Source organism: Mytilus galloprovincialis, chromosome 9 (assembly GCF_965363235.1).
Source record: "Mytilus galloprovincialis chromosome 9, xbMytGall1.hap1.1, whole genome shotgun sequence".
Lineage (NCBI taxonomy): Eukaryota > Metazoa > Mollusca > Bivalvia > Mytilida > Mytilidae > Mytilus > Mytilus galloprovincialis.
In genome coordinates this window covers 35,444,895-35,589,073 of record NC_134846.1, presented here as the reverse complement: position 1 = coordinate 35,589,073, position 144,179 = coordinate 35,444,895, and the positions used below count along the sequence as shown (strand labels likewise).

Genomic DNA, 144,179 nt, shown 5'->3' with positions numbered 1-144,179 from the left:
AGAGGTAGAATTCAAAACCTTGAATATGAAAGCCTCGAAATCCATGATACTTTTTCTGTGCGGTAGTTATATCTACAAAATCCAAACATGTACACGACATATAATACATTTATATTCATACATGTATATTTATATATTGGGAATTTATTTTTGTTTCCAAACAGAATTATAAGGTTATGTATACGTGCCTCCGTTCACTGCACAATTGTAAATTGTCTTACTAAAGACCAGCAAAAATAAATGGCACAAGTTCACGTAGTCATAAAAAAAAGTCGTATAATTTACGTTATCGAACAAAAAATCAGAAATACGGAATATTATATGTGAATGGTTAGGAAATCCGTTTCCCCTACATGTTTTAAAAGTCAAAGAAAAATGTTTTCCCTGATACGAACGTTTTAAGAACCAGCTTTGTGTAACCTATGGACAAATTCGACTGGATATAAGGAAGTTAATTTGTTTACTCTGATTTGAAATTATCTTTTAGAACTTCTTTTAGTAATTGAGAACCTATGTTGTTTATGGGTAATAGGTGAAATATTGCATGATCCCTCAAAATGACAGCAAGCGCAGTTTTCCGGACGATTTTCATTTGTACACTGCTAAAAACTGTCAGGTCCTGGCCATGGTTTATTTTGGAGAATTTTTTTTTACTGATTTTTACTAAAAAACATAATATTCTCTGTGTGTGCTATTGCAAGAAATAGTTTTGCTCGTTATTTTGTCATATTAAAAAAAAATCTCAACAAAGTTTTCCCGTTTAAACTGTACTAGAAAAAAGTTTGGCATGTGAAACGGACGAAGACATATTCTAACAGAAGTACAAATACCAGTCCTCCCTTTTGTGTATACATATGAGAAAACGTTTCAAAGTTATTGATTGAATTCAAATCCATCACACATACGGTACACATTGTAGTCCGAAAAAATAAAGGACTTCATTCCTATCAAACACCTTTTTAATTGTTTACCAGTATACAGTGGAGATCACTTCTAACCTCTCATTAGAACTGTCAGAATATTCTGTCATAGAACTGTTCTAACCTGTCCTAGAACAGTTCTAGCTAGAACAGTTCTACCCTAGAACTGTTCTAGGTAGAACTGTCAGGATCAGTTCTAGGTAGAACTGACTAAATGAGTTCTAGGTAGAACTGTCAGGATCAGTTCTAGGGTAGAACTGTCTAAAACTGTTCTAGGTAGAACTGACCAAATCAGTTCTAACCGTAGAACTGTCAACAGAACTGACTAAATCAGCCAGGACTGTAGAACAGTTCTAAATGACGTCACTGCAGAAAGGGCAATTTAGAATTTAGAAGAAAAATCAGTTCCAATTACTTTACTATATATAATAGCAGATGTTTCTATATTTTTTACTGATCAAAAGTTACATGTACAAATATCGAAGTGGATAGGAGGTTATCCAACTCATCGGAGAAATATTTTTATGAGATTGCAAATGAAACATCATTGTTTACGTTTCTTCGTTCCCCGTTTTTCACAGTCTCTTCGTAAATATAACTCTGCATTTAATTCAAGTAAATTTGATCTTAATTTACCTTGTTTGCCTTGGATTTACATTCATGATTTGAGATTCTGTTTTGACAAATGTTCAAACGAAAATTGTACAGTGGATGCATTATGGGATATCATAGTAATGAACACAGTGTTGTTAAACGCAAGAAAACTATGTACATTTGCACTGAGGTCTCAGATTTGCATTATCTCGTTGCTAAACTTATCGATATAACGATAATGAATAATATCTGGGAGTCTGGAACGTCAGAAAAATATACTCGATCTGAACATGAATGAAATATTTGCCACTGGACGTAAGGCTACAAAAAAAAACCAATCATTGTCCTTCTTCAAATTATATTAACAGTATAGTCAGTCTACCTTTCCAAGAAGAGAACTTCTCATACATGTACTTTTCATTTTAAAATAAAGTATATGAATCAGTGATGTGAGTGTTGGATGATGCCGTTAAATAGTTTTGTTAAAAAAAAACAATCATGAACTACTGACTTAAAAAGTCACTTGTTGTGACGGTTTATTATTTAATAATTTAAGTTTGGATGTAACGGATCTTCTGTCGTTATTGTGTTATCAGCGCCCATAGACATAAGTTAGTCATGTGACCGTAATGTCATCAACGTTTTTTCATGGTTTGGCAAGGTTTAAAATGGAATTTAGAATTAAATTATAAGAAATGACTTATCATTTTTTTCTGTCTATTCGAAATAACATAAAAAATGTGGTGCACACTATTAAAAAATCCGCTTCGCGTATTTTTACATTAAAAAAAGCAAAATGATCAGTTTTGGCTGATGCAGTCATATATGGTCAGATTTGGTTGATGCTGTCAAATATGGTCAGTTTTGATTGATGCAGACACATATTTTTGTTACATGAGTCAGTCTAAGGTATGAAAACTACTGATGTTTGTTCAATTTCTATTATTTCAGTTATTTATATATACTACAGTAAAAAAAATATATAACTGAAGTACTGTGCAACTATATAGACTCACATAAAAAAAAGCAAATATGGTCAGTTTTGGTTGATGAGGTCAAAAGATTTTATTATACAACTCAGTCTGAAGTATGAAAACTACTGATATTTGTTTACGATTCAATACTTTGAAAAAAAAGAGGATATACTGGCACTATAAATTCATGCGAACAAAATTTTGAGGTCATTGTTTTCCAATGTTGCTGTAACTTGTATATTACAGTCCATCTTGACCTAAAATTATAACTGAATTACTGTACATGTACAGCTATATAGATTTGCAGAAAGAAAGAGCAAATAAGGTCAGTTTAGATTGATGCGGTCAAAAGATTTTATTATACGACTCAGTCTGAAGTATGAAAACTACTGATATTTGTTTACGATTCAATACTTTGCATAAAAAGAGGACATGCTGGCACTATAAATTCATGCGAACAAAATTTTTAGTTCATTGTTTTCCAATATTGCTGTAACTTGTATATTACAGTCCCTCTTGACCTAAAATTATAACTGAATTGCTGTACAGCTATATAGATTTGCAGAAAGAAAGAGCAAATATGGTCAGTTAAGATTGATGCGGTCAACAGATTTTATTACACGACTCAGTCTGAAGTATGAAAACTATTGATATTTGTTTACGATTCAATACTTTGAATAAAAAGAGGATATGCTGGCACTATAAATTCATGCGAACAAAATTTTGAGGTCATTGTTTTCCAATATTTCTATAACTTGTATATATTACAGTCCCTCTTGACCTAGGCCTAAAATTATAACTGAATTACTGTACAGCACCCTTTTTATGGACGATCAATGCATTTGAATGAGGACAATAAATTTTAGTTGGACCCCCCCCCCCTTTTTTTTAAACTGCTGGATCCGTCCCTGGTGGTTTGGGCCGGAATAACGTATTACATTAAGGTCAGATAATTTTGTTATGTAAAACGAGTCATCCTGACTCCCCGAATGACAAATGTAAAATAAATGAAATAATAATGCCCCCCCCTCCCCCCTCCTCCAATATTAACGGCTTAATTTATGTTCAAAAAATGAAAGAAAAACAAATAATTTATGTAACACATCAACAAAAGAAAATCACGGAATAACAGGCTCCTGACTTGGAACAGTCACATACATGCAGAATATGGCGGGGTTAAAACCGGCAAAATAGCAAAACTCTTTATAATATTAATCGCTATTTTGCCAAGACATTTATATTTAGACAAAGAGTTCTTAAATTTAAACCAAATCAATTCTAGCCGTAGAATTTATAAATCAATTTTAGCTGTAGGATTTATAAATCAATTCTAGCCGTAGAATTTATAAATCAATTCTAGCCGTAGAATTTATAAATCAATTCTGGCCGTAGAATTTGTAATCAATTCTAACCGCAGAACTGTTCTAGAAGTAGAACTGTCTAAAACTGTTCTAGGGTAGAACTGTCAGGATCAGTTCTAGGTAGAACTGTCCAAATCAGTTCTAGGTAGAACTGACCAAATCAGTTCTAGCTAGAACAGTTCTAACCTAGAACTGACTAAAAGGTGTCAGGCTGACAGTTCTACGTACTGTCCTAGAACAGTTCTCCTGACAGATTCTGACAGATTTTAATAATGAGAGGTTAGAAGTGATCTCCACTGTATTTCTTTTAGTTTTGGGTAAAATTGTAAAGGAAATAATACTATCAAGACGTCCTTCCATAAATCTTTTTTTTTCTGTTCTGACTTTGAAGAAATGACTACTTTTAGCCCAATCGAAATGGTGCATGGACATATTTTGTTTCATATTATTAGAATTATTTTCAATATTATCGGTATTAAACTTGATTATCGACACATGAAAGTTTGTCAGCATTGTCAATCTTTTTAACGTTAAAGTACCAATAGTTCGGTCACTACTCAAGTAAGTTTGTCGATAACGTAGCTAATTTTGACGGTAAAGAAACATCAATTCGATCACTTCTCTGTTACGGGCTGTATCAGTTCACTGTTGCATATATATTGAAATAGGTAAAACATGTGGAAAAAATTATTGTTGAAAGTGAAAGTAGTGAATTGACCAAAATAAAAGTAGGGTAGAAATTAACCTTGGTCATTTACTCAAGATTCAAATCCTTCCATAGGCATGTAAATAGGGTTTTCAGTAGAAAAAAAATACTGATGGATTGTCCAGAAGCATATTTTATTAGAATAATAATTGTTTATAAGCAGTTACATTTATTTCATGTTCGAAGTGGTGCAAATTTTTTAACTAGTAATTTAATTTGATTTTTACCAAAACATGTAAAGGTGAAGACTAATTGTAGTCTGAGGCCAGAACCGCAAAAATAATGGAATTTAACAGAAAGGAAACGAATAACAGACTTTGGAAAAAAGTGATAAAGCTTATGATACCTATTCTGAAATTCTCCAGACATAAAATCTTAAAAAAAAAATACATCCTACAACATTTTACATACTTTTTACCAAGCTCTTAATGTCCGCGATTTTGAGGGTGTGTTCTAGTAAACAATAAAAAGAAAACATTATGTTTACAGGCACATACATATTTGGCTAGTTATGTATGTTAGTGAGTGATTCCTTTGATTGTGGAATTGATGTCCCGTATATGAACATATTTTTTTGTAATCAGGGGCGCATTTCTTTTACGTGAATCCTAAACATGTTTCTGCATCATTTTTATGTTTCACCGTTTCATTTAAGTGAAACAGAAACATGTTACTGAAATATGCGAAACATAAGTCATCAATGTTTCAAGACCGAAACATGAACGATGAAAGATGATATAGAATACTACGGTCTTTCATGTTTTTTTACATTAACTTTTTAACTGATGCTACACCCACATCATGTAACACTGGCAAGCACAAGATCGAAACCAAATATGCAGTGGTTAATCATGCATGCCTGAGAATCATGCTGAAGTTGTAAGCTCTGGTGGGAAGAGAAAGAACATGGTTGTAACAAAAATCTAAAACTGAAGAAAGGGTGATGACCACAATGACTAAACTAAGTAAAGAACGAATGAAACATTAAAGAAATGCACAATGAAAAAATGGCAGCCACACATCATTTCATTGATTTTTTTGTAAAGTTTATGAATCAAAAGAAGATATTTATGATATCTTATAAACTACATGTGATATCTTATATAATTTATAAGATATCTTATATAATATATAATATATACGATATCTCATATAATATATAAGATCTTATATAAGATATCTCATATAATATAAAAAAAATATCTTATAAAAATGAAATTATATAAGATATTTTTTATATCAAAGGAGTTATCTTATATATTATATAATATATCCTATACATTATACATGTATGAGATATCTTTAAATTCGAATAAATAGTAAAACAGCTTTCCATAATATACCCTTTCGTTATCTTACTTTTACTCTTAAACTAGTAGTCTAAAAGAAATTCAACGAAAGAATTTGTATTACACAAAGGCCGTTGTGTACTATATTGTATATTTTCGAGTTGTTGTCCTATTTATTTTTTTTATGTTCTGATCACTGTTAGAAGTCATTAACAAAAATCAAAGTATAACGACATCTAATGGGCTGGCCAAATAATGGCGTGTAACCGTCTGGGACAATTGCTAGAGATAATGCAATAAGATAAATAAATATCTTAGAACAAAAAAGTCTTCTTACTTTGATTGTCTTCTTAGTCTAACAGTGATAGGACCAGACAATAAAAAGGGGGGTTACACACCATTATTCCGACAGCTCATTATTCCGACAGCCCATTATTCCGACAGCCAATTTGTCCGACAGCCCATAAGTCCGACAACCCAATAATCCGAAAACCCATTAGTCCGACACTTATTAACAAGGTATCAGGTAATATATATTATATATGTCTGTCTGCAGAGGCGGATCAAAAGGGGGTCCGGGGTTGGAACCGAACTTTTTTAAACGATCAATCAATGCATTCGCATCACGTTTTACATGGAATTATTTATACAGCTTCCCATCAAACTATTTTCAACAATTCGGTGGGGTCATGATTTGCTTTATAAAACGCAGAATACATTCTGTATATTGGATATAGCGCCAATATGCCCAAATTAGACCCGCCTCTTAAGGGATAATGTGGGCGAATATGCGACTCATTAAGAACAACCTTTGACTTTTTTAAAATAATCTTAAATTTGCTTAAAAGATGGACACACTTATCGCGACCTTATGATGGATTCTACTGGGCCCGTATTGTGATGCATTCACTTTTCCTTTTTTACAAGATAATGTTAAGAACTACTATATTGGTATCTGTTTTCAAGGTTCGCATGTTGAAATTCTCCTTCAGCATATTAACTTGCTTTTTAAAGAAATGTTCGCCAGTTTATTCCGAAATTTAAAAATATATATTATACAGAAGTGTTTGCCTCAACAAGTTTTTGGACTTAACCAATGAATGATAGACAAGCGTTAGTCTATGTTAAAGAAAATCATTTGACAAAGAAATACGCAGGACAAGAAATACGGTGCCTTAGAAACATGATTTTTATTAGCTGGTATTGGTTTTGAACTAGCTTTCAGTAACTGTGAGTACCCTCAGATCTGTACTTTGAGTTTTATTGTTGTGAGGGATGTATGAATACCCTGCCACGACCATACCGTATTTGTGTAAGATGTTTTTTTTCTGATTTATGATGAGTTAGGCCAATTTGAACTGATTTTTATAGTTTGTTATTTGTACTGTTACACCACTGGCCCAGGTTAAGAGCGCCTTCAGACATGTTTAACTCCGCATCATTCTTTGTGTGCCTGTCCCATGTCAGCCCTGTATTGATTGTGGTTTTTTGTTGTCGGTCATATTTGTTATTCGTAAATAGTTTTGTGATATTTGATCCCGCCCAATCTGCATAATAAAAGTGGCATTATTTTCTTTATTTTAAAATAAGCTCTCAATTTTTTCCGTATTTCGTATTTCATATGTCCGAAAAAGCACATTCATGAAATTCCACGGTTGGTGTGATTGAAGTTTTTTTTCGGATCACCTAATTCGTCCTATTTGTCGTCTTTTATTTTGGGTCCTGTGTTTGTTTGTGCCTCGTGATTTTCATAATTTTCCCTGACGAAGCGTTATGTCCAATTCTGGTATATTTAAAACAACCTTCAACTTTTTAACATATACCTGAAATTTGCTTAAAAGTGAGACAAACTTAACGCATATATGCAGCTGATAGTAAAAATCTCACTCCCTTAATAAGAAAAGGGAGAATCGAAAATCTACTCAAACGACGGTAAATCAAGACATTAAAAACCAAACCGTGGAAAGCAATGAATGACAATGGACACACAAACGCTGAAAATGGGGACCAGGATAAGGACTGGGAGGCAAATATCCAGCTTGAGAAGAATTAATTATGTTCGTCGGGAAAATATTTTTGTTTATTCCTGCAATCTTCAGCATATAAAGACAAACTGCAGATCCACAAAATACATATATATGTGGATTTTCTCTGGTTGTAACCGATGCCCAGCAACATTATTGAATGGTAACACTTACGATTAAGCTATGCAATTTTCTGCTCTCGTGGTGCTTTGATTTTATGTATATTAAGTCTATGTGGTGCCTCCAACGATCCTATGCATCATGGAAAAGTTAGCCAGATTAAAAACAACTGCGTACAAGTTAGAGATTATCGTTTGGTAAAGTTGGCCACTAAATAAACTTGCACATATTATAGGATTATGGACAATAGATGAACATAATATCTCTAATTACTTTGTCTGTAATACCACAAATTGATTCTTGATAACCTTAGTACCATATAGGTTATTAGTATTTTTTACTCTAGAGAAAACGTTTGGCATACCAGCCCTGCATGTTAATGAGTGTAGCCATCCATGTAGCAAAATATAGGTTCAAAAGTTCCTCTTAGTTTGGTGAGTCTAAAATACTGGCAAAACTCAGTGAAAGTGCAATTTGGAACAAACAATTCAACATACCCAAAACACCTATTTGCATTTTCTCAGCTGTACATTGACAGTGACAATACATATTGTGCAGTAAGAAATGGTTTTGTGCTAAAAGTTTCATGAATCAAATCGTAGAGCATGGATGTTGCGGCTCTAGAAAGGAATGAGCGGCTACAACAACTACTATATTATCGTTGACGGCAGTTTGTTTTATAGAGACAGAAAACAGAAAGAAGCAACATGTTTTAGGAAACAGAAACACATTTTGGTTTTCTAAAAACATACTGTTTTTATATTACATTAAATCATGATTCTGATTTCGAAACATTATACTGAATCATGTTACAGATTTAAGTTAAAGAAATGCACCCCAGTTGGTATTGGCTCAATTTATTCAGACAAACATAACTAATATAAATACAGAGTTCTTGTCTAAGAATATCGACAGATACGATAATGAAATCGTGTCCAAAGCAACGTTTCCTCAACTTGTGAATAACAATGTTGTCGTAGTCTTAAATCAAGATTTTTTGTATCAATTTGATAAATAGAAAAGAACAAATGCCTTGAATGCAGTTAAAACATAAACAATATTTACATAAACATTTAAGAAATATATAACCGGTTTAGTTTAGTCATACGAGAATATGATTCCTTTATATAATGTATTAATGAATAGTACAAATAACGCAAGATTACCTGATTGCACTGAGGTAGACGAAAACAGTTTTCTATTTTCCACTTGACATTTATGCTTCAATTTCTTCCGCCATTTATTATTTCAAATCTATCGAAATTTCCATTTTTAAAATTGTAAAATAAACTTCATTATATATCTGAAAGGAATAACATATGATACAATCATGGGTAGACTTATTCATAAAATATGGGATTGATGTTTACGATTAGAGACATATTTTCTTGTTTCTTGAAGTTTATTATGCATAGGCATTTTAAAATACTATAATATAAATATTAGGAAAAAATAACTAGCATTTATCTAAGAACAAAAACAAGTGTCGCAAATATGCATTATTTTCTTTCTTCAAATGCAAAAATATATCGCCCTATAAAAAAAAAGAAAAATTTGTTCGACTGAAAAGTCAACAATAAAGGCTGATATTTTTCGCAATCATTTTTTTTGCGACGTTACTTTAAAAACCTTAGGCCAAATTTATATTGTTACTTAAATCAAACTTCAGAGTCTTATATAATTTGAAGGACAAACGGGACGGGAATTGATCAGACGAACACAAGAACATTTATACCGCTTCTAAGAACTTTAAAAGTTTGAATCGCAATGCATCAACATTAAGAAAAAAAACCATTGTACACAAACACAATATTAAATTAAAACAGATTTCAACCTATCCTGTCTCCCTTCACTGCCCGTCCGCTCATATTCATTTTTTCTGAGCGTAACAAACAGCAAACTGAAATTTGTGGGGCAGGGGTTGTAGAAAAACACATGCTTATCTTTATCAACTGAAAATTTACAAATAAAAGTCAGAATTTAATCGTGCAAGTAAACAAGCGCCAATTTTTGGGCAGATATTCTTCGTTGTGATTGTTCCATCTGCTTCAAACTAAATACGTACAATTGATAAGCGGTTAGTTTGTTGTTAAAAATAACAGGACAATAACCTTTTCAACAAAGCGAAGATAATCATTATTTCAATAACATAATTTGTTAAAACTTTCGATGACATTATAGTTTCAAATTGTGCAATATTAGATACCGACTACATTAGCTTAAATAAAGTAATCAGCATCTTAATTCTAAGCAATCTAAATGATACGGAGGGTCTCAATCGTTTAAATGAAAAACATTTGAAAATACCGTATTTTGGGAAAATTAATTAAAGACAAGTATTCAACAAACCACTTAAACCGAAAGCATATTGATTAGAATTGAAATACAATTAAGATGGTATTATAGAAAGTAGATAATATGAAAAACAGCTTAAGAATTATTGAAGTAACTTCAATATGTAACTGTACGTGAAGCAGTAGAGAGTCGAGAAATAATATTTATATTTAGTCTCAACCTAAGCGCAACAACCTTAAATCTACACATTTGCGTTTGCACATTTTTGTTCTTCCCTCAGCAGGATCAACACCGCTGATTTTATAACATCATGGCAGCACCGTCTGCAGTGTGTCCAGCACCCTCAACCAAATGTGTTATAAGATATTTATTATTATATTGTAGCTTTAACTAGGGTTTTAACACAGTGCATGATGAAAGATGAGAAGTATATAGTGTACCTTGTGATCAACTGGTCTTTGACGTCAATGAAGATAATTCCACATACGATGCCGTCAAATAAAATTTTAATGTAAGCATATAAATAAAGGCAACAGTAGTATACCGCTGTTTAAAGTTTCATAAATCGATAGAGAAAAAACAAATCCGGGTTACAAACTAAAACTGAGGGAAACGTATCCAATATAAGAGAACTACGACACAACAGAGACACAACACCGACATGTAACACACACAGAAACGAACTATAATGTAACAATGGCCATTTTCCTGACTTGGTTCAGGGCATTTTATGAAAAAATGGTGGGTTGAATCTGGTTTTGTGCTCCCGCTATATTGCCAGTGTTAATTATAACATTAAAATGACAACATTACACCACATGATTACAATAAATAAACAGATAAATGGGAGAAAAATATAGGACAGAGAAACAAACGAATAATACCCATCAAAAGATTACAGCCTGAGGTTAAAACATATTTTTATAAGCCAGACGCGCGACGTACCGTCCACACAAAACTATGCTCCGATGTAAAAAGTTTGGAAGCCATAACAACTATAAAGTTGAAGATCGCCGAGGACCAACAAATCCAAAAAAATGTGAGGCTAGGGTTATCCGCCTGGGACAAAAACATCATTATTCATGTTATTATCAAGAATAATACATAGTTTTGAAAAACAGTAAATTTTATAAAATGGCTATATAATAGATATACATGATTAAACTGAAGTGGTGACGAGCTATAGAATAAAAACGAATACATTACATTGACTGTCCCTTTGGTATCTTTCGTCCCTTTTTTACAAAATCACAGCCCTGATAACCATTGTTAATGCAACGCCTAAAGTGACGTCACATATAAATTTCTAAAACGTGTTCCAAAAATTAAGAAAGAATTTGGATGAAATTCAAGATTAGATTTGTATGACTTATCTAACTTATAGCAATAACAGTGAAAATTATAATATTAATTATTATTCCATATTGGTATTATTTTAGTAGGTTTCTCTATATGAATTGGATTTTGAATAAAAAAGCATATTCACCTGAGAAAAAGTTATTCACCGCGCTAAACGTCACGCGCTTTTACATGCAACGTTATGGTAAAATGTTTCATGTAAAAAAAAAAAATTGGTATATGTTTGTCATTAGATACATTTTCTTCTCTCGGACTATGGAATAAAACAATTACTGTCTTTTGTTTCGGTAAATATGGGTTTTATTGACTTTTGAAAAACTGATATTCACTTCGGCCGTCGTATTGTAGTAGTAATTAGATAATTAATTGTATTATCTAGCTTTGTGGGTGTTTCTTCTGATCAAACTGCAAACCAAATATATCGTGTAAATTTCGTTTAAATATTATATCCGTTTAAATATGTTATAACTTTATGATAACAAACGTTCTCCCTCGGAAAACATACATAGTTTACATAGTTTCTATAATCGTCAGTCTAGTTTCACATTCATGGAACTATCATGTCTCCTAAGCAGTATTGTTCTGCCTACAGTGTGACATTATAGTTCACAAAATCGGTCTTATTTTAATCCGCTGTGATCTTGTACGACTTAAAACAACTGGGGACCAGTTAATTGATTTATACTTAGGAGAAATAACTTATTAGGATACATTTTATTTCATGAATTCAATTTTAAAGCATTTTCGTTCTACTGTTTTTTATCATATTGTTGTGGAAAGTTACAGAAAACCAATATAAACTTAAAACCAATTCTTCAGAGAACAATTGAAGGTCTTTCCACCTCGATAGTAAGAATGAAATTTAAAAAACGATGTTAGAAAATGTCACTCCCGTGTTTTAATTTGGTTCTTCAAATTGATATAAAAAAATAAGATTAATAGGTATATGCAGAAGACTTAATTATTTTATCATGAACAGAAAATAATTTTTAGCAAAGGTCAAAATCTAGAACGTCAAATTGAACTTTGAACTTGACCTCAATTTCAAGGTCATAGGTCAGTGATCTCAAATCAAAAGACCCAAGGTCAATCATTTGTATGGTTGTGGAGAAATACTGATTTCAAATACATAAGGGGAGAAAACTCCTATAAGGGTTAACCAAAACACTTCGACTAAAATAGGTTGAAGTTGCGCCTTTTTGTAAACAGTAATTTGGCAAACAAATCATATCATTAACTGTAACAGTTTCTTTTGAATAACGATAACAAGCAAAATTCTAAATTTATAACATGACCTTGACCTTCGACCTTGATCTCAATTTCAAGGTCATAAGTCAGTGAACTCAAATAAAAAAAACCCAGGTTAATCATTTGTATGGTTATGGAGAAATGCTGATTTAAAATACATAAGGGGAGAAAACTCCTATAAGGGTTAACCAAAACACTTTGACTGAAAAAGGTTGAAGTTGCGCCTTATTGTAAACAGTTATTTGGCAAACACATCATATCATTTACTGTCACAGTTTCTGTGGCATAACGATAATAAGCAAAATTCAAAATTTTGAACTTGACCTTGACCTCAATTGCCTTCAAATGGACCAAGGATTTCATATCAAAAAACTGTAGGCCTCTACGACTTATAACGTATGAATTTATCCAACAAATCGCCTATCTTAAATTTTCAAAGGGAAATAACTTCCATAAGACGTCTTCCGATAACTCAAGTCAAAATAAACCAAATCATTCTCAAGAGTAGACGAACAATTTGGTGAAAACAGTTCGCTTAAATCTTTTACGGTTTTAGAGATATAGCGATAACAAGAAAAAAGGGATAACTCCTATAAGAATAAGTGTTCGGTCACACAGGATGAGTTTTGAAACCCCCATTACTGTACAACATCATTGGCCAAAAAATCTATTCGATATGTTGTAAGACAAAAAAGCATCTCAGACGGCAGAAGGAAAAAAAAGAAAAAAAAGAAATAATCAGAAGAAAAACCAAAGGTCTTTCCACGAAAAATGTCAAGAACTTATAATCAGAAGAAAAACCAAAGGTCTTTCGACGAAAAGTGGAAAGACCTAATAAAAAGGCATTCGTCTGAGTATTTGTTTAAAGCATGAAAACGTTAGCGACTGTTTTTTTTTTATAAAGTTTCTTATTCCATAAATGTGTGAGTCATTTGAAGAAAATTTTATCTTTATATATAGATATATAAGATAAAGTAATTCGTTTTGGTCTTAGACTGTTGAGAATGTCTTTTTCAAAATGAAATTTATATTTAAGGTCAAACTATAACGAACATTTACGTATAAACAACATCTAGTTGTCTACCAAAACCACTAGTTGTCTACCAAAACCAAAGATGGATTTAAAATGGGAGATTTTGTGGTTTAATGACAAGTTTAAGAACGTTTTGTTGCCAATTATATTTGCCTTTTACACAAATGTTCGCATATTGTGATAAATTCAATCAGTAATATTTCAGAGAAAAAAAGATAAATGCGTTATGTTTTTACGATCTTCAGTTTCAGTCAGAGTAGTATTCAAAATTTTACTAATATTTGAAACAATGACAATTTGGGGTTCTTTGACCTAAAATACCTTACTGTATATCAGCAATCCAAAACTTAAAAACTTAGTTTTTCTTTGAAGATATTAACTTTGACAAATACAGGTAGCAAGCAGATTTACCAGGATGTCGGTCAATAGTTATCAAAGGTACCAGGATTATAATTTAATACGCCAGACACGCGTATTGTCTACATAAGACTCATCAGTGACACTTAGATCAAACGTTATAAAGCCAAACAAGTACAAAGTTAAAAAGCATTAAGGACCCAAAATTCCCAAAAGTTGTGTCAAATACAGCTAAGGTAATTTATTCCTGGCATACGAAAACACAAAACTTGAATTTTCTGGCCATACTCCTATGATTAATTAAACAACTTATTCGTAATGCACATTGAATAGTGTATATTCCGGTAGGATTTTTGTTAAAATCAATTTAATATGAAAATAACAATTTTTACAATATGATAATAAGAAATATCAATTGGGAAGTTTGCCTCTTAGACGGATATGACAAATATATATTGAAGGACAATTATGATAACTTAATTTGGGTGCAACTTCTTTATGTTGACAAAAGTTATTATCGTTGTATCAACGATAACAGTTTAGTTCTTAATTGTCTTATAGTTCATATAAAGAGTATGAGTTTGTTAAAATGAAAACTTCAACTCTTCAGTTGATGAAAAAATTATTATAAAAGATTGATATGTCTAAAACATGGTTCATTACTGTTTTTTTTTTTACATTTTGCTGTTTTTAAAATCATAGTAATTGAGGTTAAATAATGGTTTTACGGAAAAATTAAGCATGATTCAAATTAAAACTTTAACATTTTTCTAAAATTCCATAAAATCAAAATCCGTATTTCGATGTCAGGGCTTATCTACATTACAGAGGCATTTATCAGAAAATCAATACAAAATTAAAAAGTCAATTGTTCATGAACAATTGAATGGTCTTTCCTTTTTTCTTTTATTAATTGCCTTCTTAGTTAAAAAATATATGGTTTCTAAGGACTTTTATGTTCATAAGTGGTTGCTTAGGGCAAAAATCATTCCTAAGGATAAATATATTAAAATAAATTATTAAAAATGTCAAATGTACTTTTCATTGTATTTAAAGCTAAAAAAATAAGTGATTGGTAAGGACTTGTATGTCGTTGCTAGGGACAAAAATGTCATTTCCAGTAATAATTTATATTTATTTATATTATTCATAGCCTTCTAAGTTCAAAAATATATAGTTGCTATGGTGTTTTATGTCGTTGCTAGGGACTTGACCTCTGACCTTGACCTAACTTTGTAGATCTTATTATGCTGATCATTTTTGCAGTTCAAAGTTTCTTTCTATCTCTAACTACTTTTGAGTTATAAGCAAACAATCATCATTTCGGACCCCAAAAACAGTTTTGGTGCCCTAGTTCCATAACAGTTGGTCCAATGATTTTCAACCCACAAAACAAATGTAGATCTCGACAAGACACATATTTTCTTCGTTACATTTTATCAGCCATCTTTTACGGTTATTTAGTAAATCCGATAACAAGCTAAGGTCAAAATCTAGGTCATGACCTTGACCTTTGACCTTAGGTCAATTTTCATGTTCATGTAAATTGATGATCATTGGTGATGATCCTAGTCGGCTACAACTTACAGTTTTTGAGTTTTAGTGGCCAACCGACATTTGTTAATTTTCAAAGGGGCATAACCCTACCAATGAGTCGTTGAATCTTTTCAATTCAAATGTAAAGAAGCACCAGGGTCTGTTCCTGAACAAATTCCACCCTTTGTTTTTTTTCTACCTATTATGGTTATGGAGTTAGAATGATAACAAGTTTTTCGGTGTTAGGGGAGATAACCCCTATAAAGGAAATATTACGGGGTCGTGCCCTCACCACAAGATAGCTTTTGGTCAACCGATACTAGATACCTAATATCATTTCAACATGTCGCGTCATTTTTTTGGGAAATTTCGTTAAAGTTTGGCGGAAAGAATAATAATAATAATAATAATTAAACTGTCAATTGTTCTTGAACAATTGAGAGGTCTTTCCTTTTTTAATGTAAAATACATGTTCCAAGAGACGTAGAATGTATTGAAAAGGTCAAGGTCAACCTTAAAAAGCTCGAAAACACTAAAAATCCTTTAAATAAGGTTAAAAACACTAAATTCGCTATCTGGGACATGACCTTGACCTTTGACCTTTTGACCTTTGTCAAGGTCATTGGTCCCCAATGCCATTACTGAAGACCCCAAGGGTCTAGGACCTTTGGTTATATAGTAAAAGCTGATTTTGTCTTTTCAAAAACCTAAAACAGGGGTTATGCCCCTTATAGAAAGGTCAAATCTCTTTGGTCAAAATGTAACAAAGTTGCGCCATAATGACCCAAACATTTTCCACCATTTAAAACTTCTGTAAGTATAATGGTTTCTGAGATTATCCCATAACAAGGTGTTAGGTCAAAGGTCAAGGTCAACATACAAATTTGACCTTGAGGTATTTTTTAAAGATACATGAAATGATGATGATTGGTGAAGATCCTATGTGTCTACGACTTACGGTTTCTGAGTTTTGGTGGCCAACCGACACCGGTTAATTTTGATAGGGGCATAACCCTACCAATGAGTCATTGAATCTTTTCGATCCAAATGTAACGAAGAACCGGGGTCTGGTCCTGAACAAATTTCACCCTTTGTTTTTTTTCTACCTATTACGGTTACGGTGTTGGAACGATAACAAGGTTTTGGGGTTTCGGAGGGATTACTCCGAACCGACAAAATATTTCGACTCACAGGGTGAGTTCCGGATAGGTATTCATGACACCGATACAAAGTGTGAACATGAAAGCGACACGTCTTACGGTTACGGAGGCTAACTTCGTCAAAGTTTGGCGGAACAAAAAGAATAATAATTAAAAACCAATTGTTCAGAGAACAATTGAAGGTCTTTCCATCAAAACAATGTATTTTGATATGAAAAGTTGTGAAACTAAGTTTAAAATGTCATTTCAATCGTCAAATGATAGCTTCTAGTAAGCTGATTCCAAAAATATATTGTTTCCATACATTTTTTTTAAATAAGGGAGATAATTTGTTACTTCCGGTTTGAAAAATGTTACTTCCGATTATATTTGAATATTTACTTGACACTGATTCCAAAAATATCTGGTTCTATATACTTTTATATTAATAAAGTACAAAAAATAGCTACTTCCGGTTTACAAAAAGTCACTTCCGGTTGTTTTTTTCAAGGTTAAATGGTTTGATACCTTTTTCTAAAAGTTGTATATCTTTATCATGTATACATATAGAATAAAAGCAAAGGTCAAAATCTAGAACGTCAAATTAAGCTATGACCTTGAGATCAATTTCAAGGTCATAAACCAAGGACCTCAAATCAAAAGACCATAGGCCTTAATTATATTTAGTTAATGAGTTATATCACCAAACGCGTATTTTTAAATACAAGAGGGGAGAAAACTCCCTTTTACATTCAACGTACGCTTGCAATCAAAATTTACATCTTACGACATGTCGCAACTAACAATTTAGTAAAAATAATTTGTTGATATCTTATACAGTCTTTGGATATAAGTGAAAATAAGCCAAATTCAAATATTAGAATATGACCTTGACCTTTGACCTTGACCTAATTTTCATTTTTTGGGACCAAGGACCTCAAATCAAAAGAACCTAGGTCTCTATCACTTATTTTTTATAAGATAGAAATTCATATCACTTATATCAGATGCATAAGGGGAAATAACTCTCATATGGAGCGGTCATATTGCTTCGGTCAAAATAGGACAAATCATGCGAAGGATATAACGAGCAATTTTGTAAAATAAATTTGTCATAATCTTTAACGGTTGCGAAGGAGATGCGATAACAAGGAAAACAGTGTTTGGGGAGATAACTCCTACAAAGAAAAGTATTCGTTTACGCAGGGTAAATTTCAAAAGCGCATAAACTGTTCGATATCATATACAAAATATCTAAGCGACATATTGCGAAACAAATGTTTATCGCAAGAACAAAATTAGGCGGAAGAAAAAAAAAAAAATAATCAGAAGAAAAACAATAGATCTTTCCACAGAAAAGTGGAAAGACCTAATAATAATCAGAAGAAATACAGTAAGGTCTTTCCCTTTAGTAAAAGGAAAGACCTTAATAATCAGAAGAAATACAGTAAGGTTTTTCCTTATAGAAAAAGGAAAGACCTTAATAAACATAAAGTCTCATTAAGGTTATCTTATAATATATACAATTGTCTACTTTAACAAAGGCTAAGTATCATAATATCATGATAGGTGCCGACGTTTACTCTTATTGTCAGACAGTGTAATGGAGATTTGTGGTGGAGTTAAAACCTTTACAAGTAAAAATGCAATTTTCATTTCTCGTGAGAATAGTCTGTTAACAGTTATTCCCGTTAAATAGAGAACTGTCGTAGATTATACTTAATGACTGAGCGACAATGTGAGACGCGTTGGAGGAAAATATATAATCGGGATACGTTTTAAATGTATATTCAAGGTAGTCATTATTTACTTTCATCTTTATGATAATTCTTGTATCATGTATATGCAATACCGATATGGTGTTATCCCCTTGATAGTTGTTCTGAAGCTACATCTATTTCACTGGCGTCCCTATGGTCAAGTTCAGTCCTAAACGCCATCGATGGAATGCTCTAAAGCTGCAATTAGCTTACTGATGTCTCTGTTATCAAATACGCAGACTTACGAAACCGATGGACAGAGTCAGAGCTGCAATAAGGTCACTGATGTTAGATCAAAATATAAAAAAAACACTAAATGGAATGTGTTATAGATATTTCAATGCCAGGGAGATAATCCTAGTACAAATTTTTTTTTTTTATATCGACGTTAAAACCGCATAGTTGGGCACCAACCTGAGCAAATGTGATACGATTCAAACGAAAAAACGATCGTTCTAATTCGTGCTTAAAATGACGTTAACACAATTATGACAACAAACAAACGACAAAGCATCTGCTTAAACAAATATCATGTACTCTTGTTATTCCAGGTATTTCAACCTGACGCATGTGCTTTAATGTAGATGAAAGGGGTTTTAGTTTCCAGATAGCCTAAACAGATCCTGTACATGCATCTTGTTTCATGTATTTTCAAATTTGAAGTCACTTGGAATTTAAACATCGTACCATGCACATAGCAGTAAACTAACAACTTTAAAAATGTGTCTTTCAAACTATTATAAACAAAATAACTTGAGTGAATTTCCCCAAATTTCATACGCCATCCTGCTGGTTTTGCATTGTATGCAATTGTTTGGTAAAATAACGTTACGAGTAAAAATGAATTTTGGATTTAAAAATATAAATATTTACACAGTATAATTCTTTAATAATGAATGTCTAATGTTTGTCTTTAAAAATTTATATCCAGCAGTAACAAAATGAATCATTTTGCTTTACAGTTTCTAAATTATGTGTAAGTCAATTTATTTATCTTAAAAGTGGCATACATATTCATTGAAAAAGAGGCACTTAAATTGGCCAATGTAACAATATGATAAAGACGTTTTAAAATCAGGAACATATTATTCAATTTTATAACGAAGCATATATAAATAACTGAACTTTGAAATAAAAAGAACAACTCTTTGGAAATTTTCAATAAATTTCGTGCTTTTGATGGCATTTTCATTTCTGCTAACAAACCGTTTTCAACTCTCTTTACCATACTTCCATACAAGTTTACCAAACATAAGCCATTTTTTTTTTATTAAATCAAATTGATTGCAAAAGTTTTGACTGCATTTCACGAAAAGCCGTTTGCTCTGTTTAAAATAAGACAAACATGCTATAGTTTTTCAAGATTTTGATTTGTATGTGCACACATTTTGAATGTTTAATCACTATTGAAGGTGGCGTTTACTCATTCTCATCATTTGGTCGTTGGAAGATAAATGTTTCGTTGTCATTCATACCATATTCCCTTATTTTTATACTAACAGTACGAGCTTGACCGTAACTATTGCTTTTCAGATCAATTTGTTTTCTTGTACTTATCTTCTGATCATATTAAACACCAACACCACATCAAATTGAACATATTTTATCGGAAAGAGGTTAATTCTAAATCCGATTACTTCCCTTTCAACGAATAAAAAGTGTTTTAATAACATCTCCCAATCAATGAAATACTGATAAAACACAAGCTCTGAAATATTGTTTTAACAGGGGATATAAACTTATGTATTCATGCATGAAATGTTAAACGATGATTTCTTTACTATCTCATTATAAGAATAGTTAGTCAAGACCAAATCAAGCATATACAACATAAAGGTCATTTACTGGAAAGACATTTACTATGAATTTTAATGCAAAAGATTTAGCATCGAACTACTTTCAAAAGTACATGCCATACTATTTACCAACAAATTTAATACCTATTAATCGAGAAATCGTGTTATTGACAAAGTGATTTGTTTTTCAGCTGTATGGTAGAACAATTGAGACACAAACCTAGTAAGACTGTCTGCTTTATTCTATTGGGGTTCAAAAAGTGTTTAAATTTGTAGCAAAAGAAAGTTGTGAACGCTAGTTTGAATCTCCACTTAAAGGGATTCCAACGATACTAAAGAGACATTCAAATTCATTACTCGAAATTTATCTGACAAAGGCATGGCTAAAGAAGAAAAAAGACGTACTGACACTAACAACAGTATACATAAGGATCAACCATATGGTTTGACAAACTTTGATCATTTTGATACATTGTAGCACCTCACGTGGTATTACTTGATAGACTTGTGTTCACCATATGTACTGTACATGTTACTGTGATGAGTTCTCAGTAGTAGTAACCAGGTTTCCCTAGCTAGCTATTAAACAGATTTAATCTACCATTTTCTACATAAGAAAATGCCTGTATCAAATGAGGGAGTTGTCTATTCGTTTGATGTGTTTGGGCTTTAGATATTGCCATTTGAATAGGGACTCTCCGTTTTGAATTTTCCTCGGAGTTTAATATTTTTGTTAATTTACTTTTTGATAACGTAGATGATGTAAGCAAGTTGTTGCTACAACTGGTATTTCCCTTTTGTTTTGTTTGTTTGTTTTTGAGTTTGCATGTACGTTATAGGCGTCTCAGAGGAGGCTGGAATTGAGTCACAAATGTCCTCTTCAAAATGATTTATTTATAACAACCGGAATATTGCTTAGATTTACAAATTTGATTCAGAAAAAAACATCTTGATAAATTCCGTTTGGTTTCCTTGTCTATTTTTTTCACTTTTAAAAAAGTTCATATAAAATAATGGTGAGTTAATATCATTTCAATAAATATTTCTAATATGCAAGAAAAATAAAAATAATTTCAACACGTTTTACAATTATGCATTATGGAAGAATTATACCTCTTTACTAATATCAAAAACGTATGAAATGTGTTGTACAATTTTATACATAGTGTACAATTTTGTCTTCCACCTACATGTAGTAGATTTACTCCAGTTGAGTTACTGTACAAAAAATTAGAAGTACGATCACATGTCCTTTTATACATATCAAACATCTGTGTAAACACTAATTCTATTTTATTTTATACTTTGATTGAAACTTATTTTCATTGTCCAGCTCAAAAATTGGTTACAATGTGTTTGAATTAGTTTTATAAACTGGTCTTGTTATACCCTCACGAATTAACGTCTTGACCATGAATTTTGTGTACTAAGCTAAAAATAGAGTCGGTAAAAATTCAAGTTCATGGAAACCTGTTGTTCTCGATAAACTAATTAAACCAGATTTTAGAGATTTTAGAACTGCAGTGATGATATCTCTGTTCAATTACAGCTTGGTCTTGTCCTTGTTATTGTTAATTGATTGTGTGGGTTCTCCTAACAAATGGTATTAGCGTCTACAACTCTCAGTTATAATACAGAATTATCCTTTCATTCAAATACATATCGGTTGAATGTTATAAATCGTGACATTCTTATGCAACTTTTTAACCTTAATTTGAAAATGTTCTTTTGGCATAGAAATTACAACACATGTAATATGCACTTTTAAAAATTCATTTATGCTGAATTGATGTAACTTGGTGACAAGCTGTCACAGGCAATCTGAAAATTGTTTACGTTTATTCTCTAATCATATTATTAGTTTGCCAATTATTTGAAGTTTTGAAAGAAAGTTGTAGTTGATCTTCTTAAAGGCAAATTGTTTATGCGGTGCCTCACTTAACCTTTATAGTCAGTCAACTCTTATTACTTTTTTGTAATTTATCATACATGTTTATCGATCACACATATCTTAAGCTTTTTTTTCAACTGTATTATTTTAATGGTCGAATCTTGCTGATTTGTTTTTTTAAGCAACATTTTTTCAGTTCATGTAGTTTTTTTTAAGGGAAAAATAACAAAAATGGGCAATAATCGGTTACAACTTTTTACAACCAATTGCAAGCGTTTTTGAGGTGACTATTTTATCCGGAAAACGGTATAAAGCAAACATATTTGAGACGCCATTTCGATTCAGATCAATTATTTTCTTTATTAAGCTTACATTTCTATATAATAACATGACTAATTACGTATCCGTATCGAAACAAAAAAGATATAAGCGAAGTACATTTTTAACATGTCATAACATCGGAGTAGGTGTGTTAGAATATCAAGAGAAAACTTTTCATTAATTATTTTATTCATTAAAATATACATAAAAAGTCGGGCACACCATTCTTCAACACCCTTTTGAAATTTGACGGAAAGTCTTTGACTACATACTTTAAATGTGGTTCTTAGAATATCTACGAAATTGACTGTCCCTTTGATATATTTTACCCCTCCTTTATTAGTATTCAACATCTGCAATTGTGTAGTCTACCCTTCCACAAAGTAATTTGAAAGATTTGTTTAATGTTGTTTGTACTTTCGTAAGTCCCCCTGATAACCAATAAAACAATAGTTTCAAGTTGACAAAAAGGATAAAAGTACATACAATGATGCTTTATAGCTGGTAAAAACATTTGTCTTTTTAAAATAAAACTGTAATGCAAGAATCGTAATTATGCTATGTGGATCAATTTATCGGATATCAAAAGATTACATGTAATTGACTGCGCACCATCCCTACAATGGCGTTCATTTTCACGGTTGAAAAAATGAGTCGGCGTAACGTGTATATACTTTTAACGAAGTAGAATCCTCACTGCTCTGGTTCAGCCTGTTTCGTTGTAAATTTCTGCTATGTTAAACAGTCCTCTACCTTTCCATAACAAAGAGCCAATGAAGGTCAGTTATTTTCAGCTTCCAAACAGAGACAAAGACCAGTTGACAATATATTTAATTCAATATTTACTAATCGTAGTTTCACTCAATAGCATTAACACAGAAAAGACATCACTGCTATATAAATGAATCACTTACAGTTGTTTACTAACATCTATGTATCAAGTCTTTTGAATGTCTCTTTTTTGTTTGGTTTAATCAATTAAAAGCAAAGAGATATATTCAGTTAACAATTTGCCTCAAGATAAAATGAAACTTTAGCATGTCCTTAAAGAACCACTGGATAAGCATAACAATGGTATTTTGTAATGGCACGTGTTTTGAATAAGGGATTTTTCACCAAACGTAAAAATACATGAAGAACGTAGAAAGTGAATTATTGAGAACTCACCTTTAACATAGTTTCTTTGTGTTGGTTGTTATATTTTCAACTGGGAGTATGCCCAACAGCTGTTTTCATAAATAAACACAACAACTATTTTCAAACTGACTTTAATCAAAATCTGCTTGTCATTGATGAATATTTCTTATATGAATCTTTTAAGTAATATGCAATGTCAAGGTTTTGATCAAACCCTAGGGTAAGTCACAACTCAAAACATAAATAAAATACTGTTATATTTTTCCACAGATAATTCGAAGTAGTGTCGTTCTTCTTTAGAGTTAAGAATATGTGCTTATGTGAGCAACAAGTCACATAAAAGGCAATACTTTTGCCTTACCAAACCCGCTTTAATTTCGAATTCTCACTGGTGGTAAAAAAATCTGAACTTTGATTCCCGGTTTACTCATTTTTTGTATATTAACACTCTCTCTAATTGTATTAAACATGTACTACCACCAGACCTTTTCAACAACTCTCAGCACCGACTGATGACACCTACAGTCTACAGGTAAAATGGAGGGGTCGTCTCAAAGACAAAAACGTCTGATTATCATTACGATAAATTCGGTTTGGCGGTTTTATATAGCTACAGAAGATATAAAACATATAAAAAGTAAATAAAAATATTTCTCTATCATACAATATTCTTATTACATGTATTTACACGACATTTCACGTTGAATTGATTAAAAAATTACTACAATCTCTTCAACTTTATGATATGTCGCCTGTCAATAAGATGATAAGAATAAATGTGAATCTGTAAAAGTGTTTCTGAAAATTTCTGAGAATTTCTGAAACATTATTACTGGACTGTCTGTCCGTCTGTTATCACACTTGTAAACACGGTCGAGACTTTTTTAAAGGATGTACAGATTCAATATTGGGAGGGGTAAAAACATTGATTTTACAGGTCGAAGGAAAGAAGCAAGATACCTTGTTAAAGTTTGCGTATTTCCTTCTTGAATAAGAGGAGATGTTTCAACATTTAAGCAGTACATACCTGTGTATGGAATTTATAATTCAACATACTAGTTACTACAGAGCTTTGTCATTGTAAATTCTTTTTGGATAGTGCTCAGCAGGGGTTGGGAGTTCAGTGACTTATTTAATTGCCCGTATAACAGACGTTGCCCTTTTTATCGTAGAGCCATTCCCCTGTTCTCGAAAATGACCTCTGAGTTTCTTGCAAGAAGCGGGGATTGCTTAGCAATAGAGTTTAATGGGGTCCGTGTTGTTCCGCTGTTTCTTTTTTCCTTGACAAATCTTTGCCGGTTTTATAATCTATTAATTTTATGTTTTCTTTTGATCAAGGTTTACTTAATCTTGTTGGACATAACAATTCAATAAAATGCATGCTTACATAGACACCATTTATGTAAGCAAGATTGATTTTTTTCTTTGTACATTTTACACATTTTAGGTCTTCGAGACTATTTGAATATTGAGGGTATACTTGTGTTACGGATTTCTAAAAATAAAACAAGTTAATGCAATATAAAAAGAAGATGTGGTTTGATTGCCAATGAGACAACTATCCACAAAAGACCAAAATGACACAGACATTAACAACTATAGGTCACCGTAGGCCTTCAACAATGAGCAAAGCTTTATTAAAAACTAATGATCAAATATGTGTTAAGGTTGAAAAAGGTTGTCAATTTAATAAAAGGAATCAGTAGATGTGGCAGGATTGTCGACTGTCTAAAATACAAATTTAAATTAGAAACCTAATAGACACATGCAAGTGAACGACATTTCAGTCACATGCAGATGATTAGCGAATATCTCATTTGTTAATTAAGGTCTTTCCTTTTTCTATAAGGAAAGACCTTACTGTATTTCTTCTGATTATTAGGTCTTTCAACCTTTTCGGTTGAAAGACCTATTGGTTTTGTTCTGATTATTATTAGGTCTTTCCACTTTTCCGTGGAAAGACCTATTGGTTTTCTTCTTCTGATTATTAGGTCTTTCCACTTTTCCGTGGAAAGACCTATTGGTTTTCTTCTGATTATTAGGTCTTTCCACTTTTCCGTGGAAAGACCTATTGGTTTTCTTCTGATTATTATTTTTTTTTCTTCCGCCAACTTTTTGTTCATTCGCTGTTTTTTTTGTTTCGCAAGATGTCGCTTAGACATATGGTATATGATATCGAACAGTTATTACGCTTTTGTAACTGACACCGCGTAACCAAAATCTTTTCAGTGTAAGAGTTATCTCCCCGAACACTGTTTTTCTTGTTATCGTTTAATATTCGCAACCGTATAAGAAACCGACAAATTTATTTTATCAAATTGCTCGTTATATCCTCAGGATGATTTGATATAATTTGACCGAAGCTATCCGGAGACGCCATATGAGAGTTATTTCCCCTTTTATATTTGATATAAGTGATATGCATTTTTAACTGGAAAACCATAAGTGTTAGAAGCCTAGGGTCTTTTGATTTGAGGTCCTTGGTCCAAAAAAATGAAAATGAGGTCAAGGTCAAAGGTCAAGATCATGATTAAATTTTTGATTTTGGCTTGTTATCTCTTTTTTTCAGAAATCTTATAAGATATCGACAAAATATTTTCACATAATTGTAAGTCCCGACATGTAGTTACACATGAATTTTACTCGAAAGGGTACGTAAACATTTGCTGCGAGTTTTCCCCCTTTTATATCTAATATCAGTCATATGGTAATATAACTCATTAACAATATAAAGTAAAGACCTAGAGTCTTTTGATTTGAGGTCCTTGGTTCATGACCTTGAAATTGAGCTCAAGGTCATATGTTAATTTAACGTTCTAGATTTTGACCTTTGCTTTTACCTCATATGTATTCATGTTAAAGCTATTAGACTTTTTGCATTATGTTGCAAGCAGTATGACGTTGAAAAAGCTAACCGGAAGTGACCTTTTGTAAACCGGAAGTAGCTAATTTTTGTAATAAATTATTGTAAAAGTATGTAAAACCATATATTTTTGGAATCAGCGTCAAGTAAACTATAAGACAGTACCGGAAGAAACATATTTTGAACCGGAAGTAAAAAAATATCTCCCTTATTTATATCTTATTGTATAGAAACCTTATATTTTTGGAATCAGCGTACAATAAGTTGTCATTTGACGCTGAAATTGACATTTAAAACCAAATTTTAATATTTTCATATAAAAAAAATCATTACTGGTGGAAAAACCATCAATGGTTCTCTGAACAATTGGTTTTTAATTATTATTTTTTTTCTTCCGCCAACTTTTTTTCCTTCACAGTTTTTTTGTTTCGCAAGATGTCGCTTAGACATATGGTACATGATATCGAACAGTTATTACGCTTTTGTAACTGACACCGCGTAACCAAAATCTTTTTAATGTAAGAGTTATCTCCCCGAACACTGTTTTTCTTGTGATCGCTTAATATTCGCAACCGTATAAGAAACCGACAAATTTATTTTACCAAATTGCTCTATATATCCTCAGGATGATTTGATTTATTTTGACTGAAGCTATCCGCAGACTCCATATGATAGTTATTTCCCCTTTTATATTTGATATAAGTGATATGCATTTTTAACTGGAAAACCATAAGTGTTAGAGGCCTAGGGTCTTTTGTTTTGAGGTCCTTGGTCCAAAAAAAAAATGAAAATGAGGTCAAGGTCAAAGGTCAAGGTCATGATTAAAATTTTGATTTTGGCTTGTGATCTCTTATTTTCAGAAATCATATAAGATATTGACAAAATATTTTCATAAAATTGTTAGTTACGACATGTAGTAACACATAAATTTTAGTCGAAAGGGTACGTAGACATTTGACGCGAGTTTTTCCCCCCCTTTTTTTTATCTAATATCATACGTATGGTAATATAACTCATGGACAATATAAAGTAGAGGACTAGAGTCTTTTGATTTGAGGTCCTTGGTTTATGACCTTGAAATTGAGCTCAAGGTCATATGCTAATTAAACGTTCTAGATTTTGACCTTTGCTTTTACCTCATATGTACATGTTCCAGACCATATGAGTATTTGGACCGTACGCGTACGGTCCGGACCGTATACGTATACTCGTACGGTCCGACCATACGCGTACGGTCGGACCGTATGAGTATACGCGTACGGTCCAGTACGAGCTGACCATACATGTTATTTGATCATATGGGTTAAATTGAAACAAGCATTTATCACAACCTTTATTTTTAGTTTTACAAATTGTTATTGATAATTTATTACAATGATAGATAGAATGAACAAACGAACATTTGAAATTAAGTATTTGTTTAATTTTATATCTGAACCCTATTTTGGTACTCTCGCCCAAGGGGACACAAGTCAAGTAACGTAATATTTTTTACATTTTCATGTATGCAGTTCATGCATGTTCCTAGAGACTAACAGGTTTAATTAGCGTGAATTTAAAAAGAAGTTAATATATAAAGTTTTTGTTTCAATTACAATTGAGCTTTTTTATATTAATTTAATAGTTAAGTTATGTTGATCTGCTATATGCATTTGTAACTAATAAACTTGACCAACTTTTTAATATTAGTCAGACCGTACGCGTACGGTCCGACCGTATGAGTATTTTGAAAAAGTACGCATACGGTCCAGACCGTACGCGTACGGTCCAAATACTCATACGGTCTGGAACATACACATGATAAAGCCATGGGACTGTTTGCATTAAGTTGTAAGCAATAAGACCTTAAAAAACACAACCGGAAGTGACCTTTTGTAAACCGGAAGTAGCTATTTTTTGCACTAAATCAATGTAAAAGTATATATTTTTGGAATCAGTGTCCAGTAAACGTTCAAACAATACTGGAAGTAAACTTTTTAAACCGGAAGTAAAAGATTATCTCCCTTTTTTTTTTTTTTTTTTATAGAAACCATATATTTTTGGAATAAGCGTTCAATAAGCTGTCATTTGACGCTAAAATTGACATTTAAAACCAAATTTTAATATTTTCATATAAAAAAAAGGTCTTAACTGGTGGAAAGACCATCAATGGTTCTCTGAACGATTGGTTTTTAATTAGGTCTTTCCACTTTTCCGTGGAAAGACCTATTGGTTTTCCTCTGATTATTATTATTATTTTTTTTCTTCCGCCAACTTTTTGTTCCTCCGCAATTTTTTTGTTTCGCAAGATGTCGCTTAGACATATGGTATATGATATCGAACAGTTATTACGCTTTTGTAACTGACACCGTGTAACCAAAATCTTTCCCATATAAGAGTTATCTCCCCGAACACTGTTTTTCTTGTTATCGCGTAATCTTCACAACCGTATAAGAAACCGACAAATTTATTTTTGCAAATTGCTCATTACATCTTCAGGATGTGCTGTTTTATTTTGACCGAAGCCGTATAGAGATTCCATATGAGAGTTATTTCCCCTTTTGTATTTGAAATTTTGAAATGTATTTTAAACTGGAAAACCATAAGTGATAGAGACCTAGGCTATTTTGATTTGAGATCCTTGGTCCAAAAAAATGAAAATGAGGTCAAGGTCAAAGGTCAAGGTCAAATTCTAAATTTTGATTTTGGCTTATTTTTACTTATTTTCATTAACCTTATAAGATATCGACAAATTATTTTTACTAAATTGTTAGTTGCGACATGTCGTAACTTATAAATTTTGATTGCAAGGGTCCGTAGACAATAAATGGGAGTTTTCGCCCCTCTTATATTTAGAATTATGCGTAAAGTGATATAACTCATGAACCATACATAATACAGACCAAGGGTCTTTTGATTTGGGATCCTTGGTTTATGACCTTGAAATTGAGGTCAAGGTCATAGGTCAAGGTCATATTCTAAATTTTGATTTTGGCTTATTTTCACTCATTTTCATTAACCTTATCAGATATCGACAAATTATTTTTACTAAATTGTTAGTTGCGACATGTCATAACATAATAATTTTGGTTGAAAGGGTGCGTAGATAATAAATGGGAGTTTTAGCCCCTACCACATCTAAAATTATGCGTAAAGTGATATTACTTATTAACCATACATATTAGAGACCTAGGGTCTTTTGATTTGAGATCCTCAATTTGTGACCTTGAAATTGAGGTCAAGGTCATAGGTAAATTTGGAGTTTTAGATTATGACCTTTGGTTAAAATTCATATCTATACATCATAAAGCCATAGGAACTGACATTTTAGACTGATTTTTAATATTTTAATATCAAAATAGATATTTACTGGTGGAAAGACCTTCAATTGTTCTCTGAACAATTGGTTTTTAATTATTATTATTTTTTTTCTTCCGCCAACTTTTTGTTCCTCCGCAATTTTTTTGTTTCGCAAGATGTCGCTTAGACATATGGTATATGATATCGAACAGTTATTACGCTTTTGTAACTGACACCGTGTAACCAAAATCTTTCCCATATAAGAGTTATCTCCCCGAACACTGTTTTTCTTGTTATCGCGTAATCTTCACAACCGTATAAGAAACCGACAAATTTATTTTTGCAAATTGCTCATTACATCTTCAGGATGTGCTGTTTCATTTTGACCGAAGCCGTATAGAGATTCCATATGAGAGTTATTTCCCCTTTTGTATTTGAAATTTTGAAATGTATTTTAAACTGGAAAACCATAAGTGATAGAGACCTAGGGTCGTTTGATTTGAGATCCTTGGCCCAAAAAAATGAAAATTAGGTCAAGGTCAAAGGTCAAGGTCATATTCCAAATTTTGATTTTGGCTTATTTTCACTCATTTTCATTAACCTTATCAGATATCGACAAATTATTTTTACTAAATTGTTAGTTGCGACATGTCGTAACATAATAATTTTGGTTGAAAGGGTGCGTAGACAATAAATGGGAGTTTTAGCCCCTACCACATCTAAAATTATGCGTAAAGTGATATTACTTATTAACCATACATATTAGAGACCTAGGGTCTTTTGATTTGAGATCCTCAGTTTGTGACCTTGAAATTGAGGTCAAGGTCATAGGTAAATTTGGCGTTTTAGATTATGACCTTTGGTTAAAATTCATATCTATACATCATAAAGCCATAGGAACTGACATTTTAGACTGATTATTAATATTTTAATATCAAAATAGATAATTACTGGTGGAAAGACCTTCAATTGTTCTCTGAACAATTGGTTTTTAATTATTATTATTAGGTCTTTCCACTTTTCCGTGGAAAGACCTATTGGTTTTCTTCTGATTATTATTATTTTTTTTCTTCCGCCTAATTTTCTTTCCTTCGCAGTTTTTTTGTTTCGCAAGATGTCGCTTAGATATATGGTATATGATATCGAACAATTAATACGCTTTTGAAACTGACAGCTCGTAACCAAAATCTTATCCATGTAAGAGTTATCTCCCCCAACACTGTTTTTCTTGTTATCGCTTAATCTTCGCAACCGTATAAGAAACCGACAAATTTATTTTACCAAATTGCTCGTTATATCCTCAGGATGATTTGATTCATTTTGACCGAAGCTATCCGGAGACTCCATATGAGAGTTATTTCCCCTTTTATATTTGATATAAGTGATATGCATTTTTAACTGGAAAACCATAAGTGGTAGAGGCCTAGGGTCTTTTGATTTGAGGTCCTTGGTCCAAAAAAATGAAAATGAGGTCAAGGTCAAAGGTCAAGGTCATGATTAAAATTTTGATTTTGGCTTGTTATCTCTTATTTTCAGTAATCATACAAAATATCGACAAAATATTTTCACACAATTGTTAGTTACGACATGTCGTAACACATAAATTTTAGTCGAAAGGGTACGAAGACATTTGACGCGAGTTTTCCCCCTTTTTATATCTAATATCATACGTATGGTAATATAACTCATTAACAATATAAAGTAGAGGACTAGAGTCTTTTGATTTGAGGTCCTTGGTTTATAACCTTGAAATTGAGCTCAAGGTCATATGCTAATTAAACGTTCTAGATTTTGACCTTTGCTTTTACCTCATATGTACACATGATAAAGCCATGGGACTTTTTGCATTAAGTTGTAAGCAATGTGACCTTAAAAAAACACAACCGGAAGTGACCTTTTTTAAACCGGAAGTAGCTATTTTTTGTACTAAATCAATGTAAAAGTATATAGAACCATATATTTTTGGAATCAGTGTCAAGTAAACTATCAAACAATACCGGAAGTAAACTTTTTAAACCGGAAGTAAAAGATTATCTCCCTTTTCGATATATTTTTTTTATAGAAACCATATATTTTTTGAATAAGCGTTCAATAAGCTGTCATTTGGCGCTAAAATTGACATTTTAAACCAAATTTTAATATTTTTATATTAAAAAGGTCTTAACTGGTGGAAAGACCATCAATGGTTCTCTGAACAATTGGTTTTTAATTAGGTCTTTCCACTTTTCCGTGGAAAGACCTATTGGTTTTCTTCTGATTATTATTATTTTTTTTCTTCCGCCTAATTTTCTTTCCTTCGCTAACTTTTTGTTTCACAAGATGTCACTTAGATATTTTGTATATGATATCGAAGAGTTAATACGCTTTTGAAACTGACACCGCGTAACAAAAATCTTTTCCATGTAAGAGTTATCTCCCCGAACACTGTTTTTCTTGTTATCACTTATATGTCGCAACCGTATAAGAAACCGACAAATTTATTTTACCAAATTGCTCGTTATATCTTCAGGATGAAATGAATAATTTTAGTCGAAGCTTTCCGGAGACTCCATATGAGAGTTATCCCCCCTTTTGTATATGATATAACTGATTTGCATTTCTAACTGGTAAACGATAAGTGACATAGGCCTAGGGTCTTTTGATTTAAGGTCCTTGGTTCAAAAAAATGAAAATGAGGTCAAGGTCAAAGGTCAAGGTCATGTTCAAAATTTTGATTTTGGCTTGTTATCGCTTATTTTCAGAAATCTTATAAGATATCGACAAAATATTTTCACACAATTGTTAGTCGCGACATGTAGTTACACATAAATTTTAGTCAAAAGGGTACGTAAACATTTGATGTTAGTTTTCCCCCCTTTTATATCTAATATCAGTTGTATGGTAATATAACTCATTAACAATATAAAGTAAAGACCTAGAATCTTTTGATTTGAGGTCCTTAGTTTATGACCTTGAAATTGAGCTCAAGGTCATATGTTAATTTAATATTCAAGATTTTGACCTTTGCTTTTATCTCATATATATTCATGTTAAAGCTATTAGACTTTTTGCATTAGGTTGCAAGCAATATGACGTTGAAAAAGCTAACCGGAAGTGACCTTTTGCAAACCGGAAGTAGCTAATTTTTGGTATAAATTATTGTAAAAGTATGTAAAACCATATATTTTTGGAATCAGCGTCAAGTAATCTATAAGACAGTACCGGAAGTAACATATTTTGAACCGGAAGTAGAAAATTATCTCCCTTATTTATATCTTTTTGTATATAAACCTTATATTTTTAGATCAGCGTACAATAAGTTGTCATTTGACGCTGAAATTGACATTTAAAAGCAAATTTTAATATTTTTATATAAAAAAAATCATTACTAGTGGAAAGACCATCAATGGTTCTCTGAACAATTGGTTTTTAATTATTATTATTATTTTTCTTCCGCCAACTTTTTGTTCCTTCGCAATTTTTTTGTTTCGCAAGATGTCGCTTAGATATATGGTATATGATATCGAACAATTAATACACTTTTGAAACTGACACCGCGTAACCAAAATCTTATCCATGTAAGAGTTATCTCCCTGAACACTGTTTTTCTTGTTATCGCTTAATCTTCGCAACCGTATAAGAAACCGACAAATTTATTTTACCAAATTGCTCGTTATATCCTCAGGATGATTTGATTCATTTTGACCGAAGCTATCCGGAGACTCCATATGAGAGTTATTTCCCCTTTTATATTTGATATAAGTGATATGCATTTTTAACTGGAAAACCATAAGTGGTAGAGGCCTAGGGTCTTTTGATTTGAGGTCCCTGGTCCAAAAAAATGAAAATGAGGTCAAGGTCATGATTAAAATTTTGATTTTGGCTTGTTATCTCTTATTTTCAGTAATCATACAAGATATCGACAAAATATTTTCACACAATTGTTAGATACGACATGTCGTAACACATAAATTTTAGTCGAAAGGGTACGTAGACATTTGACGCGAGTTTTCCCCATTTTTATATCTAATATCATACGTATGGTAATATAACTCATTAACAATATAAAGTAGAGGACTAGAGTTTTTTGATTTGAGGTCCTTGGTTTATAACCTTGAAATTGAGCTCAAGGTCATATGCTAATTAAACGTTCTAGATTTTGACCTTTGCTTTTACATCATATGTACACATGATAAAGCCATGGGACTTTTTGCATTAAGTTGTAAGCAATGTGACCTTAAAAAACACAACCGGAAGTGACCTTTTGTAAACCGGAAGTAGCTATTTTTTGTACTAAATCAATGTAAAAGTATAAAGAACCATATATTTTTGGAATCAGTGTCAAGTAAACTATCAAACAATACCGGAAGTAAACTTTTTAAACCGGAAGTAAAAGATTATCTCCCTTTTCGATATATTTTTTTTATAGAAACCATATATTTTTTGAATAAGCGTTCAATAAGCTGTCATTTGGCGCTAAAATTGACATTTTAAACCAAATTTTAATATTTTAATTTAAAAAAGGTCTTAACTGGTGGAAAGACCATCAATGGTTCTCTGAACAATTGGTTTTTAATTATTATTTTTTTTTTTCTTCCGCCAACTTTTTTTTCCTTCGCTGTATTTTTGTTTCGCAAGATGTTGCTAAGACATATGGTATATGATATCGAACAGTTATTACGCTTTTGTAACTGACTCCGCGTAACCAAAATCTTTCCCATATAAGAGTTATCTCCCCAAACACTGTTTTTCTTGTTATCGCGTAATCTTCACAACCGTATAAGAAACCGACAAATTTATTTTTGCAACTTGCTCATTATATCCTCAGGATGTGCTGTTTTATTTTGACCGAAGCCGTATAGAGATTCCATATGAGAGTTATTTCCCCTTTTGTATTTGAAATTTTGAAATGTATTTTAAACTGGAAAACCATTAGTGATAGAGACCTAGGGTACTTTGATTTAAGATCCTTGGTCCAAAAAAATGAAAATTTGGTCAAGGTCAAAGGTCAAGGTCAAATTGTAAATTTTGATTTTGGCTTATTTTCACTTATTTTCATTAACCTTATAAGATATCAACAAATTATTTTTACTAAATTGTTAGTTGCGACATGTCGTAACTTATAAATTTTGGTTGCAAGGGTGCGTAGACAATAAATGGGAGTTTTCGCCCCTCTTATATTTAGAATTATGCGTAAAGTGATATTACTCATAAACCAGACATATTAAGGAACTAGTGTCTTTTGATTCGAGATGTTTAGTCTATGACCTTGAAATTGAGGTCAAGGTCAAAGGTTAATTGGACGTTCTAGATTTTGACCTTTGCTTTAAATTCATATTTATTCATCATAAAGCCATAGGAACTGACATTTTCAACTGAATTTTAATATTTTCATATCAAAATAGATCTTTATTAGTTGAAAGACCTTCAATTGTTCTCTGAACAATTGGTTTTTAATTATTAAGGTCTTTCCTTTATCTATAAGGAAAGACCTTACTGTATTTCTTCTGATTATTATTCTTCTTGTTCCGCCAAACTTTGACAAAATTTCCCTCCGTAACCGTAAACCAAGTCGCTTTCATGTTCAAACTTTGTATTGGTTTCATGAATACCTATCCGGAACTCACCCTGTGAGTCGAAATATTTTGTCGGTTCGGAGTAATCCCTCCGAAACCAAAAAACCTTGTTATCGTTCCAACACCGTAACCGTAATAGGTAGAAAAAAAACGAAGGGTGAAATTTGTTCAGGACCAGACCCCGGTTCTTCGTTACATTTGGATCGAAAAGATTCAACGACTCATTGGTAGGGTTATGCCCCTATCAAAATTAACCGGTGTCGGTTGGCCACCAAAACTCAGAAACCGTAAGTCTTAGACACCTAGGATCTTCACCAATCATCATCAATTCATGTATCTTTAAAAAATACCTCAAGGTCAAATTTGTATGTTGACCTTGACCTTTGACCTAACACCTTGTTATGGGATAATCTCAGAAACCATTATAATTACAGAAGTTTTAAATAGTGGAAAATGTTTGGGTCATTATGGCGCAACTTTGTTACATTTTGACCGAAGAGATTTGACCTTTCTATAAGGGGCATAACCCCTGTTTTAGGTTTCTGAAAAGACAAAATCAGCTTTTACTATATAACCAAAGGTCCTAGACCCTTGGGTTCTTCAGTAATGGCATTGGGGACTAATGACCTTGACAAAGGTCAAAAGGTCAAAGGTCAAGGTCATGTCCAAAATAGCGAATTTAGTGTTTTTAACCTTATATAAAGGATTTTTAATGTGTTTTCGAGCTTTTTAAGGTTGACCTTGACCTCTTCAATACATTCTACGTCTGTTGGAACATGTATTTTACATTACAAAAGGAAAGACCTCTCAATTGTTCAAGAACAATTGACAGTTTATTATTATTATTATTATTCTTTCCGCCAAACTTTAACGAAATTTCCCAAAAAAAGTACGCGACATGTTGAAATGATATTAGGTATCAAGTATCGGTTGACCAAAAGCTATCTTGTGGTGAGGGCACGACCCCGTAACATTTCCTTTATAGGGGTTATCTCCCCTAACATCGAAAAACTTGTTATCATTCTAACTCCATAACCATAATAGGTAGAAAAAAAACAAAGGGTGGAATTTGTTCAGGAACAGACCCTGGTGCTTCGTTACATTTGAATCGAAAAGATTCAACGACTCATTGGTAGGGTTATGCCCCTTTGAAAATTAACAAATGTCGGCTGGCTACTAAAACTCAAAAACTGTAAGTTGTAGCCACCTAGGATTATCACCAATGATCATCAATTCACATGAACATGAAAATTGACCTAAGGTCAAAGGTCAAGGTCATGACCTAGATTTTGACCTTAGCTTGTTATCGGATTTACGAAATAACCGTAAAAGATGGCTGATTAAATGTAACGAAGAAAATATGTGTCTTGTCGAGATCTACATTTGTTATGTAGGGTTAAAAATCATTGGACCAACTGTTATGGAACTAGGGCACCAAAACTGTTTTTTGGGGTCCGAAATGATGATTGTTTGCTTATAACTCAAAGTGGTTAGAGATAGAAAGAAACTTTGAATTGCAAAAAGGATCAGCATAATAAGATCTACAAAGTTAGGTCAAGGTCAGAGGTCAAGTCCCTAGCAACGACATAAAACACCATAGCAACCATATATTTTTGAACTTAGAAGGCTATGAATAATATAAATATGACATTTTTATTACTGGAAATGACATTTTTGTCCCCAGCAACGACATACAAGTCCTTAGCAATCACTTATTTTTTTAACTTTAAATACTATGAATAGTACATATGACATTTTTAATAACTTATTTTAATATATTTATCCTTAGGAATGATTTTTGCCCTAAGCAACCACTTATGAACATAAAAGTCCTTAGAAACCATATATTTTTTAACTAAGAAGGCAATTAATAAAAGAAAAAAGGAAAGACCATTCAATTGTTCATGAACAATTGACTTTTTAATTCTGTACATACATTTTTTTTTTTCAACTTTTCTTTTCTATTTTTTTCTCTTTTTTTAAATAACAAATTAAGGGTCAAGCACAACAGAAATTTGCATTTTATTCGCCGTTTAACGTTGTAATTCTAACTGTTAAAAAACCTCTAATATTTCAAAACATTAACAATTAGAAAATCTCCAAAAAATATTGTTGCTTGATAATTTGTCAAAGCGAGGCGAAAGGTACAAAACGATATTTCAACGCATAAGTCGAAAGCAAACTTACAATTGCATAACAAAAAACCAACAACAAATGAACAAATGGGACCCCACCAGTTCACAGAACACAACATAGAAAACTAAAAACTGGGGAACACGAACGCTACCAAAACTTTTTGTAATCGCAGGTGCTGAAGGGTAAGCAGATCCTGCTCGACATGTGGCAACCTGTCGCGTTGTTAATGTAAGTACAAATTGAAATACATTGATGATTCCAATTCGGTTCGTCACATTCGAAAACAAGAAGACTGGACGACAAAACAGTCGTCATCTTTCACAATGAATATATACTATTCGTTGCCAGTTATATGGTAAACTTATATTTCTAAATTTTTTATGTAAACACGATTGTTCCATTAGTTCATTTTCAATCAATACACAAGTTCGTCTCCTATAGTATTAATATTACTCTGTCAGATTATCCACAAGTTCTTTCCTCAACGTACTCTTTAAATACATATATATTGAAAGAAGCCGACCAATTTCACATTCAAACAATGTCAACGTAAACAAGTCATACCTTTACATAAACTTTCAATTTAAATCTTCCTTGAATTTAAAATATTCAAAATTGTCTACAGTTCGTCCATTTATATCATTATAAATTGTATGAAGGTTTAACTGAAATTTGATATTAGGATTGTGATCATTTAGAAGATGATACAATAATTATTTTAAACTTTTTAAGTCTTCAGAAGTCGTGCAGGTGTTTTCAAAACATATCTATTTTCTTCCCAGTAGTTAACTGTGCGTTACATTACTTCCCAGCTTAATTTGGTATTATCAAATGTAATAGACTTATAGTTGTTCATGGAACATACTAGATTGTAAAAAAAACGTAATGTTTTGCTGATGACAGTAGAGTAATAAATTGAATTTATTTTTCATTAAATTTTTCCCCCTAATATTTATGTCATTTCGGGGCATTTCATGAAGTTTAAATATATGCATGCATTTATACCTACAAATATAAGTTCCACTTATTTGTTGTCAGTTATTCTATGGAGCATTATAGAGTTTGACATATGGCATAGGTTCATGTTTATCGTTCCAAAAAATAGTCGACCTATTTTATCTTTTGTTTATATATGTGTTTTGGTTACTTTCACAATGATGTATGTATTTAAAAAACATGAGTAATATTCTTCTGCTTAAAAATCATAAATCGATTCAGAGAACACAAATCCGGGTTACAAACTATGTATAAACGACGGAAACACATCAATTATGAAAGGAAAACAACGGAACAATAGAAACGCTCAAGTACAACAAAATCAAACGCCAACATTCACAAAAACGAACTATTTGATAACAACTGCTGTACCCTGTACTTCATTTTCTCCTTCAACTCGGACAGTTTAGATCCTTGCAGATGATTTAGTACTAGTTTTTATCTATTATCAAGAACAGTCACGATTATTAAGAATAGTAAATATAGAATACACAATTTCTGGATGATAGGTTCCGCTTGGATTGCTTGATATGAATTCAACTTATACATATGAAAAACATACTATAAAAAAGAAGATGTGGTATAATTGCTAATGAGACAACTGTCCAAAAGAGACCAAAATGACACAGACATTAACAACTATAGGTCACCGTACGGCCTTCAACAATGAGCAAAACCCATACCACATAGTCAGCTATAAAAGGCCCCGATATGACAATGAACACAATTTAAACGAGAAAACTAACGGCCTTATTTAAATAAAAAATGAACGAACAACAAATATGTAACACATAAACAAACGACAACCACTGAATTACAGGCTCCTGACTTGGGACAGGCACATACATACATAATGTAAATACTAGTAGGTTAGTAATACAATCAAACATATTTTTCCTACCCAGCATACTTATATTTTGAATCTTCACAATTACATGGTTTTCTCCCAATAAATGTGCTATTCGTTATTCATCATTAAACAGTGGCAGTTTTGTTTTTATTATTTCCAGTGCCCAAGTACCAAGTAAGGGTTAGTCATCACTTGAAGTCTGTCTTCCGTCGTCGTTCGTTAATTTTTACAAAAATCTTTTCTGAAACTACTTCAACCAAAATAATACACACTGTTACATTTTTATCCGTTGACGCAACCTATCATACAGAAAAATTAAAAAAAATAAGGCGTGTCTACACTAGTTTTAAAAGATCGAGTCTATCTGTCGTCATAAACCTCGCTAGAAAATGTCCCTGTTTACATAATATTCTTATATGATGTAATGACATGACATATCGTCAAAAAGTATAATAACTTCTTTAAACTCAGACGCATTAACACACAAAATTGGCATTTCAGCGTTTCACTCACTTTTTTTTATATGACAGGGTTAACACAATTAGCATTTTGGTCATAAAAAAGATTTTATGTTCTTCGATGTCTCTGTATTTTGACCAGTGAGGAATTTATGGATAGTTGCAGATCATAAGTCTTTTCTTCTATTAAATGTATCATTAGCTTATCTTATAACTTTGGATCCTCCTACCAAAAGTATCGTACTTGTTGTTGGGGCCGTCCGTTGACCTTATATGACGTAAAGTTGCTATATCATATTATATGTTCAAGTGTACTCCATTTTTCCTTAAGAAATTTAGCTCTTAAATGCCTGCACTATTTTTGTAATTCAAAACAAATACGATGCTTTTAGATGATAGATACGTGGACTTGTCGATAGATCATTTCTGTCAGAATAAGTCATCTTTTTCCTTTATTAAGCTGTCGAAGGCCGTTTGACGTAAACACTTACAACTAACGTCTATGTAATTTAAATTTGAGACTAGAGATCTCGTTTGTGTAGACGAAATAATGGATAAGATTGCATTATTAACAATATTTCGGATAATACTATATAGAATATTGTATGATAGTCGATTTATATTACTTTTGTCTTGATGGACATTTATCATATTCTAGCAATACAAATATGTACTTGATCATGTTGATGTATTAAAAATAGATAATAGAAGAAAATGAAACAAATATTTTCAAATAAACACGAACTATTTAAACACCAATACAATTCCCAAGTCTCAATACCGAAAGAAAAAGAAATAGACATTCACCTTCGAAAGTTTTTTGTATTGCTGTTGATCCTAACAGTTCAATAAACTTATAAGTAAACAAACAAAAAAACGTATCTTAGAAATTATTTTTACTTGTGGTATTTGAAGCAGTCATGGTAGCCTCTAAACCTTTTGTCATTGAAATAAAAAAGTAAACATTATTCCCTATGTTTTACTACGCATTACATGAAGTAAAACAAAATATGTCTAAAGGCATCAAAATAGTATCTTTAACATTAGATAGCTATCAAATACAATTTTTTTTTGTTTTACCGAAAACAGAAAGAAAAAAATCCTTAACAAAATTTGTTATTTTGTGTTATATTGCTGTAGTTATAAATAAAGGCAACAGTAGTATACCGCTGTTCAAAACTCATAAATCCATGGACAAAAAACAAAATCGGGGTAACAAACTAAAACTGAGGGAAACGCATTAAATATAAGAGGAGAACAACGACACAACATTAAAATGTAACACACACAGAAACGGACTAAGCATTAGACAAAATCCTATGAGAATAACAAATATAACATCAACACCAAATACATGAATTTGGGATAGATAAGTACCGTGACACGTCTAATAGTAACAGGATAATAAAATTATTTAGATAAAAGAATTTGTAGACACCTTTATTGTTTATTTCATCGACTTGTGGTATTTGATTGCTTCCTTCTTATCTTCTATCCTTTTTTGGTAAAAATTAAATATGTGGCTTTATATGTTACAAAAACTGATGTCGGTATCAATCATATTGGCTGATATATTAATCATTTTAAAATAGTTAACACATTCAGTTCACTATTCTGTACACTGAAGCAAAAAAAAAAAAAAAAAAAAAAAAAAAAAAAAAAAACACAACAAAATGATTTATTGTCAAAAGTTTGCTTGTATTGCTATTATAAATAACACTTCAATAAACTAAATAAATAAAAAAAAATGTAATTTTATTATATACCGGATATATAGCACAAATTATTAAGTTAACATAAAAGTTCCCTAATTATCATAGAAAACTTTAGCAATGCCTTTTTCTTTATTAAAAATAAGAAGACATAAGTATGATAGAGTTTTGTGCTTCGTATGTTTTTCTATAAATTATTGGCCTTTATTATCAACTACGAAGGAAGATGAAAATTTCCTGCTCTGATGGTAATTTTACATGATTAAGAACCATGCTATAATCGTTTATCACAATTATTACAATGCTGGAATAACCTGGCATTGACGTTAATTTATATGTGATGTATCGGAACAGAATGTTATCTTCTTCCGATAATAATACAAGAAAACAGAGCAGTATATAATTTTGATACTTGACACTTTCTTATTTAGATGACGCAGATATTGAGGCCAAAAAGTACAATACAGTGTCGACAATCACCATAGGGAGCATCTACAATAACATTCACAATAACAAAAAATCTTATTAAAATAGAACTGTAAGAAAAGTACACTTTAACGTTGAGATAAATCGGAATCACACCCTAAAGAAACATGAACTAATCACATTTGTCTATCTTTCTTAACAGAATCACTTCCTGTTATGAGACAATGTCATTTATCATACCAGTTTAATAAACTTATAAAAATAAAAGAACATATTCGGGAAAATATCTGATAGTGGTAGGGTTGATGAAAGTAGAGAAAAAAATAATTTAGGATGTTTGCTCCACTTTTGTTGGGATTGTTGTCAGAAAGTCGTAATCTTATCGTTTTATCCATGTATACGTAGTACTATTAAACTGTTTGCCCACTCACCGCTACTTTTCTTTTCATTATTTGATTACATATAGTTTGAAATGTCATCATTGAAATTCTTATAAAAATCGTTGATATTTTTTCATCGTTTTTTTTTTTTTAAAAGTTGCCAATATTAAGTGTAGGAAATATCTAGAGAGAATTATTTTCCGCCAAATTTTCAAAGGCTTATATCTCCAAAACACAGACCTGTCATTTTTTCTGCTATTTAGTTTATTTATCTATATACTCTAAATTTAAAGCAGTCCTTTTAAAGGCTTGTTATTTTAAAATAGAGAAGAGATCATTCTGAAATATGTAAAAAGGGACCATTATAAATCGACAAAATACCAAACAATACATCAGACAGCGTCAACCATCAACATGGACTCCTTTATTATATATACTAACAATACAGACATACAACGAACAATACATGGTCCATGTCGTCTCCCTTGGAGTCGTTACAAATTATTACAGGATCAAATTTGTAAATGTGCACATATATGTCAAGATCTTTCATGCACAAAAAACCCCTCAAATGTCGATCTTTGTTTATAACTGAGACTAAACTTTTCCCAAAAGGTACTATGATAAAGATTAGTCGTACAGTGAATAACCTACACCCTTCCAGATAAAATTAGCCAAATAACTGGACAAAATCTCAACCATTCAACGAGTAAATGAGATAATAATTTTTTTAATCAACACATAAAGAAAATGTCAAAACGAAGGACAAGACGAGGACTTTCCAGCAACATTTGCAGGCTTAATACTCAAATATCTTTTGAATGGGACACGGATAACTACGGTGCCATGTGCTAGCTGATTGTAAATGAAATGGTAAACAATGAACACCGATCCAGGGTTTTTTTTAACAGTAAAATATTATCTTTGTAAAGTACACTAGCACGGGAATGATCCGTAAAAACACAAAAATTATCCATTATTAAAAAAATCATCTGAGATTAAAGAAAATAAAATCCCTTTGTATTTTTCTTAAGCTGCTTTCCTATGATTTTTGATAAATCATACATTCGCACAATAACTAAATAAATTTGTCTAGGGATGGTTTCAAAAGTACTTGACAAAAGAAAAATCTTGATAAAGTTATAAGCAGATTATATTCATATCTACATCTAACGGGGTTAAGAGATACAGCAACAATTAACGTAAAACGTTAATAATCACTTTATAATTGAAACAGCACATTCAAATATATATATATTAGACAGTAGCTGGCTTTATCAAAGTAACTATAATATGACGTTTGAACCATTTAAGTTAAATTACTTCAGTCATAACAGAAAATCTAACCAGGTTACAACTATCATTCAGTACATTTACTGATGCTAATTTGATTTGTTCACATTACAGAGTTCTTTCCATGTTGTTTATACTACGCAGTTAATTTACTAAATATCTTTTTTTTTGCTCACATCAAGGAAAAACGTAACTGTTTTATGGTAGTCGTTTTTTGCTGTTAATCATTATTTTGTTTTTCGATCATTATTTTGTACACAAATCAGCCGTTCGATCGTTTTAAAGTTTAAATTGTTTTACTTTCGTCATTTCGAGGCCTTTTAAAGCTGACTATGCGGTAAGGATGGTACGCATTGTTGCTACAAAACCAAGTTCAACCCACCATTTTTATCTTAAAATGCCCTGTACCAAGTCCGGGAAATGGCCATTGTTATATTATAGTTCGTTTCTGTGTGTGTTACATTTTAATGTTTCTGTTATGTCGTAGTTCTCTTATATTTGATGCGTTTCTCTCAGTTTTAGTTTGCAACTCGGATTTGTTTTCCTCTATCAATTTATGAATTTCGAACAGCGGTATACTACTGTTGCCTTTATTGAAGCCATACGATGACCTATATTGTAAAGTTGTTAATTTCTGAGTCATCTGGTCTCTTGTGGAGTGTTGTCTCATTGGCAATCAAACCATATCTAATTTTATATAAAGTTTTATTTCATTTTATAAATGGCGTATGTACATGTAAAATCAGTAAACACTAACATTTTTTTTTTACTCCAAAGCCTTGATATATGTTACCAGAAATTACTAACAGCATACACATCACACATAATACAAAGTAAATAATGTAAAAAGTAACCGTCTAATGAAGACTTAAGAAAGGGAATGTGTTTTTTTATTTAATTAATTTTGCCTATCAGGCTTATTCAACAAAATGTAATTTTTTGGGTCTCGAGTACCCATACTTTCATTTAAACCTATCTGCATTACGATCATTTGTATTTTAAATAGTTTACAATTTCTGGCGGGTTTTCAATTTCAGAACCCGTTTAGGTTAATATAATATTTGCCACATTATTAAAGAATTAATATAAGGTATATGCAACTCTAGTTAAGTAATATTTCAAAATGGGTCTTTCATTGACTGACACTTAAATAATTAACTATTGCAACGCAGTTTTCATATTCTCAAAGACGAACTATCGTTAGATCATATTGGTAGTATATTTTTTGTATACAAACCAGTGACCGAGTTTAGTACATACACGTAATATTGAAACATAATTCAGTACATTTACCCAATACTTTGATAGAATAAAAAAGAAATTAAGATTACCAATTTTTTTACTAAAAAATCCCCTCAATTTTAAATTTTATAAGTGGCAGATTGCTATTAGTTATGGAAAAAATGAGTGATGTATTTCCTCAATTTGGAATCAAGGCCAGTAAACCTAATGGTAAATCAAACAGTATAAACTGAAATTTGACTATAAATGTGTAAATTAGCTCTTTATATCTGACATAACCTTTAAATAAGAAACCAATAATCTTTACAATTGTTTAACATGTAGATTGGATACAAAACCTAAAAAGGCGATATTAATAGTAACAAATAAAATCGCAAAAAACGAGGAAAATTAAAAACGTTCTTATATGCATTTTAAACGCCTAATGCATGGAAAGGGCTACACGTATATATAATAAATATTTCTCAACTTCTATTTATATATCGAATACAATTGGTACAAGGAATTGGACATACTTCTGTTACAGTGCTGTGTAATATTAATATAGGAGCTAGCTTTAACAAAAGGAGTCTAAATTTTTAAACTATCAGATTTCTTCATTAAAAAAACGTCAAGATAGTATTATTAACGATAGAAATAGCTTTAATCGTACAAAACGTTCACCTGGGTATCATTGATGAGTTTATTCAATACAATCTGACACTTTTCATTCTCAAATTATTGTTTTCCATTTCGCCTTTCGGTAACAACAAATATTTACATGCTATTGACATCTCAAGAGTTCAATAACCCAATATGTTGTCACCATAGGCTTAATAAGAAGTTCTAGGCCATGTATAGAATTAATAAACAATCTATATGTCATTATGTAAATGCATTGCTAAGGCATTTAAACTGCAACTAAAGTAACACAGTAAATTGTGACAAAAGCAACCTTAATTTAGTGCAGTTCCTTATGAATAAAGTTGTTAAATCTGATGAAATATCTAATCATTTATGTTTCCCTTTCTTGTAATGCCAATATAAAAGTAATTTTCTCTATTGAACTAGTCCTCGTATAGCACAGAAAAAACACTCAAACAATAAATTATACAAGGTCAACCGCTATACCACTTTTAAAGTAGTTACAACCAATTGAATGTAGTATTTAACTTTTGTCATATAGAATCTTGCAACTGAATATCCACAAGAGTTAATGCCATTCTTTGTAAAAATTACTGTTTCACAAATGACGATTGATATGTTCCGTCTTAATAATTAAAACGACATCTTTTCATTAGTATATAATCAAGCAAAATAAACATCATGTTTTCAAGCATTTTCAATGAATGCTTTACAGGCAATAATAGGTGTCTTCTATTGTTCTTCAATTTTATTCGGTCTTTTTAACATTTTTCATTCCAACGCCGAGTATGTTTTTTTTTACGACACGCACGTCTGGCTTATACAAGTTTTAAGCCCGAAATGCAGCGGATACTGAAATTGATTGAAATTACATTAAATTTGTATAGTTTACTCAAAAAAAAGTACAAAATTGTGGATATAAAATTGTCGTTACTAAATCCAATTACCGACCAAGTGCTTACGATATATTACTCAAGCACTATAGACGAACAAAATAATATCAACGAATAAAAACGAGATAGAGGGACAAAGATGTTAGTCAAGTACATGTAACTACAAAATATATGGTTTAATCAATCATTTTCTACATAAGCAAAGGCTTGTACCAAGTCATAAATATGACAGTTGTTATCCATTTGTTTGATGTGTTTGAGCTTTTGATTTTGACATTTGATTTAGAAACGTACCGTTTTGAATTCTCCGTGGCAATCGGTATTGTTGTGATTTTACTTTTAATGTGATGTTATATTACTATGAATACAAATATGGTTGACGAATACCATAACAATAAACCGTAGACAGTTCCACAGCGCATAAGAGAAAAAAAGAAAGGATCGAGGTAGAGAAACAGTTAACTGGAAGATACAAACGGTATATTCAAACTCCAAGTTTCAAACAAACAGACAATGCAATTGAAATACACGAAAATGACATGGAGGCAATCAAATCTACCAAAGAGGGGGCCAAAGATACCAGAGGGACAGTAATACTCATCGAAAATAAACCGACAACGCCTTGGCTAAAAAGGAAAAGACGCACAGACGAATAATAGTACACAAGACCAAACATATAAAACTAAAGACTCAGCAACACGTATCCCACCTAAAATTTGAAGGTGATCTCAGGTGCTCCGGAAGTGTAAACAGATCCTGCTCCACATGTTGCACCCGTCGTGTTGCTCATGGTATTACAAACCCGGTAAATAGTCTAATTCGGTAGGTCACATTCGTTAAAAGGCAAGGGGATTGTAGTTACGACATAAGTAAAATTTCCGATATCATCTGTGAAACAGTTATTCCATAACGGTTAACCAACTCTTGATGGCGTCGTAAAATTTTCGAAGGGATGATTTCTACTTCATCATTTGGAACCCTTAGTTTAATAGTTTCCTTGTGAGCGGCGATCCTCTATAGAGGAAATCATGATAGTAAAAACAAGCCCGGGTATATCTTACCCATTGGGTGATATATACTCCGCATTCAGACGTAAAAGTACAAAGTACAATGTAGAAAATATAAATTAGACAACAGGGACCCCACATGAAAACAAGGATGGTTTCTTGTTATCAAACAGAGTTAGGACATCATGCTTCACATGTACCACCTGACATGTTCCGCATAAATGCAAAAAATCAGTTGTGTCGTACAAGAAGAAAAGGACGGTTTCAAATTAAAGGTATTACTTGAAAAACAACAATAGAACAAAACTGTCATGAATTCCAATAAACATGTAGTAACAACAAAAAATTATAATTCATATATATAGGCATCAACCTACTTCCTTTGGAGAACAACACGATTGTATAAAGTCGATAGTATTACCACAAATTTGTGTACTCTTTTAGAGTACAGAAGCTGCACTAAGCCTATTTGCTGTGTTTACATGAATATTAATGCATAAAATCAAAGTAAAACAGGATTGTTATCATGAAATATTTCTTCTTTATAACACAATTTATGTGGGAGAAAAACCATGATAAATATAATGTTGATGAATTATTATGTTGGAAGTTATTTCAAAGACAACATTGATAAGACACATTCTTAGATGATATAAAACTAGTTGTTTATTGTTATTGAGGTGTAGAACCTGTAGTTCAAGTCATGTTACGTATAATAACAAATTGTACCTAGTTTGTTTAAAAACATTGGATGCACTATTCAATATTCAAAAATGCATCTTCGTCAGGACTATGACAGTTGTTATCTATTTGTTTGATGTGTTTGAGCTTTTGATTTTGCCAATTGATTTTGGACTTTCCGTTTTGAATTTTCCTCGGAGTTCAGTATTTTTGTAATTTCACTTTTTTCTTCAATGTATACACATTCAATGGTACTAGCGTTTGAAACAGAAGATACTATTCAAAAGATTTGACAACAGGTTTTATCCACCAATTTCTACATACAGAAATCCCTGTTCCAAGTAAGAAATATGCCAATGTTTTCGATTCGTTATATGTGTTTCAGATTTTGATTTTGCCAGTTTATAAAGGAATTTCTTTTTAAGTTCAGTCTTTTTGATTTTCCCCCTTTTCCCTAGTTTGTCACTTGAAAGCCATATTTCAAATCAATGTTTTTGTTATGTAAAATACATCTAAAATCTTTTCATTTGTTTGAATATTGGTTTTTATATGAGGCGTTTTCATGTCAGTTAACAAAGTTTTTACCGATTGAGAAACAATTCCATATACCAGAACATGCTTTAACCTAACATTCATAAATACTAATCGGTGTTGTTTTTTGACGGATTCAGACGCACCTTGCTTATGATATGCCTTACTTTGCAACGTTGGGGGAAATGAGCCTCCTAATTGGGTTTTTGATAATGTGATTATGTGACCGTTTTTATAGTCGTTATTTGATTACCAAACCAAATATGTTTTGATTATTTGATTATTTGATAATCTAGGACTGATTTTTTTTATTGCTTGATTTTCTTGGTAAAATAATTATTATGTGATTGTTTTAAGCCTCGGTCACACCTTACCGGATAGCACGAACGGACGCCTAACGGATGAAAATAAAAGTTGTCCGTTGACAAAATTGTTATCCGTTGGGAGTCCGTTGATGTACTGACCGAATAAAACGGACGTGTAACGAATGCATATCGGACACACACCGAATATGCAACGTTCGAGAAACGGAAACGTAACGGACAGAACGGATGTCGAACGTACATCCAACTGACGAGTACCGCATAAAACGGACACCTAACGGAAGCGTTCCGGATAAAACAGATGAACAAGATATACGTAAAAATTAAAGGCGACAATAATAATACATGTAAATCGCAAAAATATTCAAAATGTTTCTGTGTAACTGGTTTTAGTTTGTTCTTTAAAATGCCGCGAAAGGGCTGTGTCTGGCCTGAATAAAGATCTGCTTGATTGTGAAGACGTGCCTTTACTTTGATCGATTATGAATAATAAGAATTCATGAACCTTAAAAAATCTGACATACCAATAATTGACATTTCTGAAATTTCCATTGGCATTTATACGTTACAGATCCGATCATCATCCGTTTTATCCGTTATACGTCCGTTAGAAGTCCGTTTCTCATTCGTTCAATATGGATTTATCTTCCAGACTTCCAACGAATGTATAACGGACAAGTAACGGATACAAAACGGAAACGAAACGGACGAGTACCGTACAAAACGGACGCATAACGGACGTTCAAAGAACATTTTATCTGTTGGACGTCCGTTCAAAGTTTTCCACCGGACAGAACGGACGCCGACGGATAAAACGTACGTTTAACGGACATGCAACGGATATGGACGGACGTCTAACGGATAAGAACGGACGTCTAACGGACATGAACGGATTGAAAAAAAGTTATCCGTTAGGCGTCCGTTTGAGCTATCCGGTAAGGTGTGACCGAGGCTTTAGCAACTCATTTGTGATTGTGTGATGACACATGTACGTGGACACCCTCATAAGGGGCCTCGAAATATATACAAACTTAACTAAATGCGGTCAATGATACTACTTATAGTATCTCTCGTAAATCGTATTTCACTTCTTTTTTTACAGTGTTTGTAATGATTTCAACGGATACACTGTTTATAGAATAACGATAAAAGAACTGGGCCCGTTATGTATATAATTTATTTGTAGATTTTTTCTTCGAAAACAAATATATTTTTGATGTTTTACCTCGTAATTTCTCCACGAATTAGTCGACAGCTGCATGAAAAGCAACTATTATTTGACAAACTAAGAATGACACCACATCGTTACTCAGTTACTACAACGCATAAAGAACTTGTAAACATTTGTCTTCTGTTTATTGATAAGTCCACTTCTTAAAAACATAACAATTAGTTCTGATCATGAATGGCGTAAATAAATGTATTACATATGTCGTGTCATTGAGCAAACGTATATTCTTTGACAAACATATTGTTTTTATGTATGAATGGAAATGAGAGTTGGAATATATAACAACAAAAAAGTACGACCTTACCGAACAGGTCCACCCAGTTTTCAATAAAAGACAATTGTATTTTTGCCATATAAGTAAATGCTGCTAATGTCAATACAAACGGTATTATGCATAATTTATTCAATTCGTACGATATTCCAGAGGGGAGTTGAGAAAAATTGCACCTACTTTGACAGTTATTACCTACATTTGTTTGTTTTTTTAATTTCTTTAAATATTTATAATATTTTGATATTTATTTTAGACAATGTTTACTATTCATTAAGAAAAGGATGCTAGTAACATACTTAATTTTCTCATTTTTAAAAGATGACTTTTTAAGAAGATCGCATGGCGATGTTTCCGTAGATTTACTTTTCCAAGTGAATGCTGTTGACATACATTGTAAACGTTTTGTGTATATTTTAGAAAGACTTGTATAATGGCAAATCAAAACGATACAAATTGTTTAGCCTTAAACAAATTTTGTAAGATTTCCGCAGCAATTTTTGTTGAATATGTGCAATTTGGCCACTCGGTTCTATTTGAGTACTGTGACGTTTCATATTCATAACTAGGACAGAAGTTCTAGAATTTTTACCAAATTTTAAAATTAATGATCAACACCCTCTTACACTCAAAACACAATAAACCGAAATCAATCAGTGTTACAAAACAGAAAAAAAGGAAGTTGTAAATTAATCAAACTTAAGGAGGCTCGAGGGTATAAAAAATTTAGCAAAACATTTTTTTTTTCATTACAAATTTTATTAATTACACTATTTGTTGTACTTTATGAAATGCTATGACATCAACCAAAAAAAAATTAATTCGTTTTGGCCCCAGATGACTTTTAAAATGTTTATATCCAAATTATCTCCCTTTGGTGAAATTATGCTATTTTTTGCATGAAAATTGAAATATCTTTTTTAACTCATCGGTGACCTATATTTTTGATATTTGTTTTCAAATAAGCTGTACTTAAACTAATACTCCATATATTGTAAAATTTGAGCGATTTCTGTAATTTAGTTCTTTTTTTATTTCGATATGACTTTTTTTTCCTATTTAAAAAAATTCTTTAACAAAAATGCATGCTTCTTTTGAAGGCAAATTGTGAGCTTAAATGAACGTTGACCCTATATTTTTTCTTTCTATTAAGTATAGGATACAGCTTATCTATCGAAAAAATAGCGAAATTCTATATTTAAAAAAAAAAGATTCATACTCGCGAGCCCCCTTAACACGAAACATAGGGAACGAGGTAAATGTTCGATTGAAGGACAGACTTGTTAAAAATGCGGTAGATATCAATGAACATTCATGAAATGGGTGAACCTACAACTGAACACTATGGTTTAGAAGAAAATAAGGAAAGCTATCATATATTTTATTCGTATAATACCAGTTAAAGCAAACATTTTGCTATAGGCGATAATGACTCAATCAATCAATCAGTGAAGGCAATTTACGACTAGGAAATTAAATTCATCACATTTGTCTCAAGATGCTTTGACCCTGAGACACAACTTCAAGGAAAATGCAATAATAAGTAGACAAACTTTATAAACAGATAGAGATGAAAAGCCAATTTTAAAATGACTGGACGAAATCACATTGAAAACAAAATATACTATAATTTTAAAAATTTTAAATAACATAATCATGCTATAGCATCACAAAGTAAATATCGTCAACAATTTATAAAAAGTCAAATCACAGAAATACCGAACTCGTGAGACATATTCAAAAGGCAAAGTCACAAATTGCAAAACCAAAAGCTCAAATACATCATACAAGTGGATAACAACTTTCATATTTCTAACTAGGTAAAGACATATTATTATGTAGAAAGTTGTGTATTAGACCTGGTTGTTTAGCTAGCTAAACCTCTCACTTGTATGATAGTCGCATTCAATTCAATTATTTTGACAACGATGTGTAAACAAAACAAACAGACACAACAGGTAAAAATATCAAAAATAGTGGTACAGTAGTCAACATTGTATAAAAATAAAAAACAAACGAAAATGTAACAAAGAAACACAAAAAGGCATATGGACAAAGCACGGCAAAGACCTGAAGAGTTAACACTATTGCTAACGAATGAAAAATTAGAAGTCCAATACAGAACTTTTGCAAAAACAAATCGAAAAATATGAAATCCGTTCTCAATTTCAGAGAAAAACATAAGACTGGACTGTATTCCCACTAGATATTGACATTAATCTTATGTTGTTCAGTTTTCTTGGCCTTACTTGGTGTTTTTTTTTTTTTACTTTAATAGAGCTAAAGCTGCATCTTGAAAGGACTTTCCGACCTCTTCTTTTCATAGGAAGGAGATTTCTTGTCAAATTTGTAAACAATCTGATCTTACCACAACACGTCTTGCCTATCCTTTAAACGTAAGACCCTCGAACCTTCAGCAGTTAAAGGCTCAAATATGACGCTAAACATGTTGCTGATCATATGAAGTTATCCCAAAGGACATTCAAAATTCAAAAATAAACTGACAATGGCATGGCTAGAAAATGAAAAAAAAATAAAAATAGACAAACAAAAGTACACTAAACACAACATAGAAAACTAAAGACTGAGCAACACGAACCCCTCCAAAAACTGGGGGTGATCTGATCATGCAATGCTATTATTTGGTTTATAAAACGCCCATTTGTGACATGAAAAATTACAACTAAATCATGTTCTTTTCTTAATCAATGTAGGTCTTTATTGGTTACACAAGTTGATTTGGTTTCAAATATTTAGATTAAACGTTTGTTACTGCTACAAAATATCTGCATTACACTGATTGTTTAGTGATCCTGGTATCTATAGTCAGCTTAAATGTGTCTTGTTGTTAGCAACTTAATTCCAGTTACCTAAATTCTTGATAAAACTTTATTAAACATATTGTGTAACAATAATTATTCTCAATGTATAATATCTGTTCCTTTTTATTCGTTTCGATTTGTTAATCAAAGACAAATGTATTTTACTGGTTAAATATTAATGCATAATCTCTTATTCAAATACCAGGTTTCCTTAATACTCAAATGCAGTGCCTTGTTACAATAATATTGTATTCACACATTCAGTGAACACGCAAAATATCTTAACCATTTGTACTTATTCGAGCTCAGGTGTCGAATTAAATGAAGCTAGAATATAATATTTTGTTTTAGTACAACGCTTTAAATTCTTCCATTACCAAATTGCCATTATTGGGTTGTTGGATATTAGTTACCCCATACTATAATGATGTTTTCTAATCCCAGATGATACTATTTGGAAAGCAGGTTTGATTTACTGCAATTTCTCAAAATATATGCATGGTTTCAATCTAAATATGTATACATCAGAAGAACCGCTGAATTAGTATTTAAAAAAATGAAGTGTCCGTGCTCATTTTATGATTGGTACATATATCCTCTCAGTGTCTTGTTTTTAAAGTAAATAAACTCATCATAGATAACAGGATAGAAATTTTATAATTACCACCCCAAACGCGCGTTTCGCCTACATTAGACTCATCAGTGACGCTTGAATAAAAAAAGGCCAAATAGATCATGAAGTTGAAGAGCATTGAGGACCAAAAAATCCTAAACGTTTTGCAGCTAAGGTAATCTATTCCTGAGGTAGAAAAATTTAAAGAAATGTAAACAGTCCATTTATAATTATGACCATATGAAGTAGATTAAAAAGACTGTATATACATCGAGGCATATGTTGCTTGTTAAAGGCCGTAAGATGACCTATAATGTTAATTTCTGTGTCATTTGGTCTCTTGTGAAGAGTTGTCTCATTGGCAATTATACCACATCTTCTTTTTTATATATAAATTAGACGTATTTGTCGCAAATTTTCAGTTTTAAACTATTTGAACTTTGATTTGGTCTTCCAAATGGTTATTTCGAGAGCCGTTTATGAGTCTGATGTAGACGAAACGTGTGTCTGGTGCATCAAATTATTTGGTATGTATCTCTGGTGACTCATTTTTTAAATTTAGATAATCCTCATGTTCTATCGGCGCATAGTCACTTTGCCTTCAGTTGAAACACAGTTATAGTCAAATCTGCTTTCACATGTTTAAATGATGAACATTTTTTTAACTTGTTTACGATGAATACATTTAAACATCACTTGTTAAATTGAACATGACCGAAGCTCTTGTCTGGATTTACCTTAATGGGAACACCAAAACGGAACATTTTAAAGCAAAAATGTTTAAACTCAAATATTGTTCACTTCCATAACATAATTCTTTCGAGACACTACTTAGAAATTCATTTTCCATTGATTTTATGCTATATGTGAAAAGTAATATTTTGTTTTCAAAATGAAACATTTGACTGAGTGTTTTTTAAGTCATTTTAACTTTGCCCTATCCGAAAGTTTCAATTACCATGCACTTGTGTTTCCCCAAAAGTATCTACATGTATGAACCAGTAATCATTCAAGTTATACATGTACCTCTGTTTTTTTCTTATATAAACTATTTGTTAATTTTGAATTAGTCGAATCAGTTATGTTTTTTTTACATTCCACAATGCATAGATGACCGAAGCCAAATTTAGCAAAACTTTCAGAGATGTGTTTATGTTCAGTTCTCATTAAGTTCGTTTTTTATCTGCCATTTCGTATGTTATCCAAAATGTTAAATAAGAAAAAAAAAAAAAAAAAAAAAAACGAACTCCGACGAAAATCCAAAACGAAAAGTTCGTAATCAAATGGCAAAATCATAAGCTCAAACACATCAAACGAATTTTTAACAACTATCATATTCCTGACTAGGTATAGGGATTTTCTTATGTAGAAAATAGTGCATTAAACCTGACTTTACAGCTAGCTTAACCTTTCACTAGTCACATTTTGAACGAAAGAAAATTTATTGCGTATTACTTTCCCGGGATTTTTACTCTGATTACATCAATAAGACATGGTTCATATGTGTGCCAAATATATTTCGTGTAATGTTACATTTAATCGGTGCAAAGAAAATAGCAATTTACAACACAAATTTTGTGTTAATTCTGCCTTGTTAAAACACGCCTTTTCTCGTGCCGTTAATCGTTTTACACTATCAGGTCATTAACTAGGACGATTGTCACTAACTTCGTTCCTCTTTTTTGCTTGTTGTATGGTCGAATTGTATGTTTTGAATAATCCAGTTAGTTTGAAGATCGTTGTTTTGTTTAGGAAATATTTTTTTGGTTGTCTTTATAATTTTAATTATTTTGTTTTTTTAATTGATAGTTTTGTTATAATTGTAATATACAAATCAAATCCGTCGGTCACGTTTCAGACCCGGAATATGGAACACAGTCCTCTTAAACTCTGCCCATCAAGCCCTAAACCAAGTAGGAATAAAATACAATGGGATAAGTGTGTTATATTGAATTAGCACAAAAAAAGCTTTATCGAGGCTATAGGAGCACGGAAAGATCATGTATTATTTAGTATATTGCATAATGCTTCAGATCTAGACTATCTTCGTACTGATGATATAAAAAAAATATTGTACCCCATTCTTGATATAAATCTTACACTAGCAGACACAACTGCAGTTATTTTAAAGATAAAGTCACAAGATACAAGTGTTCATTACCTCCCATCCATGCAGCACACGCATGAGCTATGGTTTCAATCAAGCAATATAACTTGCACATCAGATTCAGGGCGCTATGTACCTGTCCACGAAATATGTAAAAGTCTCGAGTTTGCCATTTGTAACATTCTACCAGTCGCACTTGCTGTAACATGATGCGATATAACGTCATCCCTGTTTAGGATCGGTAGGCGCACTGTTTTATAGTCTTGAAGGACAACCCAGATGATTTCGCCGATTTGTCAAACCTTTATAATTAATTGTGACACCGATCAATCTATAGATGCAGCTCGAGATCTTGTTGTTAGGTTGAATGACCTCAAGTCAAATGTTGGGATCCCGCTAACATGTTTAACCCCGCCACATTATTTAAGTATGTGCCTGTCCCAAGTCAGGAGCCTGTAATTCAGTGGTTGTCGTTTGTTTGTGTAAAATATTTGTTTTTCGTTCGTTCGTTCATTTTTTTTTTTACATAAATAAGGCCGTAAGTTTTCTCATTTGAATTGTTTTACATTGTCTTATCGGGGCCGTTTATAGCTGACTATGCGGTATGGGTTTTGCTCATTGATGAAGGCCGTAAGGTGACCTATAGTTGTTAATGTCTGTGTCATTTTGGTCTTTTGTGGATAGTTGTCTCATTGGCAATCATACCACATCTTCTTTTTTATATAAATATGATGTCTTCCCATGTAGCAAAACTCCTCTTCAGTTCGGATGTGAAAAGAGAATGACTTGCTCCTGTCTATCTCGAAGGTAACATGTCATATGAATTTCTGCAAGATTTAGTTGTACTTGTAAGGGGAAATCTTTGTTTTCAAGGGGTTGCATTTGCTTCGAACAAAATCTATCATGTACAGATGTATGCCCATGTCAGGCAAATGACATATGTCAAAGTGTAAATACTCGTCTGGTTGCAGTTAGAAACATTCATGACGACAAAGATGGCGATGTATAAGATTTCTTTTTTCTGTTTGGACCTTATTAATCATTGTTAGCAATCGAATGAAAATTAAGCAGTCTATACTATTTTCTAAACAATAAATAAAACATCTACTCAATTTTGAAATCGTGGGAATTATAGTAATAATCTATCTAGTGGAAAAAATATGTATAAAAAAAAAACAACCTGCCATACATTCTCTGACCTTGACGTTGTTGGTGGGCTTAAACTACAGGAGACCATAGAACGTAGTAGGTAAAACATAATTTTCTATTTGTATTGTCTTCTTTTTTTTCGAATTTTTGCCATACTGTTGTCAGCTTGTCTTCAATTTATAAGTAAAATGTCCCTTTGTTTCTCACGCCTTTTTTTAATACATCGGTGTTGTACATACCCTCTTCCTTATTATATAATTGGAATACTTGTTAACATTATAGCCAGTTGCTGCTCATTTAGTCATCTGTATATATAGGATGTTTTTTTTTACCTGTTTTCAATAGACGTTTTTATTCATAACTTTACCCCCCCCCCCCCCTTTCTCCGTTTGCAGTATTTTTTACCACTGTAAAGCAAGCTATACAAAGAGCCTTATATTGAACCAAGTTCGACGTTAATGTTACACAAAATTTCGAACCAAATCATTTATATATACTCTTTCACACCCAATAACAGAAATGTGATATTCACCTAGAATTTGACGAACACCTTACTATCAAAAGACGTCAAAAACACATTTTTGTTTTCGACAAATTATTAAAGTTAAGATCTAATAAACATCTTAAGACTTTACTTGTAATGAATTGAATACAAAACATTCAAATTTAGAAATTGAAACAGGTCAAGGTCACTGTTATTTAACAGCTGCTTGGAAATTTCAAATTTGCACCCTATATGCAAAAAAGTCAATCTAAAGTCTTTTTTGGGGAGAAAAATATAAAATTAGTTCGAAATGTAGATACAAAAGATATTTTTCTATAAATAAGTTCTTTTTATTTTGCTCCAAACGCATGTATGCAGGAGAAACAAGCTATCTAAATGTGACTGTGCATTTTTCTGGAATTTTTGCTTTGACCTTTGACCCTGATTTAAAAAAAAATCGTGATCACGGCAGATAACGACGACAACGGTATTTCGATGAGGCTTGTTCTCCGCTTTCCAATGATATAAAATATAGCCGTGTGTTATTCCGTTTAGGCAAATCGATCAATTTCGTTGATTGGGCACACTACTATTAACTTGACCAGTATATTTCATCTTTTCGCACTGTGATTATTTCATGTTATAAAATCAACCTGTAGCTTTGATATATAAAAATGATATAATCTGAAGCAAGATGATATATCAAATACCCTAACTTGCTTTGTACATTTTTAAAGACAAAATATACACCTCAACACGCCCTAACATACAAAGGTGCACTCTTTTCTCTTGTCGATAAAATTGTTACCAATTTTTTGGATTTTTTTCTTAATTAAAGGGCAGACACAAAAATTACAGAACTAATAGATTGATATGTTTTCCGTCCGTGGTAATATAAAAAAAAAAATCGGAGGTTATGCATTTCCTACATCCAACTAGATAGATACCCATGTCGTCGACTTGATATCTAGTTGTTCTGCATTACAATGTAATAGATAAATTGAAAACTTATGCAAATGGTGTTTTTAAAATAAAACACTTCGTAATTGAAAAGAAAATTGTCGTTTTAATTGTTTCTATTAACTTTTAAAATTGTTGTTACTATTATAGTAAACATTACAGTAAGCATTTATCGCCTTCTCTAACAAAGAGCTTCGATTCTTTTGTTCGATTTCAACTGGGTTTCCGCCTGACTACATATCAGATGACAACTTTAATTTATATCTAAAAGTATGACAATAATGGATTAATTTGCGAGGATCAACTGTATTTATATTTCAATGTCCACATCAAAGATATGGTCTGTTTAAAGCAGTAAGCCTGTATCCATATAGAGTCAAGTTCAAGCACACATTTAATTTTCTATTTCAAAGATGAGACTTGGCGTTTAATTTCAAACAACTGATTAGTTTCTTTTATCTTACCACATGTTGGAAAATATGAAATATTTAAGTAAAATAAGGTCCCTACAGATTTTTATAGGAAATGTGTAATGCCGATTTTGTATTTAACCGAGTTTATTATGAGCCCAACATATAAATTGTAGCGTCTCGAAGGAATCAATGGGAATAGAATGCAAACAATCCAAAACGATGGTTCTGACGGACAGGATCACCTAGAATCAGTAAGTTTCCCCCATTCACCAAGATGAAGAATCGTTAGAAGGATTAAAAAAATCAGTTGTCTTGCTACCATCGTGGCACAGTCACTGGTTGATTTCATCTTGAAGACGGAGGAGCGACATCAGAAACAGGTCCCTCATTAAGTGTAATAGTTGCATCCTTATTTTAAAACATGATAGCTCAGCAAACAACAGTTGGCACTAAAGTTGAGAAAAAAAGTAAAATTACAAAAATACTGAATTCCGAGGAAAATTCAAAATGGAAAGTCCGTCATCAAATGGCAAAATCAAAAGCTCAAACACATCAAACGAATGGATAACAACTATCATATTCCTGTGACTTTGTAACAATATTTTCTTATGTAGAAAATGATGGATTGAACCTGGTTTTAGAGCTAGCTAAACCTCTCACTTGTATGACAGTCGCATCAAATTCCATTATATTAACAACGATGCGTGAACAAAACAAACCGACATATTAGGTAACAATGTCAATATTACAGCAGTTATCATTATGTTAAAATCTTAATCACTGAAAAAAACAAACAAATATGTAACAAAAAAGTACAAAATGGCATATATACTAAACATATTAGTAAAAATTAAAGAAAAGAATACACAAATTTTACTATAGTACAATAACACAATGACGGGATGTAAAAGTACAGAACCACGTCATATTTCATGTATGATCTATTGTTGCTCTCACAGTTTAATATATATATTCTATATTGAATACAGCTGCATATTTGATTTAGTTTTACTGCTTTAAATATAAAATTTCAATTGTAATTGTGACCTATATACATGTATCAGGTATATAGGTTATTAATAAAAAAAATATTGAAATGAGATTATTTTTCGTTAGAATATAACCGTCGAGTAACAAATTACCCGACAGCTTTTCTAACATAAATTTGAAAACAAAACCATTTTCATTGTTAACACAGTAATGCAATTTTAGTGGTTGCTGTGGAGCTTATTAAAAACATTTTATCTAGGTACTTAACGTTACGTAGCGAATGGCAATACACTCAATTAAAACGTTCGCTTTAATTAATACCACTAATGTGTTAATGTATAACGCCGTTCAATTTTCTATACCGTAAAATCTTTTATAATATTTCTGATATTTCCTGTGGAATTTTGTTATCAGTAAGAATAATAGCTGCAGGTAGAAAAATGTAAAAGTCGCTATTTTGTTTATCTTAGCACAGTTGTATCAAACAAATTATCAATAAGGATGAGTTTCAAATTAAACAAACTGTATGATTGTTTATTATTATTCTGAACTGGAATAGAACAGACATGCAATGAGGAATACCAGACGGGTACAAATAGCATAGATCATAGACAATATAAGCAACGGGCGGATAAATTTATTTTTTTCAGTTTATTTTTTTTAGCGTTGATAGTAAAATAAAATACATCTTAACTCAAAAATGTCAAAATAATAACAACTACATGTCAATTAGTTATATATCTGAATACCAGGGAGGGAGGGAGGGGCGACACGATTTATATCAATTATTCATTTCTGACAGTCTTTAAAAGATTGAAAAAATGAATCGGAGGACTGTAACAACGTCAAATATACTTTAAAAAGTAAGATCACAAAAATACTGAACTTAGAGGAAAATCAATTCGGAAAGTCCATAATCACATGGCAAAATCAAATAACAAAACGCATCAAAAACGAATGAACTGTCATATTCCTGACTTGGTACAGGCATTTTCAAATGTAGAAAATGGTGGATTAAACCTGATTTTATAGTGCTAACCCTCTCACTTTGATGACAGTCTCGTCAAATTCCGTTATATTTACATTGATGCGTAAACTAAACAGACACAATAAATAAAATAGTCAAAATATGGGTACATCAGTCATCATCGTATAACAATTTTAAAAGGGACAATTTAACAGAACACAAAAACATCTATCTACAAACACATTCATTAATTTATGTGTCTGACGTCAGAATTTTTTTTTTATACGTCACATAAATTTGTCGTTCAATGTGCATGCAAACAATTTTAAAATTTACATAGGCAATGTTAGCATGTAGGGTTAAAGTCATACATTAAATTTAAGCCAAAATTTGAAATATCAAAGCTAAATTATCAAAAAATGAATAATTATACATTGATGACCAGACATACAAATTAACTGAGTTAATATAAAAGGTGTTGTAGTGCCTAGCGCTTTCGTTCGCCTGTAGAGACTTGACAAGACCGAGACGTTATTTCAATATTGTTGCTTTCATTTCATTTATTCTCATGATAATTCTGTACTTATCCAATACTTATTTCTTATAAAAACTTATTCTGTAAAAGTGAATTAACTTTTTATTACATACAGACAATCAAGCAGTTCGATTTACTTTCAGATAATTAAACAAAAACACAAACTATTGTACATAATTTGACTCTATGAAGAAGATGACAGACGAAACCGGAAATTATTTGATAATATAATACTTATTCTAGATACAGCAAAAGGATGGTGTCCCGTTAAGTTGTATGTATATGATCTGTTAATAGATCATTTCAGATTGGATGAAATAATTGGTAGATCGATGGTTCACTTATGGCAAATTGTCGACTTGTATTGTTTATGGGTTATATGGTGACATCAATCTTTTCCCACTTAGAAATCGTAAGGTTTGGATAATAGTTTTATTGGAAAAATTCTTCACACATTTGACTGTAATACAACTTTTACGATTCAGCAGTTTCATAAACTGTTTGATCAAATAGATGAACTTCAATCAGTTTGAATTCTTTAACTGTCAGATTTCCGTTGATAATATTAAGAAACTTTTTTGAAGTGTAATTAATTATTGCGTTTTTTTAGATGTGCCTTCTGAATAAGGCCAACAGGTGGAAAAATGAATGAAACAGAACTATTATCGTCTTTATTCATCAAAATGAGCGGATTCGAAACAAACGTTTCGAATTATTCTTTGGATACTAATTATTTTGGAACTAGCACAATGTCTTTCGAAAAGACGACAATGGACATTTCAGATTCGCGTCTACATCCGTATCCTAAAGAGTTAAAAAAAGTTCCGTTATGGGAAGCAAGTTTGAAAATATTTGTTTATTCCTTAATGATATTGGTATCCGTCATTGGAAATATTCTTATAATTTTAGTTGTTGCGAAAAACAAACGGATGAGGACAACTACTAATTATTACATTGTAAATTTAGCGGCTTCAGATTTATTGGTGACTTTGTCCTGTACTTGGGTAAACCTTGTAAGCGATTTATCAGAGGGATGGATACTTGGATCTTTTTTCTGTAAAGTCAACAGTTTTGCTCAAGGTAAGTCACAGATAACAAATTCAAATGAACTTATTACAAGGTAGGTCACATTTGACCTACTTTAAGTTTACTTACTTTTCAGCAACAGTACATTTACTAACATGGAAGATTCGCACCATGCGTTGATTTTCTAAAATAAAAATAAAATAAACCAAACTTAAAAAAAATGAGTAAAACAGATATACTGAAATTGAAAGTAAATTCAAATATAGGGACGACTTATATATAACTCTTAAAGATAACAGGCTCGACAAAAACAAAGCTGCCGTAACGTTTCTTCCAGGGTCAGCTTTCTCCGCTCCGTTGACAGTCGCATTTCTCTGCTTTGTAAATACAATTCTACTGGACATTTTTAATAGGAAGATTTTTTATTTGTTTAATCAATACCAGATTGGTATTTGTTTTTTTTTTTTTAGGTTTTTAGTTTTCTTTTAAATCGAGAAATATTAAAATTGGCTATACAACACAAAATGATGGATTTTTTTTTTGAGAAAGGGACTTTTTGACAAAATTACATTTTTGTCATATCCCTTTTAGATTTGATTGAATGTTTTTTTCTATCTCAATATTTAGCTGTTTTTATATTTGACATCAAGTAAGAACAAACATATAAATGATGATTTTATTTTTATTGCTAATACAAATGGTGTTGCTTCTGTCATTTTTGTTGATTGCATTTACAATATACTTAGAGCTTGCCTCCGAGACTTATTAGCGCTTGTTCATTGTCCGTTTGTATGGTAATCTCCAGATGTGTAAATCTGTGTGAACTTTAGGATGTTTAGTTATTATCCTTCCAAAAAAGCGTCCATCCTTAAAGTTTATTTATAATCTTCTTTACTATTAAATGGGAAGACCTCAGTTTTTGAGTCGCTTCTCTTCCTTCCAAAATAAATTGATCATTATTACTCTGTGTCCTATAGGTACCATACATAGTCGCATTTGTCATCCTTGCTTATCATTATTCAGTTTGGGTTGTTTTGGGAGGAAATACTTTTAAGTCATAGACAACTTGAAGACTTCCGTTTAGGGCTGTTTTAAAAAAAAAAAATTCTTGGGGACAGAACAATTATGTTCAAGTTTTTCTTTTTTCGTTGATCTTACTTATACTATGAACAAAGCGTATTTGCTATTAATAATCAATTCCAATTTTATCCACGGCGGTCAATGATATATATATTAGATTCTTACATTGATACCAGTGGATTATCGAATTTATCCAATCGAGATAGTTAAATTATCAATTTTAAAGTCCGAGCCTCGGCGAGGACTTTAACATTTATAATTTAACTATCGAGATTGGATAAATCCGATAATCCACGAGTAACTATGTAATAATCTGTTTCTCTAATGATTAAAAAATGAATTTTCTTTTTTAGTTAAACGAAAATCCCCTTGGAGTGCCTTTTACATTCCACGAAGTTGTCAATTTTATTAACACCTGTTAGCATACTTTGATTCATCCAGTTAGCTAAAATGGTCATGACCCTTAAAATCATCCAAATTTAATGATCTTTTGAGATCACCGGCAACCACACGTTGATTCATTTTTTTTTTATATACAATGGATTCGGAAAGGGATAAATTTCCATAGAATTAGAGAAATTATAATATATCAGTGACTGCCTTGGATAGTAAGTAAACTTGGAATTGGTAGTAAACAGCAAATACACTTTATTTTTAGTACATGCATGTTCATGTATACAGAAAAATAGGGGGGAAAATAACGGACTTTGGAAAATAGGGGAGGCTAAAAGGTTGTCCGGTCACCACGGTACCTGCAGGCTAAGACTTTTGATACCTTGCCTAAATTTTCCTCCAACCATAAAATCTTTTTGGAAAATTCATTCTACAACAATTTATATACTTCATTACGCACTAAATGCCCGCGATTTCACGGGTGTGTTCTAGTTTGTTTTAAAACTAAAATATCCACATTTACAATAGGGGTAATATGTAATAACCAAAATTACAGACTATAATACTTTGGTTCCATTTCTTATGACACAAAAACTACTCGTGTTTTATATGACACATTGGCTATATAATTTTACTTTTCATTGACTTAGACATTTTCCCCAAAACTCGTATCAACACGAGACTTTTTATGAAAAATCGAAGAATGAACGAACTTTGTAGTCATTTTTGTCGTTATATATTGTTAATTTTGCTATCGAATGTTATGTTATATATTTGAATTCAGTCTTACTATATAGTTCATTTGATGTGGAAAAAAAATAAAAACAATTTTGAAAGTGATAAATTAACCGCAAAAGTTTCTTCAAAAATCTTCGTACTCATAACTTTGTCAGAGTGTACATTAAAGTATAATCTATGTATCAGTAGTTTAAGTACTCTGAACTGCAGCAACTGCATACATTCTGAGATACGTTAATTAATTCTAGATAAATTAACGCAACTGTTTATTTTGATTCTATAATGCCAATTTATCGAGGTGGGCGCTCTCAATTAACCGACTTTTATTGCATGATATTTCCTTTACATTAAGTTTTACTAAGCAAATATTGCGTCTGAAGTAGATATACCCTGTCTAATATGGACCAAGTTTTGAACTGCACAATCTGAATAAAATTCAGATCTATCACAGATCGCGTGCTCGTCTATCTAAATCATATGAGAATAACTTTTAATGCATGATCTTCCCTCTACGTTAATTTTCACTAAGCAAATATTATGTCTAAAGTCAGATATATTAAAAACAACTATGTATACATTTTTATTCGGACATGTATTTGCAAGATGGTTATGTTGAAGAAATTTTTCAATTAGCAGTCAAACAGATTGCCTTGGTTTTACTGTCTGTTTAGATGAGTCCATAGATTTTGTATACCCCCCCCCCCTTAAGCCTTGCATTTAAACAGAGAGTCGGAAGACACAAAAAAGGATGCCAAAACGCAAAAGTCGATGACAATCTGATACGAAGGAAAAAGACAAAAACGAACAAAAACAACGGTATACTAACACAGATACTAAAGACTTGAGCAATCTAAACCCCAAATACAAATAAATATCGACGGCGATCCCAGGTTATTCGGAAGGGTTAGCAGGTCCTTCTAAACATACTGCACCCGTTAGTACAACGTTGTCCAATAGTACGCAATAGCAGAAATCAAATGACGAACAAAAGAGGGGCGAAAGATACCAGAGGGGCAGTCAAACTCAAAGATCGAAAATAAACTGACAACGCCATGGCTAAAAATGAAAAACACAAACAGACAAATAATTATTATAGTAAACATGACACAACATAGAAAACTAAAGACCAAGCAACACGAACCACATTAAAAACTGGGGGTGATTTCATGTGCTCTGTAAGAGTAAGCAGATCCTGCTCCACATGTGACACCGTCGTGTTGTTCATTTTATTATAAACCCGGTAAATAGTCTTATTCGGTAGGTCACATTTATGAAAAGGGAAGGAGGTTGTAGTGACGACGTATGGTATAACAATATACATGAGAAGATGTTGTTTTTTTCTTTCATCGACTGTATGCCCTACGAAAATATATCCTAAATAAAATTACGTTGAACATATGAGGTGCGTCTCATCTGAATTCAAATAAAAAGAAAACAGATTTATCAAAACTATCATATTGTCAGGCATCGAGGTTCAGATTATTATATTATAGAAAATAAAGATGACGTCAATTCCATATGGAGACTTCATTATTTGTGCACTGATTGGTATCAAGCAAACCAACACATAAAAAATTGAGATATTTGTATTAGATTGCAATAATTTGATTTTATGAAAGGCCTTTATTGTGTATGGACAGATACCCTAATCTATTTCTTATTGAAAATTTTGGGTTGTAAAACTACTGATTCTTTTACTTCGAAAGAAATATTTATTAATGAATATGCATAGTAACTGTTAGTGAGGGTCTTCATGTAGACTGGTTCCTTTATGTATGTGATACAGTCTGAGACTTCGTATAGGGGCTTCTCAAGAAGAATGAAAATAGGCTTGCCGTTTTGACTAATGTATCCGTACAAAGATGAGTTATTCGAAGTTAGGCGACTGTGTTGATAGCATATTTCCAAATAAAAATGTATATCAGACACAGTTATACCTACGTACAATCTATAAATTAAGTGAGAACGAAAATTTACAACAAATGAGATGAATTCCTTTTTCACATTGTAAATACATGTTTGTCGTATCTTTGAAGCAACGATCCATTAACAGGTTTATTGGAAACATTCTCTCTATACTGTATTCTATTGCAAAGTTTTTTTAAAACATTTTTTTTGCTTAAATTTTACTCTTTCTAAAATTCAAATGACAAATACTTTATGACCGAAAAAAAAAAGTTTATAATTTTATGAAACTAAATATCGAGAATAATTAAGGGGTTTCGTAGATTACCTGTTTCATGGCATAAGTTCTATTTCTTTCCAGTTTACCCAAATTTCCAGTGGCAGCTCAAATTTCCCGCCCGTAATTCCCGTCAAACCCTATAATTAGACCTCAAGATTGTACTAGTATTCTCGTCCTCAACATGCATGAATTTTTGTTTCGGGACGTAACAAAACACTGTTGTTTGTTAAAGGAGGGTTGTGCTTCAAATGTATTTAGCCCCGCTACAGTCTGTATGTGCCAGTCCCAAATGCAGGAGCATGTAATTGAGTGGTTGTCGTTGATTCGTGTTTGTCATATTTGTATTTCGTAAATTGTTTTGTTATGAATAAGGCGTATTTGTTTCTCAATTGAATTGGCTATATTGTCAATGTCGGGGCTGTTTATAGTCGACTTTAAGGTACGGGTTTTTTCGCATTGCTGACGGCCATAATTGCTCACATCCACTAGATTTAAACTTTGGTGGATAAACGAAAAAGTCAACACGACAAACGATGCCAATTTAGAGATTACTTTATTTAAAAGTTGAAATAAATACATGAAAACGGTCATCTCAGGGAACGTAAAAGTATCACCTTCATGATCTTGACGTAAGGCTGCATTGTTCCTTTTACTTGACGTTGGGATTGACATGGTTTACTTTTATAAGTGACTCCTACGTGATGAGATTGAAACTACATCATGTATTGGATATTAAAGATAAATTTCCAGGTTATTAATAAAGCCAGCAAGATATCTTTGGATCAATTTGCTGAACAAGTTAAAAGCCAGTTTATGTTGGTTCTACTGTGGAGTTAGATATCAAAATGGCATATAAAAACGTCTTTTGAGATAGGTTTGTTCAATATGGTCTCTTTAGAAATGATAATTTCAATTAGTTTGAGAAACAACTTCTTTCGTATTGTTCATTTTTACCTGTGTCGCCATTGACGAAAGTAAGTATAGTTCCTGCTTGACTCCGGTCTTCATTTTGTCAACATAATCTGCAAATACGAAAAGTGCACATTAGGGAAAAAACCTTCTATCATGCATATTTATCATATTAAGTAAATTCTAAGTGAATTGTTAATCTGGCTCGACAATTGGGAAAAGGCGCCGAAGGTCTGAAACAAAATATATACAGTACTATCGCGGAAAGTAAAACAACGTCAACTGAATAAACAAGAAAAAAATACAAATGGTAATTTGAAACTAACTAACTTTTTACGGTTTGTCAAAAGAAATGCGTTAATTATGTTTACAGCAGAAGGATTGTACTCTTCTTGTTCTTGTATAATGTAGAAATATACATGATTTGTATCAGATGATGATATATTATAGTTCTTTTTAAACTTTCTATACAATAGTCACAAGGTGCGTGTGTTTTATGACGATATTTCTGTAATTCAGTCTGACAGTCGGCTGTGTAAGATCAAAAACCCTTCCTTTTTGTCTGATAGATTTGTATTATATTAGTGATCTTTGTCCAGTCTTACTTTATCTAATCTTTCAATCTTTTTTTCTTTATGTTTACTCAATTTTTTAACCATTAATCTGCATATAATAATTCCAGATGTCTTGATATTCTTGAATGTAATTTATCACAAAAGTAACAGCAGTGCCATTTGTCCAATACCTTTACGTCATTTTGTATACGGTAAAGTGGGCGATAAACAGGCTAAATAGAGCTTTCTTACAAATAGACGAAAGGTACGAACGAACGTAAAGGGAGCACGTATTTCATTTCTACAATAACAGTTAAAAGAGTCTTTGTTTTATCCAGTAAAAAAGCATTCTTTTCTAAATCAAGTTTATTTAAAAAAAATTAATAATATCGCAAATAATACACGATTTTAATATAATCAAACAGAGAAAAATAGTGTCAAATACACTTACGTCCGATACGTTACTTACGTAAACCACGAGTACACACATTTCCGCGGGAATTTTTTTTAAGCACGAGTTTCACGATTAACATTTCAATGACATTATTGGAGTACGTTAGTCTAAATTTAACGACAAGATTCACATTTATTTTTATTTGTTACAGTACACTTTCAGCAAATTGTTAAAATGGAATATCGAGATTAGCTAAAAATGATGCTACAATGTTTTTAAAAAGTAATGTTGAATAAATCTAGAAAAAAAGACTTTGTATATAAAGAAAATAAATCTACAATTTTGCACCATATAAATTATGGATTTTATAATGACGATTTAACAGTACACATGTTTGGAAGATAGACGCGAAATTGACACTTATCGTCCAGTGGCTAATATTTCATGAATGTTCAGGACTATAGGCAAAACGCAGTTATACGCTAAAATAACCGTTCCATTGCTCCGGTGTATCATATATACACATTTAGGATAGGGGGCAATGGATATTACCAGGGGAGAGGCGATGATTCAAACGAGCACCAGCATATGTCATAGTATGAAGATCATCTTTTCTTTATTTCATTTTCATTTTATTATTTTGAGCGTTGCAGATTTTGAATCAAGGAAGTATTTGTGTTTCTGTTAGGGAAGAAACAATGTATTTGCTTAGACATTTTCTTAGGTTAAACAGTGCAACATTGTAATATTGAAGAGTGGGGGAGGGGCCGGTTTTTAGTCGTTTAGGGGCATTTTTTTCGTCTGACTACAGTATATTTAGATTAGTTTGTAGTGTTATCTCCTCCGACATGGTGGTATAAATAATCATATTCTAACCTATCGTACGTCCCGAAATCCTAAATATATCTCAAGAAAAATCCAATTTAATAAGTGTCGTTGCATGCACGATAATTGTCCGAAGTTCCACGACTATTATTTAAATATGTCAAAATAAAGGATCCCTAAAACGAGTCTTACATATGATTCGTCAAGCATACGTACCTTTCGTCAATTTGTAAGAAAGCTCTACTAGGTGCAACTTGTGGACAATACTTTTATTTCTGTAACGTCATAAAATAACCCTGGCTATCCAGTATGGGACCAATTTTTGTACTGTACACTCTGAATAAAATTCAGATCTAGGTTGTTGATATTAAATGGTTATTGTTGCAAAAAATTAGTTTTTAGAGTGCAGGTCAGTGAAAGTAGGTTCTTAAAATCTAACACTTGAACACTTTCGAGCTTCGACTTATCAGCACTTCTGTGTTGACATGAACTATCATTGATAAGATCATAATTATAAATTAACTGTTTACAAAACTTTGAATTTTTGAAATACTTAGACTTAACTACCTCATGAATAGATGATCTTAGTTGTATTTGGCTAAACTTTTAAGAATTTTTGGTTATCAATGCTCTTCAAATCCGTACTTTATTTGGACTTTTTAACCTTTTTTTATTCGAGTATAACTGATGAGTCTTTTGTAGACGACATAGTCTGGCGGAAATACAAAATTTCAATACTGGTACATGTATCTATGATGAGTTTATTTATTGCAAAAAAATTCAAATCTGGAAAATAAAGAATACGTATCGAATGGAAAATTTGTTAGTGATTAAAAAATCTATATTCTTTATATTTTTTTTTCAAAACGCCATTTATTTCATAAAATGTTGTTCTTCAGTAATTTAAAAAAAATGTTATTCAATTTCTTTAAATTGTTTAAAGTCAAAATAAGTCAACCGGTATGATGTTTTTTTGTTTTTTGTTTTTTGTTTTTTGTTGTTGTTGCTGTTGTTTTGTGTTTCTTTTTCAGGGGAAGGGGCGGTCTAAATAATAATATAAATAAGGGTATACTTAGTTTTTTTTTTTAACAAACGGAATCAACCAATACCGTCACAGCGCTACAAGTCCCATTATTTTGAAAAAAATATCACGTAATCCAAGAGCTAATCCGGACGTCTTCAAAAATAAAATTTGCACTTCAGTTTTACTAGCTTCCGCGTATATTTGCCTGCAAACTGATGAAATTCCGATTGTGTACGTAATATGTAATTCAAGACAAATTACTCGAGTCTCCTTAATGCAATAATAGTGTTTTCTTACTCAAATTCTAATTTGTTAAAGATAAAATTGAGAATGGAAAACACAACGACACGTACTAATGATTAAATTTTTATTTACATGTATTTTTGTATGAGTGCAAAAAAGGAATAATAATCTGTCTGACAAAACAAAAATTATAACATAGATTAGGAAGACGAAAATAACGATAACACAACGGCACGAATTAATGATTTATTTACATGTATTTTTAATTTGTATCAGTGCAAAAAGGAATAATAATATGTCTGACACAACAACATTTATAACATAAATTAGGACGAAGAAAAATAAAAACCGTCTTTTTTTGCATATATCTAAACTTCAAGATCCGAATACAAGGTACACTGACAACTTGTGGGTAAAGATTCATTAAAAGAATGATGTTTACTGTAGGTCTTTATTCGTTTTTATCACGACATAAGACAATCAATAGTAACTCATATGACAGTTAATCAAGCGCCTCCACGTGCTCGAACAGAAAACTAAAATATACTCTTGTTATGCGCTATTGGTTTTTGCTCATCGGCCAGGACCGTATGGTACCTTGTTAACCTTCTAGTACTTTTAGTACCTGGTGAAGAGTTGTCTCATTGGCAACCATGACGCATTCTCATTTTATTTAAACATACTTAAAACTAAAGCTTCTTATGTATATGCTACAAACATGCACAACACTATAACTGCTTTGAAATGACTTGAAATCCTGTGTTTCGTACATTTGTACGTTCAACATGAAAATGAAATCATTGTTAGTTCGATTTTAGTAATGGAAAGTTTTGCATCGATGTAATGTTTAATAAAAGGTTTTCTATATTTCATGATTTTCATTGAAAATAGTTCATGTATATGTCCGTTCTTAGAACGAAAACATGTCTTACAATTATAAGCAAGGAGTTGCACGCGATGTCGTGCCAAGTAAACCCCTACTCGTTTTTAATAATTGACCAAAAATGACATGCTCAATGAATATAAAATTTAAAGTTTCGTCAATTAGGAAGGAGATATGAAAATGGTTTACATAGTACAACCCGCCATAATTAAGTTTCAGCCGAAATGCATGTACTAAATCATGATTCTTTATTATGGAAACTGAGAAATTTGCGATGGGAAATTTCTTGCTCATTGGATAATATAGCATTTCAAAGAACCAACAAAAGGAAGTAACTTCTCGGCAGATCTGCACTATACAATTCAGCTCTCTCAAGTGCAACAGGGTTAAACTAGTTTAAATCTAATCATATGAAATTTGTCATAGTGCCTGAGAATTGCTGCGTATACGAAGTGTGCAAAAATCCGAATCACGCATTTACAGTAATTAAATAAACTTATCTTTTTTTTTATATAATCAAAAATTCTATTTTTTTTTTTTAATTATTGGGAAGATCCTGATCCTTTACTATATGAAGGTTCAAACCCCTTAATGCAATAGATATATGCAAAATTGGTATAAGACCAAATCGGTTTATTTTACGTCTTTTTTTTTTTTTTTTTTTTTTTTTATCTTAGCATGCTTAGCCGCGGTTCCGTGATAAGATAAAAAAAAAAGAAGAAGAAGAAAGAGTCCCATATCTTTTTCCAATTCACCTTATCAGAATGAATCAAAATGCAAGCTACAAATAAAGCAGACAATAAATAGTAATTATAGTCAGTGCATCTTGATCAGTGGGAGAAAACCAAGTCATCAAGACACAAATTGCAGTCCAAACACATGTGGCCAATTTTGTAACCTAATTGTGCAGAATGTAATATGTTTCTTATCAAGAATATTTTTCTCTGTTTCCAAGTTAAATATCTTAATTACAGAACATTTTATAGGTAATGAAGAATACTGCTCTTTCATTTTGTAACTATAGAAATAATAATGGCATAATTTTATACATAATTTGTTTACGAAAGAATGTGAAAAATGAGCCTAGCATATTATATATAATTTGCTAATAGCCGCTATAGGAATAGATGTAGTTTTAATCAGGTGGCTTAATGCGTCATAATCATTTAGCTTTCAAACACTTCAAAGTAACAATTTTGGATTTTCACAATTTGTTTTCAGCAAAACTTACAAAAAAATGTTTTCGTTCGAACTATTTGCACCAATTATCTTCTGTGTCTTGTAATTTTGTGTTTAAATTTTTTTCTCGACAATATAAAATTTTACAACTAGATAAGCATTCAGAATTTCTAATTACTTCTATTACAACTCTTTAATTAAAATTGTTTTGCATCTCCCTAAATAAAAATAAAAAAATAAATCATATTACAAAATGTAAAAAACTCCAATTTTCACTGAACTAGTATATACATTTTTGTTTAGGGGCCAGCTGAAACCCGCCTCCGTGTGCGGGATTTTCTCGCTTCGCAGAAGGCCTCAGGCTATTTTCTGCTTTTTGCTCGGGTTGTTGTCACATTGAAACAATCTCCATTTCCATTCTCAATTTTATGAAAATCAGACAATTAGAAATAAGCTACAAATGAAACTGTATAAACAGAAATAAATCGTTTCCAGTGTTCAGTACAACATGCATATTCCCATTGTATCAAGTACACAGTTTGTTATTTAACAACATCATCAAAATAATTTATAACGGAAGAATTTATGAAGGAGTATATTAAATCAGTATTAAATTCATATTCGATTTTGTATAGAAAATAGGTTATCAAGTTTTAAGAATTTAAAGGATATAAGGATTAAACAGTTAATTTAAAACGGAAGAATAAAGACAACGTTAAAGCTGAGTACTGGAATTCGACCCAAGACAGCTACCTACGGTCAAACAGTTCCAAAACAGCGAACAGAGTCAAACTACGATGTACTTTATCGGAATGGGGTCCTTGTATTTAATTTGCACGTCTGAAATCACATATTTGCCACTGGACAAGAAGAACCCAATAAATCAATATAAAATGCGTACAAATTATATATTTTTCGACATTGTAGAAATACCTGCACAATGTTTACATTATATCTATGAATAAAAAAAAAAGAATTTCTAAAATGATTGAAACACATAATGTAGGGTTTTTGAAATACTAGTATCGGAAAATATGAATGAACTTAAGAACGAAACACCAACGCATACCTCGTGATGATAGAAATCTATCCTTGGGCTATCGCGATAATATAAAATCATTTGGAAAAACGTCCGAGCGTGCTAAGTTATCTTCTCTGTAAATGAATACGGAATCAGACCAAGTATCTAAAATCTTAGAAAACAGCCCATTAGATGTTTAAAAACATAACCGCAAGGGAATTCATATCAGCCTAAACTGTATCTTTTATGCAAGTATCTGTTGTTTTGTCGTCCTTAATCTACGTCTCGAAGCAATTTTTATTGTAAGATAATACAATTCACAGACATGTTTAATCATTGAAAACATAAATAAGTCCCTTGTTAACGACTAGTTCTTCGTGCAGATTTAATAAGCATTGCATTCACGTTTTCATGCTATTAACTTATTGTACTATCCATGAATAATTACATTAGATGTATGTTTCATTATAATATTTTATTCTGATTGGCTAACTGCACATCACGTGTTATTCCGTAAGCAGTTGCATTGCTCAATACAACTTTTCATTCATGATAACACGTGCTCCAACAATAAAGTGCACAGGTGAATTAAATAATAAAATATATAAAATTCGTGTTTTCATAATCATAGCTAAAAAATGTAATTATAAGTATTGAATGCTTCTTTTTGTAACTTTATAGGGTTGTAAAAGCGTTGACCGTGCGTACATTTTTAGAATAAAGCGCTTCCGCGCTTCATACAAAATGTACTTCGGTCAACGCTTTTACACCCCAATAAATTTACAAAAAGAAGCATTCAATTCTTAAATGAATATTGATGTCGTGCTTTATTTTGCTGGTAGACAATTTGTGTGCCCGGAAATGAAATACTTCTTTTATTATAATTGGCCAAAGAAACAAAAGTGCAAACGTTACATTCTTTCACAGTGACCTACGGTACAACTAAGCAAAACCCTGTTTATCGTATATCTTGTTTGTCATTTTTGGAGTCTTCATTAAACAGTCTTTAGAACTTAGGGGGTCAGACCCATGTCAGACAAGCTCATGATTGTGTTTTATACATAATTTATAATTGAACTTTTGAAATATGTTCTATTATATTGTATTGCATTGTATTTAAAATGTATATTTGTTTTTTTGTATTGCTTGACCCTTATGGGTGTAATTTTGCAATAAAGATTATTATATCCTTAGATATTAGTGGATCAAATTGATTTTACTACGCAGTACAACTAATTTAGAACTGATACGATTTTACAAGCTTTTGTATCTGCAATAATGTAATTTGAAAAATCTAAAAAAAAAAAATGGGTTTTTATTTTAATATGATCATGATGATGACCTACGTTTTATTTAAAATTCCTGTAAGTCTAGGTTAACTCCTTGTTGTCTTCTCTATGGTCGGGTTGTTGTCTCTTCGACACATTCCCCATTTCCATTCTCAATTTATTCTTAAACGAATGGTACCCAGAGAAGTATTGGAAGCATTTATATGCAGTGAAAATCGGCGTGTTAGGGCGTGGACTGAAACTTGTTATTATATACATGAATATTTGATAGTAAAAACAATAATTAATTGCACTGCAAAGATATCCGATCGACGCGTAATACAAAATTGACTGCAGTCAACCTTCAAACTTAAAAAAAAGTGCATTTAAATAATAGTTATTTTTATACATAACTATTTATGAGTAAATAGCCTGAAATACTTGTCTGTTTGTATTACCGAATCAGAACAACGCTTTATAAATTGCATGCGTCCGAAGCATTTTACTGTATTTATGTTCATTAAGAACACACTAAGCCGAATAATTTAGGCCAAGTAAATTAAAAACCGATACAACTGAAGAGGTGTATGACCAAAAAGGACCTAACTAGGGTAGACAAATCCCTGTGAAAACACTTACCCGTGGGAGGTATAATATAAAAAAGAAGATGTGGTATGATTTCCAATGAGATAACTATCCACAAAAGACCAAAATGACACAGACATTAACAACTATAGGTCACCGTACGGCCTTCAACAATGAGCAAATCCCATACCGCATAGTGAGCTATAAAAGACCCCGATAAGACAATGTAAAACAATTCAAACGAGAAAACTAACGGCCTTATTTATGTAAAAAAATGAACGAAAAACAAATATGTAACATATAAACAAACGACAACCACTGAATTACAGGCTCCTTAGTTTCATAATAATTTCCAAATTTATAAATGCGCAATTTGTTTTTTTTATTAAAGAAAGGTTAGTAATAAATCATATCAGTACCGAAGTGCTGCTGTCAACTACTGAGCTTTAAAATATGGTACCTTCGTATAAGTATGACTTGTATTGTTTGAGTATGATGGCTTTAAAAAGTCACAGAAGGCTTCTTTCACCGAGATATCAAAACTCATCTTAAAAAAATGTTTGATATCTTAACAATTATCTTCTTTATACAGTTAACATATTACGCTCAAGGCCAATATAATTACTACGTTACAGATTGAAATTAAAAGAATATGTAAACTTTCGTTTCCACCATGGTTTCAAAAAATAACAAGCTGAAGATTTTGATTGACATTTAATCAACACTAAATAGATATAGGAAGATGTGGTGTGAGTGCAATTGAGACAACTCTCCATCCAAAAAACAATTTATAAAAGTAAACCATTATAGGTCAATGTACGGCCTTCAACACGGAGCCTTGGCTCACACCGAACAACAAGCTATAAAGTGTCCCAAAAATTACTTGTGTAAAACCATTCAAACGGGAAAACCAACGGTCTTATCTATATAAGAAACGAAAAACGAGAAACACGTATAAATTACATAAACAAACGACAACTACTGTACGTCAGATTCCTGACTTAGGACAGGTGCAATCATTTGCAGCAGGATTAAACGTTTTAATGGTACCAAACCTTCTCCCTTTTTTCTGAAACAATAGCATAACATCACAACATAGAAAAACACACGATAAAATATCAATTGGAAGGCTTAACTCAATAAAAAACGTAAATTAACACAATATGAAGGCTGTTTTTAAATTGAAAGATCAGATATACATTGTATATGTTCTGCTTACCCTTCCGGAGCACCTGAGATCACCCCTAGTTTTTTGGTGGGGTTCGTGTTGTTTATTCTTTAGTTTTCTATGTTATGTCGTGTGTGCTGTTGTTTGTTTGTCTTTTTAATTTTTAGCCATGGCGTTGTCAGTTTGTTTTAGATTTATGAGTTTGACTGTCCCTTTGGTATCTTTCGTCCCTCTTTTACATTACAACGCTTCTTGATATATTCAAATGAGTTCAGAAAGACCACAAGGCAGCAAAAATGTCTAGCAAAATACGGTCTTGTATATACGAACATTTTTAATTATTTGGTTAAAAATTGATTTTCTACAAGTTCAAAAGGGTATACCATATATATCTCTAATAAGGAAAATTTTTTGTAAGGTGTCTTGCAAATTTTCTTAAGTGCATCAAATTGTCAAAACATTCTTGGTTTTGCGATCTTGTCATTAGATATGAGCCAAGACATAAACCATATGGATATTTTGCAAAATTATATTTCATACAAGACATTAATTGGCAAAAGAATGAGTAAAATTACCATCAGGGTTTAAATAACTTAATATCAAAATATTTGATGACAATTTGGTGTTAAGTGAAATATCTACACTAAAATATCCAGATTATATCATATAATTTTCATTTATTAATTCATCGATACAATTAACTTAATACTTGATATGTTGCAATTTTAAGGGTTCGGTAATGGCCTTATTTTAATACCTCCTTTGGATTATTTTCTCCATTTACTTAATCTAAAATAACAACAGGACTAGTATAGTAAATTGTATTACAATTGGTAGGTCAAAAAGGTTACTGAATGCGCAGCTGTGAAAGGAAAGAATGTAAAGCAAGAAATTTTCTGAAGGTTTTATTTTTAAATATATATCCAGATCAATCTAGTCTCTGTCCGTAAAGCAAATACGTGGGAGGGCCTGGCACTGCTTTTGACAGCACCATTATTAGAATTAACCTTCTGAACTCAGGAAAGCCTACCAAATGAATACCAATATGTCACAATAATTCAGCAACATTTATAGATTTATGAGTTATAGAAAGAAAATCGCTGAAGCTAGTACACTGAAATGTGCGAAATTAAAACCAGCTGTTCTGGAACTTTCTGTTTCAAGGGGATATGAAATATGTGAAGATACAACTTTTAGATAATGATTGTTAGATTTGTGAAGAATAATATTAGGCTATATTTTTATGTTAGATTTGTGAAGAATAATATTAGGCTATTTAATAAAAATAAATTTGATTTCTCCTTAATTATTCAAATATTACAAAAAAACATTTACACGCATAACCTACATTTACTTACAAAACAAGATAAATATGGTTTAATATGGTTTGTATCATACATTTTTTTGGTTGACATTCAGTATGTCTGTTTTATTGTTTTCCTCTTATAGCTGATGGGTTATCCCCGGTTTTAGTTTGTATTAAACCTAAATTTGATTCTCTCTATCCATGTATGACTTTTGAACCGCGGTATACTTATGTTGCCTTTATTTAGATTGGTATAGAGTAGCCGATATACTGTATCACTGGCCAGTCCACGCTGCGGTTTTTCAGTTCGACTCTAATCTCAATTGATTAGGGTTGTCAGCTTTCCTACCGAAATTTGATGGTTCTCTTTGTCTTCCTCTAGCAATATAAACTGACCGCAACGAAATAGCACAATTGTGTTGAAAGTGATGTTAAAACAGTAAGCAATCAATCAATTGATACAGCCTTTTAAAATTTGCGAATAAAAATTTCTGGTGAAGCCAACCCTTCAACTTGTATGTCATTCATTTACAATTCCAACTTAACATTATGTATGTGCCTGTCTCAAGGTGTAACACCACTAATTCAGGCCCGGCCAGAAAGCACATACCAGAAAGTAGTACATATTTAACACAAAATAGTTCCTACGCATGGACATAACTTTCAAAATATTTAGAATATTTTATTAATTTTGGTATCAAATGAAAACTGCATGACTGGTGATCATTGCAGAACAATTTTTGACTGATAAATTTGAATAATAAAAAAATGGCATGAAATTTAAAAAGGAGGGTACATTTTGCCTTTTTGTCAGATCGGAAGTACCTGTTTTGGTACATCCGAAGTTCCGGGAACCAGTTCTTTCTTATATGCCATGTAAGGTATGTTGATTTTTTCAGTACAGGACACCAGAAGGTGTTGCTTTGACATGCAATGATTGTCACTTTATTTGAACTTAAGATAAAAGAGCTGTGACCACTCGAAATTGAGGAATTTAACATAGAAAGCAATGGGGCCATTAATTAGTGGTGTACTTCCTCAAGTCAGGAATCTGTATTTCAGTGTTTGTTGTTTGTTGCTTTGTTTCATATTTGTTTTTCTTTCATTATTTTGTACATAAATTAGGTCGTTAGTTTTCCAGTTTGGATTGTTTTTCATTTGTCATTTCGGGATTTTTATAGCTAATTATATGGTATGGGCTTTACTCATTGTTGAAGACTTAATCTTCCGAGTCTTGTGAATAAATTTCACAGAAAAAAATCTTTTTGCGCCCGTCCGAAACCAGGAGCCTCTTGCCTTTGTTAGTCTTGTATGATTTTTAATTTTAGTTTCTTGTGTATAATTCGGAGTTTAGTATGACGTCCTTTATTACTGAACTAGTATACACCTTTGATTAGGGGCAGCTGAAGGACGCCTCCGGGTTCAGGAGTTTCTCGCTACATTGAAGACCCATTGGTGGCCTTTTGCTGTTGTCTGCTCTATGGTCGGGTTGTTGTCGCTTTGACACATTCCCCATTCCAATTCTCAATTTTATAATGGACTGACTGTAACGTTACTGGATAGACTAGTATATGTTGGAAACGTATCGATTGCACCATACTGTACTAAAGTAAGAGTAAATGTCAAAATCTTGTAAGGATTAACGTATTGAACACATTTTACCATACAGAATTATTAAAAACTATTTTATGCAAAATTTTGTAAAGAATTAACGTATTTAACAAGAAATGGGAACAACAAACTGCTAATAAGATAGGAACTGTCATCTCATTTAGTTCAGGTGTGAAAGGACACAATGTTCGGGGTCAAATGCAACTGATGCTTGGAAATCCAGATAGTTAACTATTGAACTGTACAAATATTCCTAATCTATTACTGTAATTATACTTCCTGTTAAGCGATTTAGCAATTACTTCAAGAGTAAAGATCTCTGATAGGGAATGCTAGATAACAATTGAGTTCCATTGCATTGTTTACATACAATAATATTCCTGAGTCGGAAATTGCCGGATTCAGATAACTTAATAGAGCACATACAATCTATGATCATAATTTTTATGCTGAGAAAAATTCTTATTCAGCATTTTCGAACGGAGATAATATAATTATTTTAGATCGAGGTCTTTAATTTTGTAGAGCTACACAGATTTAGTAAAATCAAGGACATATATACTAGAATATACGTTCAATGTAAGACGTTTAGTAACGACTTTCAAATTCGTTCTTTATTCGACTTTTTCTTAACTTTTTTTTTTCAAACGTCAACGATGAGTCGTTTGTAAACAAAATGCGTGTCTGGCGTTCACAGTTTTAATACGGGTATATAAGATGAGTTTTCATACATCCTTAGTAAAACTGTAATATGTTGGCAATTTTATGGAGTTTAATATATTATATATATGTTTAAAATTGGATCATTTTTGAACGTCGGTGAGCTAAGTAATTTTATACTCAAATATAAAAAAAATGGTTTATTCAAGATGAAATAGGTTAATAAGACAGCAATCTAACGACAAAACCACTACTTTTACATATTGTGACTGTATGTGTATACAATATGCCCAGCTTTAAAACAAATATACGAACATTACGTTTGTGTTTGTTCTAATGGTACTTTTTTATGTTGCTTCTGTCTGGCTATAAAAAAGAAAATGTGGGAGACCAAAATGACACAGAACTAAACGACTATAGTTCACCATACGGCCTTCAACAATGAGCAAAACCCATACCGCATAGTCAGCTATAAAAGGCCCGAAACTATCCAATCTGATCTAAAATGGTATAAACATATAAATAATGTAACAGCTACTGCAAACAGACTACTTAAATTTCTAAAACGTAACCTTAAAGTTTCATCCCAAAAAATCAAAGAAAGGGCATACATGTCATTAGTCAGACCTAAGCTTGAGTCTGGGACCCTCACACCAAAAATCAGATCAACCAAATTGAGATGGTCCAACGAAGAGCTGCTCGCTACACATGGAATAAATATCACAATATCAGCTCTGTCTTAAATATGCTTGATCACCTACAGTGGCCTACATTAGAATTGAGACGTATACAAACAAGACTAGTGATATTCTATAAGATTATACACCAACACATAGCAATCTACCCTAAAGATCTTCTCGTTAAATCAGACAGTAGAACAAGACATAAACATACCAACCACTTTAAACAAATTCAAACAAATAAAGATTCTTACAAGTTTTCATTTTATCCACATACAATAGTACAATGGAACCTAATTCCTACATCAGCAATCCTTTTACAACAGTCGACGGCTTCAAAGTGCAGATTTCTATATCTACTCCTTCACAAATATTCTAAAAACTGCATAACATGTACATAGTTTTACCAAGAAATATACATAGGATAATAATCCACAAAAAAAAAAATAATTAAATCACTGATATATTTTTACTTATTTATTTTTTCTAAGCACCAATGCAATGTAACGTAATATTACTGCAAATTTATTTCTTTTAAATTGTCAATAAGCCACGCATGCAACGGCACGTAATAGTCAAAGTTGTGACTGAGTGCGGAAATATGAAGATAGATAGATAGAAATGACAATGTAAAACAATGTAAAACAATTCAAAGAGAAAACTAACGGCCTTATTTGTATGAAAACAAATGAACGAAAAAAACATGTAACACATTAAAAAACGACAACCACGGAATTACAGGCTCTTGACAAGCACATACATATATAATGTGGTGGGGTTAAACAGTTGAAAAATGTCTTGGTACTAGGAGATATAATTTATTCTTTATTGAAAATAATGCACTTTTATTAACATATGTTGATGGTTAAAGTAACCATGTTTACTATGTTCGGTTTTTTAAACAGCTGTTTTGAATTTATGGAGCTTGTATTCATGCGTTTGAAGTTTGTTTTCAACACTTCGTTTAAAATCTTTGTCATAAAAATCGCAAGTGGTTTATTTAGTATTGAAATCAAAGAAAAGATGTAATAACTTAATAAGCACACTGTAAGTTAAACATCAGATAGGTTGAGAATGTATCATCTATTAAGCATTTCTTTCTATTGACATTGATATAGAAAATACTAATAATTGAGGGTCGGTATGGGGTTTCCAGAAAACAGAATATTATGCCAATACTAAAGAAAAATGGACAAAAAATAAGTATAGAGAAAATAATGATAAAAAATAAAGAATAGAGAATATTAACATGGACGCAGGTGCTAGAATAGAAAGAATAATAGTAAACATTTATGAAAAATAGAGAAAATAGGATTATAAATTAAAGAATTCAGAATTGAAAGACCCCAATCTAGACGCTCATAATTAGACATATAATCCACGATAATCCACATCGTTCTCTTTTACATAATAATAGTTCTTATTCATCATACGACATCATCAAAGCTGACCTTTTAAGTAAACGAAAAGAAATTACACTGTTAAATAAAACCATTAACTAATCATTTACATCAAGATTCTCACTGTCTGCTTACAATAAGAAAGATCATTTTCTCGTTGTTTCTGACATGTGTCAGTTGAGCTCTATTAAAAGACAAAGACTCCAGAAAACATAGCAATTCCCAGTATAAAAGTTAACCGTTTGCTTCAGTGGAGACCTGATACATTCCCATCTAAAGCGTTATACGTTATGTATCTGACTTTTAGACAGAGGTCAAGAACAGTGTAGTGATGCCATATGCGGACAAGAAAACTAATATTTTAATAATAACAAGCAAATCACTTATGGCTAGTATACCCTGTGCTTAATGTATCTTTTCAATGTTTTTTTCTAGTATGTAGAATTAGGTGCTGCTACCATTTTTAATACTATTTTTTTTTTATTCGTTCAGTCGTTTTTTGGCATGCACGTTGAAGTCACGAAACAGAAAATGAGCTACATGTATGTCATATAAGTTTTGTTAAAATTTGCATGCAAATAATGAGAAAATTATTCATTTAGCGGTGAAAATTGGTAAAGTTTTATTGAATGGAAATCTTTAAAATAGTTTTGTATGAAAAGTTTTATTGAATGGAAATCTTTAAAATAGTTTTGTATGAAAAGTTTTATTGAATGGAAATCTTTAAAATAGTTTTGTATGAAAAGTTTTATTGAATGGAAATCTTTAAAATAGTTACATTAAAAACACATCCATGCAACAGACAAAATTAGCTTCAAAACCTCCTTTCTCTAAAACCAGTCCATAGATTTTTCTTAAAAACCGATATGATGTTCCCAGAGAATTTTCAATTACTTCTTTAAGTTGTATTCAAATTCTTATAAAAAGTCTGTGACGTGACACAATTACTGACACTTTAAATCCGCAGTAAATAAAGAGCTTCATCCTTTATGCCGTTGTAATTAAAATCTGCAGTAAATGGAGTTTCATCTCTTATGCCGTTGTAATTAAAATCCGCAGTAAATGGAGTTTCATCTCTTATGCCGTTGTAATTAAAATCCGCAGTAAATGGAGTTTTATCTCTTATGCCGTTGGAATTAAAATCCGCAGTAAATGGAGTTTTATCTCTTATGCCGTTGGAATTAAAATCCGCAGTAAATGGAGTTTCATCTCTTATGTCGTTGTAATTAAAATCCACAGTAAATGGAGTTTCATCTCTTATGTCGTTGTAATTAAAATCCGCAGTAAATGGAGTTTTATCTCTTATGCCGTTGGAATTAAAATCCGCTGTAAATGGAGTTTCATCTCTTATGCCGTTGGAATTAAAATCCGCTGTAAATGGAGTTTCATCTCTTATGCCGTTGGAAATTAAATCCGCAGTAAATGGAGTTTTATCTCTTATGCCGTTGGAATTTAAATCCGCAGTAAATTGAGAGTTTCATCCTTTATGCCGTTGGAAACATTTGAAAACCATCATTTAATGTTCTGTAAGTGATCTATTGAAGTAAAAAATGTGACCCCTACCAAAGGTACCCTCTTTTCTTTACTCGTAACATTCAAACTTTCTGGCCCTTCATCAAGTAGAACCCCATCTACGTGGAACCGTTAGGAGCTAAATGTCCAAAAGGGATCACACAGCTCCATTAAAAAAATAGGAAACACTTATCAACAATAAGAGTGAAAATGAACAAATTCAGATTAGACCGTTGGTTTTCCCGTTTGAATGGTTTTACACTAGTTATTTATGGGCCCTTTATAGCTTGCTGTTCGGTGTGAGCCTAGGCTCCGTGTTGAAGACCGTACCTTGACTTATAAATGGGTTACTTTTATAAATTGTGACTTGAATGGAGAGCTGTCTCATTGGCACTCATACCATATCTGTATCTATAAATTTAAAATACATTCAACGTTTAGTACAAGGTTTGTACGCGTGTGAACTTTTTAGCATGGAAAAAACCTAGCGAGTATTAAATGAAAATCTGTGATAAAATATAGAATCAATAAATATTTTCTGTTTTAAATGAAGAGATACAAAAAACTAGACAACACAAAATGAAGACAGCAGTTCATGTCAACAAATTAAATGAAAACGGACTACAAGTAAATCTCATTTACGTTCCTTGTATCTGTACATTGTACTTCATGGGAATTTAAGGTTATTCATTTGATGAGATTAAACAAGTGGGTTTATAGTATTACTAAAACTATTTGACAATTTAACGCGACATATTAGTATAAGAGCACGCAAGAATAATGAATAAAACATGTACTTATTAATATTAATAATTAGTTGATGGCCTGTTACATTGGAGATAATTTGTGGATATAAGAAAACATTTTAATTTGATTCCTGAATTTTGTTAGTTTTGAAAGACACTTTAGTTTTGTGTGACGTCCAACTTCAATGAAATAGTAAACACTTTTATTAGGGTTAACCGAAGACTGCCTCTAGGTGCAGTATTTCCTCTCTGTGTTGAAGACCCATTGCTGTATTCTTCTCTCTTGTCGGATTGTTGTCTTTGACACATTCCCCATTACCATTTTCAATTTTTATCTTACTTGTAAATGCAAATAACTAACAATTCCTATTTCTCCCCTTATAATAAGAAAATTTATGCAAAATATATGGGTGAACAAACAAAAGTTAGTACACTCATATATAGAATCATTTTCATAACAGCGTGAACAACCGAAATACTTATGTTGGTAATTATACTGAATCATTTACCTTTAACTTGTTTGTCATCGGCTATCGATAACAGTGATTTTACGATCACTCAGTCTGTTAGAGGCCTTCCAGTGGGGATTTAAATAGAATAAAAGAGTAAAGTACATGCAGGTGCACGAGAAGAAGAAATAACGTTTAAGAACTAATATTCAACTTTTAAATCAACACACAATGTTTAGTTCTCTGTTAGTTATTCGTATTATTTGATTTAGACGTGTGCCGACCCCACAGTTTAAATATGATCTATAACATGTACGATATGACAACTGGGCTTTACAGATGAACGTTAACGTAATACCGACCCAGTCAATTGATAATCTGAGAACGCCAAGAAATGGTCTTGTCCACGCTGTTATGAAAACAATTCTATATATCTTATTGATTAACCTTTTTTCAAACATCTCATCGTTGACAGCTGCAGATAAACAATCCTGTATTTTTACGATTATTTGGAAAATCATATTAATTTGCACAAGAGTCTCTAATTTTATAAATCTTAAAGATATCATTAAAATCTTTTGATGTTCTCAATTAATAGTTGACTTGGTACGTAAAGAATTAACAATCAGTGCGAGATTAATAGATGATATGTAAATTACAACATCTTCAAAAAGACGTACTAAGAAAATGAATCAATTCAAAAAGTCTTTCCTCAAAGAATTGATGTTTGGTAATAAAAAAGAGATCAGCAATTCTTTGCCATCACGTAATTGTAATTTATTTGTTTTTAGTGCCATGGACGTATTAGATTGACAATCCTATATATAGATGCGTGTTAGAACTGAATACATGTCTTCCTTTTGAGACCTGTTGACATCAAACGTTGCACTTTAGATACTGTAATAATAAATTACCAATGAGGTAAAAACCGACCTGCTACTTAAAGTCTAATGTAATTTAAAGCTTCTTTGAAAATCTTTCAAAACTTGATAGGGGGATTTTCATTGTTTTTAAATGTGACCATGTGACACGAGACTATTTGTTTTTGTGACTTTGATTTCTTAAGGTGGTAGGGTATCCTACTGGAGCCATAATAGTAGTACGTTTCATAAAATGTGTGTTGTACTGTGGATTCATTATTGAGGCTCCCACAGGGTACGTCCCTCAGGTCGGAAGTCGCCTCTAAAAAGCCCAGAGGTTGCAGGTCGTTTTTGACCCTGCGGGAGCCTCATTATTATTCGTTGGATACTATTTTGTGTGGATTTCGTGGGTACAGGTGAACCACGAATTCAAATGTTTAACAATTAACATATTTTCAATAGTCTTTGCATACAGAGATCGTCAAAACCACGAACTCAAATATTTACGAACATGCAAGAACTCAGTAATCAACGAAAATTGATACCCACGAAAAGTTCCTCTGTCAATTCTGTCCTGTTCCCTCTCTACTGTAAAGTTCTCTCGTTTCTTATTCAGAGTTCTGAGTCCTTATGTTTGTTGAGTTGTCATTCTGTATCTTAAAATACCTAATTATGTTGTAATGTTAGTACTGTTTCTCTTAATTGGCCGGCCATTGTTCAATCACAACTCTGATTATCAATTATTTTATAAAAGCATAAACCATCAGATATTTTTTTTTTGGACCTATATGTAGTGTAATAAAGGTTTTGTTTTTGAAATGATTTTAAATTCGGAAGATAGATTGGTTGACTATTGCTTGCATATTGTCCAGTGGCAAATATTTCGTGTACATTCAGGACGGGAACACATCATCAATAGACCACTTTCGAGTTCATCCGTCACCGGAAAAAACTCGTCAATTATACCCGCCTTTATGACGTCATTTACCAGATAGAGGGGTCGCCTGTATCCCTGCACTATTTACGTTCATCAAGCATCTTAGTGATCGTCATTGTGCAGGATAAACTAGAAATAATGGTTGTTCTGTACTTAATGACAATTCCTTAATGACAGCAATGCTGATTGTCAATTTTGAGAATTCAATTTGCCGAATAATTCGTACAATATAGAATTATAGTTTTCCAACCACTCGCTCAACATTGGAATGGAAGTGACGACGCCCCTAAACGCACAAATGACGTTCACTAAAACCAGAGTTTTTGACGGAAATGCATCGAACTCGAAAGTTGTCTATTCGTTCAACAGATTTGTCGATCGGAAAAGGCAAATTATATCAAAGGAACATTCAAACCCAAAAGTCAAAAAAACATACATTGCCATGGAAGTGAAGACAAATAACAACACAAGGGCAGACATAAAATGAAAAAGACATTTTTTAATATGCCAGCTGAAACCAGCATCTGGATGCGGGATTATCTCGTTGTGTTGATGACTAGTCTCTATTGGTAGCCTTTGGCTGTTTTCTGCTCTTACATTGTAGGTTGGTTTGATGTCTCTTTGACATATACCCCGTTTCCATTCTCAATTTTATATAGCCGACTATACGGTTTGTTGAAGGCTGTACGGTTGAGTTATAATTTTTCTTGCAACTTCTTATAACTCTGGTGGATAGTTGTTTCATGATCAATTACACCACATCTCCCAGTTTTCAAATATCATGGAAACTAGATTTCAGAGTTGAAACCATTCCTTATAATTTGAAAACGATGACTTCAAACTCTATTTGCTGATTCGCCATTGGAAGAAGGTGAATTCGTTAATTAAGCGGAAACAAAAAAAATGATACAAAGTAGATCAGTAACTGTAATACATTGGAATTTGTTTAAGTTGTTACAGTTATGATTTGGCATATTTCGAATATAACTTTTACTTCTCTGTAAATCGCTGATATCGGTATGTGATTGTACCCATGGGAGCATTCTTCTTAGCGATTTTTAGATATTTTTTTTAAATTATTTTCATGTAATCATTTCATATATTTTCAGAATCATACCTTCAAAAGTGCGTTTTTGTTTTAAATTTTCATAAAAAGAAAAGGTCAAATACCTCTAGGTTCTCTTGTATTCTTGCAGGATATAGTTTATTAATTTCAATGATAATTAAAGTACTGAAAAATCAAGCTTTCTATCACTATTGCCACTTTATAAGTGAAAAAGATAGAAACGTGTAGTGCTTCTCTTCAAAGTGCCTTTCCTTTTTGTTCGTTTTTACATTTATTTGGTTCTCTGTTTTGTATCATTGGCATCACTTTCTGTCACTTCCGGTTTTTCTAATTTAAATTAATTATTTCTCTTTTAATGGTTAAATAGTTTTCTCTATTTGAATGCATCCAATCGTTCTAAACTAGTTATTTACTGTGCAACACTATGCAGAGAATTAAAACAAATTAGTGTTTGTCAAATTCGACGCAGACGTATAAGAAAATTTAATTTAATCTTAGTATTGAATGTTTTTTTAACAGGTTCGCGTGTTCGACTTCGTATTATACAATCTTCCGTTAAGTTGTTTTTTAATATCAGTTTGAAGCTTACATTCTTTTAAAATTAAATAACGGAATTTACGTATAAACAGTTTAGCAATAACTATTTTATTTGATTGCTTTCATATACTTTTATTTGCAGTGGAAACTATTTTATTAAATCCTAGTAAACTCATTTTCATCTTTCAGAAGCCCACTTATTTTTAGTTTAATCATGTACACTGTCAAACGCAGTCTATTCCATGGACAAACCTATGTTCTGATTTCTAGAAATGTAGCCAAGTGAAATTTTATTGGAAACTAAAATAGAACTACATACTTTATACTTTGTTTTATATAATACTGCAACTAGTTGTGTTTATTTCCTAAATATAGTAACACAGCTATACTTTGTGCAATGTCAATTTCATCAGGGAACACTTTTTCCAAAGTTAGTTCTTTCAGGGATGAAAATAAGTTTGAAATTTGTGTTCCAATTTAATTAGCTATCAATTTATAAATTTAAGAAAATTTTATGAAAAACAATATTAGGTCAATGTCATAAAAATATAAACTTCTTTGTAATCGGCACAAAACTGTGGAAGTGCGAGGTAGAACCTCGCCCTTCCCCAGTTTCTCAGCCTCATACAAAAAAATTAAAAACAAATTCTGACATTGACCTAATATTCAATATAGGTATCCAATTAGTAAACATAAATGTATGATAAAAATTAAAGTGCTCACAACATTCACTTATATGTTTTGGAGTGCCGTAGAGCAGGAAATACTTACCCTTCCTGATCATATGAGATTATCAGTTGGTGTTCGTAGTGCGCAATTAAGTCTCTAGTTTTTTTTTCTGTGAACAAGTCAAATATGCAGTATGAGCTTATTTTAATGCACATGTTCATGATCAAGAGTGACTAGATCTGACCAGTTATTCTTTTTAACTATCTGACATAAATTAATTTTTATATTTTGCATTCTCATTGATTCTTAAACGGAAGTGAAGTAATCACAACGAGGCTGTTTTGCGAAATTGAGTCACACAACTATGGTGGTGGTTTTACAAATGTGAGTGTATAAACAGAAATATTTGATATGACAACTTTTCACATTTCAGAACGTTGTACTAAGATAACATATTCAATGTATAAAAAGTAAAATCACAAAAATACTGAACTCCGAGGAAAATTCAAAAGAAAATTAAAGTCCTTACTCAAATGGCTAAATCTCAAACACATCAAACGAATGGATAACAACTGTCATATTCCTATAACGATCAGCACTCCGCTAGTTGCATGATGATGTTTAAACAGATTAAACAAATGTATGAGAACTCTACTAGTATTTACTTTCAATAAACATATTTAAACCATATTTTCAATAGAAATACACTTATTCAACTCGTTTTCCTTTCAATTCCCTATTATCTTAATTAAATAACAGTTTACTGTTGAAAACACTCAAAAGATATTTTTTTTATTATAATGATTAAAGATGCCCTTTCTTCAATAACATATTAATTAGAAGAACGTAGTCTCGTTCCAATTTCTAAGGTGTATTTAGACTAATGAGAATTGAGGAGACGTTTACTTAATTATTATGTATACGGTTCAATTGCATCTAACATTACGTAACTACTTCAAAGGGTTTGGACAAATAATCAGGTCGCATGTCCGGATAAAGTGTAGATAAATGTGTCTACTTAAGTAAAATTAAATTGAAAATTAGAAATAAAACCTTTTTACTCTTTAATTAACATGCATTCATTTACAATAATAATTATTATTATATCTTTTGTTTAAGAAGTATTTGCGATGATGTGCATCTTTTGTATTGACACAATTTAAGATAGCTACATTTTTTCAATTGTAAAAAAGAAATTGAAAATTAGAAATAAAACGTTTTTACTTTTTAATTAACATGCATTTAAAATAATTATAGTTTTTAAAAAAAGTAAGCCGTATTGGCGGTGATATGCGACTTTTGTTTTGACACAATTTAAGATAGCTACATTTTTTTTCTAATTTTGAAATAAATGTCTTAAAGACATATGAAGTTTAATATTATGTGCTATAAAGGGGTTCTTGAAAAAAAAAAATAATTATATCAGTATGATTGGCGATGATGTGATAAATTCGTCTTGACACAATTTAAGATAGCTACATTTGTTTTCAATTTTAAAATAAATGTCTTTAAGACATATGAAGTTAAATATCATGTGCTATAAAAGGGTTCTTGAAAAAGAAATCATTATATCAATACGGTTTACGAGTACTACTACATTAATCTAATTGCTTTGTTTGTCTAGAATATGTAATGGATCAAAATATGATTTGCAAAAAAGCATGAAAGTCAAATAGATCAAGAAAGTTTTAACAGAAATAATTCTGTATAGCGTTTAATGTTCTAAGGTACTTTCCGGAATATATGAAATATATATTTGATCAATCAAAGAACCGGTTTCAACGTGGCGTAATATATATTCTTCCTCATTTACGACAGTCATTGCCTTTGTACACTTCGTATATACGAAACACTAATGGCTTTTTGCATACATGATTGATAGCCATATCTAGAGTCTATACACAAAGATGAAAGCGCTGGAATATAGAACTGATCTTTCTTCTAATTTTTCAGGAAAAAAAAAATTAACCTCTGAAATTCTAAATGTTTATTAATTTTCAATCTATTATTATAGATCATAGGCGGATCCAGGGGGCCCGCCCCCCCCCCCCCTTTCGTGGGAAAAATTTGGTTGATTATATAGGGAATTATTGAAGCATGACTGGAGCAGGCCCCCTTAGATCAGTCAGCGCACCCCCCCCCCCGCCCCTTAGGAAAAATTCTGGATCTGCCACTGTAGATACATATTGCTTAATATGTTTATAGTGTAGTTAAATATGCAAAGACATTTAAGAATTAAGTATACAAGCTACTACTAAACACTGAATGCTTCCTTTTGCAAATTTATTGGGATTTAAAAGCGTTGACCGAAGTAGATGTGCACACGATCAACGCTTTTACAACCCTTTGAGATTACCAAAAGAGGCATTCAATACTCATTATAATAAGATTTTTTCGCTATGATCATGAAAACTGCAGACTTGTAAAAAAACCTAAAAACTTTTAAAACTGGTGCCACTATAATTTCTTCCGTTTAATAGCTCTAAGACACATTAGTATTAAATGTAACTCAAAACTCTTATAGTAGATGGCCCTTTCAAATTATTTGTATATATCAAATGTACCCTACTTCCATTCTGTATGTGTCTGTCCCAAGTCAGAGAGGAGCCTGTCATTCAGTGGTTGTTTTTTTGTTGCTGTGTTATATATTAGTTTTTCGTTCATTATTTTGTGCATAAATTATGCCGTCAGACTTCTCGTTTGGATTATTATACATTTTGTCATTTCGGGCCTTATATACCTGACTATTCTGTATATACTTTGCTCATTGTTGAAAGGCCGAATGATGACCTGAAGTTGTTTATTTATGTGTCACGTGGTCTCTTGTGAAGAGTTGTCTAATTGCCAATCATGCAGCATCTTCTTTGTTTATATCTTCGTTACAGTACAATCGGAATTCTGTAGGATCCAGAATCATATTTGTCGTGGTGTTTATTTTTACGTTTTCTATATGCTGTGTCTCATGTACTATTATGTGTCTGTTTTTTTTTATAGCCGTGGTGTTGCTACTTTATTTTTGTTCTATGCGTTTGAATGTCCCGCTGGTATCTTTGGTCCCTCTTTTCTAGTACAAATAACATTCCATTGTATACCATTAGAATAAGATAATGATTTATATTTATTAAAATGTACTTCTATTCGTTTTTCATTTCGTGTTGGTTCCTAAAATAAGGTGCCCTAGGCAAAAAATTAGCGAAGTTATAACAAATAACCCATTTAAGAAGGATATTGGAGATTTATAATGCAGTATTGTATTGATAGATAATAGACCACTTTCGATTTCATCCGTCATCGGAAAAAAACTCGTCAATTATTCGCGCCTTTATGTCGTCATTTACCAGACAGAGGGGATCGTCTGTATCCCTGCACTATTAACGTTCATCAAGCGTTTTAGTGATCGTCATTTTACAGGATAAATTAGAAATAATATTTGTTTTGTAAGTGAATAATCACGATTCCCTAATGACAGCAGTGCTGATTGTCAATTATGAGAATTTAAATTGCCGAATAATTCGTGCAATAAAGTATTACAGTTTTCCAACCACTCGCTCAACATTGAAAGGGAAGTGAAGATGCACATAAACGCACGAATGATGTTCACTAAAACCAGAGTTTTTGACGGAAATGCATCGAACTCGAAAGTTGTCTATTGTATTTCATTTTCATTGGTTTTCTTTTTCTTAATCTAATATAGTTGGGGACATGAATATAAACATAAATCCAAACTTGTATTATACTATGACTAATAACTAAATACAGTTTTCAGTAATGGTAATATCTTAGATCTTACTAGATGGTAATTTAGTACAATTCAAGTTCTTTTACTTAGATATGGATATCCCTATTTTTACAAGTAGATATTGGAATTACGACTTTTCTGGTTTTAAATTATATCAGAGGTCTAATTTCTACTAGAAGACCATTGAGTTCTTAACTATGCTAGCCCTTGTAATGGACTGCTGGTACTTGCCATTATTATTGATTCGACTGAATTCCAATTTGAACTACTAAATATACATTGATATATGTCGACCTTTCACAGTTTATACCTCATCCTTAATCATATTTTTATATACGATAAATTACTTTACGTGGCCGTTAAAAGTAAAATGAAAAATCAATGCAACAGGAGATATTTCAATCATCAAGGTCTATATGACTGTAATAGCAAGACAACTTTTCTAGAATTTTTTTTTATTAAAAATAGAAATCGCTCACAAATTTTTTATCAGGAGTCATGCTTTTATATCATGTTAAATAATAATTTAATTTTTACCACAACGAAACAATTTACCCTACAAAATCTTGTCTTGGATCACTTGTACTTCTTTTTGAAATATAACAGAAACGTACCAAGCTTATAAACTGAACACAAAACAATAGTATGGACAAATAACAGTCATTACCATCTTTTTCACAAACTCAAAACCAAGGCTTGCATCTGCCATTAAAATGTCGTTTCTTAACGTCATAAGGAACTTTTTTGTCGTTATGTCCTAATCGTTCACATACTTAAAAATAAGGGCTTGTCAAAGTCAATTTGTTTGTTTTTCAACCCTCATTAGGAATGTTTCCGTCAATAATTTGAGAAAACGACTTATAAAGATTGTTTCTTGTTGTGTATGCTTACCAAGTACGACGTAATAGTACTGCACCATCAGACAGTTATATCATTTACTTTTGCACCGAATAAACGATTAATGAATTTTAGCTGCAACTTTGATTTGTTTTTTTTTTTATGCCCAATTTAGGGGCATTATGTCTTTTTTGTCTGTGCGTTCGTTGTTTGTCCGTCCGTTCCGCTTCAGGTTAAAAGTTTTTGGTCAAGGTATACTTAGTTTACTTAGTACACATGTTCCTTATGATATGATCTTTCTAATTTTAATGCCGAATTATAGTTGTGATCCCAATTTCATGGTCCACTGAACATTGAAAATGGTAGTGTGGATGAGGCATCCGTATACATTGTACAAGGACACAGTCTTGTTCAAGATATATCATGTTTTCCCGAGATAAGAGACTTCAAACACTATAGTTTGATCTGGTTCGCATTATCCACATTTTTTACGAGGTAGCCCAAAGTTATGCTGTCCGAAACATGTTTTTATATACATACTATGGTGTATTCAAAACAGGACAAGAGATCATCATATTGCTTTAACCTAGTCACCTTTGAGGTTTATAAAAGAAAAATAATATTCTTAAAACAATTATAGTAGTTTTTAATATTTCTTGAAGATTAGTTTACTGAAAGCTCTGTATTAATCCTATTATTTTACAAGAATTGCGCTCATAAAGATTAAGTCGTTGGCTTCCGACAGATGACGAAAACTTAAGAGCATTAATTTCAAACAAAATGATTCAGTACCACCGAACTGACAACCATGTTATCTAAAAGCCTAATTTAAACTCTCAGGTGCTTTTTTAACTAGAAAGTATTGACACTATAGAAACAGTAAAGCTTTGTTAAAACATCAATGGTAAACAAACCTTTTGTATACAACATCATAACATAATTAAAACTATATACATATTTGCAATCCCTGCTTAAAGTTGTACTTACAATTCATACATTTGTCGATATTTTTATTAATGTGTGAATTGTGACACTGTCAGAATAGGTTTTGAATAATGAGATTTGAATAATGAATAGTAAAGAACAATTTGAGAGGTTAAGTTAGCTATAAAAACAGGTTCAACCAACCGTTTTACATAAGAAAATGCATCTACCAAGTCAGGGATATGACAAATGTTGTTCATTTGTTTGATCTTTTAATTTTGCTATTTTATTAGTAACTTCCCTTTTTTAATTTTCCTCTGAGTTCAGTATTATTGTGATTTTACTTTTTGTTCATCATTGACAAGTTATAAATGCAGGCAGGAATTTCCTAATTAACAGTTCTTTATTTTTTCTTTTTCTTTTCTAATTAATAAGAATACTAGGACTAATTCCCTGTTGTTCAAAACAACGAAACATAATTTCGTGTTGTGAATAGATGAACCAAATACACTGGTATTTTAAGTAATTAAACTTAGCATTATAACTGCTTGAAAAAATATTTCATTTCTGCATAAAAATTGAAGATAAAATCTAATTATGCTTGAATTAACTTTAAGGCAATGCATTACAGTCGTAATCGTTTTAGTGTCGCATTAAGTAAAGAAATTTTCGGTCAGTGATTTGGATGCATTTTTAAATCTTTTATATCTTTATTCAAGAGGAAATTTGTTCTCTGTTAAATGATGGATTTTTTGTCCATGTTCAAGGCATTGCTGATCCCTAGAATAAATACATAAATTTCGCAAATTGATATGCATATAAAATTTATAATCAAGCAGATATAGGAAAAAAAAAACTGACACAATGACGGGATGTATAAGTACAGAGCCACGTCACAAGCAAGACGGAAACACATATAAAGCACATGAACAATGGAATAAATACAAGAATATTGCAAATTATTAGTTACAAATGTAGACATGACATATTATAACAACAAGACATTAAATTGACACCAGAGGAAGCTTCCCGATGCACAATATCACAATTCATAATTTATACTTTTGTTATTTATAAAGGCAACAGTAGTATACCGCTGTTCGAAATTCATAAATCGATTGAAAAAAACCCAAATCCGGGTTATAAACTGAAACTGAAGGAAACACATCAAATATAAGAGGAGAACTACGACATAACAGAAACACAAGATTAAAATGTAACACACACAGAAACCCTAGATAAACCAGCTATTGATTTCAGGACCATGGTGACTTCTGTAATTTGTATCAAACCGTTTCCCTCGTGCTTAACAAGAGTTTTTTAAACTGGAACCTGTATCGTACAACAGCACAAACACAACATCAAATAAAAATAATAATTCCCAAGAAAACATAAGTTCTTAGAAGATTTAGAAGTCTGATATTCAAAGTTTCTATGATTCGTCTAGGTTCTAATAGGTCATATTGCTCCATATAAGTATTAATACATTCTTTGCTTGCAAGCTTCTGTGTTTGACGAAGAACAACGCTTCGGATGCACAACATTTATAAATTAGAAGGCATAAGGAACGAGGGGGATTGGGGGGGGGGGGGGAGGTTTGGTCAACATTGCTGCAAGTTTTGTTAATCCAAAGTCGATTTTACATTATATCCATATAGGTAAATCAATTTTTCCCAAATTAAGTTAAGAAAGGAGGGGGGGGGGTGTCAGTGAAAAAACTATGTGAATTAAGTTTTTTTTATCCTACGTTTTGTTAATCCAAAATCGTATTTACATTATATCCATATAGGTAAATCAATTTTTCCCAAATTAAGTTAAGAAAGGGGGGGGGGGGGGGGTGTCAGTGAAAAAACTATGCGAATTAAGTTTTTTTTATCCTACATTGAACTTTTGATGTCGTCCCTAACAAACCACTTCATTAAATCAATTTACAGTATACCTGTACAATGTTCCTTTTATCTCTTTGAGATCAAATTATTTTTCATTGCAAACATAATGATTCTTTGAAAGAAGTATAACACATTTCCTGTAGATTATTTTACTAAAACGCTGCATTAATCCTATTATTTTACAAGAAGTACGTTTTTGATTAGTTTTTGAAATCCGACAGATGACGAAAACCTTGGAGTATTGATATCAAAATAACAACCAAGAAACGTATAGCTGACAAACATGTTTATAAACTCCCTGATGATAAACAGTTCAAAAATATTTGACACTGTAGATGTGAAACTTTTGATTTATCATCATCACTGAACAAAATCCTTTGCCCAATGCGTAATTACAAACAATGAATAGCATTAACAGTACCAATTTTACTACCCAAGATATGCATTTCGACAATGTGTCATCAGTGATGCTCGTGATTAAAATATTTGAAACAAAAAAAAATATACAAACTTAAATAAATTTGAAAATATACATTCAAACTTTTAGAACAACAAATTTCAATTAAATAGTATCGTAGCTTCCCTTGTATACCAAAAGGTTTAACTTGGACCATTTTCTACATTTGAAAATGCCTGTACCAAGTCAGGAATATGACAGTTCTTGTCCATTCGTTTTTGATGCGTTTTGTTATTTGATTTTGCCATGTGATTATGGACTCTCCGAATTGATTTTCCTCTAAGTTCAGTATTTTTGTGATTTTACTTTTTTTGGACAAAGAAATATTGTCACCTTAATATAACAACTTAGTACACATGAAAAGTAGCTTTGGACTACAAATGATTCTATACCTTTTTACGACAGGTTAAGTTGGAATTGATATAATTCACAAAAATGTGTATTTTGAAATGACAATGAAAATTGTTAATTCTTATTTTAAACAAATTTCGGTTTTAATCAGACATTATTATACATGTCCATACATATCTTTCTAATACCCCAGTCCCACTAGGCCACGATCGCACTACGATCTGTGAAAAAAAAGTAAATTTTGATGATCGTAGTGCGATCGTATAGATCGCAGTAATGTCGTATCACGGTCGTGGTGAGGTCTTCAAGATCGTGAAGAGCGTGGCCAACTTTGAACATGTTCAAAACAATCGTGGTGCGGTCGTGGCGAAATCAGGTCGTAGTAGAAGCGTAGTGAGAGCGCACTAAGATCGTGGTAAGATCGCAAAGGTCGCTGTACAATCGTAGCGAGAGCGTAGCGAAAGCGTGATTTTATTCGGAGAGACTGCGCTACGATCACAGAGCGACATTATCACGACCTCACTACGACCACCACGTTCTCACTGCGACCCAACTACGCTTCCACTACGACTATACCACGCTGTTCACGACCATAGTACGATTCTAGCACGCCCTTGCCGTCCTCATTACGCTCTTCTTACGACCTGACTACGTTCGTACTACGACCATCATTCTCATTGTCATTTTCACATAAAATATATAAAAAAGCTCCCTAGATTTTGTTTGTTTGAATGTAATTATCCATTTGCTCTAACGGCTCAACCATGCTTCTTCTTTTTATATAGATTAGACCGTTGGTTTTCCCGTTTAAATGGTTTAACACTAGTAATATTTTGGGTCCTTTATAGCGTGCTGATTGATGTGAGCCAAGGCTCGGTGTTGAAGGCCGTACCTTGGTCTATAATGGTTTGCTTTTATAAATTGTTACTTGGATGGAGAGTTGTTTCATTGGCACTCATACCACATCTTCCTATATATATTGATACATCTATGTCATCTCTGCTATCGTTCACTAAAATATCGTCATTGATCTTTATTGACCAGCAATAGGTTGTAATGTAGGTTGGATTGGTCGGTCCGACATCTCTGCTTGATCAGGATTCGTTACTTTGCTCCCTCTGCCTCTACATCAACTCCTACCACCAAGCCCACGTGTTCTGGTAGATTTTGTTGCCATGACTGTGTTGTTTCCGAGAAATCTACAATTTAATCGGAAATAGAAGGAATTGAACTGTATTGATATGGAACACGATGTTGACGTTATTGCTCAGAACGTAGTAAGATCGCGCTATGAACGTAGTATAATCGTGGAAAGAACGTGTTATAATCGCAGTAAGATCATGTTGCAATCGGATAACTCGTGGTATGGTCACAGTGAGAACGTGAAGAGCGTCGAAAGATCTTGATAAGCGTAGTGAGGTCGCAGAATAAGCGCGGTGAGAACGTGGTATAATCGTAGCGGGGTCTTTGTAGAAGCGTAGAGAGGACGTAGTGGCATCGTGAAAGCAACGAAAATTTACATTTTCATGCCGCTCATACCGCGACCTCACCACGATCTAAATTTATTTTAGATCGCGGTGAGCGTGGTGCGATCGTGGTCTAGTGGGACTGGGGCTTAAATTCTCTCTAAGGTTAACATGTATGTCCCTTCCAATCCACTGGCCAAAAAACCCCACATTCCATATGAAGATTCCTTGATTATAATAACATAATCCATGAAGAATATACCTTGTATATAATGTATCAATTAGAAGGATGTAAGGGGAAATCATGCTTACCATTTCTGCTCAGCTGTCTTGAGTTAACATTCAATAGCAATATACAGGGGTGCCAAACTTTCTTACAAGAGACATTTAATTACTAATATTTGTGTTTTTATAATTAATATACAGTTTATTTGGCACATGTACATTATATAATACGTTTGACAGTACATGCTCTCCAGTTATGAAAAGTGCAAACAGTTCGAATTCAAAGTTACAGATCAAAGAATTTGCAAGAACATTCAAACCTTATCAAAATATAACGAGCTATAAACCAAAACGAACAAAAAGTGTAGCCAAAAATGCGTAAGGAATCAGAGCTTTGTAGACATGAATACGGATTCAATGAGGTCGAATTATTCACTTGCAAGTGAATAATTTATCATCAATGTTTCTTAGCTTAATTTGATAAAATTGAACCATACTGGCGGCTTAAAGCAAAATATTATTTCACTATTTCATTTTAATAAAATTTAATGTTTGAACCAAAAAAAAAAATTATATATTAATGAAGCTAATGCCCCTTTAAGGTTTTAAAAAGTATTCAAATCACTGACAGAAAAGAAATTCTTTAAATAGTGTTCTATTTCAGTAATAACAAGAATGTGTCCTCAGTACACGAATGCCCCACTCGCACTATCATTTTCCATGTTCAGTGGACCGTGAAATTGGGGTAAAAACTCTAATTTGGCATTAAAATTAGAAAGATCATATCATAGGGAACATGTGTACTAAGTTTGAAGTCGATTGGACTTCAACTTCATCAAAAACTACCTTGACCAAAAACTTTAACCTGGAGCGGGACAGACGGACGAACGGACGGACGGACGAACGGACACACAGACCAGAAAACATAATGCCCCTCTACTATCGTAGGTGGGGCATAAAAACGGGAATGAAATCCGTCGAAGTAAAGTTTTGCATAATTAGATTTGATCTGTATATTTTGCAATAAAATATTTCCTGAGCAATTATACCACTAACGATAACTACGTACTTAATAACCATGTACTTAATTCAGCTATTCATAACTTGAAATTAGGTTTCGACATTTTAAATAACTAGAAATAATGCAAATTATGATAAAATTTCTTAAACAGATGACCGTCTTAAAGTTATATGAAACGAGTGACTGGTGAAACATAATGTTTATCCAATTCTTGAACCAATGCATGTATATATCATAAACTTAGTCTTCTGTGCACAATTTTATGATTTTTTTACGCAAACATATCGTATAATCGTCAATGTTTTTCTTCTCTCTGTCAGTTATTGTGTGAAAATATGGCAGCTTCTTAATTGTCGTGTTTGACGCCGAAGTTAATCGATTGTCAATTTATAGTAAATATCAGCAAAGAAGCATGGATATTGAGCACGTGTATAACATCAGATATATACAATGAGATAATAGTTTATTTAAATAACAGATCCATGCGTATTGCGATCACCGGATTTTTACGAGAAGGGTCACGGTCAGGTCACTTGCATACCGAAAATATGTCGGGCGAACTGCTTCTTGGAAGCAAGCAATTAAAAATAGGAAACTTCTTCTACATGTGGACAAATCAAAGAATTTTACTCAGAAAAAACTATATCTACATAAGTTTTATTATAAAAACTATCCATTTAGCTATAAAAAAACATATTCATCATATGACTTTAACAATTGATAAGAATAGTCTTTAGTGTTTAAATATTCAACCAAAGAGTGTACTAAAGCGGATATCAATGATATGATATATGTAAAAGATGTATATCCGAAAAAATTTCATCTTTAGAAAAAACTTCAAAAATTTTCCTTATTTGTTGGCGGTACTTTATCTTGGTACTTTTAGTGATTGATTTCATATAATTGGTTAATTGCTAAACATTATTTGTTGATTGGCAATAATTAGAACTAAAGAAACAATAAGATTCTGTGTATATATACCCTTTGGGAAACAATTATACACACTTTTTATCATACAATGATACAATATCAAACTATTGCAAGTATTCATATAAATCCGGCCTGTTAGTATATAATCAATTGACCAATAATGTGTACAAAAAAATAATAAAGAAAACACATACCACAAAAAACAAAGATACAGAAACATTTCACCGAGATTTTCATTGTCTAATCATTTCATCTTGACAACAGTTTTTTTTTTAGTTGTTTGATCAATTTTGTACTGATAAAAACCTATTCAAATTATATTTTATGGTGTCAAATTGTATACAAATGTATCTCGTTTTTCAGTGACCTCAGTTTTACCAAGTTTATCACATTGTATACTTATGTTTGGTTTTTCTTTGTTTTTTCAGTTACCTCAGTTGTATCAAGTATACTTTCCTTAACCTTGGTGGCCTATGACAGATTTTTTGGTATAGTTTATGCCATGAAAGCACATATCATTGAACGAAGTGCGAAATATTCACTTATAGTGATTTGGGTGTTTTCAATAACAGTAGCTTTACCAATGGTGCTGTTTAGGCGGCTTTATGAAAGACATTGGAAAGACCACGTGGAGTTATGGTGCGATGACGATTGGTCAATAGGTGCTCTACAGGCTACACCAGAGCCCACCATAGCTTTTCATAGACCAGCAAGAATGACTTATTATACTATTATCTGTCTCATATTATTTATATTCCCTATCGTTGCTATGATAGGTGCTTATTGTGGCATCATTAGAACTTTGTGGCTCAATCAGATACCAGGAGAAAGGTTAACACACGACGTTAGTGGACAAATGAAAATGAAACGCAAGGTATATTTACAAGTGTGTTTTTAAAGTAATATATCGTGAAATTTTTCAGTTTAAAAGTCAGGAGTTTGTAATTGGTTGCCTCGTTTTGCTTTATAACATATTTGTTTTTCTTTTATTTTTTTGTACATAATTCAGGCCGTTCGTTTTCATTTGATTTTGTTTTTACATTTATCATTTCGGGACATTTTAAAGCTTACTAAATGGTAAGGGTTTGCTCATCATTGAAAGCGTAACCTACCTATAAGAATTCACTTCAAGTCATTTGGTCTCTAGTGCATATGTGTCACATTGAATCTGTTTACCCTTCCGGAGCACCCGAGATCATCTCTAGTTTTTGTTGGGGTTCGTGTTGCTCAATCTTTAGTTTTCTATGTTGTGTCTTCTGAACTATTATTTGTTTGTTGGTCTTTTTATTTTTAGGCATGGCGTTCTCAGTTTATTTTCAATCTATGATTTTGACTGTTCCTCTGGTATCTTTCGTCCCTCTTTGGCAAGCACGCCACATCCTCATATTGATAATAAAGACAACAATACCCATCAACTACCGCATGGTACAAATGTAAGAGTTTATTGTTGGTTCACCTTTTTCAAATTGAAGTTTATAATATATTGATTTGTGCATAGAAACATCAACAAAATTTCAGTTTTCAATGAGCTCTTTGTTGCTGCATAATATATTTGTTATTCGTTTAATGTTTAGTTCATTGAACAGGCTGTAATTTTCTTGAAATGTTTTACATTTTTCATTACAGTTTGTTTTTTTGATAAGGGCCGTTTAGTGACCTATAGTTGCTGGTATCGTCTCTGTTTGGTCTCTTTGGATCCTTTTGATTTTCAAAGTGTCATAACAATTCAAATCGACCTTTCTATATTTATTTGTAATTATACAATTTGTTTCTTTACAGGTTGTGATTATGTTAATCCTTATACTGACAGTTTTCTCTGTTTGTTGGTTTCCTCTACAAATATCTATACTTTACTCAGAGTACAGATCGGATCCAAAAATGGTAAATACAATACATTACTAAATTATTGCAAACGAATAAGAACTGCCATATTAGTTCCAAAGACGAAGATGTGTCATTTCGTCTCTTTGAAGAAGATACTATTTTTAAATGTTTAAAAATAGTTCTCCAAATAACAAAAAAGAAATGCATTGAGTCCTTAGTCATTGTTACTATTGCTTTATACTGCATCGACTCAGTTTATGTCTTTCCTTAACGAAATCGAAGAAACGAAATCATAGCGTGTTGTTGCATGCTGCAGTGTCAATTGTGTATTATATTGCTATAAAGTGAGTTTATGTTCAATCACTATTGGTAGGCCAATGATATTTGGTATAAAAATAAGGTGTTAATCATATTTGGTATGAAGATGTATAAGTATAGACAAATCTCATTTCCATGGAGATAAATTGAAACTGTCCTGAGTCGTGGTCTCTTGACCCGGAACATTTTCCTTAGTTTCCATGCTTTAATTTTGAAATACAGGCAATTTATGGGGAACCACTAGTAATTGGTCAATCATATTTAGTATCCAGTTGTATAAGTATTACCATGTAGATCATTTCGGCAGTTGGCACTTCCCCTCTTTATGTTCCATTAACCTTGAATATCTTACATATAGTACATAATAAACTATTTGTTAAGTTTAGCTTAAAGTAAAACCAATAATGATAAATGATAAAGGTAGAGGTTGTCATTACATTTGAAATGGCTCATATCACTTATGTATTAGACCCGTACAAGTATGTCATCAAAGAGTTAAAAGTAGGAAGAGTAATCCGGTATTTCAAATAAAGTACTGCCTGCTGGCAAAAATAAGAGATTCTCCACATGAGATATAGTGACTAAGGAAGAGATAAGCATTGCAATAAAATAGCACATAGCACTTATGAAAAAGTACTGTTCGAGTTTGTCAGCCCAGGGTGAGAAGAGAACTTTGGTATATCACAAAGTCAAAATTAACTAAAGACGACTGACCTGCCCTTATTATTACCCTAGTTCGATACATTAACAAAACTAACAGAATAGAGATTCAGAACACCAATTATATTAGATCCAAGGGATAGTTGTACATTATGGCAACTCTTCTGCACTTATACATGTTATACGTATTAAAACACAGAGGGACGATCTTAAAACATAGCAAAGGATAACATTGTTGGTATTAGTTATGACAATTCCTCTCTAACTGACAACTTCATTCTCCGATATGAGGATTCCAACACTTTCCAGCAATGCTTCATTAACTTATTGTGCGTCTACTTTAACCCCAGGAACTATTGATAACCATCGAAAGATACATGTATAAATGCCGAAATTCTGTGAGAAAAAAGGAAAAATTATTTAACTGACAAATCAATACAATTCACCGATGTATGTGTGTTTCATTCACAACATACTTTAAAGATTATTTCGTAAGGTCTGAAAACTATAGGTCATTCTACAGCATATGAGATGGAAACTGCAAATATTTTAGTTCAAAAGGTCTTAGAATATTTACTTGGAGAAAATCAAACATTTTCGGGATTATAAACTTACAGAGTGGTAAATGAACAACATGTGGACACCAGAAACCACAAGTAATCCATTTCATCATCTTTGAAAATGACACATTAAGCGAAACAAATGCAACATCCACTTAGTGTCGAACATGCTATTAATATATTATCAAACATAACGGTTACAGTTAAAACAAAGTTAGGACAGAACAGTTAATAGCTTGAGGACATAACACACTAACTTACTAATTGAAAATACTACTCACTCCGACTTGAAAGGAAAGATTGTCTTACATCTAACGCTTTATTTCTGGTTCATGAAAATGAAAAAAAAAAAACAGTTAATCGTATGCAATGGGAAAAGATTTTGGCAAAGCGAAAGTCTTCAACGAAACAAACTTCTACTTCTCTTTCAAAGATGCAAGAAAGAAACCCACCGGAATAATGTATAACATTTTAGATGTCAGCAACCTTACATTAAAAAAACTACCAAGTAAATGAAATCCCAGATCATTTTGATGCTTTATTTCTGGTTCATGAAAATGAAAATAACAGTAAATCATACGCAATGGTAAAATATTTTGGCAGAGTGAAAGTCTTCTACTACTCTTTCAAAGAAGCCACCAAGCCAACGGAATCATGTATAACATTTTTAGATGTCACCAACATTACATTAAAAAAAACCCTACCAAGTAAATGAAATCTCAGATCAATTTTGAAAAGGACATGACATAGTTCCAAACATATATCTCGAAGCAAGACATCGATTTATTAAATCAACTTGACATACACAAGGGATTTGAATATTGATGTTGATTTCTACTTATAACTGCCTGTTTGTCAAGTCGTCATGGTATTTATGCAATACAGAAAACACAAATTTCTGCACTCTGAAAAAAAGAGATTACTGGTATGATAAATCATATATTGTAACTCCAGTAAATATCAACGACTGCCACTGGAATTTGGTCGTTGTATGTCCAATAGATAAAATCATGTATAATTGGATCAACTTGGGGAAAAAGTTATGAAACTTGTAGTAGACAATCTTGGATATCTAAATCATCACAGAAACAGCAACGAAGATGACAGATACATGGCAATTATTTGATGTCATGACCACATGACTATACCCAACACAAACAGACATCACTTAATTCGTCAGGAGCATTTATCTGCTTGTTTGTCATAATTTTCGTGGAACATGAATGCTTTGAAGGTTTCATTGACAGCACAATAGAGAGACGATTGGTCCTGACAGAAGATGTTGATGAATTTTACATTCATAATGACAACTAACCATTTGGAATTGAAGACATAATTATAACAAGATGACCTCGACAGCATTGTTCTTAGCATCTATAAAAGTTCTGACGTTCATCGACATAACAGCTGTCTGAAAGATCCTGTTGTCAGTAAAATGAAAGTGTAAGATGGTTTTTGAGAGGACTTCATCCGGCAAATGAGTTTCAGTTTCTAATGCTTCCTTTACAGCATAAGATATTTATGCGTTAAATAAAAAGATGTACTAGTAATGTATTTTTTTAACGCAGAAAAATCTTCTAGCCAAGGGTGACGATCCACTCCCCTCTTCTCTACCTTTTAGATAAAGCTAACATGTGTGATTACAATGCTGCGCCAACTACCGGTTGATAAAAGTCACGCCCATTCCGACCTCATCATTTTTTACCAATGGCAGCACTTGAACACTCTTAAAAGAAGAGTTGTAAAAATGATTGTTTACAAATTTCGTCAAGTAGGCACAGAAAATATATGTTAACATTCAAACATTGCGCGAAAAAGTTAATTGAAATTTTAAAAATTGTCACCAAATATCGTTCTATGTTTCGGAAGTAAAGACTGAATGCAAAATCAGCACGTGGAAATTGTTTATTTTCACTTTCTACACGTGATCATCTTAAAGGTGTTTTTTTTTATTGGAACCTCTTAAGACTGCTATCATTAGAAATCATTATCTCAAGTCTCCGTAATTTCATATCTCAATCCACCAAAGATGGAGAGGAGTGGTGCGGATCGTAACCCTTGCCTAGAGAAGATGGAAGCAGAAAAACTGAACTTTACCCTGTTGTATGTTGAAATTGTTTTGGCAAAAGAGGTTTTAACAAAGATGTAATGTCTATCTCTACCTTTTGTAGAATGGCTCACGTTGGTAATCTCCTAGTTTGTCCAGCCGGCCAAGTTTAATTTTGACAATGTAATATAACAAAGTTCCACCCTATGCTGACAAACTCGAGTGACATAAGCGTTATTGACAATTTTAGAGGCAATGCCTACCTCTACAGCTAGTAAAATTGCCCACGTGGAGATTCTCCTAGTTTGGCTAGTCGGCAAGAGTCAAGTTGAACATACTGAGTACCTCCCCTCCCTATACTGACAAACTTGTACAGATCTTGCTCATTTTTGCGGCTATTTTTATTCTTCAACCCATGTTTATGTAATAAGAAATATCACATGGTTTGCACATTTATCATTATTATATTTTGTTTTTCCGTTTCAGATGGGGGAATGGTACGATACTTTTTATTTCCTAGCCAGAACATTGGCTTTCTCAAACAGTGCTATTAATCCTATTATTTATGCAGGTTTTAATGAGAATTTTAGAAAAGGTAAGTGAAGTTATTTAATTAGTTCAAATAAATAAAAAAAAAAAATCAACTGAACAAGCGCTTTATCTATGCTGCTGAAAAAAGAAAAACACGCATTTCGAATTGCAAAAGGATTTATTTAGATCATAAATTTCGTCTAAGATTTAAAATGTTGATTGTCCTGAAACACATATCATTTCAGTGAGTCATTGAGTGTCGTCACACTGATATGAACGGTAGATTTTTTTTCAGCCGTGATACTATTTTCGTTGAATAACAATTACATATATTGGTCTGTTGAGGTAACATTTCACAAATAATGATGTTAAGCTAGTGAACATTCTAATGGAAATCTCAAATGACGTTCTCTTGGGAAATTATCTAACATTTCTTTGACAAGCCAGTATCTATCTATCTTTAGTTTTTAAAATGGACGAGTCTTATATCTATATAAACGGAACATATCCAATATGCAAGTAAGTCCTATTGAAATAAATCCGGTGTTTTTATCATTATATCATCCATTTAACCAATCCTTCGCCGTTTTTATGGAAGCTTATTTGTATCTTCTTTTATAATTGGCACTATTTGTTCGTAATAATACAAAATATATGATTTTTTTTCCCGAATGAAAGACATTAATTGAATTAGTGCTTTATCAATGTTGACTGTCCCTCTGGTATCTTTCGTCCCTCTTTTAAGTAACTAGAAATTTTGCATTCTAATTCCAAATATATCTTAAAATGCACATATAAACTCGGGTTGACGTTGACATTTTGATTTTTTCCAAAACTAAAACATGTTTTAATTGACAGTTTCGTCTGATATTAATGGTGCATTTCATTAAGACTATAATTTAATTACTGTTGCTTAATTTTATCACTGACACTAGTTTTTAAATCAAAATCTTAACGCGTGTTTCACGTATTTGAATTTGAACATGCAATTTGTTTTTTAACTCAACGTTTGAAGTATACATTGTATATTGACCCAACATTAGCATTTTCTACATTTACTAGTTCTTAAGTTACAAAAGAGGTATGAAAGATACCAGAGGGACAGTCAAACTCATAAATCGAAAATAACTGACAACGTAATGGCTAAAAATGAAAAAGACAAACAGACAAACAATAGTACATATGACGCAACATATAAAACCTAAAACTAAAGAATACTAATAAGCAACAGGAACTACACCACAAACTGGGGGTGTTTGTGAACACTCGTCTGTGTGCGAATAAAAGCAGGTATTCTTACGAATAAAAATTAAGTAAAGTACAACCAGCGGCTCGAGTCACATAAGTACAACCACTTGAGAAATATTTAATCAATGATTTGCAAATTCCTAGATGACAAAATGAAGGTTGGATTCAATATTGACAGTTTTCAAAGGTACCAGGATTATAATTTAGTACGCCAGACGCGCGTTTCATCTACATAAGACTCATCAGTGACGCTCATATCAAAATATTTATAAAGCCAAACAAGTACGAAGTTGAAGAGCATTGAGGATCCAAAATTCCAAAAAGTTGTGCCAAATATTGACAATTTTTCTTTCAAGAGTTATTTACTTGAGTGAAAGAGAATTAATCAGTGCTATGTATATGTGGTTTCTGTTCGATAAACACAATCACTCATGACACTCCAACTTTGGAAAAGTTATTTCTCATCACACAATTAAGGTTAAGATTGGTTTTCATATATTCACAATTAGTCTTTCATAAATTATAGCTGTTGATTAAATTAACAGTGACATTTATTTAATAAATGAAAGAAAAGTTCGGTTCGGTTATTTTGACAGCCCCTGGACTGTTTCTAGATATACTACCATTAACATGTCGAATATATCAAAGCAAAATCTGTCTGCAGTTTAAGAAACTACCTTCGCATATACTTCTTATCAGGAGAGGCTTATTCTGTAAAAACAAAACGTGACGCAATGTTAACAATACATAAGAACACGATAGTTGAACCACAGCTGTTTAGTAGTATCACCCGCTGTCTGTATTATAGGGTTATTGCATGAATATTGGGGAATATTGTCCCGAGTAGAATTTTATATTGCACGAGCTTGCGAGTGCAATATATGTTCTACGAGGGACAATATTCCCAAATATTCATGCAATAACCCTTTTATTGTATAGCAATATAATATTTGAAAGTAAAAATTGTTTTAAACTAAAATTTGGTCGTTGGTGACGTCATGAATTTTGAAGATTTATTGCACTAGTGCAATATTATAGGGTTATTGCATGAATATTGGGGAATATTGTCCCGAGTAGAATTTTATATTGCAAGAGCTTGAGAGTGCAATATATGTTCTACAAGGGACAATATTCCCCAATATTCATGCAATAACCCTTTTATTGTATAGCAATATAATATTTGAAAGTAAAAATTGGTTTAAACTAAGATTTTGTCGTTGATGACGTCATGAGTTTTGACGATTTATTGCACTAGTGCAATATTAGAATTTATTGCACGCTAACTTTTGGTTACTTTCTGTGGGAAATATTATATTGCTATACAATAATATACTTTATTGGTCGTATTTATAAGAGAAAAATAATATCGTAAGTTCCATATCCTATTGTTGTAATTTCTTTAATGTTTTATCCGACGTAAGCGTACGGAAACAACCTTTTGACCTTATTATACTACACCATGTTCTGAAATATATTATACGAACATTTTGATTGGTTCTCAACTTTTACTTTGCAAAAAACAACTCTGACTAATATCATTTCCAAAAGAACGATTGAATCATCATTTTTTTTTATCCCCCACAAATTATTACAAATTCTGAACGAAGGAAGTATTAGCATCGCCTTTCATTGCAAAATGTAACAAGAATGTGTCCCCAATACACAGATGCCCCACTCGCACCATCCTTTTCTATGTTCAGTGGACCGTGAAAATGGGGTAAAAACTCTAATTTGGCATTAAAATTAGAAAGATCATATCTAGGACACATGTGTACTAAGTTTCAAGTTGTTCATCAAAAACTATCTTGAACAAAAACTTTAACCCAAAACGGGACAGACGGGCTAACAGACGACTGGACCGACGCACGAACCAGAAAACATAATGCCCCTCTACTATCGTAGATGGGCCATACAAATATTGTTATGAAAGTATCCGGTTAAAATTCCTTCCTTGAAGAATGAATACTTTCTTATGAAAATTGTCTACAATGCCATGACTTCATTAGGAAAATTTCACTGATGCAACATTCCTGTAACTTTTTCTACAGTTACTGTATCTCATCATTAATTTGTCTTCGTAAGGAATGCATCCCCTTGATAAATAGCATGGTTCTTTGTCTTGGTCTGACTATACGTTTGGTTCTTTTCGGTTTTAGCAGCTCATTCGATATGTAAATGGTTTGTTTTTAGGAAGTGGATTCAGCAGACGTGCACTCCTATTTATTAATGTAAGAAGATATGTTAACAATATTTAAATTTTCCAAAAAGACCTGACGAAGTAATGAATTTTATTTATACTTCAGTTTGTTATTACTGCTGATGTCCCTCCTTCTCCGAGCCTTGCTATAGTATTACGTTTAAACATCAAGAACATATTCTAACTTATTCTTAACTTACTCAACTGCAGCTGGCTACGAACATTATTATTGATATGCACTATTGTAATAAAAGGTAATGAGTATGATCGAATCAAACCGATATACATTTATGACAAGGGAATTCTGCGCTGTTAGAAGTATTATCAATCTCTGTATTGTAACACTTATAGGATATATAAAGCACGCAGTATTAAAACAACATCTGTTACTGATATGTCAATTGTTTATTTAGATTTCAGGATTAGTATTCTCTATTGTCCTATATGCTGAACTGTTATTGCGGAGTATTTGGAATCTATTAAATAAGCTTAACCATATGGTTATGGGTAAATGTCTTAGTCTTCGAACAGCGGTATACTGCTGTTGCCTTTAGTTAGATGTAATTAAGAAGTGCCTACGTAGCAACACTCCTTGAACAGCGGTATACTGATGTTGCCTTTAGTTAGGTGTAATTAAGAAGTGCCTACGTAGCAAATAAACTCATCATAGATACCAGGACTAAATTTAGAATATATGCCAGACGCGCGTTTCGTCTACAAAAGACTCATCATTTTAATATATGCCAGACGCGCGTTTCGTCTACAAAAGACTCATCAGTGACGCTCGAATAAAAAAAAGTGCACACTCCTTAAATAAGGAAATCAAAATTCAAACTCGTACCAATCAAATGAGAATTATTAAGATATTTGGTGCACGTTAATAAAAAACAAAGCCCAAAAACATGCACACACAGATGTATCTAAAAATCATAGTTAATCTAGACATTTATTGATAACTAATATGTTTATAATATCATTTATATGATACATCATAGTCTCTACTAACCCAAAATCAAGTTTATCTACATGCGAACTTAATGAACATGCAAAACTGTTGTTTGATCATTTGATCATTTGTAAAATAAGATTGATTGATTTTTGGTTGCTTAACGACCAGTGGCAAAAATTTCATGCATGTTCAGGACGAGAACAAGTAAACAATACATACAATAGGTAAGTGTTGTAATAGAGGGCATCCGGGATGCTGATCGGGGAAATTTGGACTGCCTTATGAGGGTATATTGGATATGAACATGAATTTTGCCTTGCGACAGATCAACTACGCACCCCTCAAAGAGATGTTGCAAGGGTTATTAGCGGTCATAGAGTTTGACCGTCTCTTTACACGAGGCATCAGATTTAACGTCCCCATTCGGACCGGACGTGGCTGCAAACATGTACATCCCGCATAGCTAAATTGACGCCTAACTTTGACATGGGTTTTACCGCCGACCGGAAGAAGACCAAGTGACCCTATTTCTATTTCCAAGTCAACCTTTAGGGTGTAAAGTGTAAAATAAGTGGTTGACTTTTGTAAATTAATATTGTGTACCTGGACGTCTGCTAGGAAGTCAGTTTGGTTGTAGGGGTTATATAAATAAGCATCCACGTCAGTTTGGAAAGGGGATATGGAATGTGATGCCTCGTGTTTATAGGGTTACACCCTACATTAAAGAATGGGGTATGGAGGTCGCGTGTAACACATTTACCCACAATGCAAGCTTTTCTTGTTACGGTCTATTATTCCACCCCCTTTTACATCTTGATATGCCTTATTTGCATAGTCCTCGGATATGAAAAGAAACACGTGATCTCAGGTAATCGTTAAATGGTCACCAATATTTTGAAGAATTGATCATTACGATTTATCATAAATATAAGAAGATGTGGTATGAGTAACAATGAGACAACTCTTCATCCAGATCACACTTTGTAAAAGTAAACCATTATAGGTCAAAGTACAGCTTCAACACAGAGCCTTGGCTCACACCGAACAGTCAGCTATTAATGGATTCCAAAGTGACTAGTGTACAACCATTAAAACATGTACAGACAGTCTAATCTTTATATAAAAAAAAAAAGAGAAACACATATGAACCACATTAACAAAATCAGGTGCAGGTGAAAACAAATGCAGCATGTTTAAACGTTTTAATAGTTACCAAGCTTCACACGTTCATGAAACAATAGTGTAACATCACAACATAGAAACGATTGAAACGACTTACCTTAATCAAAAGACATATTAACACAAACAAGTAAACATATACTGATTCCTACCTTCCATTCCAGCTTTCACCAATTTGCATAAAGGGTAATTAAAAAGTAATATTAAAATACACACAGCAATATGAACTATTACGTTTAAATAAGTTTTCAGGATTTTTAATATTTATGTGAAAAATAATATTCAAATCTTCGTCCTTAATTTGGCTGTTTTAACTTTTTAGAATCTAGGGTCACTGATGAGTATACGAACGTACAGCGTACAAAATATTTACCCTAGCATCGTTAATAAATTACATATCCATCTTCGTATTAAAAAAGTAAAAAAGACGTATCTTTATTTTTTCAGATATCATGGGTGTATGGAATTTAGTTTAAGTTTTAAAAATGTAAACACCTTTCGGTTGTACCTCAACAGAGTGCACGAATTTTCAACATAGTTAGCATAATATCGATTGTACCATATCATTTTTTCGATTTGGTATATTTGTTTGTATTTGAAAAAAATTAAAATCACAAAAATACTGAACTCCGAGGAAAATTCAATCGGAAAGTCCCTAATCACATGGCAAAATCAAATGACAAAACACATCAAACGAATCGAATGGACAACAACTGTCATATTCCTGACTTGGAACAGGCATTTTAAAATGTAGAAAATGGTGGATTGAACCTGGTTTTATAGCGCTAAACCTCTCACTTGTACGATAGTCTCATCAAATTCCAAGTTAGAAATTCGTTCTATCTCAATGACGTGATGCTTGGATGGAGCTCATGTATTTGTAACTGCAATTTAATCTCAAATATTTTCTGAATTATATAATAATGACGGTATTAAAAATCGTTCACCTAGAAACGCTTTAAATAGATGTTTGTCTATCCATTAGAAATAAAGCAATGAATAGATTTTGCCGTAAGAGTACATTACATTTTATGTATAGTGCTTTTAGGAAACAATAAAACAAAACAAGTATGCTTATGTAAACAGATATAATGCAAATTTGGAAATGATTGTATGTGATTTTAAGAGGATCACTTTCATGCGGTAATTACTACTGAGTGACAATTCGGTCGGAAAAACATATTTATAGTTATGCAACCAGGGAGAATAATCACTGATTTAAACTTGAATTATAATTGACATGTTGTTTGTGTTTCTATGTCTGCTGCATGCAAATTTTAAGTAAAGAACAGATGCTACGAATAAGATTAAAAGGGAGAAAAGCCTTCGTGAAATGTATTCATCCATTTTTTTTTTGTAAACACAAACGCTCACTGAATCACCTGAAGATTCCTTTAATTTTCAAAAGATTTAGTGGGCACAGTACATAATCAGTGGAAAATACTGTTTTGTCCGACAATATGATAAAATGAAAAATTCACAAAGATGCTGGATTCAGAGGAAAATTCCTATTCAAATGTCAAAATCGAAAGCTCAACCACATCTAACAAATGGATAACAACCGTGATATTCCTGGTTCATCTGAAAATTCCAAGGCAAATAAATTTTGACCTGATGAACATTTCTATTTCATGTCAGATTTGCTCTAAATGCTTTGGTTTCAGAGATGTAAACCAAAAACTGCATTTTACCCCTATGTTCTATTTTAAGCCATGTCGGCCATCTTCGTTGGTGGATGGGGTCATCGGACACACCTTTCAAACTAGATACCCTAGTGATGATTGTGGCCAAGTTTGGTCAAATTTGGCCTAGTAGTTCAGAGAAGATTTTTGTAAAAGTTAACGGACGACGGACGCCAAGTAATAAGAAAAACTCACTTGGCCCTATGAGCCAGGTAAGCAAAAATGGTGAATTGAACCTGGTTTTAAAACTTGCTAAACCGCTCTCTTGTATTACAGTCGCACCAAATTCCATTATATTGACAACGATGTGTGAATAAAACAAAAATATACAACAGGAAAAAATGTGAAGTATAGGGGTATAGCAGTCAACATTGTGTTATTATATTAATCACTATAAAACAAAACGCTATTTGACTCGAACAATACTGTTTGCAGTTCAAAATAATTTTCAGTAGACCCAATCGAAAGTAAAAATAGAACATGTGATTAATTTGACATAATTAAAGTAAAATGCATTTTATTATAAACTTTTTTTTAAATGATAAGGACAATATGTTAGCCACCAGATGTCTTCTGATTTTAATGTCGTGCGGTTGCTTTCGTATTGTCGTATGATGATTAATTATAGTTAATCCTTTAACTTAATTCACGATACCTACTTTTTTGATTAATTAAATTAAAATAGCAGATGAGTACAGTGGTCGCAATTTATTTTGAGCTTAGCTAAAAATACAATATCAAAACCGACCTAATGCTTTTGATTTTTATCGCATTTATAATACGAATATTAACTTTGTCACAAATGAAAAGATAAGTTTTTTTTATCTTTTTACAAGCAAACAGTTATTAAATCGTCTAAATCGAATAACCAATAATATTAATGTTATTTTCAAGATTCTTTTTTTTTTATAATTAGTTAATTACCTTAAAACAATTAGTTAATGTAATGATGGTAACATATAACTGGTGGTTTTTATCTGTTCAATATGTTTATCTTGAAAACTTAATATTCTCTCTAATGTGCCGTGTTACAATATTTTTAATGCTTCATAGTTTCATGCTGTTCTGTTTAGAACATTTTTATTGAAAGTTGTGACAAAACTAACACGTCATTGATTTAATGAATGATTGAACTTATGATGACAACTCATGAAGAATAAGAGAGAAGTACAACCGAGAGGACAGAATCACTAACTCCAAGAAGAGGTTATCATTACGGACCCAAAAGAGGAGAACTCGACCATCATTCCCACATCATCTACCCATACGCCTATCAGGTGTGACATGGCCAATAACAGCGGGAATTGGAGTATAAATCCTGATCACAATAAAAATGACATAAGGACATCACAGTGTTTACCTGAAACAGTCAATTCGTCCAGTGGAAGATAGCCTTGCACATAATTATTTAAGTGAATTGGGAATTGGAAACAAGTTATTGCAACTATATTAATCCCTTTCCACTTTGCGGGTCTGAGTGCTGCCTTGTAGTGGCATTAACATGCTCTTTTTCGAAACCTGCAAGGGTTCTGTTAGGTGCAAGACATATGGCTCTCTCTCAACACGAGAGCTTGTCTCCGCTAATACAGCATACACAGAACACTCATCACAGAAAAAAACTGGATCTAGCAAACTGGTTTGTACAAACAAATAGCTAAGATTAGCGAGTGGGAAAACGTCCGCATTGGAATCAATTGGTTTCAATTTAATGCAGATAGCCTGGAGGACAAGTAATACCTGGCCCGAAAAAGAGCAGTCGGTGTGACAGCACTGCAGATACTACAGAACTCCATCGAATCATCCCTAATTCCAAGGTTCCAATGAAAGGGACTGCACACATTAAGAAGAGGGAAAGGGACAGAGACAACTTCTACAATTTTGAAAATGAATTGGAACCATTTGAACCATGGCAATTTTAATGTAATTGGTATTTGTGTTCTTATTATTGTTATCCTTATGGTGGTTCAAAATGCCATGTTTAAATATGCATGGACATAAAATTGTGTTAGTTTATATTTCAGGCAATGTCATAGAATGTCAACCGAAGATGTCCACGCTTTCATACATTGTCGGTAGTTTTTAATTTTTAATTTAATATTTATAAACATCTTCAGTACTATCTATCTCCTTGTTACCAATTCAATTTTATTGTCATTAAACATTTACCAAGTTTGCTGCAATACAAATTTAAATAACAAAATAAACAAAACAGTATATAAAAAACCCAACAACATACAAATAATAAATGTACAATATTACATATATAGTTAATAGCCCGTGGTACAACGAAACCTCTGCCCTTAGTTCTAATGACCTTTAAAAAAGAAGAAAATAATTCCAACATGTCTAAAGGAAGCGGGATTTAACATATATAAAATATGGTTTGTTCATTAGAGAAATGAATGAAATGGTCATCATCTAATTGTATATCATTCTATAGGTTTTTTTCTCTGATATTTTTGTTTACCTTGAAATTGAGAATAAAATGAAATTCATCTACGATGACTTTGCAGGTTTTACACAGTCTTTGTCTCAGGGAATTTTAATGTACCAACCATTTTCTATGTCAAGAACATGGCTACTTATACGAAGTTCGGTAAATATATTCCTGATAAAAAAATTATTAAACAATAAGTAAAAATTTGCTTCAAGTGATGTTTTCCATTTTTTTGGGGGAAATAGTTTTGCTACATTCGTCGATTTTTTTTCTTCTACTTTACACTTATATAAATTTTTATAATAGTCTTTTATTTCATTTTTGATTACTAATTTTAAATGGTTTACAATTATATTTTATAGCTGACTATGCGGTATGGACTTTGCTCATTGTTGAAGGCCGTATTGTGACCTATAGTTGTTAATTTCTGTGTCATTTTTGTGTCTTGTGGAGTGTTGTCTCATTGGCAATCGTACCACATCTTTTTTATAATTGTTATATTTTTAAAATTGGCCACTTTGTCTTTAAGGTTATTGTCTGATTAGATGTTTTTGGCATATGTTTACCATAAATATACACCTTGTAAATCATTATTGTTATACTGTGAAATATGCAAGTTCTACTGATATATTTATGAACATAATTTTACAATGAAAACTTTTTTTTATTGAATTTTGCTACACCATATATATATATATATATATATATATATACAATTTACTAATATATTTGTTTAATCATTCTATCACATTGTTGTTATCATTTATATGTTACCTTGGATTGAAATTGTTTGTGTCTACATTTGTAGTTGTCAATATCAATTGTTATTAGTTATTTATTGAAACAGTTTCGCTAAAATATGAGTAAAATTAAAACTAGGTATCTACTATAAAACCTCCCTGTAAATGGTCTTTCTTTAGAGCCATGTTTTGAACATTTAGATTGTAAGTTATTGCTACGCACATAATACTAAATATCGGTAAAGATGAATCTGAACGCACAAGTCCAAGAATACAAAAAAAAAAATCTATTTGTAGTACGTCATGTACAAAGGTTTCCGTTGGTTTATTTCTGTCATTATTATAGAAAATGCAGAAAAGCGCTACCACTTTATCTGGTGCAGAAAAAAATGGTACCGTTAATGTTATTACTACCACTGGGTCGATGCCTCTGCTGGTGGACTGTTAGTCCCCGAAGGTATAACCAGCCCAGTAGCCAGTACTTCGGTACTGGCATCAAAATACGATTTTTTTTGTGTTATTAAAATTTGCCGTTACAAAATGTTAGAAATTATTATAAATTAAGGAATGTATCTCCCTCATGCAAAGCTCTGATTCCTTTCACGGATTTGGCTATACTTTTTGGACCTTTTGGAGTATAGCTCTTCATCTTTCATTTAAGCTTTGGGTTTCAAATATTTTGGCCACGAGCATCACTGAAGAGACATGTATTGTCGAAATGCGCATCTGGTGCAGAAAAAATTGGAACGGTTAATAATATTAAACATGTTAGATTTATAAAGCTTAGTTATCATTGTTTGGTAAGATTTTCCTTTTTATTTGTCTCTCTGTTGCATTTTCTAGATTTAAATCAAAGTTGTATTGTAAACAAAAGGAAAACAAATCGGTGATCCCTAACAATATATACTTTTAAGAATAGATGTTTATTTCTATGAACGCTTATTCATTGAAGCTACTTAAGAGAAGTATTTTAAACGATAACACAATAAATGTAGATTGACATAGTACACCTCTCTATGTCAAGTTCATTTAACATGACGAATGCGCCCATATGACGCTATATGCCACGATGTAACATAAAGAGAGTTAAAATATAACTACGAAAACAGAGATTAGATTCCAGTTAATATTTAATGACGTATTTATTGTACAATAAACAAATAAATGTCATTTTAACAGTTTTATGTTGTTTCAGAGAAGGTCTTAATCTAAACAAAAGTTCTAATTTAGTTGTGTCGATAAACAATGCTTCAATTATATTTGCAGGAATTAAATCAATGTGTGGATGTTATAAGAAACCAAGATGGACGGCAATTGCAAGAATAGACTCGTTCAGAAGCACAACTTTAACAGCAACCTCAAAAGTATGATGGATTGTCATTTTGAAGGTTCATATTGTAGAAAAACAAGGCATGCAATTAAACTGTTGTTATAATACCAATTTGTATAAACGTCTCCTGCTTGAAGTCTTTTGTATTGTGAGAAACATTTCCCTTATTCTTGAAACATATTGAAACCTCATGGTTTATTATAGACTCAATAGTTATCAAAAGTACCAGGATTATAATTTAGTACGCCAGACGCGCGTTTCGTCTACATAAGACTCATCAGTGACGCTCAAATCGAAATATTTATAAAGCCAAATATATATACATGATATATGACGATTGTATGCCGTTAAGTCACTATTTTCTTCTTACTTCTGATATGTTTATCTATATTGTATGTTCAAGCGAACTAACTGACACAATTCAATGATTTGCGACTTTAGAGATTACTTATCTAACCAATTAAGAGTTAAATTATATTAAATTAAACAAGAATGTGTCCATAGTACACGGATGCCCCACTCGAACTATCATTTTCTATGGTTAGTGGACCGTAAAACTGAGGTCAAAAATCTAATTAGGAATTTAAATTTGAAAGTTCATATCATAGGAAACATGTGTACTAAGTTTCAAGTTGGTTAGACTTCAACTTCATCAAAAATTACGTTGACCAAAACCTTTAACCCGAAGCGAGACAGACGGACAAGCGAACAAAAGCACAGACCAGAATACATTATGCTCATCTGACATCGTACAAATGTAGGTGGGGCATAAAAACAAACAAACAAGAATTTGTCCATAGTACACGGATGCTCAACTCGCACTATCATTTCTATGTTCAGTAGGGTCAACACTCTCAATTTGGCATTTAAATTGAAACGATCACAGGGAACATGTGTACTAAGTTTTAAGTTGAGTGGACTTCAATTCATCAAAAACTTGAATCTGAAGCGTGACAGACGGACCAGGACCAATTGACGGATGAAAAACATAATATCTCTACGTTTGGCATAAAAATGTTTGCCTTTACCGAAATCCTTTTCATCAGTCTGTATAGGAGAAAAAAAAATGGTCTGCTCTTATATTATTAGGTATCAATTATTGAAGTATTTTTTAGAAACATATTCGTAAGTCGAGTTTTTATTTGAAACAAACCTTAGGTTGAAAAATAAAGAAAAAATAACTGCCCGACTATTTATATTTTGATTGTTTAGAAATTTGACACACTGAACGTAATATAAAGTTCCATTTTCTATTAAATATTTGAAAATTAGGTTTACTTTTTTCAAGGTTAGAATTAAACGCGGACATTATGTACTGCCCTTTTAGTTAATTTAAAGACAATGCCAAGTTTCGCATATAATAATTTCAGAATAATATTCTATGATCAGAAACTTTCTATGCAAGTGACTATGTCATAATTTGATATGTCAATTTTTTAAATTATTTTTCTTTGGCTAATGTATGCCTTTGCTGAATATGTACCCCTCTCTGATGTTCTTGCTTTAATGCTCTTTAAATTTTCATACCTAGTATAATCGTAGAATTTTAATTTGATCTTATTGAACAGCATGATTACAAAGAGAAAGGAATAATACTACAGGAAAATGCAAGCTCACAAGTCGAAATTAAACCGACAACACCAAGACAAAAGATGGGCAAAAAGACATTAAAGTATACAACACACAACCTTAGAACAATACAGATTGAGCAACACGAACCGCTCTGAAATGCGTTGTTGATCTCATGTGCGTTGAAAGGGTAGGCAGATCCTGCTCCACATATCCCACCTGCCATTGATATCCCAAACTCTTCAAACAGCAAAATAAACTGAATCATATTCTGCTTCCAACTTATTTGCACTAAAAATTATACAGAAATACATTCACTCCATATATTTAAATGGTTGAAATAAACGTCTCGACTATTACATCGTCTCTTTATGTCCTTATTATTAAGTTTAAACACTTGATAAATTGACTTATTTAAGTTATTTTGCTTTCCCTAAACAAAGCAGTGCTACATGCACTCTCTGATATATAACAGCATGCATGATGCGTCATAATTTAAATTTTAGAACTCATAATGTACTTCTGCTGGAAAATTATTGACACAATTACGAAACAATATGCGGTTTCAGACAATTTTTTGTCTATGCGGTAACTTGATCCTATTATTCTTCGAAAACAATTGATGGAAATTTTCTTCGCTTGTCTTGATTTATGTTTTTTGTCTCATAAATTAATCTACAGAGACCTGCTGTTGCGTTGGATGACAAATAAGCATACATAATAGTACAAATTCAAATTGATCCAGGGACAATAAAAAATCATAAGCCAAGACAGAGACAAATACAAGACCATTATAGTCAAAGAAAAAGGACGTTTTAAAATAATTGTCACTGCACAGAAATGTAAAATTGTAATAAAATAATTCCCAAATTACAAATTATGAGTTACCTATGATAAACTAGAGGCTCTCAAGAGCCTGTATCGCTCACCTGATTCTACTTGGGTTTTTGAAATCATATAAAAAGAAAAAAAATAGCTACAAAGTAACAACACTTGGCCAGCACCTCATTAAGAAAGGAACATTTATGCTATGTTTGCTTTCATTCAATTCAGGGGTTCTCTAAAAGAAGACATTTGTATGTATTTCCCATAGGGTCCTATGTTAAACCAAGTCCCCTGCTGGAAGCCACCTTGGTTGATGGATTGGCTACAATTAACAACACTTGGTCAGCATGTCATAAGGAACATTCATGCTATGTTTGACTTCATTCCATTCAGTGGTTCTCTAAAAGAAGACATTTGTATGTATTTCCCATTGGGTCCTATGTTAAACTAAGCCCCCGCTGGCAGCCATCTTTGATGATTAATCCGCTATAAAGTAACACTTGGTCCGCACCACAAAGGGAACATTCATGCCATGTTTGGTTTCATTCCATTCAGTAGTTCTCTAAAAGAAGTCATTTGTATGCATTTCCCATTGGGTCCAATGTTAAACTAAGTCCCCCGCTGGCGGCCATCTTGGATGATGGATCTGCTACAAAGTAACAACACTTGGTCAGCACCTTATAAGGAACATTCATGTCATGTTTGGTTTTATTCCATTCAGTGGTTCTCTAGAAGAAGTTCAAAATGTAATAAACAGCTGCGCAATGAGCGCATGATACGCCCGACGTCTTGGTGGAAGTTTTATGCAATAATCATATATAGTTTTTAAGAAAATTTTAAGCAATAACCATATATTCTTTTTAAGACACGGCCAGACATGTGAAACCCCCCACCCTGTTTTTTTTTCAAAAACTTAAATATCACTAAAATAAAATTTTGAATCAAAACCAAAATGTATACAGATCTAAAGATTAATATAACAAAGAAGTGTGTAAAGTTTGAAGCAATAACCCTGTTTTAGTTACAAAGTGCCGTAACTCAAAAAGTATTAATCTTATTTTCACCAAAAGGTATACAGATCATTTGACCATCATAAGAAACAACTATATTAAGTTTCATGAAATAAGGATAAGTCGTTCTCAAGTTACGGTGCGACATGTTTACGCCGGACAGACAGACGGACAGACGGACGGACACCGGACATTTGTATACCATAATACGTCCCGTCAAAATTTGACGGGCGTATAAAAAGTTAACGACGACGACGGACGCCGGACGCCAAGTGATGAGAAAAGCTCACTTGGCCCTTAGGGCCAGGTGAGCTAAAAATCAATTAGACAATCACGTATCTACAAAATATGGCATCATTTCGACCAAACTCACCTCATTCATATTTGACAGGCTAATGCGATCCACTCGTTTTTAAATGATAGATACCTTTCATTTTAATGAAAATTAGCTTCCGTTTTCTATACCTATTGTTGATTGACCCCTAAATGCAAACAAGTCTTCAAATTGTATAATAACATATATTTCTATACGTAAAATAAATCTACCTTTTCTTTTCTGATGTTTAAACAGTTTTAATTTCAAAACCAAAAGAAAAGGTTTTTCGTTTAGAATATGTTTATCATTCATAATCCTTGTTCTTTAAGGTTGGTAACAGAGTGTTTATTATAATTTTAATGTTTTATTGACAAATATTCATTTTAATATTTTCTTTTCAGATATTCAACAAAAAGAAAAAGTTGTCAGTTCAGGAGACTTCATTAATACGAAATAATTTCCATGAAAGTCGAGACCATCACAAAATGACAGTTGCTACGTAGCTACATGTATGTTATGGAAACGGAACCATTTAAGGGGGTAGACCTTGGTTCAGGGAGATAACTCTTTAAATCAGTTAAGCGTTTGTAAAAGTCAAGTTCATCAATGTATTTTAAGCATTTACCTGAAACAGATTGAAAATAATCTATGTAACCTAGAAGCATAGAATATATTTTTGAAAATGGTTGACACAAACGTACTGATGATTTTAAGAGTTATTTCCCTTAACCTAGGTCTACCTCCTTAAGCAATCACAAGAAGCTTCAAAATTAAGAGTACATACCGATGCACTTGTGATATTAATTGAAGATCATTACAGAAGTGAAAATACTGCAAATAATACTTTGCATACTTTAATGATGCAATATAAAGATCAAAACAGATTGTTTGCAAGCCGCCTATTGACAATATGATAACAATGTGCAATCTGTAAATATAGTGTGCAATTCAAAATTTGATCGTAACAAAATGTTAATTACTTCCAGATAGACACGTGAAAGTTAAGAAAATTCCAATTGTATTAAATGAGGTGTTATGACATTTTATAACATACATGTAATTGTAAATAAGCTTTTCGTAATTACCACAGACATTGCGGTATCGGAAATATTTAATTTTATATATTGTAAATTTCTATACGTTTTCTTATGTAGATGTTTCTGGAATATATGTTGTAAATATATGTTAATAACATTTTACGAGTTGTTTTTCTCGACATGATAAATGACTATCATTAGTACTGAAGATCGTCATCTAAGTAATGTATTAACAATTTCAATGCAAAAAACAGTTTTTCTCTTCACACATCTGGTCTATGATTCGATTAAAATGTTGTTTGCGTATCTTTCATTTCAATGCAAGAAACAGTTTTTCTCTTCACACGTCTGGTCTACGATTCGATTAAAATGTTGTTTGCGTATCTTTCGTAGACTGTCTGGTAAATATTTGACTTTGACTTTGTATATTTTATAGAAATATGGCAGTTGTCATCCAATAGTTCCTTTCTGTGAATGTTGGCGTTTGTTTTAGTTGCACTTTTTTGGAATTTTATATCCTAATGCACTTCAACTTTGTACTTGTTTGGCTTTATAAATATTTTGATATGAGCGTCACTGATGAGTCTTATGTAGACGAAACACGCGTCTGGCGTTAATTATAATCCTGGTACCTTTGATATACTATATTTACACCACTGGGTCGATGCCACTGCTCGTGGACGTTTCGTCTCCGAGGTTATCACCAGCCCAGTAGTCATCACTTCGGTGCACGTGTTGACATGAATATCAATAATGTGGTCATTTTTATAAATTTCCTGTTTACAAAACTTTGAATTTTTGGAAAAACTAAGGATTTTCTTATCCCAGGCATAGATTTCCTTAGCATTATTTGGCACTACTTTTTGGAATTTTGGATCCTAATGCTCTTCAACTTTGTACTTGTTTGTATGAGCGTCATTGATGAGTCTTATGTAGACAAAACGCGCGTCTGGTGTACTAAATTGTAATCCTGATACCTTTGATAACTATATTAGTGTTCCTGTTGTTCCTTTTTTAGTTTTCCCTCGATTTTAGTTTGTAATGTTAAAATTGTTTATAAATATAGCCCGTCTCAGTGTGCGGTTATTTTCACTATCGCTGTGTTGAAGTACGATTGGTAACCTTAGGTTGTTTTCTGCTTTCCGACACATTCACGTTTCTCTTCTCAAATTTATTGTTAATTGATAAAGACGCCGTTTAAAAAAAGGTAAATACACTTTCTTGATAAAATAGACAGATAGAGGATACATTGAATTTCGTTCGAGTTCCGTAAGGTTTACTAAGTTGGTATGTCAACGTCTCGTTTGTCATAGAATCTGATACGGATAGAATGTCAAAAAAGAGTGGTAAAAGATACCAGAGGAACTGTCAAACTCATAGATCGAAAATAAACTGACAACGCCATTGCTAAAAATAAAAAGACAAATAATAGAACACAAGACATAACATAGAAAACTTAAGACTACGCAATACGAACTCTATCAAAAACTTGGGGTGATCTCCTGTGCTCCGGAAAGGTAAGCAGATCCTGCTCTACATGTGGCACCAGTCGTGGTGCTAATGTTATTACAAATCCGCTAAATAATCTTAATCTGTAGTTCACATTCGTGATGATCGAAAAGGTAAGTGGATTGTAGCTACGACATACAACCATATCAATTTCATCTGCGAAACGGTTATTCCATAACGATCAACTTTTAATGGGACCCATTCAGAAAAGTTTGGATTTTCTTTTTTAGAAAGAACATCATCAATATACTTGTACTTAATATATATAGTATGTAAACATGTAAAAAAAGAAGATGTGGTATGATTGCCAATGAGACAACTATTCACAAAAGACCAAAATGACACAGACATTAACAACTATAGGTCACCGTTCGGCTTTCAACAATGAGCAAAGCCCATACCGCATAGTCCGCTATAAAAGGCCCCGATAAGACAATGTAAAACAATTCAAACGAGAAAACTAACGGCCTTATTTATGTAAAAAAAAAATGAACGAAAAACAAACAAAAAAATAATTCTATTAAGACTATGATCCATTTTCTACGAGCGTCTTGGTTTTGTCTTGTAAGTCTTTGAAGGAAAATGGATTCCTGCAAATTTTTAAAAAGTCGCCCAGGACTTAAGCACTGTCCCCATATGAATTTTTGTAATACAAGTATCTAAATTTGTAAGGCAAAATTATTAACCACACCAAATAATGAAGTTGTAAGCAGTGATAAAGTCAATGACGTTTAAGACAACATATTTGATAAGCAAACTGTATTTTGGTCCAAAGGAGTGATAAATGAAATAAAGGGGAAATCAAGAATGAAATCTGAGTAAGCTATGACAGACATATATATTAATTCGAGACAAACTTGGCTATCATTTTTTCGTAAATTTTACCTTTAATATCGCTAAAATTCGGATAGACATACGAATGAAGTATCACGGTGTCGTGATCAACAATTAATGTAATACGAGAATCGGGGCTTTAAAATGCTAAGCTGCAAGTCTACGCTTAAACAAAGGAACGGTCCTCAATACCTTAGCAAGTGCTACATTATTCACACTTGGTTACTATTTCTCAATATGTATTAAAAAAGACAACAGTGTTAGAAACCTACATGAACTAACACTTTAACTTAATCTACAACAGAATTGGTTTTATTGTTATTTCCTCACTGGGGATTATTCCATAACTATATTCTCATAGCTTTATAAGTGCATTTCAACTGTCTTTCGTATTCTAGTCGGTTCTTGTATATCTTTATCAATACACGCTAAGTGTATTTTGAAGAAAATGTATCGATTTCCGTCGGGTTTGAATTATTTGAATGTTCCAAATTCCATTCTTAAAGTTCAAAATTTAAAGACAACAATAATATGTATGATGATTACTGACGACTAGGAACTTTCTTGTACTTTGATTCGGCCTCCGCCGCTTAATTGCACATTGCACTAGCCTACGGCGCTAGTTTGTGCATAGAAAATTTCCAACCTGAATACAGTAAAATCTGTCCTGTCAGTCAGCTCAAACCATCAGCCATCTTCTCTTCTTTTAGGCGCTCCGTCCGATTTTCATATTAATTTTATGAATAACAGAAATCTATGTACAATCTCACCGGTGATAATTTCAACATCGTTGTAGTCCTATAATGCTTGTGGAGTCCAGCAGTGATATATGTATCTAGCTTAATATTCAGTCTTTGATATATCCGATGTTTGGCTATGCTTGGATCTATATCTCGGTAAAAAATATTACTCTTTACAGCTGCTCGAGCGAAACGCTTTTCGAACAGATGTTGAGAAACTATTCAACGACTTCATAAAAAAAAAACTTGTTTTCATGGAATTTTTATGTTGAAAGCCGACTTATTTATAACTGCAGAAGATCTTCAGGTCTTAATTTCTTCATTGTGGAAGTCATTTTGTGTCGGGATGAGTAAACATTAATCATAAAAATCAATCAAAACTTAAGGTGTCATCATTTCTTTTTGTGTGATTTATAAAAGTTGAATAACAAAACTGCACCAACACCAAACATGAAAAAGATCTGCCTCCTGCAAAAAAATATTACTGAAACAAAATATTGATCTCAAGATTACGTTGTATTGCCAATGAGGTTCATAAATTGTTAATGCCTAGTTCGTGAATTTATAAATACAGACTATAACGAATTCTTTCCTAGGGCTATCCAATTAATTTATAAATCACTAGTTTCGACCTCAATACTTTAATATACCACATTCTTATTGCGAAACAGTTGATGGAACTGTTCGTTTACATTTTTTCTTCTCCTGTTAAAGTAGAACAATACAAAGATTTTTTTCACTTCCAATCTCTAGCCTTTAAAATACTGTTACTTTCTCAAGACTGCATATAAATTAATAAAAGAGGTATATAGGTAGATAAAATATTAAACTTTTATAATGCAATATTTGTGTTATGCAATTATTGTGTAATCAATAATTTAGCATTTAAAAAAAACAAAATCTTGGTCAGTTCACTTGAATGAATTAGGCTCTATCATCTCAATTACTTCACAAGAGATTTTAACGTTATCTTAATCAACACATCATGTAATAAAAATTATGACAAAAGGGACGATTTTTCGTTCCCTATTGTTAATTTTCCATTTTTAGATGGTGATGTTCCTTTGGCACCATCTTACAGTGTTTTTATATTTACAGCTCGTTCGCTATGCCCGTGTCTGTTGTGACGTTTTTGATTTTAACGAACGCAATCTATGCATTACTGGTAAATTATTAAACCAGGGATATCGTTACCATAAATTACTTAAAACCTTTACGAAATTTTTCCATAGATATAAAGAATTGGTTTTGAAGTTTGGTTGTACCTGTAGAAAACTTATTTCAAACGGGATAGCACATTCTCATTTTTACGGAAATATTGTTAACCGTGCCCGGAAATTTAGAAATGATCCTTGTAAACTTATAGCTCCTTTAAATAAACTTATTCTTAAAGATTACCAATTCAACACTGCAATAAGATCATTAAATATTGTTTTTATTGGTGTAAATATAGATTTTGTTATCAGTTAATAAAAAAACAAACTAAATATCACTAGTATGTTATATACATATACACATTCATGGATCTACAAACTGTCGATACCTGTAACTTGGCATTGCACAATGTCATGTTTTTCTCTGACTCTTTAAGACGTCTTAACACTAAATCCATTGGATGTTTGATGTGTACGGATTGATAGTTTAGTCTTAGATGCGTGATTTTTTTTTTATTACTTGTTAGTGGCTCTGAACTAGCTGTCAGATAACTGCGAGTACTCTCAGATCTGTTCCTATTGTCTTTTTGTTGGCGGGATGTATAAGTACCCGGCCGCGTCTACTTGTATTTCTTTCCATCTGATGGGTTAAGCCTATTTCAACTGATTTTTATAATTCGTTCTTTTGTTGTACTGTTATACCACTGTCCCAGGTTACGGGGAGGGTTGGGACCCCGCTAACATGTTTAACCCCGCCACATTATTTAAGTATGTGCCTGTCCCAAGTCAGGAGCCTGTAATTCAGTGGTTGACGTTTGTTTAAGTGTGACATATTTGTTTTTCGTTCATTCTTTTATATTAATAAGACCGTTAGTTTTCTCGTTTGAATTGTTTAACCCTTTCAGCGCCGAGACGTTGTTTTTTCACATGATAACGTTGCCATACATATTTCAATGACGTTACTAAAATGATACGTAACGTAACGTCAACACATTACCGTACAAGCACATGCACGCTATCCTCCGTAATCGATTAATTGGACATCTCATATATTCGGGGAAATTTCCCATATCTCCGGCCACCTTTGAATTAACTTGAGTTCACGTAGCGAATGCGTATTTCCAGTGATTTTTGTTTAATTTTCAGGCTAGAAATCGAAGTTTGTTTTTTTTATTCTTTTCTAGAATACTATTTAAAACACCCGACAATATGGAAATAAATGAAGATTCTTATAGCATGATGAATATCATTATCAATGAAGATATATTGATGAAACTATAGCTCAATTTCTGTATTTTAATATAAAGAGGGTGGTACATGTAAATTGGGTTATTTTCGTGCAACATGTTTTGACATTTTTTTTCCACGTGCAGCCGTGAAAAAGGTTGTCGTTATTCATCGTAATTTGTGAAATCGGTAAAAAGATCAATGTGTAAGAAAGTTTTAATTGTTCGTTCATTGTTAAATGTCAATTTTATTTCGCCTTCTTTCGTGTAGTTAGGGGAACATGGTGTAACTCGCACCATAAGAACTATTCAATCTGATGCATTTTCCCGTCACAACTTTCGTGAAACTTTTTCATGCGATACTTAAGTGTATACAGTGTTCTACAAATACCAAAATCGATTGTATGTTTATTCTCTATGATAAGAGCCTACCCCTCGCCCTCTATAAAGCATCATCAAATGTAAGATTTGATGTCATCGAATGATTAAAAAAAACGAGCAGTGTTCTCAGTTTCTTCATACTTGGCGCGGGTCTGTTTTTTTCTTAAGCACCATCGATGAAGAATTCGACTGAACACTTTGCAGATCTTTGCATATCACCACAAAATTAGGGATACCAGTATATAGCATTGTTATAATTCAACCATCATATAAGTCTCCACTTATTGAGTAATAAATCGTTCAGCGGCAAATATTTCACGAATACACAACACTAACTTATCTTTTTTCTGATGTATAATCTGAAATAAGTTTGCTTTAACATTACAATGTCTGACCTAACCAGTTTTGTCATTAAATTGGGCTTGTCGCTCAAATAATTTTATGTTTCTTGTTGCGATCATTGACATCGAAAATCTGATATAAACCCCTTTTTCATGGGTGTGATTTCGGCAGAAAATGAGGAGAAACTATCTCATCGTAAATACAAATTCTTTTGGCAAGGGTTTATTTAGGAATTTAGTTAAAATCGATATATCCCTAAATGCTTGAACTATTGTCCTTCATTGATTCCTACATTAGGATGTATAGTGTCTAATTACTAGTACATGTACACAGTTAGTTTGAAGTTTGAAATAAAAGAGGTAAATGTTGGTACCAATAGTTTACTCCAATCATAATAACGGACAACGTACTTTCCTTTTTACTGAGATTAATTCTTCAAGTAATGAATTTGATTTTAATAAATGCACAAATATAATCACAAACTGGTCGACTGACATTAAAAGCCCTTCTCTAAATTTTATAAAGAGATCCATGCATGCCAGACTCAGTGAAAATGAGACTTTAACTCCAGTACACAAACAAATTTACAAAGATATATAGAGGTCAACTTACAGTCTAAAAAAAAGATAGTCGGAAATATGTATTATACGATATTTCAAACTCTAAAAGCAAAAGTATAAATTGACTGCGAATAAATTATTGGAGGCTACACATATTTGTTATACCATTCACTTCCTAAATTAAAAAGAAGTCTGATATTAACGAACACAACCGCTTAGACAATAAAAACAAAACCAACTCAAATACTATCGAAAACAACGACTGGACTGGGACAATAAAACAACTCTCAGACATGAGTGGAAAACATCGCTGTTGACTGACACATATAAATGGTCCCGGGTTAAAATGTAGTCATTCATATCCTATCCATAGTTAGATAGAAGATTGGACTTGTGTGAATAATACGCAAATTTAGACGACCCTTTATTTTCAAGTTGAAAATTTTATTTTTAAACCAAACGGAAACATTTAAAAACACTGGAATGACAAGAGATGCCTCATTATATGTTATTATATTTTCATCCTTTTTCCTTAGCTCTATTTGATTATATCTTAATCTTTTTCATATTTAGTCATACGAAGTAGCTAGATTGCAGTCTTGTTTAGTCTTTCTTAGTAACGAAAAAATTACGACAATAATGTAATAATTTTAATGGATCAGATGGACTGATCTGCATGCTAACTTCTGTATATAAACAAGTTCGTATATCAATTGCATGTGTTGGGTTTGAATTGTCAGTACTAGTATTAGCTTGTATGTAATTTATATATAGAGAATTATGCACTGCCGTCCGTGTTTATATATTGTTTTTTTCTTTAGCTGTTTTTTTAACAATAATGGTTGTTAAAATAAACAATTCAGAATTTTCTTTTGGCACCACTATTATTTTTGAAAGAGTTCGTTATAATAAGTCATGATAGCTGTACGTATGGTAACAAATGAGTCACTTAAAGCCACCAAAGTCATCGTGACAAGGCTATAAACTACGGGTCATCGTGCCTTATACAATAGTTATATATATATATGATCTCCCCAGTTTTTGGTTGGGTTGATGTTGCTCAGTCTTTAGTATTTTTTTCTGCCTGTGTAAATTTAACTTGTCTTTTGGTCAGTATTATTTTTTTGTTATGGCATTGACTTTTGAGTCTCAATATCTCTTTGGTACCTTTTACCTCTCTTTTTGTATGCACGATTGGTCACTATATAATTCAATGTGAAACATTTAAAATGAGATGATCATGACATGTCGGGTACCAGTTTAATATTAGAACAGATAGAAAAAAAAACTTTTAAAAAGAGCTTGACTTGTCAAAATTGGACCAAGCACTAAAAAAAAAAAAAACAACACAGTAACAAAGGACAAAAATAAATCCAAACATACGCAGTAAGTGATGGGTAAATCAAAACACGATCTTCACTCAAAATTGAATATGTATTCTTATATTGAATTGACAACAAAGTGAGACACATGGACACATAAGGCGGAGTATGCAGATTGTATGCCATAATTAAGTATAAGAATGATAAAAACAAAAATCCGTTCAAGTTTATTTGGTTTTCGCAGAAATTACTTTAGAAGACCGGCATTGTCAAAATTATTCATTATAAGTTATAACTTAAATACTTGTTGTTTTTAAAACTAGTGAAGTCAACCCATGTTTAAGCCAACCCCAGATGGCTAAATTTCTCAAGAAATATGAGGGGTAAAATAGTGCATTTAAAAAGAGATATTCCCGGATTCTATATACCGACTATATTTGCAGAGCTAACCTTCTTAATTTAAACTAACAGTTTTATTGAATAAATTAATAAACAACAAACTATTAAACAAATTATCGAATGATTTTCGATCTGTAACGCTTCACATTGTAAAAATCGGTAAAAACTCAATGGTTTTACTGCAAAACGTTTCCAGTAATATCAAGTACCTGCCACTTTTATACGCATAAACGTCACACACAGCATCAGTTTTGATGACGTAATTTCAGATAAACGTTACAATTTAAAAATAAAATAACAACTTTTTTTTTTACAGTCAACCATGTGAGCTAATTTCATTCAGTTAATTTAATAAATAAAGGCATACAAAGTTTATAATTGGAGTATAGATTGTGTAAAAAGTTGCACATTATCTCAGACAAAAATAGTTTTCAACCCCAAAATTCAATATATAATTTGAGACTTTTATGTTTATTCTTGAATAACAGAACAAAGTCAATTATTTTTCTTTAAACCTACTATGGTTTCGGCAGTCAAATGAAGTTTTTTATATACGTTTTTAATGCTTCGGATGTTCTACTGAAAAACGACAAAAATGTCGTTTTGGCGTGCTAGCGGTAAACGACAAAAATGTCGTTTTGGCGCCGAAAGGGTTAACATTGTCATATCGGGGCCTTTTATATCTAACTATGCGGTATGGGCTTTGTTCCTTGTTGAAGGCCGTGCGGTGACCTATAGTTGTTAATGTCTGTGTCATTTTGGTCTCTTGTGGACAGTTGTCTCATTGGCAATCATACCACATCTTCTTTTTTTATATGAGCTACAAAAGGGTGTCTCAAATTATCAGTATCGTATTTCAGTCTCTCATCAATCTGTAATTAGTGTAAACATCCTTACCACATTCAAGTAGTTAATGTATGATAAGGTGTAAAATTTTATCTATACATTCTATCAAAAATCTGCGACACCCTCTTGTAAATATGACCCGACAATTGTACGTTCAAAGTTCACATTTAGGATTTTGTATATTTCTTTAATATATGCTTTTTATTATTATTCCGAGTCCTCATTGCGTTTTAATAATTTATTAGTTTATTGTATTTTACGCTATTCAAAAGTTACTTGTATTTTACACTTAACTATAATCTTTTCATTCAGATTAATTATCAAAGATTTATATCTGTCTTCAAGATAAAAGGTTCTGTAACAAAGAATATAGATAATTTGACACTAAGTGATAACTGCCGAAAGCCATTCTTGACAAACTAAAACGAAGCATGTTTTTAATCCGTAATCCCCGCTTTCGGCAAAACGCGAATTGATATTATTTAATAAAAAGATATTTGATTGGTTCATTTTCCGTATGTCAATCAGTCTTTTGAATTGTATTTTATATTTGTTTTTATGTTGTTATTCAGTTATGTTTTAATATTTGAAATATATGGATGTGAAATAAATGTGTCAACTTTCCAGCGACTTGGACTTTATCTCAACTACCGCTAGTTGCCCCCAGAAACTAATTAATATGACAGAGGTGACCAACAACCTGGTCATATAAATAACGGCTCTAGGAACAACATATAATAAAATCAACTCTCTCGATGTATCCATGAAGGAGCTAATTTCAATTGAAAGTGAAAATTTCTTGTACAATTTTGTAGACACAGTTAACATTATAATTGATTACATAATTGTTGCATAATACTAACATTGCATTAATTTGAAGGAGTAATCTGTTAGCTATCCATAAATACCATTTTTATAACTTTTCTAGCGTTATAACGAAAGTTACAGCATTTAATTGGAGGTAAAAACTCTTTGTATTGTGCTACCTTAAAATCGACCAATATCCTGTCTTGTTCATATATTTGTCACTGTATTTCAAGTAGAATTTTGTTTTAATTTTCTCTACCCTTAATCTAATACTGCACTAGAACACACCCGCGTAATCGCGGGCATTTAAAAGCTTGGTTGAAAGTATGTAAGCTGTTGATTGAAAATGTTTAAGCCCTCTCCTTTTTTCCCCAGAAAACATAATGCCCCTCTACTATTGAAGGTGGGGCATAAATAAACTCATCATATATACCAGGACTGAATTTAATATATACACCAGACGCGCGTTTCGTCTACAAAAGACTCATCAGTGACGCTTGAATCCAAAAAAGTTGAAAAGGCCAAATAAAGTACGAAGTTGAAGAGCATTGAGGACCAAAATTCCTAAAATGTTTGCCAAATACAGCTAAGGTAATCTATGCATGAGGTAGAAAAGCCTTAGTATTACAAAAAATTCAATATTTTGTAAACAGTAACTTTATAAATATAACCATATCAATGACAATTCATGTCAGCACAAAAAGTGCTGACTACTGGGCTTGTGATACCCTCGGGGAAATAAATCTCCAACAGCAGTGGCATCGACCCAGTGGTTGTAAATAAACTCATCATAGATACCAGGACTAAATTTAAAATATACGCCAGACGCGCGTTTCGTCTACTAAAGACTCATCAGTGACGCTCGAATCCAAAAAAGTTAAAAAGGCCAAATAAAGTACGAAGTTGAAGAGCATTGAGGACCAAAATTCCTAAATTTTTGCCAAATACAGCTAAGGTAATAATATAAAAAGCATTTGTGTTTCCGGTTCTCGGACTTTCTGTTGGCGAGTATAACTCACAGAAAAAATATTCTGGTAACTTATAATTGTTAGATACAATGTAGATCAGTTCATTCTTTTGAATAATTATTAAGTAGACAATGTTTATACTGTTTGCACATTTCTAATTTTAAAAACCGATCATACAAACTTGTCCTTAGACAAGCTTAGCTATTTTAGTTTTAGATTGATATGAAATTTCCCTGTATTGATTTAACTTTCTTGCGTTTTGAAGATGTGGTGTATTTCGTATGATGAATATTTCATGAAAGCGCTTCAGACGAAGCAAATTCGTGATCGTTCACTTTAACGATTTAATCGATTGATTAATCATATCCATTTGACGGACAATAAAAAACGACCGCAGACTTACTTAATCTGATGAAAGCATGTTTAGAATTTATATTGAAACTTTTTAAAACTGATTCTAGGAAATGATACATTTACAATTTGAAGATGTGTCTTATTGAGTCTCAAACTTAATTAAAGTTTATCCAAAGACGTCTTTATTGCAGACTTTTTTTTCCTTTGATCAAAGTTCATTCGTATTCTAAAGCCTATATTGATTTAAGATTATTACCACAGATCTAAGGACCAATTACTATCTTTAAAAGATCAATTTCTTTATTTCTAATTCCATTTACATAATCCCATTGCACTACATGACATACAACATAAAATGGATATTTGACAGCATCACATTACATTTGAACTGTCATTTATGTAAATTCAGCGAACGAAATACCAGTTTTCGGCTTTATTTTAATAAGTTTGATTACTCTATTTACAAAGCGCATGGTTTCAGTTTGATTGATAGCGAGCTGTTACTCCGGTTTCGAGCCGAGCATAGCGATATTTGAAGGGCTGTATCTGTATAGTAAGACACCCAATTACAGGATAATATAATCTATATGTTTCACGTAAATGCTTGAGATACATTGATGAAACACGACTTTTTCGAAAGCATAACTACTATAAAGAGTTATCTCTCTAAAAAATTGTGTATTTCCTTAAGGTAAATTATTATATTTGTAGGACTCAAATCTATGGCGTGTTCCAAATCTATGGCAAATGTGACGTTACAAACGCCAAACAACTCAAATCTATTGCAGATTTTTGTTTTCTCCAAATCTATGGCAGATCTTTAAATTGCGTCACAATGGAATAACGCAATATTACATGGTAGCTGCCACAAACGATTGCCAAGCTCATAGATTTGAACACGATTCCAGTTAAAGGTATTATCCTGGACAACAATTTGCGGATGATTTAAAGGAAGATGTGACCTATTATTCGGAAGAGGGTCAAAATGGGCTGTATCAGCCAAAACCCGCGATGTACAAGCTAGGGCACCACTTTTTTCAGTACCGGATTATTAAAAAAGGAGTTATAGTAAATGTTTAAACTATCTGCAGCTGGCAAAGTTTATAAAGTGAAAGATAAAATTAACGGATATCTATTTGATTTAAATTGTCAACAAATAAACAAGTTGCTTTCTTTAAAAAAAGAAAAGCAATACATGAACCTAAGATCGCTGACTGTCGGGTCACCAAAAGATTGTTGCTGAATTTGTGTTTGCTTTTGAATTGAAATAATTGACTGTGAAAAGAAGAAGCCAGTTGAAAGTATATATTTACAGCTTCTATTTGAATAGCTATTTTAAAGCTCGACTATTATATTTATCACTTGGGAATGCACATATTTTTTTTTTTTCGATTATAACCCTTTGGCAATCCTACTAACCAGATGACTTATGCAAATTGCACAAACTTATCGCAATATTTTATGCACTCAGTTTGCTTTATAATCTGGAATTCAGGATGCATTTATTTTATCTATCATATCCGACTCGTATTTGAAGCTGTCTTTACTCATGTTAGATTTTGTATGCGGTGAAACCTGTGGCATGCAATTGATTGGGACCTCTTATGAAGAGACTTATTTTGGTCTCATAAAACATCTCAAACTTTAAGGATTTCCTGATTTTACTTAAATCAATTCAAACATTTTACAGGGAAACTTAGTTTTGCCGAAGAATTTCTTAATTCAGAGGTTTATAAACCTGTGCACACTTTAAAAAAAAATATATAAAAAGGTATGTAGATATAAAAACGGATACCAGAATTAAAATGATGTACGCCAGACACGAGTTAAGTCTACAAAAAAAGCATCAGTGACGCTCGAATGAAAAAAGTTAAAAGGCTAAATACATTACAAAGTTAAGGAATCTATTCCTTGGGTAGACAATCCTTAGCTTTTCGAAAAGGTCAAAGTTTATAATAGGACAGTGACTCAAAAAAGAAACAAAAGAGAAACAACTCGAGGTTAGAATACCGTTAGTAATGATCGTGCTTGAAAGTCATATGTAAAGCTCTTTCTGCCGTGTCCTGAATTTAGATCACAAAAACGAAAATAAGCTTTCACGAGTGAATTTAATAGTATTGCATGCAAGTAGTATTTTAGCGCACGAAATAGTAAATAGAAAGCTCAGGAAAAGAATACACATTTGCGTCATCACATATCTTAATCTAATAGTTGAATTCGAATGTCAAACGGCCTACACTAAATGTTTTGACTCAGGATTCATTGACATTTTATCCGGAATTTGTGAGAACGCAAACCGATAGTGTGCTTTTGAAATGTGATCTATAATGTGAATGAATCAAGACGTGTAGGATAGTTGGTCAACACAATGAATACAATTTTCAAAACCGTACCATAGTACAAATATGTAGATGCTATAAGGTTAAACTATTAAAACAAACAAACAAAAATTGAATTAAAATTTTATAATAAACTAACGTTCCGGTCAGTAATTTTTTTTTCAAATTTTTTTGAATATATATAATATCAATAAACACGAACGAATCTACTTTTAAATTCTAACATTCCACTATGTGAATATATTACTATACAAAATATAAGCAAAGACTTTTAAATCCATACTAAAACAGTATAAAATAATCAACATTATGGTTGTAATTAAATTTTATTGTGATTATTGTAAATTATTTTTGCGGTTGTTGTGAGCTGCAAGGATTTAAAATCATGCTTTATGAGTTGAAAACACACAAGTATTTTTGTTCACGACCGTTTAAAATTTAAATATTTAATAAAATTTTACTTTCCGTTTTATGGATATATTATAATACAAAAAAATAAATAATAATTACTCATAAAACCCGGCTAAATACTAAAATGGTATGAAATAATTAATGTAGAAATATAATGATTATTGTTTATAAACATATTTTGTAGGATGCAAGAATTTATTTGGATTTAATTTTTATGTTTCCTTTACAAATGAATATTTAAAAATACCAAAGCAGAGTATCTTGTCATATAAAATACTTATTTCTTAATTGAAACTCTGAAAATATTCTGATTTCAATCATTGTTAGTTTCTTCAGAAACATAAAGTATTATATATTTTTATATATTTCTTTGATTCCGATTGAATTAAATTCTTTTGATAAGAATATTATCTTTCTGTTTTCCGATCTAAAATTAACATTTTAAACAGAATGTTTTATCCCGTAAGTCTATGATGAAATACACAGTATCCCGTGGTTAAATTTTCAAACATAATTTGTTTACATGTTATCGAGACAACAGACAATACCACGTTATAATTGACCCAGATACACACAGTGTACAGTGGTCGTTTTAAAACAAATATAATTGCGTCGTCAAGGGCCACCAAGGGACCATATCAAAGCCTGTGAAGACCTGTATAGATGACCGAAAACTTTCGAGAAGTTCCGAGAATTTTATTCTGACTTCCGGCCGAGAGATATCAAGTGACCCATAGACTTATCCAAAACTCGCCAATATATAAGCATGAACCCCTCAGGGGGTTCATGCATAAAGTAGTATTAACGATAAAATAAATATTAGTTGAAAATTCAAACTGTTTATTTTTATTATTTTTTTTTAAGGGACTTACTAGTTGGTCTAAGGAATGGGTAAAATATAGGTATCATGATTATATATATATTTTTTTAAATTTTTACGGGGCACAATATTTCAAGCCTGAAGTCTGTTTTGAGGAATTCATCATTTACAAAACAAAATCGGTTACCATCACGCTTTGGTTGACCATCATTTCACAAATGTTTATAGACATGTCGTACATTTCCACTGGTTTCAGACAAGTCATTAATCATAGTATGTACTGCATTAATGTTTTCCATTAGCTCAAAATTTGCCATAGATTTGGAAACAACAAAAATCCGCCATAGATTAGGAAATTACAAAACTTGCCATAGATTAGGATTGTAAAAATCTGCCATAGATTTGGGATGGCATGACGTCACATTTGCCATAGATTTGGAATCTGCCATAGATTTGGAACCCACCATAGATTTGAATCCTACATATTTATTTATGAAATGCACCTTTATACCCCTAGGGATTGAAGGCATATACAAACAATACAATATACACAATAGAAAAATTAACATATTAAACATCATATATAAAGTGGTAAAACAGTAATATTTATGCAGGCATTGTGTCCACTCCCCTCAGTGCAAATTACTTTTTATGAAAGGCACAGTAAGCTGCATAATATTAAATGAAGATAGAATTAATTGTAATCTATCTGTTTCAGGCAATTTAAAGTATTCTGGACATATATTATTTATATCTTTTTCAAGCTGAATTAACGTAAAGAATTAATTTTACATTTTAAGAAAAAGTGGGTTTCATCTTCAACCGCGTTTATATTATTTTTTTTACATATTCTAATTTCTCTCTGAATTGTTTTATATCTACCCCTCTCTATTTCCAAGAAATGGTCACTTACTCGCATTTTACATAATAATTTTCTATTTTCAAAACTATTTTTAGAAATGTATTTGTCTATTTCATATTTTGTCTTTTTACTGCTTTCATTAGTTAATTTTAATTTTTCAAAGAAAATATTTTCAAAGCTATCTTTAAGTTCTTTTTTTAATATTTTTTGAGAATGGACTCTTCTCTTGTTTATAGTTTATATCCTGTATTTTATTTATGTCTAATTTATTTGCATGGGCTATATTTTCTTCATATGAGAACCATGAAAATATACCGTTTGTGCTAAGCCATTTAGATAAACAGAAAGCATCATACAACTAGAGGCTCTCAAGAGCCTGTATCGCTCACCTGACTTTTCTTGGGTTTTTGAAATTATATCAAAAAGATAAAAAATTGGCTACAAAGTAATAACACTTGGCCAGCACCTCAAAAGGAAAGGAACAAACATGTTTGGTTTCATTCAATTCAGTGGTTCTCTAAAAGAAAAAAATTGTATGTATTTTCCATAGGGTCCTATGTTAAACTAAGTCTCCTTTTGGCGGCCATCTTGGATGATGGATGGGCTACAAAGTAACAACACTTGGTCAGCACCTCAAAAGGAACATTCATGATATGTTTGGTTTCATTCCATTAAGTGGTTCTCTAAAAGAAGTCATTTGTATGCATTTCCCATAGGGTCTTATGTTAAACTAAGTCCCCCGCTAGCGGCTATCTTGGATCATGGATCGGCTACAAAGTAACAACACTTGGTCAGCACCTAATAAGGAACATTCATGCTATGTTCAGTTTCATTCCATTCAGTGGTTCTCTAAAAGAAGTCATTTGTTTGCATTTCCCATAGGGTCCTATGTTAAACTAAGTCCCCCCTGGTGGCCATCTTGGATGATGGATCGGCTACAAAGTAACAACACTTGGTCAGCACCTCATAAGGAACATTCATGCTATGTTTGGTTTCATTCCATTAAGTGGTTCTCTAAAAGAAGTCATTTGTATGCATTTCCCATAGGGTCCTATGTTAAACTAAGTCCCCCGCTGGCGGCCATCTTGGATGATGGATCGGCTACAAAGTAACAACACTTGGTCAGCACCTCATTAGGAACATTCATGCTATGTTTGGTTTCATTCTATACAGTGGTTCTCCAAAAGAAGTCATTTGTATGCATTTCCCATAGGGTCCTATGTTAAACTAAGTTCCCCGTTGGTGGCCATCTTGGATGATGGATCGGCTACAAAGTAACAACACTTGGTTAGCACCTAATAAGGAACATTCATGCTATGTTCAGTTTCATTCCATTCAGTGGTTCTCTAAAAGAAGTCATTTGTTTGCATTTCCCATAGGGTCCTATGTTAAACTAAGTCCCCCCTGGTGGCCATCTTGGATGATGGATCGGCTACAAAGTAACAACACTTGGTCAGCACCTCATAAGGAACATTCATGCAATGTTTGGTTTCATTCCATTCAGTGGTTCTCTAAAAGAAGTATTTTTTTTGCATTTCCCATAGGGTCTTATGTTAAACTAAATCCCCCGCTTGGGGCCATCTTGGATGATGGATCGGCTACAAAGTAACAACACTTGGTCAGTACCTCATAAGGAACATTCATGCTATGTTTGGTTTCATTCCATTCAGTGGTTCTATAAAAGAAGTCATTTGTATGCATTTCCCCTATGGTCCTATGTTAAACCAAGTCCCCCGCTGGCGGCCATCTTGGATGATGGATTGGCTACAAAGTAACAATACTTGGTCAGCATCATAACACATAAGGAATATTCATGCCATGTTTGGTTTCATTTCATTCAGTGGTTCTCTAAAAGAAGTCATTTGTATGCATTTCCCATAGGGTCCTATGTTAAACAAGTCCTCCGCTGGCGGCCATCTTGGATGACGGATCGGCTACAAAGTAACAACACTTGGTCAGCACCTCATAAGGAACAGCCATGCCATGTTTGGTTTCATTCCATTCAGTGGTTCTCTAGAAGAAGTTCAAAATGTAAAAAGTTTACGACGACGGACGCCAAGTGATGAGAAAAGCTCACTTGGCCAGGTATTCTAATAAAGGGTTATTTTCATCACTAGAAATTCTTGCTACGTACTTCAATGATTGATATATTTGCAAAATTTTAAATGTGTCTTCTCCAATTGGCTACTATCAATCATTGCTAGAATATCAAATTTACTCATGTCTTTAATTTGTGCTCGTCTTTCAGCTCTTTTTATTTTTTCATCAAAATCCATATATCAAATTTCAGAGTTAAACACGAGAATAGGTTTAACTAGTGATTCCAACAATTTTTTGTAGTTTTATAGACACATTTTCTAAAGGAGAAAGATACTTAAAAATAGAATACAAAACTTTAGTACCTTTCTTAGCCAATTCAGTGTGCGATGAAGTCAATTTCCCAGATGCTTCAATTATATTTCCAAGATATTTATATTTTAAAAACTTTTTCTAATTTGTCATCATTAAAGTAAAACTTATATTTATCATATAAAACATTTTCTGTTGAAAGACCATTATTTTAGTTTTTTGTGTATTTATTGTGAGCTGCCACTTATTACAATAAGAATTCTGTAAACCTTCAGGAGTTTCAAATAATAACAAAATGTCATCAAACATAAGACAGTTCATTGACATATTTTGTAGAGTCACTGGTTTACAACTTTCATCAAATATATCTGGTAAATCATTTATGTAAACATTAAATAAGTTTGGACTCATATTATCCCCTTGTTTCACTCCTCTATCAATAGAGACATATTCAGATATATTCTTCTTTGATTTCTATGAAGCTTCAGTATTCTTATACATATTTTTTTTATCAAATTATAAAATGTTACACCAATATTCTCATTTTTTGTTATATAGTACAAAAGACCCAACCTCCACACTGAATCGAATGCCTTTTTAGGTCTACAAAACAACCATAAATCTTTTGCTTTTTATAATTTATAATTTATTAAACAGAGTCTTCACAATAAAGACACCATCTGAAGTCCTTTTCTTCTTGAAGCCTAGTTGATGGTGACATAGATTATTTTCAAATAAAGTAAGTAACCTACACGTAGTTGCCAATTGATAAATCGACATCGTAGCATTTCATTATCAATTTATTGTTATCAAGGTGGGCATACAAACTTATTGAAAGTGTACTTGTATTCTTGTTATTTGCTTGTCATATGCCAACAATCCAGTCCAAGCTTATCTTTTGTGTTTCCCTTTTTAATGCTGACGTGTGTTGCTGTCGTATTGATGGTATTCATTTTAAATTTATTTAGAGACCATTTGGCCTTATGGGGCTTGTATGAGCTGTTAATAATAAACTCTGCTGGTTGACTATTAGTCCCCGAGGGCATCATCAGCTCAGTAGTCAGTATTTCAGTCCTGACATGATTTAACAAACTTAAGTAAAATTGTCCGTTAATAAATTTAAAAATTATTAAGAAACTAAAGTGTCAACTCCCTCAGACAAAGTTGTCTTTAGATGAATTTGGCTATTTATTATAATAGATGTTTTTTTACATATAGCTCTTCAACGGGTTCGGTACTTATACATCTTCGGATTTCAAATGTTTGGCTTCGAGTGTTCCTGATGAAGGTAAATCCAGAAAAGTGCTTCGGACGCAAAAATTGTCAAACGTGTTTTCATTTTTTTTTTGCACTAAAAAGATTGAAAATGAATGTTCCACAATATGCAACTGCAGGACTCATTGGTGTTCAAAAGTGGAAAAAAATCATGCTTTTCAACAGATAAAATGAACAATCAATGCGACTCCTAACCCCTCCTTTTTTCTATCCACCAAAAATGTGTTTCGGCTAAGGTGATTTTATATTTGTCACATGGAGTAGAAAATTGATCACCACCTTGAACCGTCTGGTGATCTCTATATATAAACTACACTTAATCTCTTCGTTGCTTTGCTTAACTCATTTGCCCACTATAATATCTTTATTTATTTGTTTATCAATGAAATCCACATCTAGGTCCTAGTGGTTGAAGTCATATAACCAAGACAGAACACATATATCTTCAGTAGTTGTCGTTCGTTGATGTAGTTCATAATTGTTTCTCATTTTTTATATAGATTAGACGTTGATTTTCTTGTTTGAATAGTTTAACACTTTTATTTATTTATTTTTTTTTTTTTTTGGGGGGGGGGGGGGGGTCTTTATAGCCTGCTGGTCGGTGTAAATGCTTTGACCTATAATGGTTTACTTTTTTACATTGGATGGAGAGTTGTCTCATCGACACTCATACCTCGCCTTCTTATATACATGTACACAATACACACCTTATAACATATTGAACATCATACTAATGGTTTCGAAAAAGCTATAGAATACAAATGTTTACACAAGGGTTAGGATTTAACGTCCCCATTCTCACCAGACGTGACTGAGTACTTGGT

At 32.2% G+C, this 144,179-nt stretch overlaps 1 protein-coding gene across 2 annotated transcripts; it reads left to right on the top strand.

Moving 5' to 3' along the window:
- Nucleotides 1-62,042: 62,042 nt before the first annotated feature.
- LOC143044903 (QRFP-like peptide receptor) lies at nucleotides 62,043-124,066 on the top strand. Of its 2 annotated transcripts, none has more exons than XM_076217134.1 (6): nucleotides 62,043-62,731; nucleotides 101,827-102,272; nucleotides 103,178-103,279; nucleotides 107,294-107,402; nucleotides 119,037-119,134; nucleotides 123,222-124,066. In XM_076217134.1, the coding sequence occupies exons 1-6, from the start codon at nucleotides 62,296-62,298 to the stop codon at nucleotides 123,321-123,323; spliced, it is 1,293 nt and encodes a 430-aa protein (XP_076073249.1). In that variant the 5' UTR covers nucleotides 62,043-62,295; the 3' UTR covers nucleotides 123,324-124,066. The 2 variants fall into 2 exon arrangements, with proteins under 2 accessions (XP_076073249.1, XP_076073250.1); XM_076217135.1 differs by having other exon boundaries at nucleotides 62,044-62,731; nucleotides 119,037-119,158.
- The last annotated feature ends 20,113 nt before the right edge of the window (nucleotides 124,067-144,179 follow it).

What these genes read in the sequence shown, in the direction of transcription:
- LOC143044903 (XM_076217134.1), top strand. Translation starts at nt 62,296, where the DNA reads ATGAATGAAACAGAACTATTATCGTCTTTATTCATCAAAATGAGCGGA. An exon ending in AGTCAACAGTTTTGCTCAAG is followed by an intron (nt 62,732 to 101,826) that starts GTAAGTCACAGA and finishes TTGTTTTTTCAG; the next exon opens with TTACCTCAGTTGTATCAAGT. An exon ending in CTTTAACAGCAACCTCAAAA is followed by an intron (nt 119,135 to 123,221) that starts GTATGATGGATT and finishes TTTTCTTTTCAG; the next exon opens with ATATTCAACAAAAAGAAAAA.